Below are 121,896 nucleotides of genomic sequence, written 5' to 3' on the forward strand. Positions count from 1 at the left end.
TGGCAGCGACAAGGTAATGAGGCAAAACATGGTAATTGGCGGGTCAAAGGGACAGCTGGGAAAATGAGTTACAGAATCTCACATGCTTTTCCTGGAACATATTGGGGGCGTGGTGGCTAATTGCATTGCATTTTTTGCCACTCAAGAAAAGCATACAGAAAGTTAGTCATTGGTAAACAAATGTGGGACTCTGAGCCATTTCGTTTGAACAGAAAAGCAAGTACAAGGCATGCATACTGAGTGTCGGGGTGATATCACAGTCATCGCTCAATATACAGGCCTCCCATTGAAAAACCTGCATGACTACAGCACTCACACAGGCTATATAGGTACATGTCACACACAAGTTACATGACTGACTGCCTGACTGCCCCCTCCCATGACTACAGCACTCACTGTAGACCTGGTTCAACACATCCACACACACACACAGCTGGTGGGTGCATGCCAGCGGAAAAGTCCCTCCGATTACCGAGGTTTAAAGTTTGTTAACCGATAAAGTATGGCTAAATATGAGCACATGCCAGACCATGAATTGCTTCCCAACATCACTGTCATTTAGAGATCAATCAGACACCTTCATCCCTCTGTCTGTCTTATCGTCTCTCTTTTTTTTTCCCTTCCCCTCCTTTTTCCATTCCCTCTTTCTCACTCGGTCTCAAAGCTGCTTTTAGGCTGCACGGCAAAAAGCGGGACTTCCCCAGCTCTCCCGAAAATCTATTTATAACTGCCTTCTCTCATCGTTCTGGGGCGAACCAAGACACAATGGGGAAACGGCGAGAGAGGGAGATTTGGAGGAGGGGAGAAAAGGTGAACGTGAACACAGACGCCGAGTCAGAGATGAGACGAGCGAGGGATCCGAATGGAGAGTCAGAAAGAGAGAGAGGGGGGGTGAGGGGAGGGAACGAGCGAGATGGATGGAGGGATTGTGTCGTTGAGCCCCACGCAGGCCTGGCTTGGCCCTGGCCGAGGGTTGGCAACCCAACACAGCAGAAACACCCGAACAAAAGGAGCATTTATTGGAGGAGGAAAAAAGGGGGCGGTGGAATGGAGGGATGACAGGGGGAGGGAACGCCGTACAGAGGCATTTGGGAGCCCTGTGAGGGAAACGCTGGCCCCATCTCAACATTCACAGCCAACGTGCAACATTCTCTCTACCCCCCCCCCCCACCCCAAGTGTGCTTGCTCATTTAAATTAAAAGTTCAACAGGGAAGACTAGCTAGGGCTGCATTCTCCATTGGGGGATGTATTTTCTTGGAAAACCGTATTAGCTAATGCTAAGGCTACACGACTCAGCACTTACCTACCTCTATATAAATCCTGCCTTGCTGTTAAATGGTGGTCTTTATTCACAAGCAGCAGGCGGGCCGTTCTAATGAGCTGATTTAAGACAGACAGTGGCTCTGAAAGGAAACACTTGTCTTCTTCGACAAAACGTTAGCCAGAATGTAGACCTTCTGGCCAAGACAATAAGCTATTGTGAGCTATAGATTAATTTCCTACTTATACTTATCATTTATATAAATTTCATCTCAAAAAGGGTCGACAGCAATACAGGACAGTCAGGATATGATTAGATTACTTTGTGAGTCCACTTTGTTGAAAATGCTATAATAGAATCCCTTGGCATTTAGGTTTCTCTTTTTAATGATCCATGATAAAATAACAATCCATATTCCAATATGTTGTCTCTTCCACACAGCCATACGCCAAACCACTGCTGAATAAATCCAAAAGTCTCCCTGCCCGCCTTGAACTTCAACTGGCTTAAAGAGCAGCCGTGAGCCTGTACATGTCTCAGATTGAGGATTACACAAACGGTAATCAAAATCTGATTGGCGGTGGCGGCTGGATAATCTGGCGCCAGGAGAAACTGAATATAGACCTGACAGATAGACGGACTGAGGGGGCCGGCGATCTCACTGGTGCACCAAGAAAGACACTCGACTTCATCTGAATAAAGCAGACAGGACAGTGGGGGACAGTGGAAGAGCGGAAAAGTGAGAGAGGGAGAGAGAGGGAGAGAAAGAGAGAGAGAGAGAGAGAGAGAGAGAGAGAGAGTGTGAGAGAGAGAGAGTGAGAGAGAGAGAGAGAGAGAGAGAGAGAGAGAGTGTGAGAGAGAGAGTGAGAGAGAGAGACAGAGAGAGAGAGATAGTGTGAGAGAGATAGTGTGAGAGAGATAGTGAGAGAGAGAGATAGTGAGAGAGGGAGAGAGAGAGAGAGAGAGAGAGAGAGAGAGTGTGAGAGAGAGAGAGAGAGAGGGAGAGAGATAGTGTGAGAGAGAGAGTGTGAGAGAGAGAGTGTGAGAGGGAGAGAGAAAGAGAGAGAGGGAAGGTGAGAGAGAGAGAGAGAGAGAGAGTGTGAGAGAGAGAGTGTGAGAGAGAGAAAGAGAGAGAGAGTGTGAGAGAGAGAGTGTGAGAGAGAGAAAGAGAGAAAGAGTGTGAGAGAGAGAGAGTGAGAGAGAGATAGTGAGAGAGGGAGAGAGAAAGAGTGTGAGAGAGAGAGTGTGAGAGAGAGAGAGAGAGAGAGAAAGAGTGTGAGAGAGAGAGAGAGAGAGAGAGGGAAGGTGAGAGAGAGAGTAAGAGCGAGAGAGAGAGTGTGAGAGAGATAGTGTGAGAGAGATAGTGAGAGAGGGAGAGAGAAAGAGTGTGAGAGAGAGAGAGAGAGAGAGAGAGGGAAGGTGAGAGAGAGAGTAAGAGAGAGTGAGAGAGTGAGTGAGAGTGCCGGCCGCTCACCTGTGCCGTCCTTGCTTCCATTCTGGTGCGTGCGCAGCTCCTCTGACTTGTAGAAGTCGATGCTGGCGTAGGTGTTGAGGCTAGAGCCGCCACCACCTCCGCCGCCCCCCACCCCCGCCCCGACGACACCCGCCAGCGGCCCGCTGCTCAGCACGGACGAGTACAGCCGGGAGGGGACGGCCAGGCTGGTGGAGGAGCCATCCAGGCTCGAATGAGGGCTCTCTTTGTTGGCCAAGTCCAAGTCTATGTAATTGAGGCCTTGCTCTATGGACGAAGCCTGGGCAGCGGATTGGGAGGACGGCGAGGGATGGAGAAACGGCGTGGGCGGGTCTCCCACGGGCCCCCAGAGCATGCTGTCGAAGCCCAGTCTGCGAGCCACGGCCTGGGCTTGCTCAGGGAACAGGGAGGCGGTAGAGGAGGAGGAGGCGGAGGTGGTAGGAAGGGAGGGCGAGGCCAGAAAGGTTTCGGAGCAGTGACGCCTGCGGCCCTGGGGGTCGGCCCGTATGACTTTGGCGCCGTGGTCTGGGTTGGGCCCAGGTTTGGCCAGAGGGAAGTCCAGCCCCAGGGTCAGTCCCGTGGTGTCGGGCCTGGATGGGGAGGGGGCTTTGGGAGAGACATTGGACAAGTTGGGGATGGTGTTGTTATTCAGGCTGAAGACCATCTCAGTGTAGTCCCCACAGGACCGTGGCGACTCCGACTCCGACACGGACGGGGCGGTCTGCCTGACCCTCCTCGGCCCTGTCTCCGCCCCTATCGACGCGTCCTCCTGGGGGGTAGCGCTGCGCTCGTCACAGGCCTTGGGCACCGTGGCCATGGCCGGGGGCGTGAGAGGGGTGGGGAACGAAGGAAAGCCCAGGGGGGTCAGAGAGAGGGGCGAGGGGGACGGAGAGGGGCCCAGGTCCATGTTGACATACTCAGAGCCAGAAGGAGGCGTGACGGGGGTGGAGGGGCTGTGGGAGAGAGGGAGGAACCCCCCCAGGCAGGAGGCGGGGCGGTGAAGGGGCCGCTGGTGGGTGGAGCCATGGGGCAAGGACATGCCGTGGCGTAAGCCCCTCCCTCGCCCGCCCCCCCCACTAACCCCACCGCGGGGGCTCTTCTCCCCCTTGAACTCAATGCTGACGTATTCGCCAGGGCTCTTGGGCTCCGGGGCAAGAGGGTTCTCCCGGACCCTGGGTAGGGTGTTGGCTTTGGACACATCCACAAACAGGCTCACAGGCCTGGTCCGGCCGGTCCCTTGCTGGCCCCGCTTGGGCCCTCCGGATCCCCTCCGCTGCTGGAGGTTACCGGCGCTTTTGGAGTGGGCTTCCCCAGCAGAGGGGCCTGCCCCCTGGGCCACACGCTCGTCGCTCTCCCCCAAGCTCTCGCTGCTGGCTGAGCTGGACGAGTAGGAGGAGGAGGAGAGGGAGAAATGGCGGCCAACCGCTGCCCCTCCCCCCAAAGGCGGATCTTCGCGTCCCCCCGCCGCTCTGCCTCCTCCCGTCCCCCTGCTGCCGCTTCCGTTGGGCCTTCTCCCTCGCCCCGGCCCCTCCTCAAAGTGTCCGCTAGAGGGCATGTGTTTGTAGGAGCGGGGCAGGGAGTAGAAGGAGTACACCATCTTGGGTGCCGGCTGTGGGGGCTGATGGTCCATCTGGGAGGGGTGCTCCGGTGGCGGCGGACTGCTATTGGCTGAGCGGGCGCTGATGGGCGACATGTTCATGTAGTCGCTGCCCACCCGGCTGTCGGCGCTGCCGCTGCCCATCCAGGCCCCGCCCCCAAGCCCGCCTCGCTGGTCAGGGGAGCAGCTGCTGTTGGGTGACATCATCATGTAGCCGTCGGAGCCTGGCGGGGGGCGGATCTGCTGTGGCGGCGACACGCTGTTGTTGGGGGTCATGGCCATGTAGTCGTCCGCGGGCTTGGACTCTGAGTCCGACGTGGACAGCGAGTGGGACAGGGAAACGGGGGGGGCGGTAACCCCTGGCAACATGGACATGTAGCCGTTATCCACCCCTATGACCTTTCCACCACCACCTCCTTCGGCTTTGATCTCCCCCGCAACGTCGAGGTAGCCTGCGCCTCCTCCCGCAGCCATCCCTGACTCTTTCCTGGCGGAGGAGGAGGTGGAGGAGGAGGAAGTGGTGGTGAAGGACTCTCGGCTGGTGCTCCGAGACATGATGGCGTAGTCGGCGACGTCCTCGTCGGGCTCCTCCTCCTCCCCCCTGCGAAGTCGCGGGGCCAGCCTCTCCAGGGCCATGGGTGGCAGGGAGGCCCGCTTGCTCAGCAGCCTGCGCTCGGCCTCACATTCCCGGCTAGAGGACCGGCGGAGCACCCTTCTGGTCTGGGGCTGGGAGCTGGAGGAGGGAGCTCCAGCACCAGGCAAGGAGCTGGAGGTAGGGCCTCCAACATTCCCATTCCCATTCCCACCACCACCACGCTGACCCATTAGGATGTAGTTTGTTTCCTCACCCAGGGACGGCCCCCCCAGGCTGCCCACAGACCCTCCGGGCAGGCCGGGGGAGGGGGCCAGAAGGGAGTGCTCGCCGGGGCTGGAGCCGTACTCATCCGAGGAGCCATAGTCGCTGGGGGAGCCTGACACGGAGGTGCACTGCGAGATAATGCGGGTGTAGGCGCCGGCTCCGCCTCCGCCCGTGGCTCCTCCCACCCCTCCAAACTCAGAGCCGTGGCCGGAGCTGGAGGAGAGGCTGGGTGCCGGCGAGGGCGTGGGCGTGGAGATGGAACGCATCAGACCCAGGGGGTTCTTGGCCGGCGTCGAGGCAGAGCGCGCCGACTTGGACCTGAGAATGGGCGTGGTGGAACACGAGCCGTTGGTGGTGGGGCTTCCGGCTGCCGTGCCCCTGCTTGGCCCTTCGTCCCCCTTGCTGTCGCTGGTGGAGTGAGACCTTGGGAAGCTGTGTCGGGGCGTGGGGGAGGCGTTGGCGCTGTTCCCCCCTCCACCCGTCCCGTTCGCCCCGACGGGGGGTTCAGTTCTGGGCCGGCGGGTGAAGCCCACCTGGCTCGGTGGGGGGTTGGGGTGATGTCGGCGAGACGGGACGCTAATGGGGTTGGAGGCTGTGGCGCCCCCTCCGGGACCGGAGTTGGACTGGGATTTGCTGCGCTGGCGGAACTCCTCACTCAGGGCCTTCATGGCTTCTAGAAGAGTCTCGTGCATGTTCTGGGCCACCACGGAGTCATCAACCTGCAGCGAGACACGATCCTCTGTCTCAGTCACTCGAGTAGTAATCACATGTAACACGAGACTAGCGAAGAACAGTCACACGTCCTACAAACGCACTGTTAAATACACTGATCGAGAATGGGCTCATGCATTATGCACGTGTGGAAGACGACGAGGGGATGGGGGTATCGCTTTCAATCGAAGGGCGTATCGATAAAGGGAAACGCGAGACGTAAAATCAGCAAGCGTTCAATCTCACCTGCATCCAGAACTCGCCCGGTCCCGTGACGGCCGAGCGGCCCACCTCCACGAAGAAGAAGTTCTCCGAGTGTCCGCAGCGCCGCACGTTCATCAGCTGCAGCACCACGGCGGCCGCGTCCGAGTTGAGCTTGACAAAGTTCACCGTCTTTTCCGTCAGGCACAGCCGGTAGACGCCCACCAGATTCTTGGCCTGGCCCAGGCCCTTAGGCCACACCTTCACCTGCCACACCTCCTTGAAGGCGGGGCCAGGGTTGGGCACACCATAGTCCCCCGCACCACTGCTGTCAGTTGGGGTCTTACCTAGAGAGGGAGAGGAGAGGGGAAAGAGTAGGTGAAGGAATGGAGATGGAGAAAGAAGAAATGGGCTCCATTTACACTTAACCGTAAATAATACTTAGTATTGGCTTGGTCAATTAAATGACCAAGCCCCCCCCCCCCCCAAAAAAAAAAGATAAATATAATAATAAATATGCTAGAATGTACATACATCTGTAAAATATGGGTGCTAGTGACAAGCTACCCTTCATTGTGTAGGAGGGACATGACCGTCGGGCATCAGTGGCGAGAGGAAATGTGAGGTTAAAGCACCTTTATTTACCCCTGGCACTAGAACAAAGCGCCACTATTGTGTCTATGCTGTGCTTCCTGCAAACTCTGTACCACTTATTTCTTCACCCGAGCATGCAGCTGCTTGTATCTCACGCTAACCCTTACACCTGCTTGTCCCAACTCAGGGTGACACGCACACACACCTGTATGGAAAAACATCTACAGAGGTATTCAAGGTAGGCTTCATAAGGGCAATGACTCAGGGTTAGGGGGGGGGGGGGGAGTAGTCAAAACTATGGTGGAAAAAAGAAAAAATGTTGAGGCTGCAAAAAAGCTCAAGCAACCTCTTGTAGTCTCTGCTCTTATAGACTCTATTCAAAAGGTTTTAAGCAACTGCACGACAATACCCCCGTGTCTGTGTCCTCACCTGCTCTCATGAGAAACAAGGACTTTCAGTCATGGTGAAAGACAGACATTCAGACCAGCTATGGTACAAGCACCTGCTTAGACAAAGTTTTTGAATAAGTTCCCTGATCATTTGGCGAGCTAGTAACCCTCACTTAAGCACTGAGCGGGAACCTACATCTAGGCTAAGTTGTATCATTCGTGTTGCTGACTGGAACGTGTGGTATTGCAGCCAAAACAATGTACAAATAATGTCCTGTTTTCAATATTACCTACTTAAAAGGTCACTTAAGTGCCGGGAACACTGCCTTCCATGTGCCTATATACGTGAGTGTGTGTGTTCCTTTTCCGTGCCTTTGCAATCACAACCATATGCCGACAAAAAAAAAACCGGCACGCTCAAAAGACAACACACACTTTATGACTAACTTTTCCCTGCACCCTCATCCATAACATTTTGTTGTAGTCACAGACTGGGAAGTCTGAATGTGTGTGTTCCTCTCGGTTTATTTCTCTCCACTGGATGATGGAACTGCCACTTCAAGGGACAACCATAATAGCAAGGGCTGTTTTGTTAGCATGACGAGCCGAAAGCTCGGAGAGAGAATACTGTTTAGTGGCTGAGTACAAGGCACGTCCCTCACATTAGATGACTCACTCTGGGCCACGCATGACTATTTCATGCACCGCTGTGTGTGTGTATATGTGTCTGGTGTATTGCCATACCAGCTGGGTTTAGATTTACTACAGGAAAGAGATGGTTAGGACATTTCAGGGGAAGGAACAGAGAGAGATGAAAAGGAAGCCAGGATGAAAAACATCCCTGAAGAAAGGGAGAGAGTGCAGAGAGAGAGAGAACAGCGTGTCAATAGAAACATCCAGAAAAACGTTACTCGATGTACCATCATTCAATGTAACTCCACTGTAAGGGAATAGAAATACCTCTATCGCGAACAAACGACAAATGCAAATGACCTGAAAGCACGACCTGAAACCACCCAACAGGCGAGTCCTTCTGCTTGATCTTTCTTTTTATTATTTTTTATTTTTTTGTCTTCTGAAGAGCTCTTCGGTTTTCTGCGCGGCACAAGTGCTGTTAATTATGGATACTTCCTCACCACTCAGCCCTGTGTGTGTGTGCCACCTCAGCACTACGCATCCCTTTGATCTGGGTGCCACGCAAGACCACGGGTCCTGCTTCTTGGTATTGCTAATGACTCACACAACACACACACACACACACACCTTTGATGAACGCGCAGTCAGACGGAAAGCAACCACTGCCGTCGAAAACCACACAAGTCGACCCGACGAGCTTCGTTCAAGATGGCCACGAAAACCTAACTCTTGAAGCAGCATTGTAAAACGACCTTTTCGGAAGTTCCACTAGCTGGAGGGTTTTGACGCTACACAGAACAGTATAAATTATAGATATGGGCTGGCTTCTCTCTCAGGGACCTCCACGGCAGGGTGGTACTGTGCTTGCAGGGCCGGAAAGTCACTGCGAAGGAGCAGGAGCTCTGTTTTGTACCACGCGCAACTAAAAGGGTAAATCTGCTGTCAAATTGTACCCGCATGTGGTCAGCTATACACCCTCCAAAAAACAAGCCCTACGGCAACACAGAAGGGTCATTTATCACACCCCTTAAGGCTTCGACACACTCCAGTTTTGTCCGTACACGTACGCACAAGGAAAAGCAACGCTTACAACATATCTACATTTAGTCATTTAGCAGACGCTCTTATCCAGAGCGACTTACAGTAAGTACAGGAACATTCCCCCCGAGGCAAGTAGGGTGAAGTGCCTTGCCCAATCAAGAATCAATCCGGCAACCTTCTAATTACTAGCCCGACTAGTAATTAGTCCCTCAACGCTCAGCCATCTGACTCCCTCTGACAATACCTCAAAGCAAGCAGCATTGCTCACACACTCCACTGCATACTGTATGTCTAAATGGATGTTGAAGCCGTGTCTATTATGAGGCAGGCCAGCGACCAACATATGAATTAAGTCATCTGTACACTCTTTGCAATTCAATTAAAGTTCTCCTCTACATATTGAGCTGGCTGCAACTATTATGGAGCCGGCCCATCCTGTACATATCCCAATGACAGTGGTTTAGCAACCAATGTAGACGCCAACCTTTTTCAAGGGACATCAATTACAACCCTGGGACATGGGGATAATAAAACCTCAACCTGAAAACACACAACTCATGCAGCAGTGACATTACTTTATTTACATGTACGGTTGAGGTTTATGTCTCTTTATCACGACCATACATCAACCTTCCGACGACGTTTAAATTTATCTCTGGCTCTACGCTCCACGTCTGACCCACACTACTCCATTCATGCAGAATATTTACCCTGCCTCTCCAGAGATGGGTATTAGCATATAGACTAAGCTAACCCCATGACTCCACAGCAGGTCATCAAATAGAACTGAGAGCGTGATTATGCCTCGTTGGTTCTATGATACACTGGTATTTCCCCTTAGCCCTCCTATTGATGACGCTCTTTATGGCGGGGGGGCCATAAGGTCTGTTTGTCCCTTTAGTACATGAACCCATAGGCGTGGTTGGCCCAGCTGGCTGCTGGGCTATTGACGAGCCGCTTCCATTAGCTCTGGTAGAAGTAGGTCACACTTAGACTGGACTAGGAGGTACGGTATGGACACGGAGTCGGTTACTGTTCAGATGCGAGCTCGCGTGTAGTCTTTTGGGTTAGCGCCAAGTTGTGGGGTAAGTGTCGTGCTTGGAGAAAGGGATACACTTGTGAGGTCCAGTGTAAGCCTAGCACACAGTAAGGAACCATCCAATTATGCTGTAGGGTGTGGAAAAGCATGATCTTGGCTCGCACAGTAAATCGGTAAGATTCAAGAGACTGGGGCAGGCCCACACTGTGTTGGCAGCTCTTATCTCTGCCAGACGGTCAAGTCCAGTGTCAAAGTTAGTGGTGATGGAACCTCCCTGTGGTATATCAAGGTGATGGCTTTTAACATAGTAAGGCATAAACATAACATAGCTCTTAAGAATCTCAAATAATTCAAGTTTATTGTGAATTTCTCAATGTTTCCACACCACTCTTAGTTAGCTAATGCAGTCTGTAAATCTCAAACAGCTACACTGGCAATGAAAAGGCCCCTTCCCACCAGATCCTGTTTCAAGTTTGTGATCTCATTGGCCCAAGACGCCATGCTGCTCTATAATATTTGGGCAAAGGAGTGGACTGATGGACCTCTAAATCCTAGCACCCAATATTCAACCTTTCTTTGCTAAAGCTTCACCCTCCTCCCACTAGATTTACCAGCGTGAAAAGACATGGGACAGCTGTGTGTGTCCGTGTGTGTGTCTGTGTGTGTGTCTGTGTGTGTGTCCGTGTGTGTGTCTGTGTGTGTGTAAGCCATGGTCAAAAGAAGTTAACCCCCCCCCCCCCCACACACACCCCCTTCCTTAAAAATATCTAATTCGCGCCATCGTGTCCCAGTCTGTCTCTTCCAGTCCTGCACTCCCCCATCTTCGCCTGTTACCCCACCCTCTCCTGATCCCGCTTTCCTGACCTCGGGGGACAGAAACACAACACTCACACACCAACCGACTCCCTGAGGTTCATATCACACATCTGGTTTTTGTTATTAAGGCGCACACACACACACACAGGCACACATGAACACATGCACAAACAGACCTATGCACAATTATCAGTGATGTATTTCGCTTTGTTGTCCCTGAAGAGCCACATGAAAGTGAGTCGGAAGATTAGCTAAAGCGCAGACCCCCCCCCCCCCCCCCCCAAAGGCACCTCATCCCAGCCAAGCGCAGTCAGACTGCCAGCCATCTTGGACCTTGACAGTTGGCCAAATCCTGAGGTAAACATTGCCAACGATGCCAGTCTCACAGACCAAGACGGGAGAAAGGACAAACTGTGCATGTGGAAGTTTCAACTGTTCTCAAACAGCCGCCCCTCATCTCGAAATAACAGATAGGGCATATTTGCTTCCTCCAAAGGTCGATCCAGTTTTGATTCCTCTAATCCATTGGACGATATAGATATATATCTATATCGTCCAATAGATATATATATATATTTGCACCTTTATTTAGCCAGGTAGGCTAGTTGAGAACAAGTTCTCATTTACAACTGCGACCTGGTACAACATAACAATAAGACACATACAACAGAGTTTAACATAGAATAAACAAACATAATAAGCACAGTAATTACTAATAAAACTGTTTAACACTGAGGATAAAAGTACAGCTAGAAAGTGCAAAGTATGTTGATACACACCCTAATCTAAATGTATTTTCAAAAAGTCAATACCACAATTTTATCAACATACAGGGATCAAAACCATCACTTACAATCCCTCTTCTGCTCACTCGTGCCCTTGTGGCATATGGACATGCATCGACTGAATAGATAGGTTCCTCTGGCCTTGTCTATCTGTCGATCACAATGGGAAACTTATTGATTTCCTCCATATAGATTTTAGACTACTTATCTGGCAAAGATGCAAACACAGCAACCAGGTCTCTGGTGGACCACTGGCGGCCTACATAGCTTTCAGAGTTTGGTTGATCTCATTCAGTAGCTTCCTATTCTTAGAAGTAGTTAACAGTATTGCGCTGTAACATTTCTTGCCATATATATATATATATATATATATAAAAAAGGAAAAACTGCTAAACCAACATATTAAATGAAATTACAGGGTGTTAATGTGAAGGGGGGGAAAAATATTTCTAGTAAACAAGAGATGATAGTGCAGCCGGGGCTAAAGGTGGAACTTGTTGTCCGATCCAGCTCACCCCGGATTTAGCAGCTAAAATAGCCTAACCAGTTAAGAATTACGAGCTGGGCTATTGACTAGGGGCTAGGCTAGCTTGAGTTAGTGGCTTGGGAAGCTAGCACACCCACACATGCTCCATCAGTTCCTGACCCTGAGACAATAATTACTGGCTAATTAGGGAGATGAGCAGCACTTTGGGGGGGGGGGGGTTTAACATTTAATCACCTCGCTAACTGGCTGGACCCAGCCACCAGTGAAATCTACATGAGATCACACTGACACTGGTTTGGAAGAGTAACTGGGTCGTGGGCTGACTGGAGAGGTATAAATACTACAAGCAGAGCCAAGCTGAGAGGGTCCTCCAAGGTAATGTTTTACTTGGACTAAACTGGGAAGGCTACTTTTAACAGGGTATGAGCCTCGTTTGGTGTTAGATAAAGGCCTTCAGAGTGGAGTACATGGAGATCCTATAATTTGGATATAAGCAGCAGACTTTGACACATTTAAAGACCCACGAACTACGTCTGGGTGTGTTTGCACGTCCCAGTTAGCAGCAGCGCAGTCTCGTTTTCCCTCACTACCAGACCATATACTCACACTGTCCTGTTGTGCACTGCTGGCCAACAGTCCTTGAGGTGGTGTCACAGACAAGAAGACTTTATTTGCTTCTCAAACCCTAATGGGCCTTACTCCTAATACTGCATCTTAGCCCCCACACACTCCAGTGAATACTAATAGTTCAGTAAACTGCTGCCTTAGGGCTTGATACTGTACCCACTGGTCCGACGGCTTAACTCTGAGCAGCTGAATAAATAACAAAGATCCCAATATCTGCGCGCGGCAGCTGGTCTGTATTTGTGTAATTACAGGCGGCCGCAGGAAACGGCCGTGATATTGGACGTTTTCTGGCCGTTTCAGGTGAGGCTTGCAAGCCTGCAGTGCAGCACGGCACACACTGAAACTAGGCTACGGGCATGCTGACATCTACTGCGCTGCTGGCAGTTTGTTCTCTATGTAGGCCTATATATATACACATACAGTACCAGTCAAAAGTTTGGACACATTTGGGAAAATGTGTCCAAACTTTTGACTGGTACTGTATATAAGAACAATCTAGACGTTTGTGTGCAAGACTGTGTGTGTGTGGTGCTTCAGGCACACCGTTAAGTTTGTCTATATTATCCATCTAAACAGACAGCTTAATGACTACCTCCTGCCGTGCAGACTCAGAATCATACACTAGCTCCTGCAGGAAGGCTTGGTTCAAGCTACAGCATGTCATAGGCAGCACAGTACTCTGCCCCCAGCCAGAGGACTGATAACCTTTAGCTGCTTTACACAGCCATACGACTGACACAGATATCAAATTGAAAGGAAAGAGACAGTGTGCGTTGCTATGCCGCATCTCTCCCTCTGCCGCTCCCATTTTGTTAATGCCAGCTTGCAGGGTTGTGAATACTTTACCCCCTCGTCTAACTATAGTTAAGTCGATGGTTCATATTACCCCATAAACTTTTATCTAACTTGGATGCAGCTCTGATGACCCAGGCTCCACCCATAGATATGTTCCTATGCTGTCAGAGTGTGGGAGGGTATTCACATCCGTTGTGATGGATACACTCCCAGTGTTATATGAAAAGGTGTATCTGTGTGTGAGTGTGTGCGCGCGCATGTGTGTTAGGGATGCTAGGAATCACTGATTCGCATCGATGCACCGGCTTAAAAGTTCACGGTGCAATTGCCCCTATTAAAAAAAAGTGTGCACCGGATACAATAAGGAATTAATTTAGGATGCACCATTTCGGTATAATCGAATATATGTATATATAATAATCAGTAGAGGCCCTAAGCCTTTATTATTTCAAAATGTGACCAATAATCTGGTGACCGAAAGTTTATATTTTGATTTATTCCGTCTCTCTAAACCTTCTCAAGGGGGTTCTCAACCTCGCTGTGTGTGTGTGTGCTCAGTGGCAAATTCTCGTGAGCTGGAGCCGTATCCAGGCCAGCCACATATTATCATGGAGGAAGAGCTATATGTTCCACCAAACTGCTGTAAATCAAATGTTTGGCAACACTTCAGATTTTTCAAGAGAGGCGCACAATTTCACAAGACGCCATGCAAATTGTATGTCAGAGGAACAAAACAATATGGAGCTGTGAGAAAATACATGCTACTGGTTGAAAAAGTAACTCCAGACCATCGTTAACCGCAATCGAACCCTGAACCAGCATCAAAGGATGATGGGATCTGGAGAAAGCAGGAGATTATACTGTCATTCAATAGTGCTTCAAACAAACCTATGGACAGTTTAACATGAGACAACATAACAAAGACAGATGTAAAAACTGTTTAACCAGACAAACAGCAGACAGCATTGTTGACTTAAGTCAGCTCTGGAGATTGGTTTACGGCACACAACTGGTTCTCCCTACCCTTCCTGAACTCCCCCAAAATCTGAACTCTGAAAATATTGTTTCATTTTTTCCAAGTTAATCTCTTGATTTAAAATATAAATGGTGTTCTTTGTCATCTTAAATCTGCTTTTCTCCAGGGCCTGGCTTAATGAGCAGGGTGGAAGTTATCCTCAAATCACAGATTTGAGGATAACTCCCAAAATGTTCAGCACTGAATATTCCTAATGTGGGTTTCTAGCACTGTAAATGTAAGTAACAGCAGATGCCATGTCTGTGCAGCTGCAGACTCTTGTCACTGTTGGCAGCAGTGGATGTGGACTGACACACATCAACTCTTCAAGGATGACGGCGGCTTTGTCTTGCTCTCACTACTCCCTGGTTTTAAACGCGGCCCACAATCAGCACTTTTATGTAACAAGTCTGTCAGGTCAGGTGCAAGTACCTTGAACCCATAACTCGGTTTGCCAAGATTGCATCATGTGGTCACATAGGCTGTCCCTTTAGAAGCACTCAGGGAAATCTGGTGATTAGCGGGTATGGCCACAGCTATTGGTTGCTCCTTCGTTTGTGTTTGCACAACGTTTTGCACAACATCTGATATTTTGAAATGTACAATATAGGGTTTCATAGTTTGTGCAACATGCACAATCAGCAGACTATGCTCAAAGAGATGACAATTGTAGAGCAGTATATTATCCAATCCATTAGGCCTATTTCTCCCTGTGCCCAGAAATTGTTCTTGACTTTAGCCAGGTCTTAACTTGTTCTCTGGCACCGTTGATTGTTCTTTCCCTGTATGTGATCAATGCCTAACCTAATAATGATTTGTCAGCAGAACAAAAGGAGAACATACAAAGGCAACAAGGAGAGACAGAACAGAGACATTTGGATGTGTTTGGGCAATGTCCTGATCTGATGGAATGAAGGGGGAGGGGGGGGTACAATTTGTCACCAATGAACAGGGTGGTTCTTTAAAGCCCCAGTGCAAAACCACCAACTATTTGGCATATATTTGCTTCACTCGAGAAGTGAGAGGAGCAAGATAGGGGGTTACGGCGTGTTCCCAGGGTGTTGCCGCTTCTGGACCCTCCAACTCGATAAGATTGTACATGTTTTGTTTGCCATGCATTTAAACGGTGGTTTAACGGAGCTTTGCGTTAAAAACATTCGTTTGCATGCATTTCCCACGCAACTTGCTAATACTGTAGATGGTGCAGGCAAGAAAGTGAGTTCTAGAATGGATTGCTGGTGCCGAAAGCCCCAAATGCCTATTAGTGTCGTTGTGATTCAACATTAACCTGATATTTGCAAAACAGCGTGTCGCTTTGTGAGGCAAACGAGGGTGACATAAAGGTGAAGTCATTGTAAAAATAAAGTGTATTTCATAATCTGGAACTCTAGAATATTACGTTAATGGAAAGTAGAACCAACACCAACGAGTATTTGAATTGATCCACGGCAGTTTGCAGTTAGTGCAGCACTCCTGCCACGTTCACTCACACGACACCGCACCGCGGATCCTAAGCATATGGGGCTCGAATACTCATGCAGGCTGGCTAGTTTTGCTGACTTACTTTTGCACTGCAAATCCACCATGGCCTGGTACCATTCGTCCTGATCAGTGTCGTTCTCTGCAGCAACGGCAAAGCTCTCCGCCCGCGTGTACAGCACTATCATGTGCTTATTTTTCGAATCAGCCCGTTTGTTGATGTTGAAGCACGTTTCAAGTGCCAGGGCTTTTTTCGGAATGGGTGCCTTTCCACGGAATTTCTTCTCGCTCTCATAGTACTCGAGCCGGGCCGGGCCCCGTTCTGAGGCCGTCCGGAGCACAAAGTATCGCCGGTGCATGGATTTCTGTTTTCGTAGGTAGCCGCTCTTCCGAACGTCCTCGTAATTCTGCGGCTCGGTTGCTTGGCTCTCCATGGCACAAGAGTTGTCTTGTTTGCCCGGTAAAATGTAAACTTATCTTATACACTGTAAAATATTTAAACAAGGGAGCAGGGCAATTCAAATCATCCTCAATCACGCTTCCCTCCCTCCCTTCGACACATGCATGCAAGGGAGAGAGGTCCAGCACAATCTTCAGAAAGAAAATAGTAGCTAGCTAGCTGTCGCGCTGACTGTAGAGTGTAGCTCCAATTCAGACGGTCTCTCCACGAGTTTTCAAGCCTGAGCACATGAGGCAACGTCTGCACGAAACAGTCTGCTACTACTATTTCGAGGCTCAGTACTTTAATCTTATTTACTGTATTGCACAGTGCCGACTTCTCCCTCCACTGCCCCCCACCCCTTGCGTGGAGCTACTGTGGTAAACTGTCAGTCAAGCCAGCCCGTAGTGAGAGGAGGAGTGAGCGTGAGGCTCGTTTGAAACTAGTGCGGAATGGGAATCGAATTTCATTTGCCGTTTGGTTCTTATGAACCCAGTCGCATCGCTTGTAGTCAATATTATGCAAGTTATGGCAATTGCTGTCGATTTTCTGTTTTGACAAGTTTATTCGAAGTTTGAAACCTCACATGTCATCCTGTCAGTACTCATAAAGGACTGGCAATTTGGCTGTCCCGATTTAGTTGACAGTTTTAAGATGCCCATGCACGAGGGATGGATTTAATTGGTTTACGAGAGAAACAACAGGCTTTGATACAGAATTTCATATGATCAATATTTAACCGAAGGTCAAAAATGCATTTAACACGTTCCATTGTACAAATACATATAATATCGGACTTATTGTTGTTGTTGTTATTATTGTGAGGCACGCATTAAGAAAATATCTCAAAATGTACTTTTGTCTGTCTTTGTGACTGATTATGCAATATGATATGTAACCTTCTGCACAAGGTCAAAAATTATTGCGCGGCATGCGTCATCTGCCGGTTAATAAACGTCATTACACTAACGCTACTGGACAGCTTCTGCATACACACAGATGCTCATACACAGCTTTCGCCTGGAATGAATTCATAGACTGAAGACTGTAAAGAAGCAACAAATTGATTTTATGAACATGAATTCTTCTCATTACAAAGACTTAAATGGATCTTTTTTTTTTTGCTCATGAAAAAAAAGTATCGCACCTCCATGTCACCCAACACAACAAGAAACATTTGGTCCATTGCATGAAGAGATGAAATATACATTTTTAAAATTGCTTTTACATTCAATAGCATCTTCTGTAGCCCTCTAAGCGCATGCAGCCTGAGACTGTAACACAAATGATTCTCCTAACCAAAACCCGACATTAGAACAAAACACATATGTTCCACATGTTCACACACCCACAGTTCATGTTGGTAGAAGCCTGTCTTGTTATGGTCTCCTATTCACATGCATTAGGAGGTTATTAAGGCTGGCATAACCGTCACTAAGAACCTCTCATGGCTCTAATCGTTAACTGACTACTCAGCTGCAAATCTCCTTTTTCTAACTGGTTGATTGGTAGTGTTTGGCGGGTTTGGGTGCCATATTTTCTGAGACTTCAAAAACCAGCTGACATACAGTACAATGTCACTGATAGGCAGGTTGTTGCACAGAAGCTGGAGATGGGAGCAGGAAGCAGCAATGTGTGTGAACGTCTGTTTCTCTGGTCGAGGTGGTGATCACGCACACCCGGAGGTCATAACATGGACAGAGCCCTAAAGGTGGGTTCTGAGTATTATTAAACAAACACCCTTGGATTTACGCGTCGCGAAAAACACAGATGGACGCACGCGCACTCTCTCACTCTTCTTCTGCCCATCTCATACAGACACTCTCAAGTCAGACACTGTATGCACATTTAACGAGACGCGCATTCTCTCCACACACGCGCGCGCACACAGAAATACGCAGACACGTAAACACAGGACACACAGGGGGTCTGCATGAATACTAGACCTCTCACTGAGAGTGAAAAGAATGGAGAGGCATTGAAATGGCAGCAGCCTCAAGTTCACCCTTCTTCTCCTCCTCGCCGCCGCCCCCCCCGTCCCCCTGTTCCCAGAGGTGGGTGGGTTGAGAGGCCCACGGGCACCCGTATCAGATGAAAGGGTTTCGCGAGGTTCCTCTGCTGGGGTAAACATTCCCCTGAGAGAAGGAGAGAGAGGGGGGGGGCAGAGTTACTACACGCCAGCTCCCATTCTGCCAAAAAGGGAACTCTTGAATAACCGTTACTTCCTCTTGCATTGAGCAGTTTGCTTGATGCCGTTCCAAATCATTTCCTCAAGTGCTGCAGAGGAGCATCTTGTTGCTGTTGGGGTCTGAAGTGACGGGGTACTCACCGTGAAGGGGTTCACTGACATTGGACGAGGAACTTTGGGCTGAGATTCGGGTGCAGGGAATGAGGCAAAACCTGCATGTAGCGAAACACACAAACACGCCCCCCAAAGAGAGATATGTCAGACGCAAGCACCAATTGAACATTGTGAGGACTGCCACTCTGCGTTTGTGACCAAACAGCAACATTGGCAGCCTACTGTAAGAGGAACTGAATGTGAATCGCCTGTGTGAATTGGTACTCTGGAGGTCTGGGGGGTTTCTGTGAAAGTGAATTATTAGAACGAGGAGCTGGGGCTCCAGAGACTGTCAGACTGTGTTCATTTGATACTTCGCCAAAACACATACAGCTGACATGCTATAGAGGCAGCTGCAGGACCCAACGGCAATGCCATGCGCTTCTTGGCAACTCGATATACTCTTCATAAACTGCAGGCAAAATGGCTAGATCTGTGCTCACGTTCTGGCATGGGTTACTCGTGTATTGTAGGAAATTGCCTGCGGTACACAATTTGTATGGATCGGAAGAGAAATGCAGTGGAATACAAATAGTAAATTCGATAGATGTTTCGTACCATTGGCTTCCTGGTTGCTGGTCTGCTCATGGGGAAATGCATTCTGGGATGCGGGAGAAGGAAAAGTAGCCGAGGGGGGGAACACTGAGGTGGGAGAGGTGGTGAACACCCCCGCGTCACCTATAGAATCACAAGATGGATGGTGTTGTGTTACACATGGGATCTCCAAAAAAAGTTCATTTTAGCCACCAATCCAAATTAAAGGGTGCATCTCAATATGTGAGAGAGACAAACTGGGAGAGGGGGGCCTCTCCAGAGTATTGAGACTGAGCCCATCTCACCTCCCGAGGTGTTGTTGAAGGGGTTACTGGGGGAGAGAGCAGGCTGAGAAGTGGAGCCGGAGCTGAAAGGGTTGGGGAAATCTGAGACCCAGAGAGGGACGCAGGGAAACAGAGGGGCGGACAAAAAGACAAGTGAGTCGATTAGGATACATTCATGACCAGGGGCAATGACTCATTGACCATTTTCTCGGTGGTAAAAGTTATTGTGTTCGCCACTGATTCATACTTTATTTAAATGTATTGGATTTTTTGATGATTGCAAGGAAGTGAAAATTGCAGACAGTCAACATTCAAAATATTGATAAAAAGAAAGTACCTACTTGCAAATGTTTGGGAGTTGGAGACAGTCTCTACCCCTGGTGAGCTTTGGTGGATGATTCAAAAAAGAACTTTTGTTTATTGCACAATTAATCAAATTGACATTTTAACTAAATATTATTAAATATTATATTTACATTGGCTGAGCCTAAGAAAAATGTTCACAGCACTTAGATTACCTGGCAGGAGTTGAACTATTAGACAGCCTGTTTCCAAATAGGGTGCTGTACTGTGGCAATCCACCAGGTGGCGCTAGAGAATCACAATGTAAGTTCAGGGATCAAGTGCAACTGTGTTGTTTTGAGAAAAAGGGTTAAAAGTTTTCAATGTTTCTTAAAGGTGTGCACATCATTAAAGTTCACATTAAACACTTTAGGGGAAATACTTCATCTGATAGTTAAGCATACTATTAATCTAAGGTCTCTATGAAATCAATTTAATACTTTGATGATAGTCTGCAGGATAGAACGCAACGAAGCATGAAGAAATCACTGAGGCAGTTTCAATCATGCGCAAGCGATCTTTTCCTACAGGTATTTCACACTTTGCTGTGAACGTCAGCGTTTAATACTTTTGTCTTAATGTAATATATGAAACACAACAATGCATTATATTTTATTTCTAGGTCTTTCTGTGGCAACGCAGTTGTGTGGCACGGCGAGAGCAGACCACACAATGGGGATAATTCACTTGCTAAAAGCCTTGGCATTTAGAGTAAGGACGTTATGCAACATCGATGAGCACATACCCCTTTCACCCTCTTAGCTTCCCCCCCCCCCTCTCTCTCTCTCTTTCTCGCTCTCTCCCCACTACACAAACATGGCACCCTGACACTGGGGCATGCACACACACACATACACTCTTTCATGACCCTTACCTGTGCCGGGCGAAGCATCAGAGTAGACCCCCTCCAGCTGAGTCAGCGCTGCATACCTGTCCTGGGGGTTTGAGTTGGGGGCCTGGGGGGGTACACTGAGGGCACCGTGCTGCTGGCCGAGACCCCCAAAGTCCACACTCAGAGACTTGGGGAAGGCCCTGAAGGGCGCAGAAGCACCCGAGGCAGAGACCGTGCGACTTGCTGTTGACCAAAACAAAGATGGCTGTCTTAAGACCCCTTGAGTGACCTGGACGAGGGAGTTTAGGTTCGGTTTGAACACTGGTGGGGACAAACAGGAACACTTCCCTTGCGTTGCCCCTAATCATTGGTGGGGACGTTTACATGCTCTCCTAACACTGGTAGACATATTCCAACAGTCCGCCCCTGAACCTACGTCTGTGGGTTTGGACCCTTGGGTCCCTGCTTGTCTATTTCAGAATATGTTTCAACAAAGGAGATAGCAGTATGCAGTGCGTTTTTATCATGTTGTGAACACATACTCCTAAAAATAAACGGTCAACTGCACCACCATTAGCCACATTGCATGCCATCAGATTCTAACAGGAATTGACAGTGTAGAAGATCAAGACAGCTTCAAGTGGATCTGTTAAACATATCCTAGATAAAGTTTGTTCCGGACAATCAGAGCAGCATCACTGCATACTTCCTAGAATACTTCTCACTGGAATGTTAAGGCTTGTGATCAAGTGTCCTACATAGTACTACTGTCTAGCTCATAATGTTCAACAACAGAGTGAAATATCACTGGGCTTGTTTTGGCTGGGGTACTGGATATTCCTTTAAAAACAGCATTCAACTTCAAAACTTGTTGTTTATCCTCTGGGGGTGCGGTCGGCCTCTCTCTCTCTCTCTCTCTCTCTGTCCTTGACCTGGACGCTCCTCAGATCTGGGTCTTTGAAGTATAAAGCTAACTGATGAAGAGTAAATATCAACCCTGAGAAGAACTGCGTGCTTAGCACTGTTTAACTAGGCATCAGCATGGGAAGGCCTGAAAATAACGCATGCAACTTTTATAATAGAGTACTATGACATTTATTCCACCACTGTAGTCTACTATATGCCTACTGAAAGATGCTCCTCATTTATCTACGTATTTATAAATCATGTAATACACCCTTAAAATATTGTTTTGTTATGAAACACTTCATAACAGCCATCTAGTTTACATTCAAAAGCAGTATTTCTTACCTAAAGTGAAGCTGTTTTTGAAAGTGCTACTGGCTGAAGGATAAACGAGATAAGGATTGATAGAGAGAGAGAGAGAGAGATAAAGTTTGGGGTTGGGGATGGGGGAGGGGGGAGGGAAGAAGAAAACATGTAGTTGTGGAGACAAGCAAGGACACCAGGATGTTCAATTGATCATGGCACTGACAGGGAGTAAAAAGCTACCTGAGGGTCTGGGGAGGGCGGGAAATGAAGGGGTGTGACTTTGGGCTCCCATGGCGGAGGAGAGAGACCCTGGACGCTGTCTCTCTATTCCACAAAGAAGAGGATCTGAGAGAGAGACATTGGAGATAGAAAGAGATTCAGTAACGGAGAAGAAGAGAAAGAGAGGAAAGGCGAAAGAGAGCGAGATGGACAAAATTTAAGAGCATGGTAAATACAAATATTGCTTCAGGCATGACACCCCCTGTCTCCGTTCAACAGCCCCCTCTCCCCCCCAACCCCTGGGGGGCAGAGTCATCACCTTTCATAGGGGGGTCTCTGAAGCTCTGGGATCGTGAGGGCCGAGCGGTGAAGACGTCGGTTCTCATGTCGGCCGGGGACACGGCGAGGGGCGCCCGGTCCCAGGAGATCTGGGATTGGGACTGGGACTGAGGAGAGGGAGAGGGGGGTGGGGTGAAGGGGTGTGGGAGGGGGTGGTAGGGTGGGCGACAGAGGGAGAACCAGTCATGCTGTGGACCTCCGCTGAGCTCCCATCTATAATTGAGACCACTGTAGCAGCGATGGCAGAACGTCCTGGGGCTCTTTATCTGGTCACCTGCCTCTTGTCTTTAGTATACCACCGCTTGGGTTCACTCTCTGAGTACTCTCTGTCTCTGAGTACTCGCTGTCTCTGGTCTCTCTAACCCTGAGCTCTCTCCCTCTCACTCTCACTCTCCCTCTCTCTCTCTGAGATTACTCACTCTCTCTTTTTGATCTTTCTCTTTAGTCTCTCTCTCTCTATCGCCCTCCTGGCTCGAGGTTGTTATGACTTGCCCGTCTGTCTCTGACTCTCTTTCTTCCCACCTTTCTACCTTTAACTCTCTCTCTCAGTTCAGTCCAATCTGCCTTTTTTGTCAGAAATGATCTTTCTCACTTCTCCGACGCTCCCCCTCTTCCCCCCCCCCATCTTCCTAAGATAGTCTCTTGGCCAAAAGCATCTCTCTCTCCATCCCTAACTCTCTCCCCCAGTTCCAGTCTCTCACCAGTGTCCGTGTGGGTCTGGCGGTGGGGGGCATGGAGTGGGAGGGGGCCTGAGCAGGCAGGGGTCCCTGAGCTGGAGACAATACCTGGACCCCCGAGGCCCAGGGACCCTCCACTTCCCTACGATTCTTACTCTTGGAAAAATGCCTAAAAAAGGAATTTTAAAAAGACACTCAAATTATCTGGAATTATAATGGAATGTGATCCACATTTTCACCATCCAAGTTTTACAGTCATTTTAGCGCACTAAATAAGTATACAATACTTTACATAAGTATCTGTGTGTCGGTCTAGTACAGTGTTTTCTCAGTATTTACCATTTCTTCTTCTCATATTTGTCTTGAAGGAACTCTTTCAGTTTCTGGGTGTCTCTCGTGTCAAAACACCCGTCTGTCTTTGGATCAAACGCACAGAGCCAAGTCCTCCTGCCAACCTACACACACACACACACACACACAAGGGTGTACCAACCCATACACACACGCACACACACACACGAGATAACAATGTCAAACCATCCCTGGAGAAATGCCAAATTTTGTCAGAACAAGTGATAGAAATGAATATCCTTCACTGCCACCATCATGTTCAGCATGCATTCTAAGTCACAATGTTGAATAACAAATATCTCTTCCGCCCCTCACACTAGTTTATACGTTTCACTCACATTTCCTGATCAGATATTCACGTGTGAATCATCACATGCACACATCGCTGAATACCAAATGTATCTGCAGTACTGCAGCTGTTTAACGTGATCTTGCAAGAATCTTTCAGAGCAGCACACACTCTCGCACACATGCCCAAATACTGTGCAGCTTAGTTGCTGGATTGTGCTATAGAGTTTGCTCTGGTTCAGTCTTGCAGAGGAGCTCAACTGGTCTGACTGGTAGAGACAAGGGACCCAGCAGCTACTGTTCTTGAGAAGATAGGACCTTTTCTGCAGAACAGCCCATTTGTATGGGTAGGTACAGTATGTAGGAGTATGATATAATACTCCTACCATAACCTGGAGACACTGATGAATCTACGCCGTAGATACGACCTAAATATCTTCCCTAGCCTCAACCCACTAAGGATCATATATAATTTATGATAAGACTATTAATACCACTGTAATACTATCATTCATCTGTATTCTTCCAATTCATTGTGGGAGGAATATTTTCAAATATACTTGACCATTAGATCAAATTATGTCAAATTATCAAGGTGAGATTATGATCTAGGTGCATGGACAAATTGTATTCTGGGGCAACTTCAAGTCCCGCCCTCGTGCCCACCTGACCCCATCGGTAATAGATGCAGCTCATCTGCCACTCACCTCGTTGCCATGGTTTTGCAGAAACTCCACTTCCTGTTGGGAGAAGGTTGTCATGGAGATAGACTTCACTCTATGGGGAGGGTTGAGTCCTCGCCTGAGACAAGAAATGGGGAGAGAAAAAGATCAAAAGAAATGGTACATGTGCACGCAAATGAGAGCATTCCAGATTCCTTGTGCTTCTAATGCTGATAAATAGTGGTTAAAAACATAAATAAAGCAGATAGGGGGGGGGGGGGGGGGGGTTGGTGTGTGGGATGCACATGGTGATTGTGACAGGTGTTCAGGAAGGTGAAATAGGCGGTTGCAGTGAAAACAAGCAGTGCGGAATAATTACGTATTAGGCTACAGTTCACAACATGGGTGTTCCAGGATGCATGTTTCTTTCTTCGTTGCTTAACTATTCAGTGTGAAAGAATGCGCAAGACTGTGAGGAAATCTTATCTAAAACCAGGCGTCTGAAAGCTATTATGAAATGACCAGTGTAGCATGGCATAGGCCTATAATCTCTTGGACTAGGCAATGCTCTGCATGCGGAGAGGCTACGGTACGGGATAGCCTAGGAAACGCCAAACCTTGGACCATGACGAAATGAAACGTAACTCAAGCGCGATTAACGGGCACGCCTGTAAATGACAAAGTAGTCTAATTATGAACTCTCGGTAGGAAGTACACATGTATTGAAGGAAGAAGGAAGACACCCTGCATAAAATATATTTTTTGCGCATTGTCTGCTGCTTTACCCTTGCCTGAGTATGGCCCATATAAAAACGTTTTGACAATTAGGCTACTGAAACCAGACTGTAGAGATGGTTGCATTTAGAATGGTAAATATCTGCAGTAACTGCGTTTATGATATGATATTGATATAACGCTAGGCTAACATGATAACCTTTTCGACCCAATAGTAGCCTAACCAATAGGGCAGCCATAAACTATCAGGCTATTTTAGCTATTGATTCCCCCGCCCCCCCCTCTGTGTATTCATGTACTTACAACATTCCAGAGCACGACGTGCACACGAAGCAGCCCACGGTGATATCGATGTATGTCACCCCGGGTTGGCTGCACTCGAAGCAGTGTTTGTTTACTCCAGCTTGGGCGAGTTCGCGTACCTTGCGGGCGCATATCTCTTGGTTGTCCCGATGTTTTCGGTTCGACATTCTGACTGGTATTTCGGCCCACTTCCCTCCTCTTCGCCTCTTGGTCGGTCTAGCGGAGACTATAGCCTGCGGCTCGTAAAGGCTGTGAGCCGCTTACCACTAGCCCTCCCCGCTATCCTACCTAGTTCTACGTTTACTCTCCCTCACGACCGCATTATAAAAAAGATTATGCGGCTTGCGCTCACACGAATTGAGATCGATATGATAGCCTACTACAACATGCATCGGCTGTCGTCGTAGAAAATGTGGGAGAGAGGACAACAAATGATCTGCAAAGTTGAACTAGGTCGTTATTTAGCCTGTTTGTTCATTGCTAGTAGTCTTTCTTCTTCGGAATGGCAAAATCTGTCTCTCGGTCTGAGTGAATATCTATCCGTCTGCTCCCTTACGCTCACCATACGCACACCCCCGTTGGCATATTATTGCGCTCGCGCCTGTCCTTCCAAGAAGACGCGGCTCTTTGGAAGGTTGACAGATATTTGGAACCCAGAGGCCAGTCAACTAAAGTACAGACACGTAACACAACAAATATAGCCCCAAATGTTTGCCTAGAAAGAGTGAATAAGTCTAACATAGAAAGTTAGATTGATAAAGAGACTTGATATTCTATTATTGTAATTTACTGTTACATTTGATTGTCATTTATTTTCATTGTCACCCGGCAACACAACACTTTGTAACCACTGTCATGGGAAACTATAGTTTCTATGTATACATTACCCTTGCATGACGTCCTTAAAGAAAAATGTTTGTTTCCTGTGTCTGTCTTTCAACTTTTGATTGCATTAATATAATAATATGATGCTACACTAGCATACCTCGTTGCACGTTGTATAAAACTGTAAAAAAACAAAACGATATAGCATACAATTATGTTGCTTGACGATTCCCTAACAATACGCTCTGGCATTGGTCAAGTCGAACATGACACATCTGTTACGCAAAATAAATCCAACGTAAGAACCAAAACACTTGTTTCTCTGTAGAGATTTACGTTCGCAATCTGTCGAGTGCGTGATTTGTAGTGACGTATTTTGGTCACAAGGGAGTGCTGTGTGCCGTGTCATGTCTGTGCGTTTCGAACCATGTCCTCCAAAAACTTGTGTAACGTCACTTGTCATTTAAAAAAGCAAGAGTTTACTTGGTTATGGATGTGACTTACAAAAATGTTATAACCGGCAGGCTTGTGCTGTCCATTTAGCTTTTCAAAAATGCTCAAACATTAGTTAGCCTTCTCTGTGACAATGTGACAAATTACTTTTTGTTATGATGACAGCTGTGTGAGTGTTTGTGACAAGAACAGAGAGGAATGTATTTGTCTCTGTGTGTGTATGCTCTGATTGCAGCCCGTGTGCATGCCTGTGCATTTGCATAAGACATAAATGACGGAGAGACAGTCCTTTTGCCGCTGTAATTACAGCTGTTTCTAGGACACTCGACCGCAGACGAGCTACTGAAGGCGGGCGGGCAGATCTGGTTACATAGCGCTGCATGCTGCGATAAAGATGGTGTTCAGCTATTTTGAAATTTCAAGGTTTATTTAGCTTTAGTGTGCAATTTAGACTAGACTTGAAGGAGAAGGTTAGCGTGTGTGTGTGTGGAGGGAGTAGGGGCGGGGGGGGGGGGGGGGGGCATTGAAGCGTCAGTTTAAGGGTTTAAGGAGGTTGCTAAACTTGATTACACACCCATAACACCATAATTAGAGCGTTGCAATATCAACAAACCTTTGGTATGTGGACACAGAACAAGCAATATCAAACTTCAACTCATTTATTTGGGAATACATATTGAGTCGAAATCATCCTAAATAAATTGAACTTAGTTATGTAACAAATCTTGAAATATACTATGAGTAGGTTACTTCTCACCCTACCACAGACAGTAATCTACCACACAGTCCACTTCTACAGACCCGCCTCCAAAATAACTGTCAAATTCAAGAAGGTTAGGTAAACTCCCCCGCGAGCTGGCTCGCTTTTGCCATGAGAGCATAGGGACCAAGCATACCCGGAAATAGTGAGAGTAGGGAGGACCCAAGCAACAAGAGAAACAGCGATCGGAAAGAGAAAATCGTTTCAGTGTCAACTTCGGCACCCCGGGGGTCATCAAGGGAGATGTTACAGATCGTTTGATCGTTAACGTTTTTCTGTTTTTGTTGGATTAATTATTTTACAAGGAAATAGCCTGGCGGCAATCTTTTAGTGGACACTTTTGCTACATTTGTTTGTGTAACAGAGTATGTATGCACGTGCGTTAAAAAATAATGTAGCCTAAGTGTAACATGCACTGCCTGTATTTATCTCAATAGACATCCAGACCGTAGTCCTTTATCAGAGCAAGAGATCCAGTCTGAAACGTATTTAGCCTGGGCAACACAAAGTTGTGAAGGCATGTCGGATATGAAGAATTAAGAATATAATTGGTGTAATCTAAAGGTCATAGAACATGTTAACGTAAGACATTCAAAAAGACATCCGAAGATCAAGCCCTGTCTTCCATGTCACGTTCAGTATTGAACGTGAAATAGTTGAGTTATTGGTGAAATCAGTGGGAAACTTGCTGAAGAATGACTGTAAAACTGGACTTTGAAGAATGTCTGAAAGACTCTCCCCGCTTCAGGTAAACTATTAACCAAATAATCATTGTCTTATGCTAATATCAATTTAAGAATGTCTAAATTAGGAGATTCATTTATGACATACTGTTATGGTGTGAACATTCTGGATTATTATCTTTTCAAGTCTGCTCAGAGAGAGTTTCTGTGAAGTACTGTGAAGAGTACAGCCTCAACAGGTAATTTACGTGCCAAAGCCAAGTGTATTGGCTGTATTCCCCTTTACTGCCATGAAACTACTTTTCATGGTAGTGGACTCCTCAGGCCTATAGCAGAAGAATTACATTACTGACACCCACTCATACGTATGAACTGCTTGTATTTTGTATCAAATACAGGTTGTTGTTACTATCTCACAAAAATGTGATCACTTTTGTTTCATGCAGATACAGCTCTTTTGCTAGAAGGTCAATTCCGCCTTGACTGCTATAGTGAAAATATGTTGAACATAAAAAGGAGACCCAGCACATAGTATATCAAAGGAGAATTGCATTTCCAGTTGGTTTTCAGTGTGGCTAATAAAATGGGTTTGATGGCTTGGGTGTGCCTCCATAGTATGTTGGCATGCCGTACACAAGGAGTAACATGCCATGGTAAATGAAGTGAGCTCTCCCTTTACTCTCTTTCTCTCTTTCTCTCTCTTTCAATGTCTTTATTTCTATCTCTTTATTCCCCCCCCCCCCTCTCTCTCTCTCTCTCTCTCTCTCTCTCTCTCTCTCTCTCTCTCTGTCTGTCTCTGTCTCTCTCTCGCCCCCCATTTACAAGGCCCACACGGTGACGGAAAGTTTGACTTGTGGCAGCGGAGCATGCTGCAGTGGTGAGGTGCCTTGACCGACAACGGAGGGTAGAAAGAAGGAGGGGGAGGAGGGTGGAAAAGAAGTAGGCCAAAGTCTGTGTCCAGAACGGAGGCGTTTATGCTTACAAACAGAGGCAGGCAGAGAAGAGAGATTTTCGAGAGGAAGCACATTGAATCAAGAGAGAAGAGTGACAGTTAATATAGACAGTAAGGAGGACCTTAAACAGACTCCCGCACAGCCAGAAACCGTTGCCTCCCGTTGCTAGGTTTGCCGGGGGAGGAGGCGGATTATGTCGTCCGCACAGAGGAACAGGAAGTCAGTCAAGAGATAGTAAGATGATAAACAGGGACAGGAAGTGCCAGGAAGTGAGTTTTTCTAGGGCTGAATGGCCACAGAAACGTAAGGTTTCTCACTCACTGATGCAAACCTACACATGCACACTCAAACCCTACATTAACAAACACACATTCAGCTGTACTGTCTTTCAGAGTCATGAATATGACGTGTCTTCCTAATGACACAGGCCTTTTTCAATACTTCAACAATACTTTCTTTGGCCTTTTCAGGGCTTTCTCTCTCTTTCTTTCCTCCTATTTTAATTTAATTCAGTGGCCTTTACCAAGAACACGTGTCCTTCTCTCTCTCCACTCTCCCCCCCCCCCCTCTCTCTCTCTTGGGCTCTCTCTCTCTCTCTCTCTCTCTTGGTCTCGTTGTGTCTGTTTCTCTCTGTCTCTATCTTTCTTCCCTTCCCTTAGACCCGTTCCTGCAGAGACGACTGGTTCAGTTTTAACACTCCTGTCACGTTGGGTCAGGCCCATTTCAATATGAATGATCCCGAACTGACCCAGGCCCTGGATCTTCTGTTTCTCCTCTACCAGGCCACATAAACAGACACTGTCTGTTCTCTCTCTCTCTCTCTCTCTCTCTCTCTCTCTCTCTCTCTCTCTCTCTCTCTCTCTCTCTCTCTCTCTCTCTCTCTCTCTCTCTCTCTCTCCCTCTCTCTCTGTCTTTCTCTCTCCCTCTCCTATATTTGCGCCTGTCTCTCAGATACACTTTCTCTATATATCTCTCACCCCTCTATCTCTCTCCTTTCTCTCATGTCTTCCTTTTACTGTTTCCGTCTCTATATCGCTGGTGGTGTCTAAGGTAGCGGAAACCACAAGCGAGAGCCGTTGATGCGAGAAGAGAAGAGATACTGAGTCAGAGACTTGCATTCAGAGTTCCTGATGTGTGTGTGTGTGTTTGTGTTTATCTGGTGTGCATTTGTGTTTTTGTTCCAGGGCTGCTATAGAAGTGGTTGAGGGAGATGTGAGTGAACTAGAGACACGGTTAGACAAGGTGAGAAGTCTCTCTCACACACACACACACACACACACATCTGACCTCTAAAGAATGTTCTAATATGAAGTGAGAGCCAGTTGGTGGCATTTCACCTGATCTGAGGGGAAATTGTGTTTATTTTTGCTTCCCTACCCGATTGTAACCAAACTAACGCGACTCGACCACACATTGTTCTTTTGATACTTAATTCCCCTTAAAAGGCACCTGCTATCGTTTCAGTCAATTGTTATCTCACACAATAGAATATGCTTGTTAATGAAGTAGCCTTATATAATGTATAATTATTATAAAAAGTATGTATATTATATTCCCAAAGAGCACATGATATCCATGGTCTTGGTATTCATCACTATAGTTTATTAATCATTGCATTGATGATGATGATAGTATTTCATGTGAAGCTTTGCAGACTGCTAGCAGACACTTAGCTTGAGATGTTTGTATCCTGTGTGTCTGTCTGTCTGTGTGTGTGTGTGTGTGTGTGTGTGCAAACGTGTCTCTGTGTATGCCTATGTGTTTATGCACGTACAATTGGGGCTGTGCATGTGCGTATCTCTGCATTGTGGCATGTGTGTGTGTGTGTGCACGTGTGTGTGTGTGTGTAGCTGGTGAAACAATGCCACTCCATGCTAGAAGCTGGCAAGGCCTACTGCCAGACCAGCAGGAGCTTTGTCACGGGTCTCAAGGAGCTGGGACACCACTGTTCAGACGATGACTCCATGAAGGTGAGTTCACAGGTTCACCGGGCTGTCAACTGATTTGGGATGAGTCAGGGATCAATCATCAAGTTGCTTAGTCATAGCCATCATTTCCCATGCATGCTTCTCATTGACGCCTTTTTTTTCAGTTTTCAATTAAATAAATATAAAAGATTCAGACACGTTCCATGTTCTTGTTGAGCCAGCCATGTTTATTCAGCAGTGATCTAAACAAATGAAGGATGTTTCTTCTCTGATAAAATGCTCATGCTTGATGTTGGAGATGAATAGCAACCAATGAGTGAAATAAAGCGTTTTGATCAATCTATTTGCACACTTTTTCCACAGGAGTGTTTGGAGAAGTTCTCCAAGAAGCTGTCGGTCATCCTGGAAGCCCAAGGGGTATGTGTCTTCATCTTTCCACCAAACCAAAGTTGTCAAAAAAGGACGTTCAAAAAATCTCTCCTATCCACGTGTGTGACTTTTTGTTGTTGTCCAAACACCATTTCATTGAATCTCCTCCCTCCCTATATATCTACCTCCCACAGGAGGTGATCGAGAACACACAGAAGTCGGTCAAGTTGAAACTGCACACGTTTGTGAAGGAGTGAGTCGTTTTGGATCGTTCATCTGGCTCATGCATCATTTGTTGTGTTAAGCCAACATGAGCTAATCCGGTCCCAGCCTCTTTCCTAATTCAGCCACATACATCTGGTCTGGTGGGACCACTCCCTGGCAGTTTAATGCTCTCCTCTCCAACTTCTCCTTTCTCTCTTCTCGTTCCTTTGTCCCCCCCCCCCTGCCCTCCCCTATTTTACCCATTCCCCCTTACCCGCTACCCCCCCCCCCCCTTGTCAAACCCTTCCTCCCAGGGATGTGCGGCGCTTCAAGGATGTGCGGAAGGAGTTTGAGCGTGGCAGCGAGAGCCTGGAGACGGCGCTGAGCCGGAACGCCCAGGTGCCCCGAGGCAAGCAGCATGAGGTGGAGGAGGCCAGCCACACCCTCCTCAACGCACGGCGCACGTTCCGTTCCGGGGCGCTGGACTACGTGCTGCAGGTCAGACTGGGATTAGGCTGGGATTGGACTAGACTGGTTTTAGACTAGACTGGTTTTAGACTGAGACTAGACTGGGTCTAGACTGAGACTAGACTGGTTTTAGACTGAGACTAGACTGGGTCAAGATCGAGACTGGTCTATGACTGTTGACAGGATTTGAGGGACTAAATGAGCATTTTCGCTTTGCAGTATTAAAGAAGTGCTGTGACGCTACTACTATTGTTTAGTACTGTTATGTGCCAAGTAAGACTAATGGGCCCTATGCCATACCACAAAGTACTACACTACTCCACCATGCTGTACAGTCATGCAGTGGGGTGTGTTACCTTGTACTATCCTACTTTGCTAGACAGAATCTTGTAGCGTCACACAGTGCTAGCAAACAGTTTGTTGCTGGATGAGGTGACTGATGGTACCCTGCTGTACCAAGCTGTATGTTGCTGGGTGATTTTTTTTGGGGGGGGGGGAGATGGGTGGGGCTAACTACACACATACAGTGCAAACCTACTCTGTTTAAACAGTCCCATTTAAATCCACACATACCATGAGTTCTCCTGTCAGGAACACGTAAACACAGACACCCACATTCAAGGTATACAGCACATACAGCTATACAGCTTCATCTAAAAACGGTCTGGAATCAGCTCCATGTAAAGATTTTGCTCGAGTCTGTTGCATAACTGCTGTTTTGAGACTTGGGCCTAACAAACAGAGTTGATAAAATATGCAACAGAAACACTGTTTAGGGACATGATTGAGCCGTTATGAATGAGAACATCCTTCCCCCAAGGCTTCCCTACAAACTGTCAGCTATAAATACACAGCATAACCACTTGTCGCTAATAGCTAGCAGGCACAAAAACAAAAGTGTTTCCCTCACTTGATGCTTGTCTCTCCTAGATCAACGTAATCGAGGCCAAGAAAAAGACGGACATTTTGATGGCGGTGAGTTTGCTCAGTTGCTGTGGCAACATTTGACAGAAGTTCCTGTGCGCTTGATGAAGTTGCTAGTTTTGTAAGCTAAGGTTCTGCACTTGGAAGATGGATGTGTTGTTGTTGTTAGGGTGTTTGAGGCCCTAAGGTGTACAATGAGGTGTGATGACTCATTGTGCATCACGGTGAAGTTTGGCTTCTTGCCCGGCTGTTTTGATTGGTTCTGTTGCCCTGTCAGATGCTGTCTCTGATGGAGGCCCAGGCCCACTTCTTCCAGCAGGGACACCAGTCTCTTTCTGAGTTGGACGACTATCGACGCACCTTGAGTGAAGAGGTACGGAAATAAGAGGAAGAGGCGGGGAATGAAAGTGACAGAATAAGAGACAAAGAAAGAGACAGATGGAGAGAGCATGACACAGAGGAACTTCAAAGAGGCAGGAAACATTTCACACAATGCTGTGTGTGTTTGTGTTTGTCACTTTCACTGATCAGATGAAACTACAGCCTCTCTTCCTTCTTTAACAGGAAATTGTAAAATGTTGTCTCTCTTTTATACTCTGTATCCATTTATCTCAATCAGAGAGAGAGGGGGAAAGAGAGAGATGGGGGGGGGGGTGAGAGAGATGAGGGATGGAGAGGGTGGGGAGATGAGGGAGAGAGAGATGAGGGATGGAGAGGGTGGGGAGATGAGGGAGAGAGAGATGAGGGATGGAGAGAGAAAGAGGGGGAGAGAGTGAGAGAGGGGAAATGAGAGAGAAAATATTTTTGTAATTGTCATGCATCCAACAATGTCCTATGTGGTTCCTCAACACAAGACAGGAAGTTTAGCGAGGTTCGGCACTCTGCCCCTTCCCGTTCTCCTTTGAGGCAGAGGAAGTCCGACGCAGTCTTTTGACCTCCACCTGAAAGCTGCCCAAAATCTGATGCATCCGATCTTTTTAATTCCCTCTCTCCTCCCCCCCCTCTCTCTCTCTCTCTCTCTCTCTCTCTCTCTCTCTCTCTCTCTCTCCCTCTACCTCTCTCTCTCTCTCTCTCTCTCTCTCTCTCTCTCTCATCACTTCCCATCGTCCTTCCTTTCCACACTCAAGTAACCTCTCTCGCCCCCTTCCACCTCTCCCTTCACTGACCCTCTTCCCTTTCCCCCGTCTGTGTCCTCACACTCCCGGCACCCTCTGCCGTTCCTTCCGAGGTTTTGTCAACTCTGAATTGACGTCAATAAATGACACGTCCACAATGCAGGCAACCATTCATCGGTTATCTGTAAGCAGCCAGGCAGAATGGAAGAGAGTCCTGGAGAAATGGAGAGAGAACGGAGCCTGAAAGTGGGCATTGTTGATTTGCTTTATTATGTAGCCTTGTTTCACAAGTGCCCCATCAATAAGTCCTCTATCTTTTTATCTCTCTCTCTCTCCCTCTCTCTCTCTCTCTGTCTCTCTCTCTGTCTCTCTCTCTCTCTCTCTCTCCGTGTCTCTCTCTGTGTCTCTCTCACAGCACACTCAGCTGGTGTTAAACTCCGCCAGAGAGAAGAGGGACATGGAACAAAGACATGCCGCCATCAAGAAAAAGGTAAACACTCATAACGTTCACGTGAACATGACTGGAGAACACACTGGCACTGAAAATGTTATTCTAGTCTCAAGATTGTGAAGCCTGACCTCATTTCTGATGAACATACCACTGACTGATCTAAACTGACACACACTATATCCCTATACCAACGTTCCTTCTTTGTGTGTGTGGGTGTGTGTGTGTGGGTGTGTGGGTGTGTGTGTGGGTGTGTGGGTGTGTGTGTGTGTGTGTGGGTGTGTGTGTGTGTGTGTGTGTGTCTGGGCGTTGCTTTCTGTTTCTAGGATGTGTCATACGATGACTCAATCATGGATTTTAGAGCTGATGCTGCTAATGGTATTGCCATGGAGGGCTACTTGTACAAGAGAGCCAGCAACGCTTTTAAGACTTGGAGCAGGTATGCATACACACACATGGGTTGTTTGTCTTACTATTTCTCTGTTTCCACTTTCATTATTCCTTTTTGGCATCATTTTCCTTTTCATCATTTTGTATGACTCCTTGCTCTTTCTACCGATCCCTCTGTCTCCTCTTCCTCCACCCCAATGTTCTTGATGTTTCATCCCTGGTCAAGGTGCTGGCCTTGATCAGCAAGTCTAACCACCTCTAACAAGGGAGGTTCGGGGGGGTTTAGCTTGTGTGGATTGAATCCCAATGACACAGAAGGCTACATTATTAATTCCATGACTTTTCATCTTCTCTCACCACTACAGGCGTTGGTTCTCCATTCAAAAAAATCAGCTGGTGTATCAGAAGAAATTCAAGGTGAATCTTTCCCAAGTGCAGTTTTATTTTGCATGCATTATAATAGCAAACACGTTCAAAAAGAAACTCGATATTCAGCGCACCCACACATACAAACACATGAATCCACACACGTACCCACAAAAAACATATTCATATACAATACCACCAAAAAAATGAACAAATGTACCAACACACCCTGACCTATCTCTCTCCCAGGACCAGCCTACCGTTGTAGTAGAGGATTTGCGTTTGTGTACAGTCAAGCCCTGTGCTGACAACGAGAGGCGATTCTGCTTCGAAGTGGTCTCTCCTTCCAAGTGAGTCTCCAGGCATGTGTGCTGATTATTAAGACCCACTCTATTAAGGCCTGTGGCATACTGTAATCCTTAAATCTTGTGTGTGTTTGTGTGCGCGCGCGCGCGTGTGTGTAGGAGCTGTCTGTTGCAGGCAGATTCGGAGAGACAGCAGCAGGGCTGGATCAGTGCCGTCCAGAACAGCATAGCTTCAGCCTTCCAGGACCACAGAGAGGACACACACAGCCCTGTGAGAAAACACACACACAAGCATGTACTGTACATTTGCTGTGTAGAACTCCCACTGTAACTGTCTGTGTGTGTGTGTGTGTGTGTGTGTGTGTGTGTGTGTGTTTGTGTGTGTGTGTGTGTGCCCCAGAGGGAGCGCTGCAGCTCGGTGTCGGTGGGCAGCGTGGCTGGGGGTGGGGGTGGCGAGCAGGACAAGCCTGCTCGCGATGCTCTGCTGGAGGTCCAGGCTCTCCCAGGAAACATGCAGTGCTGTGACTGTGGGGAGCCCGGACCAGACTGGGCCTCCATCAACCTGGGCATCACCCTCTGCATTGTCTGCTCAGGCATCCACAGGTGCGGAACGCTCGTACGGAACGCTCGTACGGAACGCTCGTACGGAACGCTTGTTCGCCGCCTTCTCTCCATTTTTCTCTTTCTCTACGCCTCTCTTGTGAGCATACACACACACACATACACACACAAACCGTTGCACATCTCACCAGGTACCCCCCCCCCCCCCTCCCCACCCCGCCTTTGATAGGAGTCTGGGAGTTCACTTCTCCAAAGTGCGCTCTCTCACACTGGATTCCTGGGAGCCAGAGCTGGTCAAGGTGAGCCGCCATCACATCGTCCGCATCATGGACTGTGGGCCGCACTTTCCTGCTGTTACACTGCATTCTTCATTCCTTCACCAGTGCTGATAGATTCACGCATAGATTCATGGTCCCTTCACCTCTCGTTCCCATAGTTAATGTGTGAGCTGGGAAACACGGCCATCAACAGGATCTACGAGGCGCGCATTGATGAGATCACCATCAAGAAGCCCCAACCCTCCAGCCCCAGGTAAGAACTACAATTCCCTAAACCTTCATCCTCATTCCTCAGACCCAAAGTGGAGAAAGATATTGACTAAGCTTGGTGAAAAGCGTTGAATATGAAAAGGTGCTCTTCAGTTCCCTCCGGTGGTTACAGGTTGTCATTGCAAGCACACGTTTAGGACTTAGGTACGAAACTGAACTGTCACTGCTACATGTTTACACCGTTCATAATCAAAACCAGTTGGTTGTACAGTAACTCTCTGCTCTTTCTATATCCCTCCATTTTATCTAACAGCATCATCGCTAGTTCTGTTTTCTGACTTCCTCTTTTCTTCTCTCTGCTGCACAGACAGGAAGTTTCACAGGTACATGGTTGGTTGGTGTCGTAACTGAATTGTCCCCCGGAAACGTGCTGTGCAGCTGTGTGTTTCAGCGCATGTGTTTTTAGTTTCCTGATGGTTTGTACTTGAAAGTGGAAGGGCTTCTATGATGTTTTTTTTTGTTAACCCTATTTTCTCTGTCTCTCTCTCTCTCTCTCTCTCTCTCTTCTTCTTCCCTTAGAGGGGATAAGGAGTCATGGATACGCTCCAAATACGTAGAGAAGAAGTTCATCCAGAAACTTCCGGAAACGGGCCGCAATCCCCCTCTGCGTCGCTCCAGCGCCCGGCGGAACCGGACCAACACCCAGGGCCTCGCCCCCAGGCCCGCTCTGAAACCCAAACCCAGCCGCGCCACTCTGCCCCGACTCACAGGTTCTGGGCCCGAATACATAGACAAACACACACGCACAGGAAAACAAAAACAAAAGGGATTCCTGCATGCATGGACTCAAAGGCACATACACACATTTCCAAACACAAACGCACACTCCCAAACACATACACACACACACACACTTGCTGACAGAGCAGAGAATGAAGCAAAACAGACACACCCCTGTGTGTGTATTGTGGTATTCAGCAGGATAAACCGGTAATCTTGTAGCCACCTTTGAAGTCATAGCATGTGACTCTCTTTTTTCTATCAGGAATAAGTCAGAGCGACCTTGTCCAGAAGAACAATACGGCCTTTCACAAAGGTGAAATACACACACCCCGTTAAAACAATGACACTAAAAAAGGCGTACTTACCCGTCAACCTTCACACACACCGAACACTTGCCATGGACTGCGACCAAACCAGTTGATTCTTCCCCTAACCTGCCTGGTTGGCTCACCAGACGAGGAGGAGGAAGAGGAGGACCTGAGTGGTCTTCATCCGGGGGCCTTGCTGTACCGCTCCGCCGCCCTGCAGCACTTCCCCGTCATGGCTGACGCTCTGGCCCACGGCGCCGACGTCAACTGGGTCAACGCCATCGAGCAGGCCAGCACCCCGCTCATACAGGCAGTCACATCGGTGAGCTGGTGTGTGTGGATGTGTGTGGATTTGTTTGGGTGTGTGTAGTGTACTTACACTCCCCCTCCATCCCAGAATGCCTTGGCGGCGTGCGAGTTCCTGCTCCAGAATGGAGCCAATGTGAACCAGGCAGACAACAATGGGAGAGGACCTCTGCATTACGCCACCATACTGGGACACACAGGGTATGAAGGGGTTAACACTCTCTGTTTCAGCCACTCCCCTCCGGCAGAAGGCTGCGGTCCATCAGGACCAAAACCTCTTTCCATCTGCCACTGGCCTCTTCAACAAGGCCAAGAGTTCACACAGACTTTAAACTACAGACTTTAAACCATTGCCATATATTGCACCCCTGCCATTTTACACCCATGTCATATTTGCAACAAGCACCCTATTTGTATATTAGAATTTTTTTTATATTGTACATTATAGCTATTTTATATTTATTTTATTCTACAATTAGCATTAGTTAATTAGACGTTGCACCTTTTGTATAGTATAGTTAGACTTGTTTAAACTTACACCACTTATTTAAGATTTACTCCTATATGTTGAATTCACCATCCTGCCAAAGTAAATTCCTTGTCTGTGCAAACTTTCATGGCGATTCAAACCCATCTCTGATTCTGATTGTGTTGTGGCTGTTCAGGCTGGTATGTTTGTTCCTGAAGAGAGGGGCGGACTACAACGCCAGAGACAAGGACCAGAAGGATCCAATCACCATCGCCGTAGACGAGGCCAATGCTGACATTGTCACACTGTGAGTGAGGGAAGGCAGGAGGAGGAGGAGGAGGAGGAGGAGGAGGAGGAGGAGGAGGAGGAGGAGGGAAAGAAGGAGAGTGTTTGATGGAGGGCGGCATTCTTCTACGTTTAGTGTTTTGTGAAAATCTGTAAGAGGAACATTTGGATGACAAGGTGTAGACCCTCACCCCTCCTCTCTTCCCTAATAGGCTGAGGCTCCACAAGATGAACAAGGAGATGCGCGAGATGGACGGAGCCTTTGGCCAACCAGGTCACTCGGGGGGCCAGGGTGGTGGGGGAGGGGGGACAGGAAGTGGGATGGGCCAAACCAGGAGGAGCCTTCAAACTCTTAAGAACCACTTGAGTGGGTGGGCACTCGGGGGGGCAGAATGAGTCGTTGGGGGCAGTAAGTTTAGAGGAGGTATGGACCCTGGCAACGTACGAACATCGGCTAACATCGGCTAACATCGGCTAACGGGAAACATTGGCTGAACTTCAAGGGAATTTTTTTTTTTGGGGGGGGGGGGGGGGGGGGGGAGGGGGGAGAGGCAACAACCGGAATGATCCTCAGACATTGTACAAATGCTCCCAGTAAAAAATGGACTGTTCTTGCGACATAAAAAAAAAAAAAAAACCTTTGGAAGGGCAGGGTTCACAAGTCTCTCTCCACTGTGTGGCTAGAGAGCAACTTGGAGGCCACAGAAGAATGCCTGTGAGAAGGATAAGGGGAGTAGCTTTCAAATGGGAGAGAAAAGAGGAGGGAGAAAGACCATCTCGGGACAATGAAGAGAGGATGTGCATAGAGAGAGAGAAAGAGAGGGGCGTTTATGTAACTGTACCCACCCACAGGGGAGTGTCCCCACGGCACTCTGACGTTGAGCAAAATAACGCAAAGTCGTCTTGCACTTGTTAAGGCACATCCTGAGCTCAGTATTATGGTTGTCGCGTGTGCTTTGTGAACACTGTATGTTTGTGTCTGTTTGCATTGTTGTCATATATGAACTGCCTGCTGTGTATGTATACATCTTGCCACTTGGCTAAAAGATGGAATCAGCTTGTTATGGGTTCACATGGTGTATTTGTTTCCCCATGCTTTACCAAGCACCGAACAGTTTCTATAAGCTGAATTCAAACCCTTTTTTTGGGTGTCTATTTGAATCTATTTTGCAACTGTACCCTTTTCAAGCTGTTTCCTCTTCTGCAACAATGTTGTGCTTCAAGTATCACCCTGTTCCTTTAGTCTTGGGTGCTCTTGCTTGTGCTCAAGGATGCACCAATGTCAGGGGCAATGACCCCCCCCCCCCCCCCCCCCCCCGTGTGGCCAAACCGGGAGCTTTCCCATTTTCCAAAGAGTTACATCTAAGCTTTCATTCCGTTTGAGACTCTTACGGTTAGGCTCAAATGCTAGCTGCTTGTGTGGATTCCGTTTGACAACTTACATATCCTTGTCTGCTAGGATGGGGGCCAAAAATACCTGCCAAGTCACTTTAAGCCCACCGCGTAAATGAAGATAACCCCTCAATTTTTTTTAAATGATGCTCAAGAACAAAAAGTACAATCCCACTGGAATTGGGGTTAAGAGCGATGTCAATGCTGATTGGTCAGTTGTTTATGACACCATGTGGTCCATGTGCTGTTTGCTGTGTGTGCACACGTGTGCGTGTGTGTGTGCGTGCAGGGGCGCCGCCAGGAATTTTGGGCCCCATGAAAAAAGAAAATATATATTTATATTATTTGATCATTTCTATTCGTTTTTCTATTTTTTGGGAAGAATCGTCCTAACTTTTCCCCCTTATATGGCGCCCCTGTGTGTGTGTCTGCGTGCTAATGTCTCCAGTCCACTGAGATGGCTCAATGGCCTCTGCAGCTTGCAGTGTGTGTCCTGCCCCGGCATGCCTGGCAGAGCAACAGGTACAGTGTGTGTGCCGTGTCAGTGTGTGTGCCGTGTCAGTGTGTGTTTGTGTGCTGTGTCAGTGTGTGTGTGTGTGTGTGCGTGTGTTTCAATATATACGTGTGCTGAATTCTTGCTTTTTACGCCTGTATTGAGAACACGGATGAAACAGCATAGAAGGAGCCATATGCCTGTAGAACTATTCATAGTTCCTGGTAGGACAGATGTGCACTGAGAGAGGGCAAAACAAGCCCTGTAGGACTTCCAGTCTGTAATGATCAGATATAAGCTCATTTTGTGGACTTCTCTTTCTGTCACGTTTAATGTCTCCCCTCCTCTGTCATCGCCCCCCTCCCCCTCCAGGTGACGAGATGTACAATGACATCTTCAGGGACTTCTCCCACATGGCCTCCAACAACCCAGAGAAGCTCAAACGCCGGAGCACCGACTTCAAGACTTGAAAGCTGCTGTCGCCGCTCCACACGCTGTGGGCGCGGGCCTCCTCGTTCGGTCCACCGGTCGTTTTTCGAATTGATTCCAGAGACAGGCACACATGTTGCTGTGACGACACAGACGCATGTCTAGCAAGTTGTATGCATGCACATAAGCAGCCACAGGCATGCCCCCCTGCATGGCCTTGCCTAACCTTCTCTCTCTCTCTCTCTGTCTCTCTTTCTCTCTCTCTCTGTCTCTCTCTCTGTCTCTCTCTCTCTCTACCACTCACACACGTGCTCGCTGGCATCCTGCTGTGTTAGCTCACTGGCCAGCTGGGGGATGACTTCAGCCCAACAGTGAGGACGTTGTGTTCCTGGTCCAGTGCACTGAAGTGGGAACACAAAAGTCAACCAGGAGAAATATCCCACACAAAGCATTCGCAGCAATGGATAGCACGCACAGAATGACACGATATCAACCGCATTTCTTCTTTTTAATTTGGCTTCCCATATAAAATAACATTTCGTTTTTTTGGATAAACTGCAGGATGTATTTTTTTTTTTATGTTAAATGTGTTTATTTGGATAGTTTTTTTCCCCATGCCCATGGTACTGGGAACGTTTGAAATAAATAAAAAATATTATTCAGTCACATGTTCAGTTTATATGGGGGATACAAATGTGCGTTTGATTTCATTATGAGAGCTTTATGAAGGGTGGAGATATTGAAGCCTGGTTAGAGATAGATCTTGACCATCAACATCCACTAGATGGTGATATATGTTAAGGTCTCAAATGGGACCAAAACAAGCAGTTACTGCTTTTTAAATTGTAGATCTTATTTTTTATAAAAATGGTACACAAAATTCCCCAAAATCGTTTTATATATAATTTCCATATATAGGAAAGTATTTTTGTAAAAACAGGTTCTTCAACTCGGCCAATGAGGAAGCCTATTTAGTTTTTATGTCAGAAAGAGAAATCTGCTCATTAAGGTCATCTTTACACAAGTCACCAAGATTGAAGGTCTCGTCATGCTTGAGAGCACGCATGATGACTGGACTGGCCATGAATCTGTCAGACTTTACATTTTTTCTCCATTGCTATGGCTCATTTCACTGCACTTTCTCTGCGAAACATATTGGCATAATTTCCTTGTGTACATCATCACCTGCACAATAGTTCACTCCACTGTCAAAATCTTTCAGGCACATAAAACCATGAAAAACATTATGGTATATACTGTAATATGGATCTCTTGGATCATCTGCTTACAGTCATTGTCAGGTGCAACTACAACTTTACTAAACTAGGGGACACATCCAATCACCAATCACAAAGTAAGTTTAGTTAGCTGACAGGAGCAATGCAGCAGTATAAATGCTTCCATCAAATATATAGAGCTTGTCCCAGGCCAGCTGGGGACAACATCACTATGTGTGCTGCCATGTCAGAGAATGGTGTAGTCACCCACATTCCCAGTCTTGGCCCATACAATACCCAGACACTCCTGGTGTTATTGGACCGCCTGCACTCTGATCTTATCCCTCTACATGAGAAGGGTTTGTTAAGGCCTCACTTTCTTACATTTGTCATTGTGTGGGACAATGTAAGCTTCCATTGTGGCCCACTCATCAGGGTTCACTGCCCATACAAGAATGGTGATGGTGCTCTTATCACCTGACTCCCCATTCCTCAATCGTATCGAGGAGTTTTTTCTGCATGGAGGTGGAGGGTTTATGAGCATTGGGCTTAAAACCAGAGCTCCCTGCTCCAGACAATGGATGCTGCTTGTGATAATGTCACAGCAGATCAGTGTAGGGGATGGTTGCGGCATGCATATCGATTCTTTCCCTGTTGCATCGCAAGGGAGAACATCAGATGTGATGTCGATTAAATCTGTGGCCAGACAGACAGGAGAAAAGAGGCTGAGCAGGAGAGTGAGGACGACAACTAGTGAAACTCCAGCTTTGCTTTACTTTCTTATTGTATTTGTTTCCTTCTTGCCATGAAATGCACCCTCTGCAACTCTGACTAGGAAGGGGTCACATGCCTGAAAATTACTGTTGTCACTCACACTAGTCCCCTCAGTGTACAATACAGTAAGAGTCATTTGATGCTGGGATATATAGAACAGGCAATAGAGGGGGTGCATTTCATGCCAGGCTTACTGTAATGCACCCCCTGCAAACTCTGACTAGGAAAGTGTAATTTGCCTGAAACTTACTGTGGTTACTCACACTACTAGTGTAGGTTTTTCATAAAGTTAGTTTTGATGTGCTTATTGTATGACAGTATATTGTGCTGTACACATTTCTTGTTACAGTAACCATGAAGTATGGCAATTACAGTAACAATTTCCATGGCAGTGTAAGTGCAATATGTGATGTGAAACCTTGTAGGCTACTCTTGAATAACTGTTACTTTTTTTCAGTTTGATACACATTTACATTTTGCTCGTTCATTTAGCAGATGCTTTTATCCAAAGCGACTTCCAAGAGAGAGCTTTACAAAAGTGCATAGGTCAATGATCCTAAACAACGAGAGCCCCAAACACACTGTGATTAGCCAAAACATGAAGTATACATCACAGTATTGTTGCTTGCTTTTCTACAGGTACACTCTTGCACCTTTGAAGTTCATGTTGTTAAGTTGTAACTTGTTTAGCTACATGCTCTTATGGTTCTTTCCTATGGCACTTATTTGGATTTTTCACAATGTATGCTTCATGTTTTGGCTACCTGCAATGTTTGGGGCTATTGCGTTGTGATGATCAGTGACCTATGCACTCTTGTAAAGCTCTCTTGGAAGTCGCTTTGGATAAAAGCATCTGCTAAATGAATACATGTAAATGTAGATTGAGACACATTGTATTCTGGAAAGTAAACATCTACTACAGTACCTGTAGCACAGTGCAAATAAGGGATATTTCTGAGGTCCACCGCCATACTGACAAAACATCTAAACATTTTGACCTGCAGTGTTTACACAATGTCAAAGGGACTTTTCATTTTGGGGGCATTGATTATTTGTATGAGAAAATGATTTAGTTTTGACTTATGAGTTGTCTTTTTTTGGAGAGAGATGACCCTTTGCAGGTGTGCCATGGTGTTTTGCTGAACCATCTAGGTTATTTTGGCAAATGTATTAAAAAAGTTTGAGAATATCCTCTTTTTTCCCGATAGATGAGCCAAAGCAATCGAGAAGGAACTTTTCATTTTGGGGGCACTGACAATTTATATGAGAAAATGATTTGGTTTTGAAGCATGAGTTAACTGTTTTGGGTGAGATATGACCTTATGAAGGTGATCTATGTAGTTTTGCTGAACCATATAGCCTATTTTGCTAAATGCACGTGTTGCATTGAAAATTTAATTTCTGTTTCAATAATTGAGACAAAGCAATGGAGAAAAACTTTCATACAAAAAATCACAATCAAAGTGACTACATGACTACATGTACGATCATCCAACACTATAAGCACTGAGTATACGATGAATCATTCAAAACATACTTGAATCTATGCAAGCTACAGTATGCTATATCTAGTGACAGGCCTGGACTGGTTATCTGGCATACCGGGCAAATGCACGGCGGGCCGACGCACTTGGCGCCGATACGAAATGTTTTTTTAATAAACGTCTAATTGGCCAACGACCAGCCCATAAAGCATGGTCAGCGGCCCATTGGTTCATTTTCCATACTGACACTGTGCTGGCCCAATCACTTCTCTTAACAGGCTCCACTGCTCCCCCTCTGTTTCTTGTGTCAGATGAAGAGGCTCCGAGTCCGACCGATTGTGGTCGGCCGATCTAAGCAAAAATGCATTATTGTTGTCCCAGTCCAGCCCTGTCTAGTAGGTTTTTAACATGAATCGAGTGCACACAATAGGTTGTAAGTTACAAAAGATCATTGTGAAATGTCTACTGATCCTACAATATTCAGTGATTGTTTGTTTTTGGTCAAGAAAGATAGTACTGCATTATCCCTTGGCGTATAAAGAAAGGTTTGGGCTCGTTTGTTGTCCCCAGTTTTTTCATTTATATGGATATGGTTTACTCTCAGAGAGAAATTTTGAACAAAGCCCAAGTCTTTGCTTCACAGGCACTGAGTATTAAAGCTCACATGCTAAGATTTACTGCCCCCAAACCTGGATTCTCAATGCTTATTAGCATCAGAGCTAACACAAAAACAGGTATGGATGAGGACAACACGCTAACCTCGTCTGAAGCCTATAAGCTTACAATCACTACTTCCCTCACTGGGAGGGAGGTTGGATGACGTGTGACTGTTTACCTAACCTGTTTGCATTTGGCTCAGTAGGGTAGGATGGCTACCCTATCCGAGTCCACCACACTGATCCATGGGGCTTACTGATGAACAACCAGTGAACTCTGGCAGGCTGAACAGGATGTTCTATTCTCTGTCTTGGTTGCTCCAGGGTCTCATGGCTGATTTAGGATCTCTCTGCCTCCATGTATTCCCCAACGTGGGGCATAGTGCCAGGGCCTTAAGGCCACAGAGTGATATATGGATATCCATGTGGGTAGAGGTAGTCTACTTTCCTCTATAATCACTATTGCTGCGATGGAAAGAGGTGGGAGGGGTTTGGGCCAATGACTGGACATGATAACCAGACCAGTTTCCTCTCCCCACCAAGGCTGTAGTGTAGCTAGGAATCCATCTGTTGACAATCAATGATTCCCAGGATGAACGATTCACCGGCGAGAGTCAGAGGCCCAACGAATGCACTGACTGTGGGTCACTGTCACTTTGCCCCACATGCAGAGGACAACCACCCCATCCCCACACCTCCATCTCCTCCATCAAAGTAATGTATACACTACGTTATGATGGAAATAGAAAATAAACCAAAACAATCAAATTAAAATAGGAATTAGGAAATGGTTGATAAAGGACACTTGGCATTTCTGTGACGTTCGTTGAGCTTTGGAGCATTAATCTGTTCCTTTCATACCCCATCGCACCTTCCCAAGTCTAAGGATAGACGACAGCAAGGCAAAGAGTTCCTTTGGTGAAGGTTCTTCAGCCTGTCAGGTCCCTTACACATGACAGATTGGCTGCGAACCAGGGAGAGAAAAGTGTATATGTCGTCATAACTCCACCTCTTGTGGAAAAACAATAAAAAAATGATGGTGATGAGGATTCTTAATGTCCTGAGAGTAACCATTGTTGTGAATGGGATTCAAGCACCTTGATTAAAAAAAGAGAAGCGTCAGAGAGTTGAAGCACCCTACTTCTCACACAGCAGCTTGGCATACCTCCGTGATAAAGAGCGGGAAGTAAAGTCAGTTCCCAGTCTCCGTTCAGGGACGGTTGCCTGAGAAGACACAAAAAAGCTAAACCGATATGGGCACAGTCCCATTCCGTAAACCGCTGCAGTACAACTCCCAAGTTAATCGTACCAGTGTTCTGTTTTTTGACTCGTACTGCCCAAGCGTGTGTAAACATTACAGCGACACTGAAATGATGCTATGGTTGTGGTATGTGACCTTGGTCAAAAAGGCCAAAGCTACCGCACATGGCTTCATTCAAAATGTGGAGTAACCCAACCGTAACATGAAGGATAAGTCAGGCAGTGTCAGCAGGGCAATTATCTTAGCCTTACAGCACATTCCCTGCAGTCACTTCAGCCAACCCTTTGTCCACTACTCTTGAGTTACATTTGCGATGTTATTTTCATATAATACCTTCTGTAATTAAAACACTACACTAACTGTTTTTAAACAGTTTGGGGTGTGTGTGTTTGTGCGGGTGTGTTTGTGTGGGTGTGTTTCCTGAGCAGGAAGGTTCAGAAACCAGTACTTCTTGGAACAGAAAGGCAGAAAGAAAAGGCATCAGTTGAGGTTTCCCCAAAGCACCCCGGGTGTACAGGTCACATGCTTTCCTGACTCGCTGAAACACAAGACAGAACCCTCTCCCTTCACGCCATTAATCAGAAACCCCCCAATGGAATGGGGCCCATCAAACAAGGCGACGATACTATTGGCTGATGGAGGTTCTGTCAGACATGGCTGAAATCAGCAGTTGTTAACAACCTCGGTCCTGCCCTGCTTCAGAGGCAGGTCCTCCCAGTCTAGGTTGAGACTGCTGCGGTCCAGTTGTGGTTCAGTGAAGGGGAGCCCCTCTGTGAAGGAGGAGGGAGATTTCATCAGTGCCGACTCGGCGCCTTTCGTGTCCTGGCCGGGGGTCCTCGGGCTCGACAGAGGAGGTGGGGCCGTACGGGAGAAGAAGTGAGGCAGCATGGTCGTCACCAAGGTGCCCAGGATGACGAAAATGCCAGCCACTTCGAATGAGGCTGTGTAGTTCCCAGTAATGTCCCTCAGCAAACCTGAGACAGCAAGAGGGAGAGAGACGGGGGGAAAGAGAGACAGAGAGAGAGACAAAGAGAGAGAGAGAGACAGAGAGAGAGAGAGAGAGAGAGAGAGAAGGAGAGACAGGGAGAGAGACAGAGAGACAAAGAAAGAGAGAGAGAGAGAGATGACGCTATGGTCAATGGGCATGGTTATACCCCTTAGCCTCCCCTCTAATCTAATGTTCTTCAGGATCACCCCACACACACACACACACACGTCCACCCTTACCTTGACGTCTACCAAACAACCCTTCCTCCTTGCCCATAACCCCTCTAAACCCCCCTCCCATAGACACACACGCCCGTGTGTGTGTGTGTGTGTCCCTCACCTGACAGAGGTGCCCCCAGGAGTCCGCCCACGCTCTCGATGAGCTGCAGCAGGCCCAGGGCGCCCAGCGTGCGCTGCATGCCCACGATCTCCGGCACCACCGAGAACACCAGCGGCGTCATGGCGCCCGAGCAGAACCCATAGGCCAGGCTGACCACCACCAGGCCTGGGTAGGAGCCGCCCAGCGACCCCAACGGCACCAGCAGCAGGAACAGCCCGGTCAGCCCCGTCCAGAGGCACAGCATGTGGGGGAGACGCAGGCGGCCCAGGTCCGACACCCAGCCGGACACCAGGCGGCCCACAATGTCGGTGACGCCGGTGGCGGAGATGATGAAGGCGGCCTGATACTGGGAGAAGCCCTCGTGGCGGCTGTGGGCCACCAGGTGCACATAGGGTACAAAGTAGCCGAAGTTGAAGAGGGTGATGGCCAGGCTGTAGGTGAGGAAGGGCCTCTGGAAGAGGAGGGAGAGCTCCAGGTAGGAGTAGGCCTTGGAGAGGACGGAGGAGCAGGCAGATGAGTGGATGTCAGACTGCGTCTGTAATGGAGGGGAGGGGTTACGGTGTGGGAGGGGGGGGGGGGTGAGGAACAGAGGAGGAGGGATAGAAGTGGGGAGAAGAAGATGGCGGGGGGGCATGGTAGAGGGAGAGGGAGAGAGCAGTATCTCAATCTATTCGAGAGCAAGAGAGACACACTCACACACACAAATTACATTCCAGTACTGACATGAATGCCATGAGTAGATTTTGAAACTATACATGTAACAATTATGTACATATTCCAAACAGACCTCAAGACACAAACGTCAACACTACCCAAACATGTTCACACAGGCATTCACAAATGACTCCTCCTGGCTCATCAGGGATTTGCCTGTACATGCTGTGCATTATCCCCCCAAGAGCCCCGCGCGTCATTTACTCAACCCGCTAGTTCCCCCCTGTCTACAATTCCCCTCATCTGGTCCGTACCTCCACCGCCACCTTGGGGCCCCCCGGGGGCCGTATGAGGGCCCCACAGGCCACCATATTAAAGCTGAGCCCCCCCAGGATGAGCAGGGCCCCCCGCCAGGTGTACGTGTCCACCAGCAGCTGGAAGAGCGGCGAGAAGGCGAAGGAGGAGAGGCCGATGCCGGTGAAGCCCAGCGCCATGGCCAGCGAGCGGCGCCTTGTGAAGTACTGCATGACCGACGCCACGGTGGGGGTGAAGACAAGCGCCCAGCCCGAGCCTGGGGGGGGCGGGGAGGGGGGGAGTGGGGGGAGGAAGAGATGGGGAGGTGTGATGGGTGGGTGAAAGAGGTGGAGAAATGTGAGGGGGAGGAAGAGAATAATGGGTAAGTGACATAGAGAGAGAAGGAAGGCATGGAGAGAGTAGAACGTGTCATATATGAGTACAAATGGTGCCTGGTATATGTGTGTAAAAGTGTGTGTTACCTGAGATGACCCCCATGGTGAGGTACAGGTGTGTGACACAGGTGGCCTGAGAAGCCAGGATGAAGCCCATTCCAGACAAGAACCCTCCCATCATCACCACAGGCCTGGCGCCATAGGCATAACACAGAGCTGTTCCTACAGGACCTGGGGTACACACACACACACACACACACAAGTACCTAGTTACCAAACAACGTCCAATTTGAGATAATTATCATTTCAATATATGACAAAATAATATAAAAATATAAATAAATCATACTAAAATGGATGTCATAGGGTCGTGCTCCCATCCACACACACACACACACACACACACACACACACACCTGCCTGCTCCGCTAGTACTTACTGACAAGCTGCTGCATCGCCACCCCAATGGAGGTGATCCAGGAGATGACCTGGGCACTCTCATCAAAATACTGAACAAACTCAACGAAGAACACGCCCAGGCAGCGGATCAGGCCGAACACCAGGGCCGAACTCACAAACAGGGATCCCACCACCACCCAGCCCCACCCCCCATCTGGCACAGCCTCCGGGGGAGGCGCGGGCCTGGGCTGGAACTTGGACATGGCTTGGGAGGAGATAAGCAGGGTGGAGGCGGAGTTAGTATGACTGAGAAGTGTTAGCGGTTGTTTTATTGACACTGGACATAATCGTGTCGGTGTAAAAGCCCTTGAGGATGGTAGGAGAGGGGAAATAAGAGACAGGCGGTTGTGCCAAAAAAAAAAAAAAAAAAAAAAAGGGCTGTTGATTCTGAATAACACCCACTCACTGTCCTGTGTGGTAACCAGCTCTGATCTGAACATTAACTATCGCAACACTCTTAGAGCCTTTTTCTTTGAAGGAGCATTCAGTTGACACACAAATTGGTCTACATTCATAAAGTCACAGCTAACAGATAAAGTAAGTACTGTAAGTCGCTCTGGATAAGAGTGTCTGCTAAATGACTAAATGTAAATGTAATAAAGTCTGCCTCAGCATGCCTCCGTTACACAGATGAACAGGGTTAGCTCTATGCCATAATCAGCTCTGCTGGGGGCTTGTGTTTCTTTCTCAATTCATTTTTTGGGTGTACATGAATCACCAGCTAATTGTTTACTAGCTAACTGCGCTCCAAAACTCAAGCTGAAAAACAAGCATAACCTTTGACTATGGTACAGAACTCCTTTAGGGATGTTTTGTCTCTGTAATGGACATTAAAACCAGAGAGTAGAAGAATGACAGAAAGTTTGAAGGCATAAAGAAAGAATGAGAACTTTGTAGCACAGCTTGTTGATCAAGGCTGAGAGGTACTTGAGGGGGATGAATAGCTGGATTAACAGTCAGAACTTTCTGTAATTCTGCCCCAAGCCAAGGGGCATTCCTAATGGGTAATTGAGGCTTCAAATTATATTTCCTGTTCCCTTACCTCAGTTGTTTTGCTTTCCAAAACGTTTAGATATGATTCAGAGGATAAAGAGAATCAGTCAAATCTTCTATAAATAATTTCTCCAAAATTCTGTCCGTGAATGAGCCAAGATTCTTAGGACCCATTACTAACCATTTACCAGCTCTGATGGAGAATCCCAAAGCATCATATTTGTTGTCACAACACACCAAAAAAAGGCCAGAGACTAAATACAAAAGGATCTAAAACAAAATCCCTTCAAGACTGCCTATAGCTTTTGGCAGATGTTCTTCCTCCTCCTCATTGAATGGAAGAATAAAGAGGAGACAAGGAAATGACTGGGACGATAGTCAGTCACTCAGCAGCAAATAACTGGTTTGTTTACCTGCTTGAACTTTGTTTACCAGCTTGCAGTGCAGGACTGTCCAATGAGCCCAGAAACCTGATGGAATCTTTGTGTGCCCCTGAGGTTGAGTCACTGATGTAAACTCAGGGCTTTCGCTGAAGGACTATTTACCACCTGAATAGTGCCTCTGTGATCAAAACGACCATTTGCACAGTGTGTGTGTGTATGTACAGTCTACAAATGGGTTCCTACCGGTGAATAATGAAAGGCAGGAGGAGGGTCACTAGAAGAATCCAGTGTTGTTGAAGCTACAGGAGAGAAAACGGGGGTAAATCATGACACTCATTATATCCAACAACCCCTCCAAGACCAAGCCCACTACACACACATATCACTGCCAAACAGACATCACCAATGGCTGATCACGTTATTTAATTAGACCAACGCTAATTATTTCATCACCATTACGAATCATTAGTAGGTCAGGAAATTAGTTATGGAGGAAGCCTTTGTCCTCATCTGATTCTCTGAAGCTCTACAGAAGACTATTGACTCGTTTACGTAGAGCACAGGTAGAAAAGTAAATAGCTTGTCACAAGGCTCACAAATGCCAGCAAGGTCCTAGAATTGACTCTAGCCTAGACCCTGTAAAATTGTGTCCAAGGATATGAAGAACAATCTAGTCTTATTAGATAATGACACAAGCGTACAACAACCATACGTTGGGCACAAACTCTAAAAGCTGTATCTCTATCAGAGGAAGTCTAGTTAAATAGTTAAGTGGAGAGCAACATGACCTGGCTGAGATCCCAGTGTGGCACATTTTCTCAGCGTCGTAAGTCATCCATACAAACACAAATGTAATAGCTAACTTTGTATGATTTGTAACTTTTATAAATCACAAAGATGAATTAAAATAATAAAATGTTACAATAACAGTAATAACACAGTTGAGTACAATGGGCTACTTGACCACCACATACCAGTAATCTGCGTTCCGAGTTCAATTATGCGCTTGATGAAGTTGAAGGAAAAGAGGATAGAGCTAATTAGCTCCGTGGTCAAGTCCCACCACGGTGTAGGCTGAACGTTAAGGATGAACTCATGAACAGTACAGGTATATGGCAGTGAATGCATAGTTGTACAGCTATCTTTCACCCAATGTCAGTAACTCCCACTTGACAGCTTCCAATGAGCTGTTGTAAACTCAATGGGACAGATTACGATGTACAAAACACGCATGCGCAAAAAGCATCAAAACGTATTTGTCCAGAGGCGGTTTGAGTCTATTGTGTGCACCCGCGGTTACAGACGAATATTTATGCAAACTGTCTCGGTGTATTTCGACTATAGCCTCGTCCTATAATCGAACAAACAGTTTACATTGTAGCCTAAGTTACTCACAATTGAATTTGGTGATCATGTGACAGTTAGCGTGCATCATAATAAATCTCTTGTGTAACTCATTACCCATTATAATGCGATAAGAATGGACAATATGCTACCCAGTAAGAGTGCTAGACAAACTACAGACTACATGATTTTAATTATACTTACCATTGCAATCTATCATGCACGAATGTCATATGTATCATATGGCAAACAGTTACTGTAACAAAAAAATTATTGAAGCCCCGAAACTGGTGCTCGGCACTTTGTTAAACCAGCTATTCTTGAGCAATGAGGCTATAATACAACACGATTAATCTGAGCCTGCATGGTCAACGATGGTCATGAACTACGGCACTGACTATCTGACCCGTGAATGCCAAAAACCTTATGAAACCTGTCTTATGAAACGTTGTGCATAGTAGCCTACACTCACCCATGTGCTGTGGTTCAACCCATTCAACAGGATAGCCATGAGGATGCCATGGATACCGATAATACATACATCCGATTCCTAAATTAATAGCTTGGTGAAATGTGCCATTTTCACAAAAGCTGACGCGCGCGTTACAGCTTGCGTGGCTTTGGGTGCATGTCGCCGGCGAAATATAGACCGCTCAAGCCATGCATGTGGTAATGCTTACATCATATTCATTGTAGGAGGCTGTTGCAAGGAAAGCCTACTGCAATTCTAGTTATTGGTTAACCAACCGGCCGCAATTTGACCCTTGCCCTACATATCGTTCCGCAGTGCCTCATTATAATGTGTTCTAAGTGTATTGTGTACCTACATCATAACAGTGTACACTGAACCTGCGCTCAAGGTGGAAACAAAGCCTCCACAAAGTTCTTAATTTATTGATTTAAATATTTTATTAGGAACGTTAAATCAATAGCATACACTTGTGTTCAAACAAGGTGTGTAGTTATTGTTAAACAGTTTTATCCTGATATTCCAGGATACAGATACTAGTTTATTATTCTCTCTACATAGCATAATACAAGTTGTACGTGTGTGTGTACAAGAGTTGTGAGTATTTGTTCCTATATTAGTGGGAGTCAGTCATTATAGGGAGTCAGGTGGCTGAGCGGTTAGGGAATCGGCAGTGGCGGTTCTAGACTCATTTTACTGGGGGGGCCAAGGGGGGGGGGGCAGTGTTTAATCAGAGGGGCACATAAAAAAACGGAAACAAATGATATTTAAACATTAAATATTTACATTAAATTCATACTAAATGCTCTGACTCTCCCTCTTCCAGCTCCTCAGCTCTCTCAATACCTAGATAAGTTTCTCAACTTATTTATTTACCTGGGCAAAAAAAGGCTGCAATGTCCCCTCCTCGGTTTATGATGACTACTAGAAGAAGAAAAACGTGTTTAAAAAACAACAACAAAAAACTTTTTTTTTTCTTTTCAGTCAGCTAAGGGGGGCCACAGGGGGGGCCACAGGGGAGGCCAGGGACATGTTTACAGGGGCACTGGCCTCTGTAGGCCCCCATGTAGAAACGCCCCTGGGAATCGGGCTAGTAATCAGAAGGTTGTCGGATCGATTCCCGGCCATGATGTTGTGTCCTTGGGCAAGGCACTTCACCCTAATTTGCCTCGGGGGAAGGTCCCTGTACTTACTGTAAGTCGCCCTGGATAAGAGCGTCTGCTAAATGACTAAATGTAATGTAAATGTAATATTAGTGTCTATGTGTGTAAATGTTTGTGTGTGGATTGGAAAGTCCCCACACAACATAATTTCCCTGGTGCTTGTTCCCCTCACAATGTTTTCTGCCCACTGTCATCATAACCCAGGAAGCAGGGGATGACGGAGGGTGAGAGAGTTCAGCAGGGCCAGCGCCCCCTCTCTTTGTCCTCTTCAATACAGGAAGGGGCTTGCTGACACACATGTTACTGGGAGTCTGTATTAGAACCTCCTTGGGTTTAAAGCAGGGAGCGCGCTTCAAATCAGAGCCCTACCGGAAACAGGTGCCAGGCAGTACCATTGTTCCTACCCACAACGACATCCAGAGGCGGGCCAAGTCAAGGAGCTCTGGCCCTCGCTGCACAAGACGTGAGTCATGGAAGTCTGAAGGGTTAGCTGCCGGAAGGAAGTCCAGGGAGGGAAGGAGAGAGGGACGGTTAGGTGCGGTGAGAGAGCTTTGCTTGGAAGTTGAAACGAAATAATGGGGGTGATTTTAGATTTTGTCATGTGTCAGGTAAGAAAGTGAAAGACGAGTGACCTTGTGCACCAACACAGAATGTTTTCGGGCAGTGGACGTTGTTTATCATTTGCAGAGAAGAATGTTAACTACTCACATGCACATCACATTCCATGCAGTACTTTCACAACTCACTTTCACGCCAAAGAAAAAAAAAGTTCACAGCAGAGAATTGCTGTTTTAACACGACACATCTGATGTTGATGGGTAATTGGTTTAATTTAATTTGTATAAAACACCTCCTGTCTTTGTCCAGCAAAAGAACACAATAACAGTTTCACTATCAGTATTATTCCTCACAATTTTATACAGTTGCTTGTTTTCCACTCCAAAATCGAAACAATCCCTCATATACAAGAGAATAAAGTCCTTTGCCTGCTTGGACTGTGAAATACATTATTATAAAGCACCAATGTTGACAAAAAAAAGTACTCTTGCACTTAAATATAATCAATTCGAAAAAACAATCTGCTCCATATGACATATTTGTCAAAGGATTCTTTTTATACAGCATGCAGGCACCAGGCCACGTATTTTACTAAAATAAAACTAACAGTCAAAGTAAAAGGCCATTTAATGGTGTCCATGTACTTGTTAAATATAAGTGGGACAATTTCATTTAACCTGATTGTAATGTTGAGTGATCCAATTCATTCTATGTTGGAGGCTAGTATAAAAAAAGAAAAACAATGGCACCAAAACCTCCAGTTAGAATATCTCCCTCCTTGTGACATACTTGATCCTTCTCTTTAACATCCCAACGCCCTAACACTCTTCCTCTCTTCCTCCCATTCCCTTTATCCTCTTCTTTTCTACTTCTCCTACTTCCTACTTGCCCTTTCTGCACTTACCCTCAACAATCTTCTCAACATTTCAAAACAACTGTTGAATCATCATCCAGACCCCAGAGAAAAACTGGACCTGTTAAAAATCCCACTTTGACACCTATGGCTGCAAACTGCCCCGCTATACAGGCCCCACAACTCACAGAGTAAACTCTAACCCTAGGAATTTATATCTTACTCGGACTTTACGTGAACATCATGTTTCATCCTCGTTTCAACACGAACCTTGTAGGGGGGAATGCCTCCCACATGTTCGAACATTGAAAATGACAAATAGCTTCTCATTCACGGATGAAACGATCTAATGTACTTCTGGCAGACGCCCAGTAACATAGACAGGTGTCCATAACTCAAACCCAGGCTGTTCAGTACCGGCACAGGTCACAAGGCAAATAGAACAAGCATAGAACAGCAGACATAGAACACATGCGACTTTAAACCCCTCAAAACGAACATTCGTGTGCTGTCAAATGCCCTGCGATCCATATTGGGTAGCCCTGGAAATGAGTGCGGTGGCAGGATTACAAAATGCTTTACTGGGATCCAAATCCAAAATGCTCCCGTAGTTAAAGATCCGTCTTTAACAGGCTTGTGGGATTGGCTGGTAAGGGTCGGCCAGGACCTTGTAGCGGATCTTGGTGTTAGTGACAGCGCCATGCTTCTGTCTCAGGTGTAGGCGGAGCTGGCTCTTGTGGCGGAAGTGAAGGTCACATTTCTCACACTGTTAGAGGGGGAGATGGACATCTTCAGCTCTCGGTGTATGTGTGTTTGTGTCAATGACGTGTGTGTGTGTGTGTGTGTGTCTGGACTCACAGTGTAAGGTTTCTCTCCAGTGTGGATGCGGAGGTGACTCTTCAGGGTCTGCAGGTGACGGAAGCGAGTGCCACATGTGTGGCAAGGGTACGGCTTCTCCCCAGTGTGGATCAGAACGTGGGCTCGTAGGTGGGCAACCTGACAGAACACACGCACAAATGAACATCCGTCAACTACATTTAGCAATCTGTGTCGATAAGTATGTCACTATTCATCGAAAGTATGTCGCTATTCATTTTTTGACTTCCCCTAAGTGGTTCATACACACAAATGTGCTCACCTGAACGAATCGTGCCCCGCATGTGTCGCAGCGGTACGGCTTCTCTCCAGAGTGGATCCGAGAGTGAGTCTTCAGGTTGGCTGGACGGTTAAACTGGGCGCCACATACGTCGCAGCGATATGGTTTATCTCCTATAGAAGATCCAGTGACACAGCCAAGGGAGGAGTGAGTGTACGTATTTCAATCAAATGTCCGAAATAACTTTATTTTAATGATTATGATAACTGACACTCCCCTTGAAATGTCATTACCACATCAATATTTACTTGAAAACTTGGCAACGCTTTTACCTGTGCAGACCGGTTTGGTCCCTCCCACGTTGCCAGAGTAACACAGAGGCAAACAGTGGCTCTCGCTCTTGATTGGGTGTTGACAGCGACGGGCTGCTGGTGGCTCCTTGGGTGTGGTTCTGTGCTCCAATGGGACAAGGTGGGCGGCCACCAGGGGAAGAACTCGGCCAGCGACATCACAACAGGAGGCCCGCCCCTGCCTGAGAGAAAACACAGTTTTACTTCCAGTATACCATGGTGATATCAGACGGCAAAAATCAACAGCGGTTCTGAAAGTACCGTATACTGAACTTCTTAAGGGTAAGCTGGCGTTACATGCATTTTTCATTGGTTCTATTTGGTTCTTTCTACCTGTCTTGTAGGCCGAGCTCGTCCCCAGGCCACACCTCCCCAGGTGGTTTTTGCCCTGCGTCCATCCTATCGGAAGTCGGAGTGTGGACAGCTTGCTGTTGCCCCTCCTCTGGCCCCTCCTCCTTTACCGTGGTTATGGCACAAAGAGGGTTGAGGACAATGTATTTGTACTTTTTCCAGTTGCAGGCTTTCGGGTCTGAGGTGGGCTTGGTCTCGCTCTGTGGAGGAGATACAAAAAACACGATATAATATGCAAAACTAAAATATGGCTGACATGTTAGTAAAAAAAAACAGTTTGTAGTCGGTTAGATGCCTGACTAAACAAATGTCATTGTTGGTATTGTTTAATGAGAGACATACCAATATGTGGTTGGACAGGTTGCAGGTGTTTGACTCAGCAGGGGAGTTGGGCTGGCAGCTGGAGCGGGAGGGGCTGTCAGGGGAGGGGGTGGGGGACCCCAGACGGGGTGACTCAGGCTCCAGTTTCAGCTCCTGTGACCTGGACTGGCAGGTCAGGAAAGTCCCTGGCTTCATGGAGGCCAGGCCGTCTCTTGGGATCCTGCAGAAGAAAGAAAGGAACTCCTGTAGTGATCTAACTCATCTGCTGACAAAGGACAGAAACACATTCCCCCTGGCAGATGTGTGTGGAGATTCACATTCACACACACACACACATACACACACATGCACACACACAAAACTGAGAACATCAACCACAGACATTCTTCTACCCTTTCTGCTTGATTGTGACATAAACAAACACATTCTCACCTGGCCAAGTCAGCCGGATGCACACGGCCCTCTGCCTCAGTCAAAAGCCGGGAGGTCGCCAACAGCTGGGGCCGGGGTACTCTCCCGTTAACCCGGGGCGTGAACAGGGTTCCTCCCTGAGGGGTGACGTAGGCTGGAGACACCCTGGAGTCCAGCTCCGACTGGGGAGGCGTCACACACATCCTCTCACTGGAGAACACACACAAGTTAGACACAGCCGCACCATCCAACACTTCACACATATTTATGAACTATTTCTACAGGTATATATATATATATACTTTGTACTGAACCCCATAAAAGTTTTGGTTTGTACCTCATAAAGGTTGAGTGTGACCTGTGCGTTCCCCGAGAGGAATAAATAGTCTAAGAAAGCCTCCTATTGATTAAAAAGTGCAGCTGTCAAGTCGAAGATTTAAAGAGACTTCAGCGCCAGTGCTTAAGGCACACAATTACCCAACCAACCAGAGTATGTCTAGCTGTCAGACAAATATATTTGCTTGAAATACAATATTCCTGACTGACTTGACTGTCAGCATCCCCTCCCTCCTCACTCTCCCTCGGGATCACCTGTCCAGCATGAAGGCCCTGCAGGCATCCGCCACGTGGTCCATCTGCAGGTAGGTGGCGACGGCGAGCACGCCGGGGACAGTGCGCCGGCTGAGCGGCAGGCGGGAGGTGTACATGAAGTCCAGGAGGAGAGACACGCAGGTGGGCTCCAGGAAGTCAGGGAGAGACAGGGTCATGGCTGGATCGCCTCCTCCGGGCGCGTGGCCGTCCCACCCAGGGACAGACTCGCGCCGTGAGTAGAGGGAGTAGAAGAACCCACTGAGGTAGAGAGAGAGAGTGAGATAGACAGACAGACAGACAGACAGACAGACAGATTACACAGACAGACAGACAGACAGACAGACCGACATAAATGCAGACAGACAGACAGACACAGACAGACAGACAGACAGACAGACAGACAGACAAATAGACAGATAGATAGTGTCACTTAAAGGGGTGATGAAGGGAACATTTGGAGGAAGACCAGCAGTACAAGACCCTGACGGGAAGGACGGAGTGTGTGTCCTGTGTGCAAAACAGGAAAGAGAACAGGAAAGGGCAGGAAAAGAAGGGAAATAGAACGTGAAGAGGGCAGGCGGATAAAGAGAGTGAAAGCTGAAAAGGAGGGATAAGATGGAAGACAATGAGTAAGTGTGCAAAGAAGAAAGCAATGACATGAAAAACATATGTAATCTGTAAAAGTAGAAGAGAAAGAGGTGTGGATTTAGAGAGTTGAGGGAATGTCCGAAGCCCTGATTTTTGTCATGCCAACCTGCAGGCGATGAGAACTGCACAGTGTGCCCGCAAATGGGTGGTGCCAACCAAGAGGGTGGCGTCCGTCAGAATGTTCCGGTGCCTGAGCTCATTTAAGTTCAGCAGCACGTCACTGGAGTGCCGCGTAAACTCCTTCACGTATCCCTCCGCCGCTGCCTCGGCCACCACCTCACGCCTGCCGCTGACCCTGTATCCTTCCACCACCTGCATCTTGCTCATCTGTTTTTTTTAAGAAAATAGGATATATCTGAATTTGGGGTATAGTTCAAAACTGTTTATGACATCAACATATCACAATTGTAAACAGTATACTACAGGACAACTAGGACAAGGTAAAATACAATAAATTATACTGAATGAAAGAAATGTAGGCCACACTGTACCTTGTTGCCGAAGACTGTATGGAGTAAAGTCTCTTGGGCATCTGTTAGGTGAGACCAGCTCCCTGCTCGTACCTGCAACACAGAACAATAGTCCATCACTGTCCAAACATTACACAAATTCTAACATAGTATGCATACCATTGTAATGGTGCAGTTAAATAATATTGCGAATAATTGAGACAGTCAGCAAAACATGTCAGGACACAACTAATTACGATTTGACATATTTATCTTCTAGGTCTGTGGAATTGTAGAAAAGATCTTGTTTTAGCCCGAGGGTCACATTCGTCAAATGTTCCCTGTCTACCCTCAGATTGAGGAAAAAGTACACAAGACTGCAAAAAAATATCCATGTGTCTGAAGGAAAGGATCTAGATCCAAGCAGGTTATCATCAAACCAGGAAATAACATTCATTTAAACTAGATAAATGCATCTGGTTTTTAGTTATGTCCAGTATTCTTCTTTTCCACTCACCCCGACCAGCAGGGACGAGAACCTTCACGCACGGCGTCGACCTCACAACCCTCAGCTCAGCAATCGCTGCCTGTACAATGAACCTCTTCTGAGCAAGGCTAACCTACTGGCCGATGGGTCTGAGCCACTCTGTCAAGGGTTGCCAAAGGGAGGGGACTCTTTATAAGGTTGCACAGGAAGCCCTATAAAACCAGGGGCGCTCATTTCCTCTTTCCTCAACGGCCCACGCTTACCCTGGAAGCTCTGCAGGAAAGGAAAGGATCTTGGAGCCAGAAACAAAGTCCTGGCCCCACAAGTATTTATAGTGGGCTATTAGTTTTTGTAACCCCATTGCCCCTCAGCAAGTACTTGCAGGAAAGTGGCGCGTGTGTTTTTGGTGTCATGTTGAGAAAAACACACTTTGTTGAAACCCTATGGGATCAGAAAGGTACATGCAGAGCTATCCAGGAGTAAACCTGACCAGACGCCGACCATTCACCACCAACGCCTTCCTCCCCTTCACCCCATCCCTAGGACAGAGGAAACCATCTGAAAGGAAGCCAGAAGAATACCCTCCATGTTGTACTAACAAACAGTGCCGTAACTGGACAGCCACATGCCAAACTGTCTTGAGGTCTTATTGTCCTTGATGTCCATCTCATATAATTCCAAATTAGGTTTTCTCTCTTCATCAATTCCTCCACTCATCCTGCCTGAGGTGTTAGTGAGCAAGCAGGTGTACTCTCAAGCCCCATACTCAACTCCACCACTCATGCCAAATCTGTCAATAAAACTAAAACGCACAGCCTGTAGTCTTGTTAATCAATTAGATTGGTACAGAGTCCAAATTTGGATGTTCTGTGAGCAGGACTAGTGACAGATCTAAGTAAATATGGAATTATGAGATGCTCCATAGGTTCTTCCGGAACGTTCTGGCCTACAGGCAAAAGGGTGTGGGTGGGGGGTTCTAACATGTTGTGGAGAGTTGAAGGAAGGAAGCCAGTGTGTGTCTGTGGACGTGTGTGTGTGTGTGTGTGTGGAGATGGAAGAAACCCTCTCCTGGCGTGAAAAACAACCCCCTCCACCCTCTATCGTCCTGTAGCCTGAAAGAAATGCGGTAGACAGATGTGCAGGAACTGAGGAACACATGCATACACACACATTCTCTCTCTCTCTCCCTCTCTCTCCCCCTCCCCCTCTCTCTCTCTCCCTCTTTCACACACACACACTGAATGTATCCTGCAAAGTGGCCTGAGACAGAGATGAAAACACCCGCGCAGGACATCCGTCAATAATAAGCAAGGCAGGAGACAGGGGGTAGGAGGGCTGAACAAGGGGTCAAAGGTTGTCAATAACTAAAAAACAAGCGGAAAGTTACCTCATCTACTGTACAGACTTGGTTCACAAAGAGACACGCAAGATAGACACACATACACAACGCCTACTAGCAGACTGCTTAAGTGCACCATGAACTGTATTTCCTTCAGATCAAAGACTGAATAGGGGTGTAGAAGACCTTGAAGGAGGCTACAGGTCAAGGCTGAGCGAGATAAGAGGTGTCAGAAGAAACAGCTGTGGTTGCACAGAGGGAAGACCCGATGAACCCTCTTAATCATCATGCTTTTATGAATTGTGACTGAAGGAGAAAGGGCTCACCTCAATCTTGGAAAAAACAGACACATCTCTACTGAGGGACAAGGGGATACAACATTCGTGGATACTAGAGATGATTTCATGGAGAAACTTGTAATTCCGTCCTTCATTGAGGTTAAGTGAATCACGTTGAATATTATACGTGATATCAAAAGGGAAAACATTTGAAAAAAAAACGAAATTACTTAAATAGGGGGCAATCATACATCTATGCGTGCAAACTAGATGAAAGATATTGTCCCAGATGGCTTTTTATGGCTGAAAACCTTATCACAAATGCGAGACGGAAAGGAAGCATTGTGTTTAATGGGTGTTGACTGCGTGCGTGTGTACGTGTGCTTTTATTTGTTTTGATGCACACCAGATCAATTGTGAATAAAACACCCCAAAAAATAAAAAATAAAAAAAGAGGAAAAACAACATTTAAGAAAACATTGAGGGAGGTGTGAGTCTAGGCGACTTCCAGGCATTGTGAGAGGAACGGATGAGGGGGGAGGTGGAGGAAAAGTGAGAACATTACTAAACAGGTTTGCCAATGGGCGGAAGCCATTCAGTCTGCCCCTTTGGCAAGGCTGAACCAGCCTAATAGTGACTTCCCCTGTGTTGCCCTATCTGTCAATGTCTGCAGCCATGACATTGGTGCTAGTGGTCAACGGATACGACGTTAAGGTACAGAGTTCTGTGGTTCGGGGTCATGTACTGTACATGTATATATATTGTAATATGCACACTGTACTATAAATATGAAACGTTCTGACAATGTGGCATGGTGGATATATTGTAAAGGGAAAAGGTCAGTCATTCAATCAATTGTTAAAAAAGGGATCGATGTAACATGAAGTACTGTCATTCTTTATCCTTAGCTTAATGCTATGAATCATATACACATAAGAGCCGTTACGACAACCACCTGATTGTGGTTATCCTACTTTTTTACATTATATTATTTATTCCTGCTTTGGCATGAAATTCAGGTGTTTCCATTTCCATTCCAGATTTATTTGATAATTTACCTTAAAAGATGAGCGTGAATTCTATGCTTTGTTATTCAATGCAATGGCTGTTGCAAACGCGTTGACAGCAGCTCCCTGCAACAATAACACAGATTCACAATAACTGTATCTTCCTGTGCTTGCGGAGCAGTGAGATCTGGACATATAAGGGCAAGCTGTGAGGTCTATCCGGGGGAGGATGGAAGTAAAGGAGGATGAGGAGGGAGGGAGCAAGGGAGGGAGGAAAGGAGTAGGGGAGGGAGGGGAGTGGAAGGGCCTCCTGTTTGTCCTCTTAGGGAGGCGGCTGGGGTGCAGGAATTAGTCTGAGGGAAAGGGGGGGGGACGACAATGAAAAACAATAAAGCAAAATAGTCAAAAAGAGCTTCCTTTGAAGAAGTGTCTGGGGAAACATGCAGGGCCTCTGGCAGGCTTATAGGCGGGGCAAAGCGAAAACTGTGTGCATGTGTGTGCATGCGTGTGCGTGTGTGTCTGGAAGGTGTTGGGTCTAAAATTAAGTGCAAGGAGGGGAAACTGACCCCTAGTCAGAGAGCAGTGTCTCAGTAAGAAAAACATACACAACATAAATTTAGCTGGATTGAGGCAGGTTTCTCCTGTAGCCCTGCTCTACAGAAGCAAATTCAGGTCTCGGCTTGCACTTACACAAACAATTCCAATCAGTAGTTTAGGTTGATCAACAGTTAACTGTTAACTTGAATACTGAAGACAGGGTGCAGCAAATGATTGGTAGCTAACAGTTGAAAGCTCTCGAAAGTCAGACGAAGGCTTGCAAAGAACGTGGTGGGTTAACAGGACATGTTAATGGTTCCACGTTGATTTGGTATTCAGAGATCTCTTAAAGTAGGCTACCCATGTATGAGGTAATCAGGGTAAGAGGTGTTGCTAAATCATCTCTAGCTATAAAAAAAGAAGTCATGGTGGGTGTAGAGAGTCCTGTTTCATTTTGGCACCACATGTTAATATCTCACTGACAGTGACAAAGAGCTATATGCAAGAAAATACACTGCAGAGAAGTAGATTCACTCAAGTGAGACATTCATAAACTCTTCCTGAAAATGTAGATCAAGTTTAAAACCATGTCAGACATGAATGTTTATACAATGCCTTAATTTTCTCATTTAGACCTGTCAATCAAACAAACTGGATTTACATTTGTATGCATGTGTCCTTTCAGCCCTACTAAAACTCCTAAGAACAAATGTATTGAAACTATCAGTTGGTAACAAAGTATATACATTTCCCCTTTCCCTTGCATTTTAACAAGTTTAATTTAATTCTACACAAATACATTTAAACATTATACATTTAAAATGTTCTACATTTAAATTTGTACACCCTCCCACAATGTAACAAACCTTCAGGCTGCTGTCTGTGTTAACTTGAACAGCTGACCAGAAGCTTTCGGTGGTGGCACTGGCAGTGAAGTATCATCCACTCGGCTGAAGTCTATTATAGCTTCCTTGTCTTCTAAGAACTAACCTACAATCTCTCTGGATGGCATTTCACATCCAGACACATTTCTAGTGGTAGGAAAAGTCGATTGGGAAATCATTTTTGTTTAAAACGAAGAAAAAAAAACAAGAAAAAACATCACGCTGACCTCCCTTGTACAGTAACCTATTGAAAGTCGATTTCTGGCACTTTAGAGTTTTTATGGTGGCATGAGATCTCATCTAATATTCTGACTCAAACACATCTCAATTTCATCTCAGCACCCTTAAAAATGATAACAATAAAAATTAAATGAAAATTAAATGCGTTTTAGTGCTCTAATGTGTTAAAACAATGTTTATTTTTTGTTGACACATCCTAATTTTTTCATTTGATGCTGGTAGTTCATGAAGAAAGGGACTTTCTTTGTTTTTGTATTCATTCTATATGAATAATAATAAATACATGTCTTAATTTTTATCCTGTGAAATTATTGATTTATTAGCATTGAGGTTTAACACTTTTGCAAGGCACTGAATCCATGTCACATTCTCATTGGGGGCTGAGTCCCCCTAAAAGTCTGATACCAGAATCGCCCCTGCTCTAGATAATGTGTTCTTTACCCATGTAGGCCTAGGCCTAATACGCTTTTACATTTTAGTTAGCTGCACATCACTGGTTTCAGATAACGATCATGCATAAATTATACGGGTCATTAATATATTTTACGTATAATAAAATATTGAATACCCTCCATGTAGTCTACAATTATAGATGTCATAGAAGTTTTTAAGGGTCAACTTTCACTGCCAAATGCTTGTCAAGCATCAGCCCAGTTCAAGACCACACTAGAGCTACGTCACGCATTTGGAATGCAGTGACGAGTGCCGCTAAAGGCCTGTGACAAACGCAGGATCCACGAGAAAGTAGGTTAACGAAATTAGACAAAAAGAAACTAGTTTGCGAATAACTTTTATTATATATCATCCTGTATGTGAAATGAGTGAAGTGTTGTTATTTTCGCAATGTGGTTTGCAAAGTTCGCTTTATCTTCGCGGTAGCCTTGTTTGTAGTCTGCGAGTCGAGTCGCTGTTCTAGTAACACCCAAACAAGTAAACAAACAGATCATTAACTTAATTGCTGTGATTTTACGTCCATTACCTTGCTTGGAGATCATAATTGTTTATTTTATACAGTGACGCAGACATTTTATTTTAGAGCAGGCAACACCAAAAGATTGAGGTTTGCGTTTTCATGTGAATGAATTGCACATGTCGTCCTCTCCAGAATGGAAACTTAAATACATCCGCATTTAAAGAGCTTTTATTTCCATAAAGACCACTGCTGGGCAATGTAAAAAGAGTTCACGGCGATGCAGGAAAGACTACGCTAATCTAATCATGTTTTACAGATGAGCGAGAAGGCAAGAAGACACAAAGCTTCAGGAAATTAAAAGGTAGGAAATGTTTCTCATTTGACGTTAACTCGATGATGCATTTAACATTCCCATGTATCTCTTAAGTTGTATTGCTTTACATCGCGACAATTTAACACCATTGTTAGACACTTAAGCTATCTGTCGGCAACAGTAGTGTAGCGCACTCCTACAGTCAGTAGCGTACTGTAGCCTACCCCATTCATTTGAAGTTTGACAGTTTGCCCGTATCACAGTCTTGCCTCTCCTCATGGAAATAGATAGCTAGTTAGAAAAAAAATAAATGCTGGTTCTCTTGCAAATCCACCCAAGGACTTTAGCAAAAGGCTTTAAACACAGAATAAAAAAAGCCGATGTGATTAATGTTACGGCCCACCAATCCTCGGATTTGAGTGTGTGCTCAGCCGGATTTAGTAGGTTTAAATCAGTTCGGTGGTGGGGCAGTCGTTCCATCTTGTGACAGTCGAAATCGAATTTTAGAGACGGAGACATGACTCTAATGACATTGCATTTCCCCAAACTCCTATTAATGACAGTAGGCCGTAACTAGAAAAGTGAAGGACCTGCCCCCCCAACAGACTTTGGTGTCATTGAAACAAAGTGAAATGTGTTTGTTATTGTCAGGGATATAAGCCTCTTATCGAGTACATTATTGAGGCCATATTTCTGCCAGTGTTCTTATTGTCCCAAAGGGAATATATATATATTATGTGCAATATTGTTTGTGAACCAGGTGTTTTTTTTTTTTTTTTAGCAAAGTGACAATATTGCACAACATTTCCGGTCCCAATGTTGTAACTTGATTTGGAATCTGTTAAGTGTAAACAGCAGAGACAATCCCTATTGTGGTGAATACAGAATGGGTACAGAACCACCATGAGGGCTCTGCACCTGTGGTATATCATGTGTGTGTTTGTGTGGTAGAAGTAGGGTTGTGTGTGTGTGTGTGTGTGTGTGCTTGTACTTGTGCATGTGTGTTTTGGAGCTAGGGCCCTGTCTGCTGGAAATCCCCGCACTATGGGGAATAGCACTGTCTTCCTGCTTCTCAACTGTAAGTCTATTGTTCAACCAGCTTGGCTTGGTTGCCATAGGAAACTGGAACCTGGCCAAGGCAGTATCTCTTGGTTTCCAGTGTTTTCATGATGACTAAAATACATTGATGCAGATATGACCAATTATGCCATCCCATCGTGCAGAACCATAAAAGCTGTAACTGAGCATTCTGTTATCCTGGAGGGCAAAGTTAAAGTGCAGAGCAATTATAGAGCGCTTGTTTCAAATGACTCTCAGTATGCTCACATTAGCAAAAAGAAAAACTATCATTTTGTGTTCAAAGTTTCCCCAAAACAAAGTTTCCCCAGTCTTCCTAAACGAAATCGAGTCATTCTCTTCCTTTCCGTCTTTCAAATAGCCCAACATCATCTTGAGCTTAACAGATCTATCCCCATCATTCTTGTTTTCAGACACCCACAGGACATGTCTGGTCCTACCTGGCTACCGCCGAGAACTCTGGGTAGCCCAGAGAGACCCGCCCCTCAGATGGCCCACTCTGGACCAGCCATCTACGCCCTGCCTAACAAAAAGATCTCATCCGACCCTCGGCCCAAATATGGCGGCTATGACCAAAACGGAGGTGGAAGAGGGGGGCGTGTAGCCACTAGATACATGGATACAGGACCGGCAGGTAACAACATGGCGGCCTGCCATGTGGATTGTTGAATTCCAGTGACCTCCCCTGTTCTGTGTTGATGGACATAATCTTATGGTGGAGGTCATGCACTGGTAAGATTTGATCTATGAGCGCATGACGTGAATATCGTGTCGTTGTGGTTTCTGTGTTTGTTCCAATCGGCAGGTGGGCCCAGGCCACATCCATCCAATGAGCGCTACTACCATCCTGGCCCCGGGCCCAACGACGAGCACAGCTGGGGCCCACACATGGACAGCTACGAGTTAATGGTAGGTGCACCAGCGCCATACTTTTACTCGCACTGTAATTTGTATTTTTAGAACTAAAAATGACTTTCAAGTTAAAGCCCCTGGATTATTTTGTGTCGAGGGCAGTGCGTTCAGTTTTTTTTTGTTCATTGTGTTTTTGTCATTCTGTCACGTTTTATGGCGTGTCTGTGACGTTAGCAACGTGGCCCGGAGAAGTCAGGGGGACACCACTCCAACATCGACGCAGAGATTGACTCCCTCACCTGCATGCTGGCAGACCTGGACAGCAATCCTCAGAACTCCAGCACACATGTATGAGTATAATCACGTTTTTTTTGTTGTTTTCTTTTTACTACTAGGGTCTCCTCAAGTATCCTGGCATTTCCCCCCCTGAAATATGCCCCTCTGTTAAGTCAATGTGACAATTGCATGAAGGAAAAAGCTATCCGTATATATAAAATAACTGTTTCACTCCACAGCTGTATGACAACGTGCCTTACAACCAACACCTCTCAGGGGAACGTTACAAATCTTCTGCCCAGACCGGAACCCCTTCCCAGGGTAGACCATCCATGGGCTACCCCCCTCACCCCCAGAACCACTACCACCCAGCGCCCCCTTACCCCAATGACCACCAGGGTCAGGGTCAGTACACCAGCCCCCATCAGCAGGACTACACCTACTCGTCTGCCCCCAAGTCCTACCCCCAGCCCGTCCCAGCCTCCTACACCACAGCCTCCACTCCTACCGGCCCCAGATTCAGTGTCCAGGTGAAGACAGCCCAGCCCGTCACTTACTCCCAGACAGGGAGGCAGGCAGAGCAGGCCTACACCCCTCCCCCACCCCACCAGCACAGCTCACGCCCACCACCCCAGACCCAGACCAGGCCCCAGGGCTGGTATCCACCCCATCCCACCTCCCAGGCTCAGGACGGGCACTCTGAGGCAGGGTACAAAGGGGGCGGCGCAGCAGGATCTGGAGGAAGAGCGAACCAGGGTCCTGCGCTCAAGAGGGGACCCGAGATTCACCAGTCAGGGTCGGGCTCAAGCACAAGTCCTGCCTACCACCCTGGGATGGTAGGTCCAAAACATATAGAGGTCAAATGTTTTGTCACGGAAATGACTAGCCACATCATTATTCCTCACTCATTTCTAACAAATGCCTCTTTGACCATGCATCCTAGTGCATGTTTCCAAAGCATGTTCCTTCATCTTCCTTTCTTTCCAGCAGGGGTCAGCACTGAAGCCAGAGGAAGAACTGGACCGCCTCACCAAGAAGTTAGTGTACGACATGAACCACCCCCCTACAGAGGAGTACTTTGGTACGTGCCGTGTTGATGGACATGAGGTCTTGACTCAGCCCATGTTTTGGAGAGGTCCTGACAGGACAAACGAGCTTTACAAATGTCCCCCCCCCCCCTTCCGTTTCTTTTCCCGTCCTTTCCCGTCTCCTCAGGTCGCTGTGCCCGCTGCGGGGACAACGTCCTGGGCGACGGCAGCGGCTGCATCGCCATGGAGCAGGTGTTCCACGTGGAGTGTTTCACCTGCATCACCTGCCATGCCCGTCTCCGCGGGCAACCGTTCTACGCCCTGGACAAGAAGAGCTACTGCGAGAACTGTTACATTGTGAGAGGAGTTCCCATTTCAAACCCCTCCGTACATCTCTATTTTCCCGTTATCCCCCGTTACGTCCAAATATGAGCATAGTTGCAATTCACATCGCGTCTCACACCTCCTTCTCGCACTCTCTCCGATCTTCTCTCGCTCCCTCCATCCTTTCCTCCATCCTTTCCTCCCTCTGTTCCTCCCTGTCAGAGTACCCTGGAGCGTTGCTCCAAGTGCTCCAAACCCATCCTGGACCGGATCCTGCGGGCCATGGGCAAGGCTTACCACCCTCGCTGCTTCAACTGTGTGGTGTGCGGCTGCTGTCTGGACGGGGTGCCCTTCACTGTCGACGCCACCTCCCAGATCCACTGCATAGAGGACTTCCACAGGTCAGCACGGAACACACGCACGCACACACACACACACAGTAAAGCTGCTGCCTGATGTATTTACCTGCATTATTTATGGCTGGGTATTGAAGCTATTTCAGTGTGTCGTGTGTACCGTATGACGTTGTCGAAAGGCGAGATGCCAATCTGACTGTAACTTTGTGTGCATATCCAAACACACACACACACACATACAGGAAGTTTGCCCCGCGCTGCTCCGTGTGCTGCCAGGCCATCATGCCAGAACCGGGCCAGGAGGAGACGGTGCGCATCGTGGCCCTGGACCGCAGCTTCCACGTCAACTGCTACGTCTGCGAGGTGACACTGGCGGGCGGGGTGTGGGGTTCAAGGGGTGGTCTGTGTGGTTGTGGGTGGGTGGGGCTTGATCCTATTGAAGTCGTACTAGAAGAGTAGCTGGCGTAGCTGGAGAGTTGTGTTAAAAACCCCCTCAATGCGTCTGTTCTCCCCAGGAGTGTGGCCTGCTGCTGTCCTCGGAGGGCGAGGGGCGCGGCTGCTACCCCCTGGACGGCCACATCCTGTGCAAGAGCTGCAGCGCACGCCGCATTCAGGACCTCTCCGCCAAAATCTCCACCGACTGCTAACCGCCGCGCCCCGGTGCTATGTCTCCCCCCCCCCTTCACCACCACCACCACTCGTGTAGAGAGAGAGAGAGGGGGGGGGGTCCCCTATACACAGATGTAGGCTCTGCTGGCCTTTCTAGTATGTAAACCATGTGTGGTTGTGGGCTTCTCCGACTGGATGTTACTGTTTGGGCCCCTGATCTGCAGGCAGCAGGGGCGGCACTGACCCCCCCCCCCCTCCCAATACTTATTTCTACACAATTAGAGCCCCTTATTAATACTGTTCAATTACACACACAGACAGACAGACAGACAGACACATACCTGCTCCCCGTTGTAATGTTCTCTGTCATTGTGGATGTAGAGGGGCAAGGGTGTCAAATCATGAGGGTTGATACAATTAGCTGGTCGTTACACAGATGATTGAGAAGGTGCTGTGGAGTTGTTGAAGATGAGGATGGTGGCGAGGAAGGCTCTGCCCTCCATTGATCTCTGCTGTGCTGTAGGACCCGCCCAGCTCCAGTGGGGGCGGTTCCATGGGTCTTGTTGACCACTACCAGTAATCTGTTACTGAATTGCCTCCTTCTGAAAAGCACATAATGCAATTCAAGCGTGGTCTGTGACTATACACAGATACGATACTTCAGGTAGCTCTGGATAAAGAGTGAATCCGTTTCGGTGAAGTTGCGCGTGGATGGAATGAGTTGTGTTGCGAGCGTTAGAAATGGCAGGAGAAAGTAGACTTGAAGATTGTATATTGAAAGAAACGGCTTAGTAGAGTATGTTAAGACTAGCCATCCAGTCCTAGTATAGCTTTGATCTAGTTTTCTGTAGGATAGCATCCAGAATAACAAACAGGAATTGGTACTGCATTTCAGGGTATTTTGAATGTTTATTTTTATACCAGCCAAATCCTTATTTTCAATAGGCCAAGTTTTAATTTTGCAAGGCACGCAACTCAATGCGCTTAGTACGATAGCTTTCTGTCTTGCGTTTAATTTCGAAAATGTGTCGATTTGATACTTGACTGTTACATTTACGATGAAGGTGCAATGAAGTGAAATGCGTGCCACTGTCTTTCTAAGAAACAGGGTGCTTACCGGACATGGAGCTGTCTGATAAAAAAATACGTCCTGGTGTTTTTTTTTTCTTTTTTGTAAAAAGTTGTGTTTTGTTTACCCTTACTCTGACACGTCATGAACTAATTTGACAATTAGCCAATTTAACTTTACGTTTTTCACAATGTTTTATAATGTTTATTTTCTGTCTCCCCGTCTTACTCCAAATGATCAAATCTTTTTCAAGGGCTAAGGAAAACCTTTCAGTCATCAAGTTTGATGCCAATCCCTCAGTCTCCAAGACATTTCTTTGTATTGTATTTTTTCTTGTATCATGTTTGGTTACATTAATTGATTGTACTCTTGAGGGATGATCAATCAGCACAATTGTGGAACCCTGTGACTTACATTTTGCCATGCATCTATTTATTTCCTCTTGTGTTGTACATGTTCAGTTCATCTGTGGTATTCAGTTATTAGTAGTTAGCTCTTAACTAGGAAAGTTAAATTCAGAACGGTCATAATACAATGTATTTGCCAACCCAATGTTTCTCATTATAAGTAAAGTAATTGCTTTCTGTTTACCATTTCTCCTTTTGACATTTCTTTGGCACCTTTAGTACAAGTTGTGGTGCCAATGGCATAATAATTCACCCCATTATTTCTTTTCATAATTTTTTTTAAATGTTACTTAGTTAACCTGTGTGTTGATGGGAATTGTGTGTGCGCTCGGGCATGCGTGCGTGTTTGATGTGTCTGCAGCCCCCCCCCCCCCCATTCTGATTGTAGTACATAATTAAAACAATAAACCATCATTCTTATTAAACAAACAGTAACTATGTATTTTTTTGAGTGTATATCACACCTCAAAACATATGCAGTGCACTCATTTAGATTTGGGGAAAGAAAACCAACAGCATCTAGCCTGAGATTAAACAAGAACACCTTTTTAATCAGCAGTTTTTATGGGGAGGGGAGCCACTTTTACAGGGAGTCTTATCCTGTATAGTTTCCCAATGCTGTCAGCATTTGCACAAGAGCAACTGTGACACCTTGTCTTTAAGACCCCAATTCGCCATCCATACTTCCTAATCCAATTTATCAACGCCCATACCATGTATGTTACACTGATAAACCACAGGCAACAGAGGAATAGGGACAAACTCTTAATTTCTCACTGATCCAGAATTGAAGAGGGGGTGCCCCAAAGACAAAGGAACCGACATTCTACACATTTTGAATGAATAAAGTGCAAAATATATTTATATTGTGTGACATAGCTATAAGTACTGTGCTGTCTTTAAGATATCTGTGACCAGACGTTAACATGAGGTGAAAGTCTTCCAAAAGAAGTTCCGGCAGCCTGCCTTGCGTTCTCGCTGGGATAAAGGCAGCTGGCGCCTCGTCACCTCCTCCCTGAGTCCTAACTCCTCCTCGATGCTGGTTAGTACCTCATTCTCCCCCACCGTTACAGGGTCAGCCATGAGCTTCAGCAGGAGCAGGCGGGTGAGATCCTAACGAATGAAGGGGAAGGAATAAGTCAGACCCTGGTTGTTTTTCATAGTTAGTCAAGAAGATGTTTGTTTGTACTCCCTTACTGTACCCCTTCTCAACGCATTGTCCATGGGGACAAAATCGTATAAGAAACACACACACTCAATCTGCCTAACCACCTTAGTGTTCCCCGACTGCCACTCACCTGGTTCTCCTGGGTTGTGTCTGGCCTTAGCAGTTCAGTCCGAATGTCTCTGTGTGGAGTGCTGCTGACCCTCGCCAGCAACACAGACGAGGACAGAGCCACAAGAAGCACCTGCAGCTGGGAGCGCAGCATCTTCACCTGATCTCACCACGTCAGTTATCCTGTCGGTTCTGATGAAACGATTATCTTCGACGCTTAAGTCAACAACAAAGTATTTGACTACGTTTGTCCAAAGATTACTGTTGCGTAGAAAAATTTTGGAACGTAAAGAGACGAAAAGATAACATTGAAGATAAGACACTACTTTCCGCCTGAGCTATTCAAATGGTTATGGACCGGCAATGATCTGAATATATAGGGTTTCTTCATCCTTTATCGGCCTCATCCTCAGAATCAAGAAAGCTACGGGATTGGTTGACAAGAGTTTACGTGTGCAAGGGAGGAAGTGAGTGGGTGTAAGTGGGTGCTGTGAGGTGTCTGTGGAGAAGAACAGGAAAAGGTCACTTAGCCCTGACACCGTCTCACAACATCCTGTCTGTCTGTTATTGGCCCTCTAGAAGTTATAGCTGTGTGACATGTTGGCACAAAAAGTGTGAGGTGTGCCTGAGCCTGATAGACGTGAAACACGTAAGCCTTAAATGTGTCATTTGGCATCTCCCAACAAACGTGTGTGTAATAATATTTATTTTATTTGCTATGCACTATGTATTTAGGTAAAATCTCAAAGTGCCACAGGTTAAAAACAAGAAAGGGCGCAATTTTTTTTTGTGTAAAACAAAAATGGAAAATAGGATAGATAAGTCAGGTTAAGAATCAGCCAAAGGCTCTGTTAAAAGGTGGGTTTTTAGGCCACGTTTATAATGGGTGAGTATGCGTGTTTGGTCGTAGGTGTTAATAGAGAATGTAGATGTCTTACTCTAGCACTGATGTCAGTTCATATTAGCTGAATCAACTTTGTATGTGACTCAAGGACCATGGGTGGTCCGGACCTCAGAGAGCTGCTAATGACAAGAGTTGACTCAAATGTTAATTAAACTGTGCACGCATACGCACACACACACACACACACACACACACGCGTGATCTACCTAAAGGGCAAGTTTGTAGATGAGACAACTTAAGGTGAGCGGGCACTTGGTCACAGTTACAGTGTAACGTTGTGTGAGCTGTGCTGCAGATGGCTGCTGCCTAGTTAAGGAAGTGCTTGAGGGAGGAAAGCAAAGTAAACTTAAGGATGTGAGTCAGGTGTTTCTTGACTAATGATTGGATCACGTGAGGCTAGTACCCCCACTCCCACTTTCCCTTCCCCCCACCCTGCACACACACAGATAACTTAATATATAATCAGAGTGCGAATGCTACAATGGCAATGGGGGGGTCAATTTCTTCTCCAGGGCTTAAAGTAATATTTACGATTACAGGTAAGAACGATATATAAATGTATCAATCCCCCAGACTCTTTTGGGGGGTCCAATTAGGGGGGTCAGACCCCCCTAAACCCCCCCCCCCCCCCCTAATTTGCACACTGTATATAATACTATAACTCATTAGGTATTGTATTACTCTCTTCCGAGGCTTTCCCTATTCCTAACCCATCACATTCCGATTTCCAGCTGTTGTTACCTCTGGTCACCTCACCATGGGAGATTATTTGATTTAATTTCTTACTTCTTCATGCCACCACTGGAACTCATTAACATTATCAAAGGAGACATTGCAGCAACGGGGATGACATGGCGTCAGGCATCCTGCAGGGCAGCCCTGCTACAGCTGTGTGGGGTCCTCCACCAAGTCCTTCTTCCACTTTTCTGTGACAGTAATGGTTATTGTCTTGGTCATTCGGCATCCTTTACAAGGCTTTTACAGATTAGAAATAGCAATGCTGAATGCATTAACTGGGCCAGATTATGATCAAGAACCAGAAGAAAAGACCCTGATCATATTCCTATCTGGAACCAGACAAATCTGGTCTGTCAATGCCATGGTACAATTTCATGTCTTATGAAAGGGAAAGATGTATTGAGAAGGTGATGGTCAACTGTTACATGTCCAGTGCCTTACTGACTTTATTTCAACCACAGGGTCAAACTCTCATTTGATCGCTGGATTATGTTATTTAATGAAAGTAACAATTGCAACATGCAGCTTTGACTTTTGCCTGTGATTTGACTAGTTTCTGTGTAGGACTAGTTGGCTAATAATCTAACACAAATTACAACTATGCTGTTTGCCAGTCGCAAAAGAACGTGATGAGTCACATTGATGAGATCAACTTTTTGAGACTACATTCAAAATGGTATGCTGTTTTGGGTAACATCAAAGGGAACGGTACAATTCTTGAATTATATCTTGCTACTGTAACATTTTCAGTGACGCCATAGTCCCACCCCGTAGTAAACAAGGAAACGGAAACTGAGCAGTGGCATTACTGGGAATTGGCCACTGAATGCTAACGTTGTCCAAAACATAGTACAGATAGCCTTTTGTTAATAAGCTTTTTTATTTTCTAGCATTAAGTTTGGGTATATGTATATTGCATGCTATCAGAAGCGGGTAAACAAGCAATACTGTTAATCGATGGCGCAGGCAAGTGGCTATAGTACAGTGGCTGCATTTTTGCATGGCAAAAGGATTTAACATGACAAGATATTCCTCGACCCTGTGAGTGCTATAAGTACAAAGACAAACGTTTGAAAATATTGTATTCCTAGAGAAAAGAGACACAGGCGGTAGCATGAAGCCTCAACTAAAAACTGAAAGCCGTAAGGAGAAATTCAAATCGTCTGAAAAGAGTGAAGTGTCGTTATCTTTCCAGGATGAGCTTGCTGCGACAATACACGGTGCATTTGAGGTGGCTTTGGAAATTGCCATTTTGGAAGTTACTAAACTAGTTGGCCAAGCACTTGGCGATGTCCGTGACCAAATGCACGAAACATTGCGAGAGAATAAGTCACTCAAACTTAGGCTACAAACTGCCGAGGAACAGCTTGATACTGTGCGAGGTTCTGTGGACGACGGAGATGGTAAGCAGATGCAGCAGTTCATGTTGACAGTTAGCAAGTCTGCTAAAAGATCACAGAGCCCAGCTAATAATATCAACAGTGGAATACAGTCTCTCAATGATAATGACCTAAAGATACAAGCCTCTCTTGAAGTTACGGTGGACGAAACCTTCGAGAATTTAGTTGCGGAAAAGGAGATTAGTAGTGAAGATCACAATGGGTATTTCAGTGAAATTTGTGTGGATGGCCGAGTGTGCTCTCAGGACCTTCATCCGACTTCGAACAGAGAGTCAGGCTCACAAAAGGACGCATTTCAAGGTATATTCATTTAAAGTTACTGATTGTGTGTCTATATTATGTCATATCTACCACATGCTCCTATCCCAAACATTTTATATATTTGTTTTTAATCTCACACAGGTGCCAAGGAAGAGACCTCCAGTTTGTGTATACAGGACCAGCCCAGGACAGGAAGCACCAAAGATAGGGGACAAGACACGGCTTTTGTAGACCTTTATGACCCCTCTGTAACTGATAATGTGATTCAGAACCATAAGGTGGAGCTGGTCCGGGTCAAGGTAGAAAACAAGGAAGCTGACAACAGTTCCAGTTTATTAGGTTCTTCTAGCTGCCATTTTGACTCAGTAAGGGAAGCACACTTTTGCCCAGATAGCTTGTCTCTGGTTCAGTCCAAAATGCTGGAGGAGTGGAGACCTGATGCATTGGACATGCAGAACTCTGACCCACAGAGTCCTGGAACCAGTCATACTCTGTGTAAGTCACTTGGAGTTCTAGGGGGAACAAACCTACATTTAAAAAATCACCCACAAGATGTCAGTAGTTGTCAACAGATTGAGTATAGTTTATTGATGGTCTATAGTGCTGTACTGTAATAGGAAGCACGGTAAATATTAGGAGCTTGGTTCTGTATTTATGCAAGCATCTTTTTACCATACCATTTCTCTTACCCTCCACAGCTCACCCTCCTATCGCCCAACAAGATGCCGCAGAACTGAGAGACCCCACAGCCGGCACCCTTCCAGCCTTCTCCACCCAGTTTCCCAGCCTCTTCCAGCCCGAGGAGCCCACCGGCATCCAAGCCCCACCACAGCTCTACGGGGTCCAGCCCAGGACCACCCCCACGTCCACCTCCACCCAGCTCCCCCCCAACGTCCACGTGTGCAAGACCTGCGGCCAGGTCTTCCAGCAGCCCAGTGAGCTTCGCCGCCACTACAGCCAGTGTCAACAGCGGCCGCACCAGCAGCGCTCCAAGCCGCCCCAGCCCAGCTCCTCCATGCGATCCCGCCGCAAGCTCCAGCTCTACCCCCCCGGGCGCAGCCCCTTCCACTGCACCGTGTGCGCCCGGGACTTCAACCGCATGGAGAACCTGAAGACCCACCTGCGCATCCACACGGGAGAGAGGCCCTACACCTGCTCGGTGTGCGCCATGCCTTTTCGCCACTCGGGGGCGCTCACCAGGCATTTTCGCATCCACACCGGGGAGAAGCCGTACGTGTGCGGCCAGTGTGGGAAGAGGTTCCGGAACTGTGGGGGGCTGAGGTTCCACCAGCGATCTCACGGTGGCGGCGGCGGCGGAGAATGATAGATGAAGCAGGGTTTGGAACATTAAACCCCTGGCGGTTAACACACTGTTGGTAGTGTGTTTACTGAAATGTTTGAAAGAAGTGCAGAGGACTGTATACAATTAAATACCTTACGTTTTTTCCAGCGTGCTTTTTAAATGGTCATCATGGAAAATATTCATTTTTTAAAATTTGTATTTATAACTACAACACATACTTTACATAGGCTACCTGTTGGAAAACAGTTGGTTTCATACTAAGGATTAGATCAGTGATCACATGATTGGTTTGTCTTGAACCACGTTTTAAGTGTTGTTTTAAAAATACAAAATCTTGTACATTCTCTGATGTGGGTGGAAATTGAGTTCCATTTATCTGCTGCTCTGACTGAAAATGCTGATTGTTCCCAAGCAGTTTTCCTCAGTTTAGCTGAGCAGTCACCTCTGACTGCTACCCTGGTCTCCTTAGCATTATCCCTGCAGCGTGATGCAAATAGTTTAAGTGATGGAGGTGCGAGATTATGAAATAAAATAATTCCAGAATGAATAGATGAAATTGTTTTGTATTGTACATATAAAAGACACTCCTTGGTAATGATGTTGGCATTGCATCTTTTTGAGACGCTCACCATCAAATGATTTGGAAAAGCTCACGTCTTGATATTGTTTTTCGGTCAAGTGTCACAGATGGCACACAGTTATAAGTGCCACCGGGATCATTGACCATCTCCTCTCTCCAGGAGTGGAAGTGTGTGGAAGTGGGGCGGCTGTAATGTAGCATGGCCTGTTTCTCTACTGAGATGAAGGGGTGGGGGGGGTGGGGGGGGCACAACCCCCGCCGCCCCAAACACTCAAACACAGGCTCACAATTATACAAATGAGTGGATTTTGAGAACGTATGAAATTAGACTCTCACGCCACACTAGTTGATATTATCCATGTCATTATGTTCTATGAATGAGGGGGGATGAACCCACTGGTCAGATTACATTTTACCAGACCCAGAAAGAAGATTAATATCAACAGTATCACCCCCATAGCTGTCGCAAAGCCTTGTATTTTCAACACCATAGTAAAAAAAAAAAAACATCCTAGGTATTTTAACTAAAACTTTATTCATTCCGGTTATTCATCGTACACTTAAATGTGATGAGGAATACACCAGTGTTGCTGTTATAAATATCCTCATTTGAGTTGAGATAATCACTAGTTTCATCAGCACCTTCACTGGTTTATTACTAAAACACAGTCCTTGTCCCCACACATCCTTTTATTGTGAGGAAAAAATAGTTAGTTGTATGTGTACTTCATGCTTTGGCTGCCCGCAATGCTTTGGGGCTATCTTATTGTTATTATCAGTGACCTGTGCACTTTGTAAAGCTCTCTCTTGGAAGTCGCTTTGGATAAAAGCGTCTGCTAAATGAATAAATGTAGATGTAGTTGTTTAATACCCTGCTCCCTGTCCAACCCCCCCGGCTAGTGATTGACATCTATCCGTCATCCCCTGTCCCCTCCCTCCATCCACATGTCATATAACAGCTCCTCTCCTCCCCCAGAGGGGTCACTCTCCTCCACCTGATCCCTCATTCCCAAGACCTTAGGATGGACTGGAGTTCTTACGGTAAGAACACTAACTCTCCATATAATGTTTCTTTCTTTTTTCGACTCAGTTTCTACTGTACTTTGTCATCCTTATCGGAATCCATCTCAGTCCGGCGGTTTGTCCGTCTATCTTTTCGTCTGCCTGCTCATTCGTCAACTCACCGGTCTTTTTTTAAATTGTATCCATACCTCTATATTTCACTGCGGGTCTTGGAGGAGCACTGTTTTGGATGCTGTGATTCCATCGTTCTTTCTTTGTTCTGACTTCTTTGTCTCCCTGCCGGTCCAGAGATGGACCCCCTGGAGGTCCCTCCCCTCACCCCCACCAGTAAGGAGGTCCTGAACCAGGCCGTGAGGGCCACCTTTGCCGGCTTCTCCCTGGAAAGGAGCAGCATGCACTTCCCTCAAGGTACGGCTTTCCTGGCATGACTTCACTTTTTATTATTCACTGTTCTTTTTTTTTTTTTACCGGTGATATAAGGGAAGTGATATAAGGGAATAAGGAAGTGAAGAACAGCATGGGTGGTGGTTCAATATTTTCAACAATGCTTGAAATGCATATAAAAGTATATTCCCGTTTTCATTCCTTAATTTCAGTGCTAAATATAACATAATGCTGGTGGAGACGGGGTTGAATAATTCAATTGAGATTGATGATCACCTCTGTGGTTCAGATCCTAACTTGTGGTCAGAATGGGAGGTGAGCCACTGGCTGGACTGGTGCCAGGCTGAGTTTGGCCTGCAATGCCTGGGCCCAGATTTGAGAGGCATGCCCGGGAGCGAGCTCTGTGCGCTGGATAGAGATGCCTTCCTGGACCTGATCTCCGACTGCACAGCCGGGGAGATCCTATGGGAGCACCTGGACACCATGAGAAGAGGTGAGATAAAGCCTCAGTCACCAGTATGGCTCAGTCAGATAGATATGAACCAGCCTTGTAGGTGCCTTCCCTATACATTCTGTACTCTCTTTTTTTCCAGAGTGTGAATATGAATATGGTTCTCCTCTGACTCTCTACACTCTGCCGTCTCACTGTCAGTCTCCGATAAACAGAGGTAACTTTATCTTATCTCTGCTTTGTCTGGTAAAATAAAACTTAAATTTATGCCATAACTGAGTGACATGAATGAACAGAATGTCTAACTTTCAGTATCTATCTTGCAATGGAGCTCCGATTTTCAATTGTTTATCTGTAGTAATGAATATGGACAGTACATCTGATGCCCTTGTCGTTTCTTGGTACAGACAGCTACTCAGAGCCCACTGGCAAACAGGACCACCACCCTCACTTTTCCTACGATCCCTCGGACCCCTGTCCCCTCGCCCACATGGAGCCAGTGAGCATGCAGAACCAGGGTGGCTTCCTCCTCAAACATGGTGGGCCCCACCGCCACCTGTCTCCTGTCACACTTCTCAGAGAGATAGGTGGGAATTTGGGGTGAAAATGGTGTTAGTATTGGGCTAAACGTGTTTGTTCACCCAACTGGCTCATGTGTCTCAATCGTTTTTATTTCAGATTGTGATTCAAGGGTTGAGGCCTTTAATTACGAGGAGGTTGACATCACTGGCTCCCTGGCCTGGACCAGTCCAATCCAGGATTTAGACCAGGGGGTGGGAGACTGCATGTCTGAGGACCCCTTTTCCTTGCCACACCAACACAGGAGCTTCAAAGAGTTTGTGGGGGACAGGACCGATCTGGGTCAAGCTGTTGTACCGGCCGCCATTTTGGCTGGCTACACAGGTAAGCAATCTCTTAGAACTGGAGTCCTCATTGGACTACGTTGAAGATTGACCTAAGTTGCATTTGACGCGTGCTGTCAAAGTCAAATTGAAAGTTTACTCATACCCCCCTTATATGTCTCAACAGGAAGTGGCCCCATTCAGCTGTGGCAGTTCCTATTGGAGCTCTTGACCGACCGCAGCTGTCAATCATTCATCAGCTGGACAGGAGATGGATGGGAGTTTAAACTGACAGACCCTGATGAGGTAAGAGAGAGGTGCCTTTCTGTTTCCAGTCTTTACCAACCAAAATAAAATAACAATGAATAGCAACAATAAGTCATAACTCCTCTATGATTTTGGGGGGGGAATATTTTAGGTTGCCCAGCAGTGGGGAAGAAGGAAGAACAAGCCTAAAATGAACTACGAGAAGCTAAGCCGTGGCCTGCGCTACTACTATGACAAAAACATCATCCATAAGACCTCAGGTAAACGCTACGTTTACCGTTTTGTCTGCAATCTGGAAGGCCTGCTGGGATATGAGCCCAGGGAGCTACATGCCATGTTGGATATCACTGCAAAGAATGACCAGGACTGAGTGATTTCCCTTACAGTATATAGAGCAATACACTATTTGTTTACAAAATCACTTATGGAAAGCTATAAGCCAGTAAAATGTTAGAACACCATATTTTAATCAGTATGATTACAGGCCACATGTATCAGTTAATGAATAAGCTATGGGACTATCTGTTTATAATGTAATTAAGTGTACATATTTGAAACCAAAAGACAGTTGTGTATATGTTCTATTTCTTTTGTATTTCTCAGTATTTTTTATTAACAACTTCATCCAAAATGTTCCTTAGTGATGATTAGTCTAGCACTTACAATTTTCTTAACAAAATAAAGATTTTACTAAATATGTCTACAAAGGAAACTTGAATGACTAACAATGCGGCTTGGAAAGATACCAGCTGGTGTTTGTATTAATGGAACCTAATTGATGCCTTTTCTTTTGCTCACCCAATTGCTTCTGCCTCTCAGCTTGATAAGTCAAGGGTGTATCTCTCTGTGTGTGTGCGTGTGTGTGTGTGTGTGTGTGTGTGTGTGTGTGTGTGTGTGTGTGTGTGTGTGTGTGTGTGTGTGCGAGTGCATGTGTGTTCAGCCAGGCCGGGACAGATCAGCAGTCATAACACCAGCTATGTCCCTCATCTTTAAAGCCACTTCTAGCTTGTTTATTGATTGGATTCCGCTCTAACATCATGGACACCAAATAGACGTAGGGGGTCAAAGACATCTAAACCCCCCCCCCCATACCCCTCCCCCCAGGCATATGAAAGTGGTGCCCAGTATGACAAGCGATGTGAGCAGAATCTCTCCCCTCTGCCTAGCCTCTCACACTCACCCACGCCGCTGCATCCATTAGCCGCATGGCAGGACACCTAGCAGAGAGGAAGTGGTGGAACTAATCCCTCTCCCGGAGAGACAGCCTGGCCTCTTCTTTTACGTGGTGTCTCAGCCCTTTCTCCCCCCTCTCTCTTTTGGATATTGTGTTTTCATTTTGTTGGGGAGTCATTTCTCAGCGTACAACCTCCCCCTCACACACTTATTTAACAAAACAACCCTGTTGTAGTACAGTAGTGTTGGCAGGACCAGCTGAGGGCAATGTGGGCTGGTCAGGTCTGGGTTCCCAGTAAACGTGGGTGGATGTGGGCCCAGACTGGGCTCTGGAAGACAGAATGTAGATATGAGTTGGTTTGGAATGGGTAGTCTAAATGCATACTGTGGTATGTCTTATACTTACACCCCCCCCCCCCCCCCAAAAAAAAAAAAAAACTTAACAAGAAGGCCCCTAAAAAATAGGATGCATCATAAAATAATATTTTATTTTAAGTCGGTTTTTGCTTTACCCCACACACACTCTACAATAAATCCTGTTCTGTTTGGTCAGTACACTTTCTATCAGTTGAGCGCATCACCTCAGGTGACTAATTTGCTTTGTAAAAATCACTAAGGTTCATCTTGTATAAGGTCTAGGCATGTTCATTGACAGCAAATGTAGACCTGGTAATATTTCTGACAGTGGGACATTTGACAAGCTCCCTGCTAAGAAAGCTTCTAGGCAGGTGGTCTGTCTGGGACAAATCCAGTGTTTACAGTTGAAAGGTTTGATGTAAGGCTTCAGTAGACCTAAGCAGCAGACACTTAGTGCACATGTCTCTTTGTCTAAAATGTATTTTTGTAATGACTCAGATATGGATTACTCATCCAATCATATTCAAAGCAAAGCGCACAAGGATGGTTCATTCAATTATACACTTCAACACATTTCTACTCATAATGTGTCATTTTGTGTCATCCAAAACGTTCTTTTAGGAGCACATAATAGAATTGTTGGCACAAAACCTACCTTCCTGTATTTGTCTGGGAGGTCTTGAATTTATCCCCTCTGGTGTCCAATGCAGCCAGCTGTTTTCAAGCTTGGATCAGCCCTTTCACCTAGTCCCATCCCCAACTGTCACCACATTTGGGACATGTTTGTTGAGACATACACTCACCATGGTGATGACATGCAAGGTGTCAACATCATATCCACACAGAGGCTACGGGTTTCCCCACTTTGAGGCACAGGCCCAATAAGGCTACTTGATTATTTGCTTGTAGTTGTATGAGCAAATCAGTGTCTCCCTCTGGTGGATAATGTTATAATTACAATTTAATCATCTACTTCCACTGTCTCACACTAGCAGACCGTAAGTGCGGGACTTCTCCAGTCTCTGTCCTGGTAATAAATAAAACATTGAACCCACTGTTCCGATTAAAAAAGATGATTTACCTGTCAGGGTGTTGGTTTCTGATGTCTGTTTGGTGGTATTCTCTTCATAGGCATGGCTGCTGCCTTCCTGGTTTCCCATTCTTACTGGTTACAAGTGAGCACATCACTGACTTTAATACATTTTCAGCTTCTTTTGAATTAAGATATGTAACACATTTGTGAGACAACTCTGTACGGTACTGACAGATAAATCCAGGAAGTACACTCACTGACACTGTCCCTTCTCACTGACACTGAAAGTAAATCATTTGATGTCACAGTTCAATCAACCGACCACCCAATCAAAAGTTTGCCATGTAATGTTTATTGTCAGCAATTGTTTTCATTATCGTCAATTATGTGTCATTGATGTTAACACATGTTTAAGTGAGTCAGATGCTTTTACATAGACATAGTAAGGAATATGAATGTCAAAGTCATAAAAAGGAAGAGCTACTGGTTCCATGCCAATTTTACTCATTCGGCTCTTATAGTCTTTACCAAAAACAGTATTTATTGTAGACAGTATACTGTATTCTCTATTCCCTGCCTGCATGTGTCTTCATCACTGTGCTTTCTGTTTCTCCCATTGTTCTGGTGTCAGTGTCTTCTGCTCGAAGGCGTGGATCTCTTTGAGCTCTTCAGCTAGACATGTATTCACCAACCTGGAGCACAAAGTAGGGTTTATCACACTGTTTGATTTCCCTTCACAGCCCCTTTTTCAAAAGTCCACCGATTAACCACACGGGGTGTTTACTTACCTGTGTCTCTGCAACAGAGGTTTACCTTCAAATTGAGGAGAAACTATCAGGACTTTAAAGCTGGCCGCACATCTATTGGGGGAAGTGTCCTCAACGTCCTAAGGGAAGCAAATAGATAGAGCAATGTGGTGCTAACCAAGTCAACTACGCAACCAATACACTATCAGGAACATTTCAGAGTGGTGTCATTTCTGCATTTTCATGGTTCCAGAGAAGCAAATGAAAATAATGCATGCTTGCTGGTGCATGCTTGCCAATATTTTAGTAGATGATAGCTGTGTGTTGATTTTTGTGTAGGAATACTGAGAGCAACGTGCTCAGCAAATATCCGTGTAGGGCTACTGTACATACCACATGCACAGCCCCGATCTCCTTGATTAGCTTATCACGAATGTGATCTGAAGTTATAGCCATTATTTCTCTAACTAAAAGTAACACAGTGAATGTGACGTTAATATAGGATAACTAAAAAGATCCACTGAGTACTGCACTACCGCTGTTTAATAAATAGGCGGGATTACGTATTCAGGAACTTGTATCACACCCAATTGGAACTACAGATTCGTGAATAATAACGATGGTGGTGTTTGGAAACCAATGGGATTTTGTCTTAAGTGGCGAATCACATGCGAGCTTTTGGGGTCCTTGTTGTGTAAAATGATCAAATATAATGCCTGACCAATACGGAGCGAAATAAATATATAGTTTCTCACAATGTAACCTATCACATTAAGATTTTAGATGTTCAGTTTAAAATATAATAAAATAATATTTAACATTGCTATAATTTTATGAATCATGTATTTTTAAGTGCGTACTTCACAAGGCAAACAGTTGAACTGCTCAAATACAAATGAATGTTTTCTTCACCCGAGAAGCAATAATTTTGCTGAACGTAGTCCATCCTGAATTGTAGTGTTATGTGTTTCTTTGTTTGTTTCGTTCTGTCTTTACACAGTGCATGATGATGGTTGAGTATTGATGTCCATGTAAAATGGTAGTGGAGGTGGAAAGCTTTTTTGGGGTGTACATGCTGTATTGCACAAACCCCAAATTTAAGGGTCGCATCTACATTGGGTTTACTGTAAACCCAGAGCGACGGATAGGACAACATAATGCTGGGAGGCAGCGTGGAGGAGCAAAGAAGACCAGCGGAAGGGGACCATGGTAACGTCTTGAAAAGCGTCAATGAAAAGAAGTTTCGTTTCCCGCACGCACGGGATAAAATAATGGTGTGCTAACTTATCCAGCCATTTTAGTGAGTACTTTTCCTTATTCTGTACTTAGGGAGATGGTTCTCATCATACATGGCTTCCCATCGGACATAGCAGCTTTAAGGGTATGTCTATGTTGTCCTGGTGTCCCATATGGAATAGTCCTCATGATCATAGTTCAGTACAGTATACAATTCCAATATAAACTACCCACTGGTTGTATTCGCATGGACCAACATGTCTGTGTTTCACTGATTATCCTCCCTCTCCTTGCCTCCCCCATCAGTTTGAGTGGGCATGGCAACACCCCCACATCTCTCGCCGCCTCTCCCATGTTTCTCGGCGGTCCAGGAAGGAGTCCAGCCTGCAGTTCCACTGGCGTGTTGTCTCCAACATGCTTCGGGTGGCACCGTGGTGCCGCCTTCCCCTGACCGCCCGCTGGCTCAAACAGGAGTACAGGATGGACTTTGAACCGGGCCTCCAGCCACCCCTACATATCCCAGTGGCCTTCGGTAGTGTGCGGGCTAAGAAAAGCCAACAGCAGCAAGCCCATCAACCTGCGGAGGAGGAGGCAGGAAGATGCCTGCTGTGTCGAAGCTGTGTCAAGGTGAGTTCTCTGTCTCAGTTGACAAGCCGCTTAGCCTATGCCACCTGTAGAACTTATATTTATCTTGTAGGAACTTTCCTTGCGTACTATACAGTGGGAAATAACTGTATGATTGACTAAAAGTGTGAGCTATCCCTGCCTTTTCAGTCTGCCGATAAGCTAAGCTGCTTCAACCCGGCGTGTCGGACAACTTATCACCTGATTTGTCTCGCCAAGCATTTCCTGAAGTCGGAGCCCACTCAGATGCTTCCTGTTGAAGGGGAATGTCCTGGTTGCCATCATTCCATACTATGGGGAAACTTGATTCGGCACAAGATGGGTTGCTATGGAGACCTAGAGGAGATCCCTTTATCCTCATCCCAAGTAAGGTTGTGTTTGGGAGGATTATTCTGTGCAAACATTTTAGCACCAGAATTAGAGGGTTGAGTTACATTTAGTCATTTAGCACACAGCCTTATCCAGAGCGACTTACAGTAAGTACAGGGACATTCTCCCAGAGCCAAGTAGAGTGGAGTGCCTTGCCCAAGGACACAACATCATTTGGCACGGCTGGGAATCGAACTGGCAACCTTCTGATTACTAGCCCGATTCCCTCACCGGTCAGCCACCTGACTCCCCTATGTTATCTACCTTTTGTCCACAGAGCCACTGGGCAGATGGACTGCAGGTCTGCAATGAGCTGAGCCCAGTTCCTTTGCACTGATAGAGGCACTCAGAGGTTAAGTATTATAGGGCTGCCTTTTTAATGTATTTAATGATGTGTAATGTCAATTTCCAAAATACTGTTTAAGCATTGTTTTTTTAACATCAACTCTCATTCTCATATTTCTCATTCAGTAAACTGAATGTTTCAGGTCTGCTTCTAATAAATGTGTGAATTATATGTACTGTGTTAAATTATGTATTTCTTCTATTTATGTATAAAACAAATCAATATTTCCCTTTAAACTTTGAATTATATTGCATTGAAAGACTTAAAACTGGTAAAATGAAAATGACTGCAAACATTTGTATGTATTATATGTATTTTTATGTAATAAACAAACATTCAGTTAAAATAAGAGCCAGCTTGTTTGAGTGACATGTCATATCCATGCTTTATAATGGATATAATAACTATTATTGGTATAGGTCATCAGTCATTGGCCGGGTTTCCCAGATTTGTTAAACCTGGCCAATGTGAGTACATGGTGGTTAGCTGGCTCCAGGTGTAAGTTGATTAATTTCTCATTGCCGTGTGGGAGGGGCTTGGACCGTGATCACAGGCTGAAACAGAAAAACCATACTCAGAATCAAGGTAGACTTTAATTCTTGCATCTAATTGTTCACATCTAATTGTTGTTATTGTGGTATTTATTATTTTACAGCTCATTTGTTCTGTTTTGTTCCATGCAGTCTATTTCTAAAGTATTCCAGACACAGTCCAGTCCACTCACCATCCTGGATGTGGGTGAGCAGCAGTTGATAACCTTGCAGCAGTAGGCAGCCAGGGTGACAGAGATGGCCACATAGGCAGCCTGGATCAGGAGATTCTCAGCAGAATAATGTGCGTGTGTCATCTGTCAATTGGAATAAAAAGTTGGGGAACTATTTAAATCCCCCTCAACGACTCAAACACACAAATTCAGATTGTGATGCTTTTTGTTTAACCTACTTGATTCTATGCCTTAGTTGTTGATACTTCCACAGAATTGTAGTTTATTACATCTTTAAAATACTGTATTCCTACCATTGTACACTGATTGTACCATTGGTACATCAGAATACATTCTTTATGTAGAGTTAATGCACTTTCCGAAACAAGTGTGAACTTGACTCACTGACAGCATCATGCAGGTATCATGTTCGACTCCTGTACTGTTGTCATTCCATGACATCCAGCAAGTTTCTCTGAAGTTGCCTGCCAGCCCAAAGTCAACCAACCCTAAGTCAATTCCTTCCAGGAGCAAATGGAATATAGAGACCACACTGGCCACCACCTGCATCCCCAGACAGGCCTTCAGCTGAGAGGATCAGAGCAAAGAAGTCATGAAGCAGGAGGCACCAGAAATCAAAGTAGTTCACTGTATTTAATATTTTTTATTTATGTTTCTTGTAAAGCAGGGGACAGGGGATCATGGCGTTTCACAATAAAATTGCTATTTTTAAGACTGAAAGTTTTTTCCTACCAACTCTGAAAATGTATGCCATATGTAGCTTATTAACTGGAGCGGTTGGAAAACACAGGACACATTCAAAGTCATAAGATCAGAGACTTGTTGTTATCATGTAGCTCTCAGACTTACAGTGGGAAGATGGAGATTCTGAGCCGCCAAGGCCAGAGAACCAGCGACTATCCCCTAAAGAGTTTAAATTACATTCTGAAAGTTAATCAACGCTTTCAAGAGAAAGTCGCAATATGCAAATCTACACATAAGGTACCCAAGACACAAACATTTAGCCTAAATACAGGGGTGTTATTGCACTCACCGACACAGATCCAATCAGATAAATGACGATCAGCTCAAGCGAGAGATACGACCCAAGGACATAGAATACTGCGCAAGTGAAGATCTTAAACACACTGATGGTAATTTGGGTCACCTGAAAAGGATGTCAAATGTCAAAGGATTGATGCACTATACGTCATTCATGCCGCGCTATTCTGTATTACACCTACCCCTAATGCTTTAGGTTCTGACTCCAAGTATTTCAGTTTTCGGTGTGGGTCCGTCTGAAACGTGACTGAAACCAGGGGACCCTGCTCTGCTTCAGGAGTGATGTTCTGGGGTTGACTGGTCTCGGACTCCTGGCAAACACCTTTGTCTGGAATATAGATCTAGAGGTTATTTCTTAATTTTTGACTCACTTGATTTCATCGACCCGACGGCTGGTTCACATGGTATCTGAGCTGCAAAGTCACACCCATTCGCGTTGAGCCTTATTTTGGACTGCGTTAACAAGTGTAAAAATCGGCATGCTACCAACACTGTAAAACTTTTGTTTCCGAAGCCTTTACGTTCTTGTTTTATTAGCACTCAAACATTGCGTTAGAATACTTTATCCTACCTTCCATGTCTGTATTTACCCGGGTGATGGGTGTGGGTCCCAATATTTGGGAGACTATTTCAACAACCTAATAGGCTAAACTATTTTTGGGGTTCCTATTACATCCGGCCCAGTGTTTCAATGCCACGTTAACTCTTGAGGTTACAGCCCAGTCCAACAGGCATTAACTACGCTAAGACTAAGAACAATGTACATTTCTGAGATTTGTGGTAATAGTCTCATGCACAAACATCAGGTTTATTATTTGATTGTCATTGGCTACGTGTAACTTGTAAGATTACTGTAAATCGAAGTAGGCCTACATGGGGAATGCCTATCTTTGCACGATATAAAGATGGTGGTCAGCACATTTTTGGTATATAGATCCGTGAAACTACACAAGAACCATCTTATTTATTTTGTCTTGAGGGTTTATCCCATTTAACAAGCAGAAAATAAAATGACCATACCATTTTTATTCTAATATACAGTAATACACACATCCAAATATAGAAAATGCAAGCTGATTTAAGTTTACATGTGTCAAATCTTTTGCAGACATGAATTATTTTCCTAATTAGTATTGGTAGTGCAGAGGGTGACAGATGATGTTTTCTTTTGCTGGTTGGTTGGCTTTATTGGTTTGATTCATTCCTATTGCTGTGTGGGAGGGGCTTGGACAGTGATCACCGGCTGAAATAAAGAAATCATAGACTCAGAAACAAAGTAATAAAGCATCAAGTTATTTTCTAGGTTCCAGTGGAAGTGAAGAGGAACAAGTTTGAAAATCCATATTTAAATGAATAGGCTTTCATGTTACTTCATTAAGGGTTCTGGGCCCAGTCCCTTAACACTATGGACATCGTACAACTATCATGTGGGCCGTAGTGTAGTTTAGTAATTCTACCATTTCACATGAGAGACTAAATAAAAAAGACGAGATGTGCGGGCAATGTCTAGGCCTTTAAACCGCACAGTCCAGTCCACTCACCATCCTGGATGTGGGTGAGCAGCAGTTGATAACCTTGCAGCAGTAGGCAGCCAGGGTGACAGAGATGGCCACCAAGACAGCCTGGATCAGGAGATTCTCCGCAGAATAATGTGTGTGTGTCATCTGTCAATTGAAATAAAAAGTTGGGGAACTATTTTAATCCCCCTCAATGACTCAAATTCTGATTGTGATGATTTTTGTTTAACCTACTTGATTCTATGCCTTAGTTGTTGATACTTTCACAGAATTGTAGGCTATTACATCTTTAAAATACTGTATTCCTACCATTGGTACATCTGAATGCGTTCTCTATGTAGAGTTAATGCACTTTCCGAAACAAGTATGAACTGGACTCACTGACAGCATCATGCAGTCATCATGTTGGACTCCAGTATAATTCCACCAGCAATGCGGTTCACTGAAGCTGGCCTCCACCCCTAAATCAGCTCCTTCCAGGAGCAAATTGAATATAGAGACCACACTGGCCACCACCTGCATCCCCAGACAGGCCTTCAGCTGAGAGGATCAGAGCAAAGAAGTCATGAAGCAGGAGGCACCAGAAATCAAATGAGTTCACTGTATTTAATATTTCTTATTTAAATGTTTCTTATAGAGCAGAGGACAGGGAAACATGGAGGTACACATTAAAATGACTAATTTTAAGACTGAACGTTTTTTCCTACCAACTCTGAAAATAAATGATATAAGTAGCTTATTAACTCAAAAAGATAGGCTATGTGTTTGAGCTGCAACACACAGGAAACATTCTAGAGTCATAAGGCCAGAGATTTGTTGTCATCACGTAACAATCAGACTTACAGTGGGAAGATGGAGATTCTGAGCCGCCAAGGCCAGAGACCCAGCGACCATCCCCTAAAGAGTTTAAATTACATTCTGAACATTAATCAACGCTTTAAGAGAAACTCAACGTGTATATCTACACATAAGGTAGCCTAGACCCAAAGATGTAGCCTAAATACAGTGGTGTTATTGCACTCACCAACACATATCCAATTATATAAATGACCGTCTGGTCGATCGGGATATCGAATCCAAGCATATAGTATGGTGTGTATCCGAAGATCTTAAACACACTGAAGGTAATTTGGGTCACCTGAAAAGGGATTCAGATGTCAAAGGATTAATGAATGACGTCATTCATGCCCGCGCTATTCAGTGACACCTACCCCTAATGCTTTAGGTTCTGATTCCAAGTATTTCAGTTTTCGGTGTGGGTCCGTCTGAAACGTGACTGAAACCAGGGGACCCTGCTCGGCTGCAGGAGTGATAGTAGTAGTAGTAGTACCGGACTCCTCGCAAACATCTTTGTCTGTAATGTAGATCTAGAGGTTATTTATCAATTTTTGACATTGATTTCAACTACCCTACGGCTGGTTCACATCAAGCCCCTATGACTTGGTCAACAAACGACATCTGTGAATTGCGGAAGTGCATGTAAAAATCGGTATGCCGACACTATAAAAAGTTTTGTTTCTGAAGCCTGTACATTCATGTTTAATTAACAGGCAATACACAAATACCAGGGTATAAGATAGCATGGGCTATGTTAAAATGCATACCTTCCATGTCTGTTTCCACGCTGGTAGGGCCTATTGGTATTTATAAAATATATATAAAAAACTAGATTCGGGCAGATTATTTCAACTATCAGACAAAACTTGTTTTGGATTCCCGTTAGGTCCTCCCCGATTTTCTGTGCAATTTGACTCTTATGAGGTTGCAGCCCAGTACTACAACTCACCACTGTCCCATGAGGAATGTTGTTATTGACGAAATTTCGTATTAATTGTTGGCCAGCATTTGTTTAGGCCTATAGCCGTGAAACCAAAAAATAATCACATTGTTTCATTTGTCTGGTCAAACAAATGTTAACAATGTTATTTGTTTAGCACTTTTTACATGTAGTGTCACAGAGGGTTTGACATCCTTATATCCATACGTCCATATAACAGCACCTAAACCAACCTAAACCCAGGGGCGAATCTAGGATCCCACCTGTGGGGGAGCTAAGCCCCTCAATAAAACCTTTTTTTTCCCTGTGACCCAGCAAAAGCAGGGGGGTCTGGGGGCATGCTCCCAGAAATTTTAGAAAATATCCTTTTAAATTGTGTATTCTAGTGGGTTTTAGGAAGAGAAATTAACACATTTAGATTTAAAATATATATATATGAAAAGTTAAGTATTTTTTTTTTAAATTTGTTATAAAATGGGGGGGGGGGGCTAATGAAACTTTGCCCCCCCTCCCCCATAATAAGGCTCGATATGCCCATGCCTAAACCTCAAGGAAGACAAGAACAAACTCCCAGGAAAACTCAAATGCAGACCAGTCATACATCAAAAGCAGAGATAACAAATACGATTATATTCTAATTATAATCTTGATGGGTGGTCGATTAGATCAATTGTGTTCCACTCATTTATGTAGTGCTGCTTTTTTACTTTTTTCCCCCCCCCAACTATGAAAAAAAAAGGACATATATAGGCCAAATTCAGAAATAATCAGACTTCATGTATGTTTATTTAGATTTTATGTCAACCTCAACAATCCACATGCTACATAAAACTGTCTGTAAACATACTGTAGCATATCTTCACCTTCGAAGTGACAGAAATACGAGAATCATAACACCACCATAATCACACAAATATATTCTGCAGGTTTGACCAGTCAGATTACAAGATAGGCCTATTCCCTTATTAATGCAACTTATTTTCATGACTAGATACAATGCTGTCAAAACCAGTCACCAGTATTTTAAAAATCCCTTTGATTTCCTGGGTTGATATAATTAAACAAGAATCTATAAATCACAATTACCAATTCATAAAATGTCCCCAATCTCATATCAACGACTTCTCAGTTCTCAAGAGATCACAGCACTTTTAAGCTCCAACCCTGTATGAATTGTTTAAAGAGAGACCAGTGATCAGTCTTCAAGGGGGAAAGTGCAACAGTATGGATGCTAGAAACACAAGTAAGCAGACATGACTGATAGGAAAGGTTAGTAACACAAATCACTTAGCGGAGAGACTGTGACTGGGAGGTGGCATGGCCATTGTCGATGCTTCCCTTAATGTTAATGATCTTTCAGAACGTTGTGCATCTGCTGTAGAAGTAATACAAAAATGTAGTTGACACATCTGTGCTGTCAGTTTCATTTCAACCCAATCAAATGATCATGAGCAAGCCAAGCCTTGGTGCTGAATTAACAAATAAACTCATCACCAACACGAGAAGTTCCCTAGAACTACTTATTGGTAGTCGATATGTAAGGCACAGGATGGGGTTAGTACAGTGCAAATAGCAACAACTTGAGTCAGATTGTGGCAAACAAGTTGGAAATTGATGGGGAACAGAAACGCCCTTTAACCCCCACGGATAAACCTCTGTGACCTCTTCAGAGAGACTGGTAGCCACTTGTCCTCTTCCTACGGCCCAGCAGGTAGGCGATCAACACGATGACAATGAGCACCAGCAGGACCACGCCAACAGCGATGGCTACGCGATAGTCGGGTTTATCGGCAGGGCAGGGCTGAGCTGTGGAGAGGCAGAGGGGAATGACAAATTAGATTTACATTTAGCCATTTAGCAGACGCTCTTATCCAGAGCGACTTACAGTGAAGTACAAGGACATTCCCCTGAGGCAAGTAGGGTGAAGTGCCTTGCTCAAGGACACAACATCAGAATTGAACTGGCAACCTTCTGATTACTAGCCCGATTCCCTAACCGCTCAGCCATCTGACTCCCCTTTAACGTTAGATTTGGGAGGAAGATGGCATCAGTGTGACCCAAAGTAAGCTGGAGCAATCCAACTGCATGAAAACCAAGTCACCAGCTGCAAATGGTTTACATAATTCTGAAGTTGGAGAAAGTATTGGTAAAAACAAACAAATTTACGAGATATATTACAGCTCGGTTTTAAAACAAACTTGTCTTCTAAGATAAGCAAATAATAGCTTATACAAAAAGGGTTTCCTTCCAGAAGCATAACTTTTTCACAATTATCTAGACAAATGAAATGAACATCAATGGAGAACATTTACCTAAAATACATCAAAGACAGGACAGTAAAACCAAAAAATGTCACCCAGCTCACCCAATCCTGTGGTATGGTCCCTAATCCTAATTATCCAGACCGAAACTATGCACAATGTCTTTTGTTTGAATTATACTTCACATATGGTTTTACACTGTAGCTATCCTTTATGAGGCCTTTTTGGTTTAAAAAAATCGAATTTCCATCTCAATCAATGTCACCGATGCTACTTTTCAGATTGGCTGTATGTAGACAAAATAAACTTGAATTTCCAAACAGATTCATCTTTTGGTTGGGATAATCCGGTGATGACAAAAAAAAAACTAAATCCATATGACTCTACCTGGTCAGGGTTCTTCTCTTGTTCAGTAAAAAAAAAAAAACACGTCCTCCGAGCCAGCAGCATATACCCCAGTTACCAGCCCAAGTGATCCTACCCATAGTGCCCAAAAACAATCCAACTAAACAAATACAACAAACGATATGTCTACTGATAAGAATAAAATGATCAGTAGACATTATTAGAGTTGTGTGTAAGTAAAGAGTCCGAGATTACCACATTGTTTAACTTAGATCAGTACAGGCCCCAATGCTCCGTTCACTGTGAGCTCGAACAATGATGGCTTCTTTCAATTTCATGTGCTTGTCCAGTGTCAAGCCAATATATTCATACTGATCAGAATATGACAGCACTATTGAACCAAAACACTTCTATGGGACGCGCGTGTGTGTGTGTGATATATAGATATAGATATAGATATAGATATATATATATATATATGGTCTGGATGCTTACGCTTGCCAAAGTCCTGGTTGTTGACAAGGTTGAACGCCTGCATTTGGTCCTGAGTAACGTCCAGGTAGAATCCATTCCCCATGTACAGGGAATCACTCTTGCAGGAGTAAGAATAGCCTGTTGCCGCGGCAAAGAGGTGTAGGGATTTGTTCTGTTGGTGGAAATGTTGGTTACCTGTAACATTAGAACAAATACTGAGCGACAAGTCACACAACAAAACTGGGCCAAACACATAATCAGTCACAAAGTTTGTTCTACTACATGTAAACACTGATGCCGATCACATGCACCCTGACTCAAAACCAGTTAGGTGGCATGGAGTCTGACTTGCTATTCAACATAACTTTGAGATCATGAGTATATCTTGGCAGATTTAATTTCCTTGTAAACCGGGCTTGGTCAACATACTCAAACAACAAAGACAGGCTAGTTGTTATCTGGGAGGAGTTAACATGTAGCCACTTGACACAACCGCAATAGAACAGTCCAAAGTTTCAATTCCAAGGGGCATTTGGTAGAAAATCGCCTAGGACCAACTATGCGAATGCTACCTTACATAGACTGTGCTCCATGTCTACAGGTCAATGAGACACTAAATGAAAAAAATGAACCGTTTTTACCTCCAGATGTGAAGGGGTAGGTAAGTTCAAAAGAAATTGCATCAACATAGACCATTTTTTCAGCCGCGCTCTGAAATAAAGAGGACACGCAAAGGTTATGTTGGACACTTTGGAAAAACAGATTCAAACTGGGTCACACAGTCACAAACCTTATGAGACAACACTGATTGCTCACAACAGCCTTGTGGTATCAGACAGTGTGACTGGGTTTCCCCACACTGTGCATTCATGTCCGTTGTGGAACGTGGAAGGCTACAACTTAGAGCACTGATTCATCACTTTGTTCCCTAGCAGTCAAGTGTCGCTGCTGAAATAAGACTTTTGCCAAACTAGTTCCTCTTTTCAGATTTAAGTTCCTCTGTAACAGTCATCACTTTGCGTCCAATTCTAAAGAGAATGTGGTTAATGTCATCCACTACATTTTAGGAAAATATAAAGGTTGCTAGAAATATGTGGTTAGAAAAATAAATCTTTATAGGGGAGCCACATTTGTTATCCTGGTTAACATGTAAAGACCCCCGTGGCTGCATTTATCTTCGGACATGTTGCAAACCTGCCAAATCTGTTACCTATCTATTTCGGGCTCTCTTACCTTGTTGAACAATAACGTGATGAATCCTTCAGTGAAAGTGAGGGTCAGTTCGGCTGTAGAAGCTAGACATTTCCCGGAAGCTTTTGTCATGCTCGGTTGAACAATGAATGTCCCATTTGCCTGACAAACAGAATCAGATAAAGATTACTAAATTGTACATCCAAAGTGGCTATGGCTTTGAGATTTAGTTTTGTGGAATCACTACAGCCTGGTCCACATATCACCACCGTAATACCACCTAAACCATTCGGTCACACACCAAAATGAATGCTACATTGAAGGCAGCTGAGAGCCACCTATTGTGACCTCACTATAATGGATAATTCCATAACCCACTTGGAATTCAACTGATCTTCCATCAGCAATGCCCCTAAGGCTCACACAGTACCTTGTCAGTTACCAGTCGTAATTCCAGTGCCATCTGTGCCCGCAGACACAAACCTTTCCCCTCTGGCACGGTGTAGCTGCCCACGGTCAGGTTGGCATGCTCGGTGGGCTTAGGTTGTGTTGTGGGAGGGAGGGTTGTTGTTTTGACGGTGGTAGTGGAGGGGGTTGTTGTGTTGGAGGTGGTAGGAGGGAGGGTTGTTGTGTTGGAGGTGGTAGGAGGGAGGGTTGTTGTGTTGGAGGTGGTAGGAGGGGGGGTTGTTGTGTTGGAGGTGGTAGGAGGGGGGGTTGTTGTGTTGGAGGTGGTAGGAGGGGGGGTTGTTGTGTTGGAGGTGGTAGGAGGGGGGGTTGTTGTGTTGGAGGTGGTAGGAGGGGGGGTTGTTGTTTTGGAGGTGGTAGGAGGGGGGGTTGTTGTTTTGGACGTGGTAGGAGTAGATATGGACGTAGAATTAGTGATATCAAATTCAGAGGGGGGGAAAAGGCTTCCAGACGGTTTGGACGCTGTGCTGCCCTCAGGCAACAACCCTGAGATCAGAGAGTAAGAGAAATTGTTAGGCATCACTCAAACAGGCAAACGCTACTTGTTATTAGGAACAAAGGAAGTGGTAGGCTACTGAAAGACTACTACATAATGCTAACCTAAACTCTTTATTTTCTCATGTCATGATTTTATTACATATTTTGGACGCAAGACAAATTGTGATTTCACCTACAAATGCCCAAGCAAGTTGTGAGTGTCCTTTTGTTTTCTACATGAGAACTGGTTTTGTGTTTGCTGATGTTTGCCAATTGCCAGGGATATTAGCTTGTCTACCGCCACGTGACAGTACTTGACAAGCTATTTTATTGCCATTAGATTGCGGAAACGCTGCCCTTAACATTTTACAGGAAGTTGCAGTTTTGTGCGAATGCAATTATTAGCCTACAAATAACTTCAGCTCTCTTCAGATACACATTAAGACAATATTGTTAATTGCATCGCTTTACTTCAACAAAAGTATTTTACGTAGCCAAGCTACAATAGTTTGGCTGCTCCGTCAGTCAAAATTCGCACGATACATTTGCCTGTGAGACTCATCCAAAATAGCATTAGGCCTGAATATGAACTGTCCCCTGTCTGAAGCATAAAACAGGTGAAGAGAAAACAAATACTAACTCATTTTCAGGTAACTAAAAATGACGTAATTACTTAAATAAGGATATATCAAATTTGTATAGGCCATCAAAGTAGCTATAGCTATTATCAATTGGTCTGTTTAAAAACTTGATATGTTCATATAGCTATCCGTTGTTCAATAACATCGTGAACTAAAGAACGGAGCAGCCAAACGGTAAAACAAACATGAGCCTACAGTAAACTACTTTAGCATGAAGCTTACCTGAGACAAAGGCGAGTGTGCAAAGTAACAAAAATCCCTTCATCGTTGAAGTTAAGTTTCTTCAATGCCTGTTCTTTAATATGGTAGACCTACGGTAAACTCTCCTGTCATTAAACTCCAACAGTGAGGTTGTGACCGAAAGGAGAGCGCGTTTCAATATGAACTGCAGCTGCGTTGCGCACTATAAAACCCCCAAAACGAAACTAAGGAGCTTGAACTGTCACGAACGAAATTTCTCAATTACGACCAAGCAGGATTGAAAAGCAAGTAAACGAAACCTATCCCTAAACTTATAAAGTAGGCTACATCACGTTTTAAACATTAGCTAACTTATATTTAACCTCCCTGATTTCGTTTACCTGCTTGTATAGGCTACGACTTGTGAAGATTGTGTAGCCTATAGATAGATGTTTTTGGATGCGGTTATGCACGGTGTTAGGCTACTCTCACACAAGCTACTTATTCATGTGACAATATATATTTTTTCTTGCTGTATGTCAATTAGTAACATTTAGTTTTAACAATTAGTATATCTTACTTTGATAAGAGTTGATAGTGGAACAACAATTTTGATAAGTGAGAAACTCCAAAATATGATGAAATGCCCCACCTGACTATACAAACAGACACAATATCTACACTCACAAACACGTACAACTACACAAATACACATACTAAAACTTCCTATTTATTTGATTTTGTTCCCGGGATATTTTCATTGCAATTTAGCCGGCCTTTGCTGTTCTCTAAGCCAATCGAAACGCTTTACAAGCGAATAACCCAACCCACTGTCAAGTAAAACATGAAAACGCGGTGCATTGCCATAAAAGGATTGTATTCGCGCATGCGCTGTTTGTATAGTTTTGTTTGAAGTGATCTTCTGCAGCTTGCAAGGCGGATGGCAGCAGTTCATGAAAACGAACAGGAATCACCATAGATAAATGTACATCATATAAATTGTCGTTGCTTCTTCTAGATTTTCTTTCATGACTTTATGCATCAGTGGAACAATGCTAGGCCATCACTATCCCAACGTGGAAAAGTCACAACAACTGGTCAGCTATGTGGAGGATTATTTGGAATGTGTGGAGTCCCTGCCTCTGGATATACAAAGAAATGTTTCTCTTTTACGAGAAATTGATTCCAGGTATCAAGGTAAGACAGTTATACGTCAACTTGGCGATCTGTCTATTTATAGTGTACCTAGGCTTGAAAATGGCTTTATACTTTCTGTAATAGAAAACTGGGTGTGCTGAATTGATCATTGCACGCGCCCTCTCGTATACACTTGAAACAAGCAAAGCTAACTAACAACGATTGACAAATGCTAGCTAGCCATTTTAAATGCGTGCCCAAACAAAAACCAGTAAGAGTTTTCGCCTTGCATTACGTTTCCTTTCTCCCGACACCGTACCATTAAGTCCAAACTAGACGCAAGCACCCCGGTTGTCCGGTCGCTAAGCGAGGATCAGCCATTTTTTGGCAGTACTAAGATGGTTGTTGATCTTATTATTGCAGGCACTTAACGAGTGCTAACATTAGCGTTTTGTATTGTATGTATAGGCGTCTTTTTAATTTTGATTCACAGTTGCTAGCTAGTTTGCAACCTAGTTTTACTTCGTTAGCACGACGTAAGCTAGCTAGCTAACTAACGTGAATTGCACTCGGTATTTTACTCGTCATTTTTAACCATCGGTCGAGGTGGTCAGATTTGAAATCCCGGCCACTTACACATTCAAAACTAGTGTAAGTCTATTACTGCTTTTGCAAACCGTGGTCATTGACATGAAAAACAACAGGAAGACTACTAAAATGTTGGTACAGCTAGTCCTTGACGAGGTGTGTGTCCAGGCGTAGAGCTGTACTACTACAATGTATCACTTGTCATGTTGATTTCATTGTGAGACAACCCCCTGTTCGTCAGACCTCGGATGATGTCACTTCCTGCATTCACAATAGTACGGAAGTTGAAAACTACAATGGCATATTTTCTTATTGCCATAACCAAGGTAGTTGGTTAGGTTTATTAACTCAATTGGGCAAGTCAATGAACTTATTCCTTTATAAACCCCTTATATTTTCACATCAACTTTTCAACTGTAAAAAGTACAAAACATAAATTGTCATTGCTTCCTTTAACCTACTAGCTATATACTGTTTATATATGATATATATATATATATATATATATATATATATATATATATATATATATATATATATATATATATATATATATATATATATATATATATATATATATATATATATATATATATATATATATATAAAATACTTTCCCCATCCTGCTTGTGTGTCCATTTTTTCAGAGGTGCTGAAGGAGGTGGATGATGTGTTTGAGAGGTACCAGGGCGAGCAGGACGCTGCCCAGCGCAAGCGGCTCCAGACCCAGCTGCAGCGGGCCCTCATCACCAGCCAGGAGCTGGGCGACGAGAAGATCCACGTGGTCACGCAGATGACGGAGCTGGTGGAGAACCGCTCCCGTCAGATGGACTCCCACTCCCTGTGCCTGCAGGAGCCCTGTGAAAGCGAGCGGGTGGCGGCCGAGAGGCGCTCCGGATCGGTGCCGGAGGCCCCGCCCCCGGAGCGTTCGTCCACCCGCCGTCCGCGGCGCCAGCGCAACAGCGAGAGCCGCGACTCGTGCCAAGCCTCGGCCAACGGCTCGCTGGCGGACGACCCCGGAGAGGAGCCGCCGCTGTCTCAGCCGCGGGAGAAGAGGTCCAAGTCGGCCAAGAAGAAGAAACGCAAGGCGGCCAAGCAGGAGCGGGACACCTCGCCGGTGGAGTTCGCCATCGACCCCAACGAGCCCACCTACTGCCTTTGCGAGCAGGTGTCGTACGGCGAGATGATCGGCTGCGACAACGATCAGTGCCCGATCGAGTGGTTCCACTTTACCTGTGTGGGGCTGACCTACAAGCCCAAGGGCAAGTGGTACTGTCCCAAATGCAGGGGGGACAACGAAAAGACGATGGACAAAAGCCTGGACAGGAACAAAAAGGACAGGAGGTCAAGGTAGGGACAGGTGGTCACTCTCTTCCCTAGAATATCTTGACAAGTGGGACTCGTGGACTGTTGAGACAGTTGGCTGCAAGTTGTGAGAGCACAATCCAACAATATCTGTAGCAGTAAGTAATACATGGACCTGCCATTAAAATGGTGCTTTTACCCTTCTGACAAGACACTGATGCCCATAAAGCAAATTATGGGAGACAGATGTTGCTGTACAAATCATCCGCCTTTTGTTTAAAGTTTTTCTAAAAATGTTCTTTAAGACATTTCACTTTCTTCTACCCACATGACAGAACGGAATGAAAGTATCTCAAGCTTTTGAATCACCATCCTCTTTGACTACTTATTTGATACAAGGTCTATTGGAATAATGTTGTGTCTCTTTGTTGAAATAAAAAATTATGTTTGGAGTCTTATTTCCCATGATTGAGTTTCATTTTATTGATTAGTCTTCATTATCTGCATTTCTCATGCAGTAGTAAGCTACACTTTATTTGGTTAAAGTTGCTCAATACCTCTTTTTATGTGAGCTTGATAACAGAGTTAATGTTTTCCACGTTTGTCATTTCAATCAATGATTCTCAGGCATACAGCCCTTCAGTAAGTTGTGGCAATGATGGTCTGTTGGACACTGGAGTGTACTTGTTTGTGGAGACATATATATATATATATATATATATTCTTTGTCAAACTAGTTTAATATCACGTATTTGTGTAAAATGTTTTTTTTATATCCATTAAAACAAAGTTCTATGGCAAGCTGGTATTCAATCTTTTAATTTCTTTTTTTTACCTATTATTCATTGTATTTTTAACTAATGCAGCTGAATTGGCCATTGAAGGCAGCATTGTGCCCCCCCCTCCCCCCCCCCCCCAAAAAAAAAAAGTTCAAGAATAACAAAATCCTCATAAAATCGTCAAGTCTTCATCCTCGCTGCTACTGGACTCTCCAAAGAGGTCTTCTTCCCTGGTGTTCTTGGTAGCTGTGGCACCAGTCTGTGATGTGAGCTTGACTGTGATTAGGGCAGGGCTGTGGCTAAGGCCCAGCAGTAGCCTACTGCTGGTTCCACCCAGCACGGTGAGGCATTGGATGTGGGCGTCAGGGGTCAGCACTGACAGAACGTTGCAAGCCTCCAGATCCCAAAGGCTGACTTCGCCTGTGGGAGGAAGTTGCAGTCACACTTTGGGGTTATATCATTCAGTCTGTATCAGAAAGTACTTGATGTACATGCAACATATGCTCTATGGTGTAAGTCTTGGTTTAAAGTTGATCCAGCCATTGATTTACCTGAGAGCAGAATAGCTTTGGCACCTCCTTCGGTGATGTACAATTGGCTGGACACTTCTATCCTCAGGTTTCTGTAGCCAGAAATGGTCTTGTGATTTCTCCTGAAGGGGTCCCACACTTTCAACCTAACCCATAGGAAATAGCACTGCTTTACAGTACGGTACAAAATAGCCACTGACAAATGATTTTAGTTTTAGAGTTCACAAGAGAAACGTGTCCATCCACACAAAGTATTTTACTTGTTACTTCCGGTGACGCCGAAGGCAACTCTGATGGCGTCTTCTGTTATCGCAACACAACAGACCCCCGGCTCCTTCTTCAGCCTCTTCCTCACCTTGGACAACACAACGACATATTCAAAGCCAACTACAATCCCCTCAGCTATTCATCTCTAATGTGAATCACACCAAGACCATTTTTTTAAATAAAATCGCCTAGATTTTGCATGTACTCGTCTGGGCCTGAAAATGTTTAGGATATTTAGAGGCCTCTCTCTGGCTTACTGTGCCCTTGTGGAGGTCCCAGAGGGTGAGGTAGGAGGTGTGTTCTGCCTGGCTGTAGTTGGCCAGCACCAGGTGTGTCCCAGGCCGGGTCATGGCAGCGGTGTGAAGGGTCAGCAGGGAGGCCCTGTCTTCCAGGGTGTGAAGGTGGTCCTGAGACGCCATGCTAAACACGCTGAGGTGGTGAGCAAAGTAGGAGCACACCACCACCTAAAAGAGAAAAGGAGAAATGGGAAAGAGGTGTGATATGAAGTGCGAGAGCGGGGCAAGAGAGGCAGAGGAAGCTCAGGGTAGGGGCAGGACGAGAGAGAAGAAGAAGAAAGAGAGCGGGGCGAGAGAGGTAAAGAGGAAGCTCAGGGTAGGGGCAGGACGAGAGAGAAGAAGAAGAAAGAGAGCGGGGCGAGAGAGGTAAAGAGGAAGCTCAGGGTAGGGGCAGGACGAGAGAGAAGAAGAATAAAGAGAGCGGGGCAAGAGAGGTAAAGAGGAAGCTCAGGGTAGGGGCAGGACGAGAGAGAAGAAGAAGAAAGAGAGCGGGGCGAGAGAGGTAAAGAGGAAGCTCAGGGTAGGGGCAGGACGAGAGAGAAGAAGAAGAAAGAGAGCGGGGCGAGGGGCGCAGAGGACCGTGAACATTTTCCTGAATTGACATCTACTTCGCCTTGTTTGACACACGCCCCCCCCCCCCCACCACCACCTTCCCCACCTGTTGGTTGTCACTGAGAAGGTACTGGTCGATGGCGTTATATTTCTCCCGGTCCAGCCTGTGCTGCTCCTCCTTCTCCCTCTGAGCCTCCCTCTCCAGTCTCCTCTTCCTGGCAGAGTGGCTCTCTGTGCGTCTGTCCCATGGCATTACCAGAGCTAGCGCAGGATAACATTTTTGTTAGATGTTTTTAGAAGAGTTTGTAGATGTCTCATTAAGTGACTAACTTACAAGTAGAAGAAAATGTCGTTTTTCAAACAGAAGCGTATTAATAACTGTAGTTTTACACAATAAGTTGATCATAACTTTAAATACACGTGAATTCATGGTCAGATGACATACATATTAGAAATGACTCAAATAGGAGGGGCAGCTAACTTGTGGGCTCTTTGGGCGGTAATATCTGCGACTGCCGTTCTCTGATTGTGCTGTTGCTTGACAGGAGGGACTCTTTGTGGAAAGGCTTGATCCTTCCTTTAATATAGCCAGACTCCAGGTCCCACAGAATCAGATGGTCCCTGAAAAGACACACTCGGGGCGCTCAGATCATTCGCCCCTTCAAAATAAGAGTCTGTGCCGTAATAGGTGAAGCACAGAAGTCTAGAATAAAGAACCCAACAAAGATTCTCTAAAGATGTGTTTTTAAATGCTCTGGAACACAACACCCTACAAGTTTGGAGGTATATGATAACCAGGTGCCAGAATGTTCCCTCACCTAGTCTCAGAGAGGCCCAGCAATATCTGTCCATCCAGAAGCCTGTACTCATGCTGGGGACAGGGAACGATGTAGAGGCCGGTTTGCCTCCTTGAGTAGCTCCTCTTGATCAGGTCGTACACCAGCAGAGTCTGGGACCGTGTCACAAACAACCTCTCAGTACCACGAACGGAAACCTTCCTCTTGACAGCAATCTCGACAAACACGTTCCCGTGGATTTGGTCACAGCTGTATATTTATGAGGTTATCTTAAAACATGCACGTACTGCTGTTGACGAATAGTCACGCACGCACACATTTCAAAGCAATGAATTCACATGTCATAATGGAGATAGAAAATATGTTTTGGTGGTGTTGGTGGTGGTGGTGGGGAGGGGGGCAAGGGTAATGACCTGAAATATGGGTGAGGGGGTGTCTGTGAAGGTGGCTGTCCCCCTGTCCGTCAGAATATACAGTTTGAGGTCGTTGACCATGGCTACGTCAGTGCTGCTGTACAGGCCGTGCTCCACTCGCACTGGCCTTCCGACAAACCTTTTTTTGGCCAGGTTCCACACGCGCACGGTGCCCGGACGCAGCGACCTGCACACAGCGTACCTACCACCAGGGGGAGACAGAGACCGAGAGAATGCATCTCAATGAGCGTACGCTGGTTTCTCTCTTTTTACAGAGGAAGAAGACACGCACACATTTCAATCGCACGATCATTTCATGAACGCAGGAGTCCAACTGTCCGGTGGACTCGCTTTCTCGACGCCGGGTCCTCTACCGTGGGGTCGTTGTCACGACGACGACCTCCTGTGTGCCGTCGCTCTTCTGCTTGTGAACGTTGTAGGTGAGGGTCTGGTCATGGATGCGGGACACCAGGTCCCAGAGTCTCAGGTACCTCTCTCCGCTGCACACCCCCAGACAGAAGCGCAGGTCCAGACACACGCCTCCGGGAAGAGGGCCGGAGACAGGGTTCAGTATCGCTGATACACATCCTAAAATATATCCTTCAAGCTTACCATCTACGCCCTACCTCATCCACTTCCCATCTCTAAGACTTACGACCATAGATGGTATCGTGTTCATTCACATACAACTCCCATTCCACTGTGCGGTGCACTACCGCCATTTTGCTAAGCGTTGCTTGTGATTGGTTAAACCGCCTGCTACTGACCTGCGGTCAGAACCCCGGGGAATCGTGCGATGTGTTTGTGGTCCTCCGTCTCCAGGTTCCAGGTCACCACGTCCGTGACCCCGGTGCGGGGCGAGGGGCAGAAGGCTACGGCGTACGTCCCTGAGCAGTTGACAGTGACCTGGGAGATGTAGTCCTGGCTGCAGCCCAGGATAGAACGCAAGTACTGGAAGGAAGCCACTCCGAAGAGCTCGATGTGGATGATCTCGCCGTCCAGCTTGTAAGGGTACCTGCCACGGACAGAGGCGAGCAAAGAACACAACAAGACCGACACGCTTACAAGCAGAGCGGTTGAGCGCGAGCGCCGCTGTTCTCTCGCAAATCACAAATCGTCCTCTTTCAAAAAAGGATTCGTCCTTAAGAAAGGTAGATGACCAGAAACGATATGATCGACGTCACCAGAGAGCTACGTGGGTTGGCAGCTCAGTGGTGGAGGTGGAGGTAAGAACCTGCAGAAGAGCAGCAGGTACTCGGAGGTCATCTCCACCCCCTGGATGGAGGCGGCACCGTGCCGGGCCGTCAGCACGCACCTCACCGCCCCGCCCCTGGCACTGAGCACAGCTGCCTGGCACGCCGACCTGAGGTGAGTCGGGGGGGGGGGGGAGGGAGGCGTGAATGTGTGTATGAGAGAGAAATAGTGAATCGAGGGGGGTCGGGGTGGGGGGGGGGGTTGGAGGTATGTACATGAGAGGACGGAACAGGATAGTGGGGGAGAACGACGGGGGAAGGGAGGAGCGAGAAGTCAAGAAAAAGAAGAGAGAGAGGAAAACAAGACCATAAAAAACCCATCCATAAACGTCTGTGACTAGGGCCCCCCACCTTATTAAACCTCCATCCATACAAAGACTCAGCTGCCCTGCCAGAGCTGCTACAGCGGTCAGCCAATAGACCCTGTAAACCAACACTTCAGAGAGGCCGATCAAGTTAGCGTGCCGGTTAGAGAGGTTTTATACACTGCCGCGGCCTGTTACTCTTCTTCACGATCCAGCTACAAGCTGGGTGACCGTGTGACATATATTTACCCTCTTGGTTAACATCTAACAACATTGCTTTATGTTTAAGTTGTTTTACAGACTATCTTCACAGAAAAAGTCCATCATGTCAAATGTGATTTTTTTGTTTTCAAAATATCATTTTCATGTCATTCACATTGACCCAAAAACATACACCAGCCTGACTGAGATGAGTATGGCTGCCCACCAGAGCATAACTTTAACCCAGACAGACCAGCTGTTCTGACACCAATGACAAATTGAGGTCAGTTAGCACTAGAGCGTGTCCTAAACCGTCCACGATCCACACCCGGTTTGGATTACTAACAAGCGCCTCATTAGGGGCCCATAACGTTCTAATAGACATCACCCGTTGAAAAACAATGCAACCTAATTCCTCGAAACTCTCAACGTTGTCGCAGGCTTATCATATCCCGGTCTCAATTACGCTAACAGATGATCACCTTGTCTTTCCACCTGTGAATTACATCAGATTAAGAAGAAGAAATACCCTCTGGACTACCACTGGTATTAAATGTCACGTAGGAATAGTCTGAGCTATGCTGTCAACATCATTTGTCTGTGAGACACCGACTCAGACGCGGAACGGACCTCCGCCGTGCTGAATTACAGCAGCGGGCCACCTGTGAAGAAGCCAGCCCTGAATAATTGAACAGTGTTTTCAGAAGCAGGTGGTGAAATCAGTCCTGGTACTATGCCCTGACCTGATTTGAAAGGTGCGTGGACAATGGAATACGTGATGTCGTTTCAGAACAAGGCCGCCTGAAGTGACACTTGTAACTAATGGATTGTAATTTAGAGCGAGGCATGACAGCCCTCGCCTTTTAGCCATCATCTAAAATGAAAAGGTTTCTAAAATATCTCGACATGGATCCATTGACCTACAACGGGAATTGTGAGGGATGCTGGCATTCAGTTTTTATTCGATTTTGATTCAATTTCATTTTAAATGAAGATGGGATTAAACCTCGGAGCGCTGACCTGTAGGCGAAGAGGACAAAGTCTTTGATGGAGTTGTGTGACACCAGGATGGACCTGTCTTTGTGGATGGGGTCACACTCCAGACTGATGCTGACACAGCACACCAGAGAGCAAGAGGAGGCCAGGTCAAACACCTGAAACACACACACACATACAGCCAAACACACAGTTATTCTAATGAGTAATCATGCAAGTGATTTAGATTTTTACAATACAACGCCACTCAATTACCTTCACCAGGTGACTGCCGTCATAGAAGGCCACCAGCAGCTGTCCGTCACAGGCCGTGGTTAACACGGGAACATCCATCGAGTCCCTATCGGTGTACACCACTTTTCCAGAATCCACTTCTCTCACCTGAACCAGACACAAACAAACGAGTCATTTTGACTCATTGAAATAGTCTCCAAATGTTCAAACAAATATGCGCCACCGACTGCAGATTCAAAGCAAAAATGTGGAACCCAGATAATCAGACAGGAAACTGAAGCGCGAAACCCTCTGACCTGTAGAGTCTGTCCCATGCGCACGGCCACCATCTTATCCCCCAGTCCCAGGGTGAGGGCGTCCCCCACCACGCCCCCCTCCCCCTCCAGGGTCCTCACAGCCCGCCCCAGCTCCAGGTCCCACAGCGTCAGGGTCCCGTCTCCCCCGCCCGACACCGCCACTGTCCCCCGCTGACCCCCTCCCACGGCGGTCACGGTGGAGCTGTGGCCTGGGGTCAGGGCAGAGGACGGGGAAGGGAGATCAGAGGAGAGAAGGGGGGGTAGAGATGACAGGACCAGCCTGTGTGAGACAGGGGGCTACATCCTGACCTGCCAGCAGGGAGTGCTGCAGCCCCCCCGGGGGCAGCAGGCAGGTGTAGGAGGGCACCAGGGCTGGCACAGAGGACTGGGCACACTGGGCCAGCAGGGCATGGAGGTAGGTGAACATACGAGGGTCACCTGGACATCACACATCACGCTGTTTAACACACAACCAGTAGACACAGTCTTGTTGCAACACCAATGCAGTCACACAATACAGCCTGTCTATTCTCTCACCCGTACCCTTACACAGCCCCAAATAGCTTTTGACTTTATTTCCTCCGTGTGCTGCTTTGTGGATGTACCTGGAGCCACGGGGCGGTCCTCGATGACCATCTGACCCAGGCGGCCCAGGATCTGGGAGGCCAGCTGACAGGGGTCGCTTTCTAACACGGGCCTGGCGAGCTGCAGAGCCCCCCCCCACACCTTCACATCCAGCAGCTCTCTGAGGGAGGGGGGGGGCAGGGGGGAGAGATGGAAGGATGGATTTGGAGGCGAAGGGGGAGGGTAAAGACGTGAGAGAGGGAAGGAGGGACAGCGAGGGAGAGGGAGATGAGAGACGGAAGGAGGGGGGGAGAGGTCGTGAAGAGGAGCAAGAAGGAGGGAGAGGGGGCAAGAGGCAAGAGGAACGAAAGACGGGGGGGGGGGGAAGGAGGGCACCAGAGAAAAGAGAAAGAACCAAACAACACAGAACTCTGTTCTGATCGGCTCGGCCTGTGATCTCTCTTACATGACGCTGTCAACAACAAAACAAGTCCAGTATACTCACTTGTCAGGCAACGTGGCTTTCTTCAGATCTTCCTCGACGTGAAGAACAGACAGGCCCCAGGCCTTGTGCAACAGGAACTCGTAGTTGAACACGCACTCCGACAGGAAGGGCAGGATCTGACCAGAGAGCACCAGGTGATGCGGCAACCCGTTGAGTTTCCTCAGGTTGAACACGTAACCCTGCATCCCTCCCTCCTCCACCTCGCCCTCCACCTCCTCCTCCTCCTCCCCCCCCAGCGTCCACGCCAGCGGCTGAAAGACGTGGGCGTGCTCGCCGCCGGCCCTGTAGTAGTCGGCGTAGTCGGCGTGCACGAGCATGCGAGCCTCGTCTGTCTTGAGGTAGCGCTCCTCGCACGCCCTCGCCAGGTGGGAGTGCGTCCAGCGGAACACCCACGTCCCGTCGGTCTCCACCTCGCTCAGATGAGCGCCAAGGTCCCGCCTCAGGCGCGCCCACAGAACAAACGGCACCCTGGGATGGATGGAGGAAGTGGGGTGGGATAACGCCACTTCCTGTAGCACCTTGCCGTCTCTCGCCAACATATACAGCAACTCCTATTAATCACACACACACACGTTCCACGTATTAAGTTCAAGACTTTATGGGTCCTTTTGCAATGAAATTGGAACTCTTTCGGTTCGTTAAAACCTTCAAATAATACAAACAGCACAGCACAGTGAAATCTGATCTGACCAAAAAAACGCAAATTAACAATTGGCCATGTATTTGTTTTTCAACACAATCATTATGTTTTCAATTGATTCTCCACTCTTTTCAGGCCCCACCTCTTCAGTGACACCACCACGGGACAGTGATATGACCGCCGCTGCCCGCCTCACCAGCTGCTGCCCGTGTGCCCTCTCCAGGCGAGCCAGCAGGCCCAGGTAGAGGCCCGCGAGGTCGGCCGCCAGGCCCAGGCTGCCCTGGGCGCTGAAGGAGTTCCAGAAGAGCGTCTCCAGGTAGGCAGACTCCAGGTAGAGAGGGGAGGGGCATGAGACGCAGGCCTGGAGGAGGAGCTGCTGCTGCCAGGCCCGGAGACGCCGCTGGTCAGAGTGGAGTCTGATCTCTAACCCCACGGCGACGTCATCGGGGCTGAGCGGTGGGAGAGAGAGGACTGAGAGCTGGAGTGAAGCCTAGGAAGAGAGAGAGAGGTGGCTAGTGAGTGAGAGGGAAATGGCTTAGATGAGATGTGAACGTTGGGTTCGCGTTTTCGAGCCACAACGAATCGGGGAAAGAAGTCATGTGCTCATGATGTGAGGATTCAGTTTGACATTTGCTGATTCCAGAACAATCGATGTCTGCGCCAGCAAAATGTAATATTTGGGGGATCCTTACCTGCAGAGTGTGGGCGCAGGCGGAGCCTGTGGTGGCCGACAGGACAAGGTGGACGTGAGGAGGGACAGGAACAGAGAGCCAGGTCAAATCTGAGCCGTGTTCCTCCGACAGCTCATCTAACCCGTCCAGCACTAGGACCAAGGGGCGCTCGGCCCCCACCCGCCCCAGCAGGAAGTGGAACTCATTCACCAGCTGGGGGAGACCCTAGAGAGGAGGAAACGAGAGGGGGTTTCTTTGTTGACAATTTCTACAACTGTTCAACAGGGTTGAACGTAGCTCCCATTCTATCTGGACCTAGGGGGATAAATGGGGTTTTGGATTCAAAAGTACTCCTGTACCTCTGAGAGCTCGGTTCCGGGGCTGTAGGCTTGGACCAGCTGCACACATATGTTCTGGAGGACCAGGCGGACGTTCCTGCTCTCCCCGGTCAGAGCTATGAAACTCAGCAGCACCACAGCACTGAGACACAGATCCACAGATGAGGGCCACGCCACACACAGAGCAGCAGACGACTACACCTCAGTATACGCACTCACACGCTGACCCTCCTTAAAGCTTAAGTCGTCTGTGACATTTTCACATCCATTCGATTTTTTGGGGGGGTGAACCCCTTCAACATCCTAAGCCTAAGCCTTTAACTTTACCCCCCAAAAAACTTGAAAACAGTTCCATTTATTATTTCCTAAAACAATCCTGCCCTGTCTGTCCAGCTTCCAGCTAGGGGAGCAGGGGGTAGATTACCCAGGTATCCAGGAGGGGGCCAGGTGAGCCAGCCTGGCCAGGGTGGTAGTCTTTCCCCAGCCTGGGGGCCCCACTAGGAGGAGAGGTGTGGGCCCCATTACAGCCCTCTGCAGCTCAGGCAGGAAGGACTCTCTCAACACACAGTTTTTCTGCCTGGAGAAATGGCTATTTTGTCAAAACTGAATTTAGAAGTCAAAGTCAAGTTAAAGGGGTGTATTATCATGTGCACAAAGTATAAAAGAAGGTTATTTTGAATAATAACATTTTTGTGACATGCTATGCAAAGGAGGGCAAGAGTCACTTACTAGCAGTAAGACAATAGCAGAATAATTTTGCGAAAATGATTTATTTTTGTACGTGGGAGAATATTGTGTTAAATGTTTGTTGAAGACTGGGACTAACATAGCTTGCCCATGGATGGCATGCCTGCTGATTTCTTCCTGTATCCTGACTCTGGAAGCTTCTCTCCGTCTTATGTCAAAAGAACCTCTGGTTTTGCTCACCTCTATAACTCTGCAAAAGAGGTCAAAATATTGATTAAACTTTGCTGCCTTCTATGAATAACAAGCAGTGACTAATAGCTAAATCATTTGAATTTATAAAGAACACATTTATGCACATTATCAATACATTTGAACAGATGAAGGAGGTTATTTAGTATAAGTGTATTGTATTGGTTTCTCCTACTTTTTGAGGGAGTTGAACACAGTCCTGTAAAAGTGTGAGGAGATGCGCTCTGTGTAGAACTGGTGGGACCTGTTGCGTTTGGGATCGAGGCCCTTCCTGCCCCAGCCCACATTACGCTCGTATATGTTGGTGTGGCGCAGCTTGACAACGCGACAAAACACAACGAACGTTATCAATCGACAAACCTGGGAAAATTACCTTCATTAAGTCTGTCTCTACCTAAATCGGTGCTCACCCACCACCCCCCCCCCCCCCCCCACCCCCACCCCCCACCCCTCCGACCCATTCTCCCGTCACCTTTTTGTGAACGCGGTCCATGAAGGCCTGGTGTGCTGTGGTCAGTGTGTGGTTGACTTTGGGTCGCCCCTTCAGCAGGTCGATGTAGTGGGCCACGTGCTCATCCTTCAGGTGGTGCTGCAGGTCTGGGATGAGCCTCTTGTAGCAGTGGCAGTGGGCCTCTGGGGGGGCGTCCTCTCCTAGCGCCTGCAGGCCTTGCTCTATCTCCCAGTCCAGAACTGGTGGTGGTGGGGGGAGTATTACATGTATTCTCTGGTCTAACCTTAGCTTAAATGACCATGACTACATGATCTCCCTCCCTCCCTCTCTTCACCCACCTGTCCTGAGGAGCAGAGCAGCCTCTTCCTCTCCCAGGGCCACCGCAGCGCTGCGCTGCAGCACCCCCCACAGGCGCAGGCAGGTGGCGTGCCACGCCTTCCTCGCCAGCCGCCGCCGCTGCCCGTCTCGACTCAGGAAGTCTGGGTGGTGGGAGCTGCAGGGGGAGGAGCACAGACAGGAAGTCAAATGTACTGTTGTTCGTTTCACATTTCAGTGGATGCTCAATGTGAGTAAATGTTAGCAGACCCATTACCTTAAATATGACCTTGGGATGAGTAATTGTCTTAGTATTTCTGTTTTAGTGTTATTTATTTCAATATTCTGGGCCTATTTTACAGTATTTAACCTTCTGATTGCATACAGTGCCAGTATAGATTCAGTTACTCATAAAATTAATATAAATGTAATGTTCTCGACTGATTAGATTGCACTTCATTGTTGTAATATATATATTTTTTATCTGCCATTAAAAACATTCAGGACAATGTAAAGTCCTTTAAAATCTCCTACTTTTATTCAGGAGTGCGTCGAGAGTTTAACTGTACTTATAGTGTGGTTCACGCAAAGGGTGACGTTGTCTTGGTCCAATACGTGTGTACGTACAGGGAAAGACAGGATTGATTTAAAGCTCTGGACAATTGGATGACAGGGTTTCAAAAGAAGCTTTGTGCTGTTAGATGACCATTCCTTTTCAGTTGGTCCGCTTCACTCTCTCTTTCTGTCCGTCCGGGTTATTTGGCTACTCTTAACTACTCTCAAACATTATCAACAATACACGGCCTATCAGAAAGAGCCATGGAAACCAAACAAAGCCGGTCATATGTCAGCTGTGTCACTGCTGTGCCATATGATATGTTGTTAACAGGTTTTACTAGCTATAGCCAGCTTCGAAAGAGGAAATAACATTTTGTTATTTAAAAAAGATTACTTAAAATATATTGAATTCTTCCTCATCTTACAGGTACCTTAAGACACACACTAAGAAACTGTTCCACATTGAGTCATTTAATCATTTTCAATCAAGACAAAAATAACTGAATTATTTATTGTTAATGAATAGATAATTAATCAAATCAGTTGTTACCTTATTGGAAGCAGATGATACACAGGAGGATAATAGTTCTCATCCAGCTTGTACCACATGTGCAGTAAGGTCAGATCCATGTCGTAGTCTGCCCAGCTCCTGGCCCCCACGGGACTAATCCTGTCCTCGTCGACATCTGACAGGGCATCCTGGGATACGGAATTCTCGCTTTCCACCCCTGAACTCTTGAGTGGGTCGACGTACCTCAGGTCAAAGGGTTCGAAGACGGAACTGCCTGCGTCACTGCTTGTGGCGAAGCTGGACTGGGATTGGACAGTGCTGTCGTCCATGCTTGCAGGCTTCCTCTTGGACATCCTCTGGCGGTCTCTCTCCACGACCCTGACGATGGACTCAAAGGCCTCTTTGGCGATGGTTCTGGGAAGGGTCTGGACCTCATGCTTCTGGCCTAGAAAGAGCTTCAAAATGAAAGAGTATTTGATGACTTCATCAATCCCACAAATCACAGTACTAGCATTCACAGGGGTATGATTGTGAGAAGGCCAGTATACAGTATATATCTTTCCAAATTCGGGAAATTAAAACACTTTTATGAGAGACAATTTTCAACAAGTGACATTCTCCAAACTGGTCTTACCACACAGTTTGGTCCCTCGGTCTGCTGGCACTGTCGGAGGGCGTCCACATGTAGCTCTGCTGTGTCGTGTGTATCCCATACAGGGTCTCCCACCCCCAAGCGCAGGTCCACCATTTTGAAGCCATAGCCTCTCTTTATACAGTAGAGGTACAGTCGGGGGAACACATTCTCCATCAGGGTACTCCTCTCTGCCACGGTGTCTGTCACACACACACACACACAAACGTATGCATCCCCTTCTACTTTACACACTCCTTGCACGTTCAAACCTAAATGAGTAAGTTAGTTCCAACATCCTTTAGCATTCGTCTATAGATCCTTACCCTTGTATCCTCCACATATGTAAATCATGAACCTTTTCTTCTTGGCACAGAAGGGAGGGACAACCTCTCCTTTACGGTCATCTGACACCGTGTGACTTGCATGACGAGGACCCCTTTCTGTTGGGTATTCCTCTGTGTTGATCACATGACCTGGAGACGACCCATCTGGTGGAGGTTTCCCACTTCCTGTAAAGCTTTGGTTCCAGGAGTCTAAATTCTTCCAGACGCCGACTTCTTCCTTCACCTTTTCCTCTTCCCTGTCTTCCTCCACCTGCCCCAGTTCCACCAGACTCTGCAGCATCTTAGGACAGTTATCCTGGAGGCCGTCATGCCCGTTCACATCTAATAAAGTCTTCAATGTCTTGTCCTACACCAAGACCAATTGGATGGTGACAACGGGATCCATTATTATCCACTATTACATGATAAGATAATAACCATTCCAGTTTTCTATCAACAGCATTCAACTCACAAATGGGAATGAAGAGATTATGTTGTTCACCTTAAATAAATGACCCTGTCTATTCAGCAGGTGTAGCATTCCGGCCTCTTTCGCCTCTTCCTGTGTGCTTCGAGTGTAAGCCTTGACATGGCGTTGATGTAAATGATACTGTAATAGGAACCTGTCTTAATAATAGATTTTGTAAAAGTGTGAGGCAGAAGAGGATGCTGTCTATCTGCATGTAGGGCAGTGCTACTGACACATACAGTTCTTACCCTGAGATGTGCCTTTATTTGCGACTCTGCCTCCACACTCACTTTGGTGAAAGGGGTACTCCACTGGTTGTCCGCCTTCTAGAATGCAAAACAGACGCACAAGTTTACCGCAATCAGCATCCCGTGCTCTGAGAGATTTTTGTTTTGATCCGTTCTCCTCTCTGTTCTTAAGAACGGACTGTCATAAGCGAAACTAATGTTACAATTATGAGTGTTTTAGCACGCTTTACCTTAGTGGTTCTGACCTTCCTGTTCACGATGCCATGATCAGAAAGACAGTGGGAAAAGAAAAGATCCTGAACCCGATGAGAGTGAGACTTGTTCTTGTTATCCTAATAAATGGATGGATTTTCAATCAGAAATACATTGCAGACTGGTACCTTTCGTTAACAAACCTTTCCAGGCACCAGCCACTGATGAATAAGTGTGCTCAATTACATAAATTGGACAAATTAAATCAAAATGCCTGGGAAATATGCAGTTTTAACCTTGGAGAAAGAAGTAGACCCATTGGATATGGCTGGAAATTGTATGATATCTTTGTTCTCCTGTTAAAGAAAAATGAATATATTTGTATATAATAAAACCACATTTTTTGAAGTCGAGGGCAATTTTAAATGTTCACTACATGACTTACCCTGTCTTTCTTCTTCTTGAGTACAGTTCCATTTCTATAGTAGGTCCACATTATGTCAGAATTCTTGCAAATGCACAGAGTTCCTTCGGCCTTGCAGCAACAAGCTGCGAATGATGTCAGTGTTTCCTAAGGTAACAACTCTGTCTGGCTACTAAATACTAGTTCGAGGAGGAGTTCACGGTTCACGTTCCATTGTTGAACTTTTGCCATTGGCGTGCACCCTTTGCATGTATTAAACCTATGGTGTTTGGATTATATTGACGTTCGAATTATCCACATCGTTTAAGGATTTATTTATGATTCAGAAGATTAGCCTCCAACAGTTCCCATTGCAATGTTTTGTTATTCCCAAGTACTTTTTCAGATACATCCCCATGGAAACGACTTACTGAAAGCTGGTATTGAATTTGGCGTACTGCTCAGGATACGACCCGACCATTCACATTAAGTGATTAGAAAAACGAAGCAGTAGTCATTTTAAATATATTTTATTAAAAACTTAAGTTTCTCAGTTGACCGGGAAGAACTCACCTTTATGGAAAGTTATCATGGTATTAACATCAAATCCAGTTGTTACTTTCCCACACTGTAGCCAGGCTCTATGGCCCAGATTGACACCCATGATTAATGTGCTAAAATATATGTCTCTAACGCCTAGCAACGGGGCAACAGTCTCAAGGTGGAGATATGTTTGCAACCTGGCAGTGACAGTAACGCATGTCTGTTTCCTGGTGACAATGAGGCGCAGTCGGGTCAATATATTTCTTTCACACTCCTCCAATGCAGACGAATGTAAACAAGTGAGACCCGTTGTAACCGGCATTTCAGTGTGTTTACTTTGGCCTATACTGTGAAGCAGCGGCACTCATACATGACACGCCGTGACACAGCACAAGGGTGCCACACGCACTGCAATTCACTGTCATCGCAACAGTTAAAATCCTAAAAGTAAAAATAAACAGACTCTGGGCTCTTATTCCAAGGGGAGGAATTACAAGACCAAAATAATTAAACATCCTGCGTACAATGTGAAATGGGGGATGTAGAAGCAGCCATCTTGGGCACGTGGACTCTGGTGCTCCACTGGAAGGTACTGGATGAACACAGCTGTGTCTGGGTAGGTGTGGTTGGAGTAAGTTCATCGTTACACTTCCTGGGTAGAGCCGCACCAGAATTCCCCCCATCCTCCTCGTTCCCCCAGCTCTCTAATCCTCCTCTTTTCCACCTGTTTTGCTCAGCTGAAAAATACAAAAACAGACAAAGGGAAAAACCTTATGGAAAATCACAAACGTTTTGCCTTCTCTAGTAGCTTAGTGATTACTCTTACGGATGGAAAAGATATGTTGCAAAAGTGGAAAAAAAAGAAAATGTTTGAACTTACATGCTGGAGTACCATGGAGTGGTGTTGGTAAGGGGAGAACGGAAAAGAGAAGCAGTTATTAACTCAAATCAAATCAAATGTATTTGTATAGCCCTTTTTACACGCAAGCATGTCACAGAGGGCTTCACATACGCCCATAGAACTGCCCCTCAACCAACCTAAACCCTCAAGGAAGACAAGGAAAAACTCCCAACGGGAGAACAAATTGAAGAAACCTTGGGAGGAGCAATTCAGAGAGGGATCTCCTCCTCCAGAGACGGTTGGTAAGAGAGAGGAGCAGAACACAAGCTAAACATAGTCATACAGCATCAATGGGTTTTGAAACACCAAAATCCATTGTTCGGCTTTAACCCTTAACCATGTTGCTCAGGCTTTTAAACCTCTGGTGGAATGCTGGGTAAAATACACCAGCAGTGTGGAGGCACATCTGCTGAGGTAGAAGCTGGTCTGCATACAAACTAAAACTCCTGTCATACCACATCTTATCCAGTGAATTTTGCCTCGACCCAGAGTGACTGACTCTGAAAAGCTATTATGTGTGGTAAAAGTATAGCTGATAAACCATATACTAGACAGCAGATTGACAATAAAGTGTGCCATCTTCTGGATAGACCAAAGAACTGCAGGGATACATCAAGTACAAACATCTTACCTTGACAACGTCCACCCAGTCCCAGCCCCTTGGCAGCTCCCCCTTATTATCTGTCGGCAAGCAGATATGCCAGTAAGATACATCATACAGAGAAATACATTATTTCCTTGTAGCAAACCTTCCTATAGTATTAGTAAATAAGTGTCATTCCGCCAAAGCCACAAGTCTGAAATGTTGTCACCCGTTCTGCTGGTCATTTTCCTCTTCTGTGCTTTGGTCAGTTGTTCCTTCCTCTCCTTCTTCTTGGCCGTGCCAACGTTACCCGTGTTGTCGTTGTTGGACGTTAACGTCTGTGAAGACAACGAACCAGAAATCAGAAATTCTGGCACACAAGACAAACAACGGTGCAAGAGCCGGTGTGGTTTACCCATGCAAGGAAACACGTCTAGGATTTCCCCACAGGGGTTCACTGAAGCCATTAGCGTTTTCTTGAACAAACTACAGCGAGAGTAGAGGACGTGACAGTGCTTGCTCGTTAGTTGAAAGATTTCCCAGCCCACTGACCACAGCAGTGACCACAGGCTGGTGATTCTCCATAAGGCTCTCCTGATTCTCCTTGGCCCAGTCAAACAGGGTGTACATCATGGCTGTGCCCAGGTTGGCCTCCACCTGCTCCTCCAGCTTTGAGATGATCATCTGCTTGGTGATTGGAGAACTGGAGACAGAGACAGAGACAGAGAGAGAGAGAGAGAGAGAGAGAGAGAGAGGAGGGGGGGTTGAATAATTGATCTGAAACTGTGGTTGGCTTCATATGTTTGTGGACTTCATCACACACAAGGTGCTTACCTTAAATAAATATACAACCATAAAAAACGTTGCCCCCCATCTCAAAGTGTTTTGGGGGGGGGGGGGGGCAATACAACATGTGAAATTAAACAGCCTTATGGGCAAGCCTTCATCAATACAGAGTGTACTACGGTTTGCACACTGTCCATAGTAGCCTGCAATACTTTACTTACATTCTGTTGTTGAAAAAGGCATCTAATGATATTTGGGGAGAAGTTTCAGGATAGGTCTCCGGCCATGAAATATCTATCAGAAATGCTTTGGAGTCTTCATGGTCTCCTATCTGTAACATACAAGTTTAAATGAGACAAGTTTGACCAATTCACATCCATTGTGAAGCAATTGGCCTAACGCTATCATATCAACAAGTGTACAAGTCCGATTTGGTTACTCTACTCACCCTAAACTGAAAAGACACTGGGCTGATCTCTCTGAAGCATTCGTCCCCTTCGTATATGGAGCGAAGAGCTTCTAACTCCATCTGTTTGACGGTGAGATATGAGATCATAGAAAATGAGGTATGCCTTCAGAGCACTGTGAAGAGTATCAGAAGCATGCCGTTGCCTGTACGCATGAGTCTGGCGTGAGATTTGTAACCGGTACTAGATGGTTAAACTACAAGCTTGTTAGGCTAGCCAGATGAAAAACACATAGCTAGCTGCGTTTGTTTTACGTGATTAGTGAGCTTCGTTTGTTCATCTCCAGGAAATTAACAGGTCATTTTAGTTAACGGGTTAATTTGCATAATTCCTATAGTGACAAGGCTGTAACCAGTATGTGCTTGGTAAAAGCTTGAAGCTAACCTCGCTAGCTAACATGTTATCATGCATATAGTAGCTAGGAAACTTAGCTACCTCTTGATCCTCGTTGGCAGTCATGATTTCTTCTTTCAGGTACTCAACACAATGCTAATTATGCCTTGCTGGCAATACACAATGTGTGGAGTTCACAATTAATACCACATGTCCGCTGTTGTAAATAGTCAACTTCCTAGCACTAAATATGAGCTGATCCAACGTAAAGTCTCCAGCAGGCTGTTGGTGTTGTACGCCTGTTGTACGCCTGCGCCTGCGCACATGACCTCTGAACCCTATTTCCATGGATTAGCTGTAGTAATCAATTTTGGCCATACGATGGCGTGTAGAAACCAAAAATCGGTATTTTTACATTTGGATTAGGAAACTAAAACTAAAACGCAATAACCGGAGCATAGTGCAAGTAATAGAATATGCTAACACCATATAGCTACCTATAGTGTATGGTGTGAAGAGTTGTCCAAGATGGCTTTAACAGAGATTGTTACACACGCCAGAGATTGTTACACACGCACACACACACACACACACACACACACACACACAGCCAGAAGAGGTGATTAATTAAGAGGTATTAAAGGACTTTCAGAGGATTGATATTTACGTTGGCCTTATATGACTGACGTCAAACTCAGGATGTAAAGACGTCAAAGATTTGGTTGAACTCAAAAATGGATCCCAGGGTTAAGAGGTTTGCCAGCCAACAGTTTCCTCCAATACAAGACTTGATCAATGACGTTTTCGTTGATGTATTGGGGACAACGTCAGTGTTTTTCCTTAACTAAAAGGTATTATTCCGATGGGATTAACTTTTTCTCTCTCTTACCCGAAGGTAAATAAAATTTAGATTATGCAGCACATGCTGTAATGTTTTAATAGCATATCTCCATCCTGATTTTTAACGCCGCAATATCATTCGCCATGGATCTTATTGGACCGAACGACATTACCCCGCAGAGTCCAATCAGTTTCTTAATCACCCCTGCGGAGATCGATTGGAATGGTCTGAGGGATTCAGCCGCTAGACAGTGATGCCGCCACAAGGGCTTTTCTTTAATACTTCCTATATTAACATTTACACGGAGAGAGATGTGCAGCGCGCCTCTTTTGTCAATTTCAGTTGGATTGGATTCACTCGGCTAGGTAATTGAAGAAAGAGAAAGCTACTTTGCCCATGATATGACCACAGAAATTGAAAAGTTCTTTCCTTCCCTGCCGTCCATACCAATGCATTTTTATTGGCAATAATGAGATGCTACGCTATACAGTATCCTACATGACTAGAAAGTAAAACATTTTTCAATTATGTTTATATCCATTGAGCATTCATTTCCATCAAGATTTGCAGACATCAATATATTGTACAGGATATAGTACAAAAACAGGATGACCCATGGATACACACACACACACACACACACACATGCATGTACTGTACAGCATACTGATTGTTCATTTGAAGGCCCAACAACTTAGTTGAAGTCAGCAGACCAAATCTTTCCACAGTGAAAAAATAAATTGAAGACTGGCTAGACTGATTACACACTTTAATTGCTAAGCCTGCCCCTTAGAGTATACTGGACTTATAAAATAATCAATAAGTGGGACACATTCTGTAGACACACACACACACACTCACCATGTCCCCACACAGAAAAAAGTAACCAGCGATTTGTCAGACACCATTTTGGCCTGGTAGTGTAATTAGGTACCTTATCTTCCTAGTGTGTGGTCCTCAGATACACAATGACCCCTGCCTCAAATGCTGGCTCTGAGACGTAATTACTGTACTACAGGAGCTGAATACACGGTTCTTATCATCCTCGTACTGTACCTAATTAACTTATTCTTTCAGCAAATGATTTCTGGCCTACGGTGCATGCTCTAAATTGGCTCAGGGAGACATATGCACTCAGGAGTCACGTTAATTGAACAAACATCTTTCTCTCTCAAAACAAGCTTCTTTAAAAAAAAATGATTGTTCTGTGGTCTGTTATGGGAGGGAGGTTTCTCTGCAAAAAATGCTTTATATAGTGGTGTGTAGCAGGGGAGTGAACTGTGATTGAGAAAGCTGGGATGATGTTCTGTAAATATGTGTCAGATGCTCACACATGGTTCCGCTATCGACATGAACATGAGAGGAAGGAAATGCTTGACTTTGTTTTTCCTCAGATGGGATGTCACCAACGTTTTCGTTTCTTCTTCAGAAGTAAACAGACACGCGCTCACATGCCTCTTACCGGGGACCATATGGAAAATAGAGAAGATCTGCAGGCATTTTCGACTGCTCAAACTCCAAACAGCTGTATGGTTGGTGGATATAAACGGGCAAACCCTGTAATCACAATTAGAGCTATATTGCCCCCCCCCCCCCCCCACTGCACCACTCAATATCTGCCATCGGATTGTTATGACATTTTCCTCCCACCAGCAATGCCAGGCGCGAAAACAGCTTGCTCTGAAAAATCACATTGTCACATCCCAGCAGTTGAACTGCCATCTTGTCCTTTGGGGTGACAGAGGCATAGCCTATACCATACAGA

General features: G+C 45.9%; 17 protein-coding genes across 24 annotated transcripts in view; 6 read left to right on the forward strand and 11 right to left on the reverse strand.

Moving 5' to 3' along the window:
• Positions 1-16,655, reverse strand: part of LOC146222074 (insulin receptor substrate 1-B) — a 33,560-nt gene extending 16,905 nt beyond the window's left edge. The window contains exons 1-3 of the mRNA XM_084691238.1: positions 15,890-16,655; positions 6,147-6,448; positions 2,737-5,908 (exon numbers count right to left, since the gene is read on the reverse strand). Coding sequence (XP_084547364.1) covers positions 2,737-5,908; positions 6,147-6,448; positions 15,890-16,238 — 3,823 coding nt within the window. The 5' untranslated portion in view covers positions 16,239-16,655. The remainder of the gene's footprint in view (positions 1-2,736; positions 5,909-6,146; positions 6,449-15,889) is intronic.
• Positions 16,656-17,293: 638 nt separating this feature from the next.
• agfg2 (ArfGAP with FG repeats 2) lies at positions 17,294-26,069 on the reverse strand. Of its 2 annotated transcripts, XM_084691239.1 has the most exons (14): positions 25,363-26,069; positions 24,370-24,463; positions 23,363-23,478; positions 23,048-23,192; positions 22,327-22,453; positions 22,029-22,133; positions 21,828-21,860; positions 20,619-20,819; positions 19,921-19,993; positions 19,744-19,787; positions 19,424-19,504; positions 19,143-19,262; positions 18,573-18,643; positions 17,294-18,378 (listed from the first exon to the last, which is right to left on the reverse strand). In XM_084691239.1, exons 1-14 carry the CDS (start codon positions 25,527-25,529, stop codon positions 18,331-18,333), a joined length of 1,425 nt encoding a protein of 474 aa, XP_084547365.1. In that variant the 5' UTR covers positions 25,530-26,069; the 3' UTR covers positions 17,294-18,330. The 2 variants fall into 2 exon arrangements, with proteins under 2 accessions (XP_084547365.1, XP_084547366.1); XM_084691240.1 differs by lacking the exon at positions 21,828-21,860 and having other exon boundaries at positions 25,363-26,067.
• A 1,429-nt stretch (positions 26,070-27,498) lies between these two features.
• On the forward strand, positions 27,499-41,733 carry acap1 (ArfGAP with coiled-coil, ankyrin repeat and PH domains 1). The gene is made up of 23 exons (XM_084691664.1): positions 27,499-28,148; positions 30,221-30,278; positions 30,887-31,006; positions 31,328-31,381; positions 31,528-31,586; positions 31,852-32,035; positions 32,936-32,980; positions 33,207-33,302; positions 34,460-34,534; positions 34,819-34,931; positions 35,248-35,299; positions 35,498-35,598; positions 35,713-35,824; positions 35,954-36,156; positions 36,344-36,413; positions 36,551-36,645; positions 37,182-37,372; positions 37,648-37,698; positions 37,840-38,015; positions 38,091-38,200; positions 38,665-38,775; positions 38,966-39,027; positions 41,011-41,733. Exons 1-23 carry the CDS (start codon positions 28,096-28,098, stop codon positions 41,106-41,108), a joined length of 2,289 nt encoding a protein of 762 aa, XP_084547790.1. The 5' UTR covers positions 27,499-28,095; the 3' UTR covers positions 41,109-41,733.
• A 2,688-nt stretch (positions 41,734-44,421) lies between these two features.
• Positions 44,422-52,073, reverse strand: slc16a13 (solute carrier family 16 member 13). The gene is made up of 7 exons (XM_084692178.1): positions 51,939-52,073; positions 51,208-51,263; positions 49,569-49,793; positions 49,217-49,360; positions 48,755-49,011; positions 47,787-48,321; positions 44,422-47,433 (listed from the first exon to the last, which is right to left on the reverse strand). The coding sequence occupies exons 3-7, from the start codon at positions 49,789-49,791 to the stop codon at positions 47,123-47,125; spliced, it is 1,470 nt and encodes a 489-aa protein (XP_084548304.1). The 5' UTR covers positions 49,792-49,793; positions 51,208-51,263; positions 51,939-52,073; the 3' UTR covers positions 44,422-47,122.
• Positions 52,074-54,746: 2,673 nt separating this feature from the next.
• bcl6b (BCL6B transcription repressor) lies at positions 54,747-64,223 on the reverse strand. Of its 3 annotated transcripts, XM_084691899.1 has the most exons (12): positions 64,083-64,196; positions 62,731-62,805; positions 59,611-59,682; positions 59,226-59,446; positions 58,472-58,729; positions 57,902-58,090; positions 57,491-57,689; positions 57,131-57,348; positions 56,780-56,979; positions 56,490-56,620; positions 56,210-56,347; positions 54,747-56,117 (listed from the first exon to the last, which is right to left on the reverse strand). In XM_084691899.1, exons 4-12 carry the CDS (start codon positions 59,444-59,446, stop codon positions 55,977-55,979), a joined length of 1,695 nt encoding a protein of 564 aa, XP_084548025.1. In that variant the 5' UTR covers positions 59,611-59,682; positions 62,731-62,805; positions 64,083-64,196; the 3' UTR covers positions 54,747-55,976. The 3 variants fall into 3 exon arrangements, with proteins under 3 accessions (XP_084548025.1, XP_084548024.1, XP_084548023.1); XM_084691898.1 differs by lacking the exon at positions 62,731-62,805 and having other exon boundaries at positions 64,083-64,223; XM_084691897.1 differs by lacking the exons at positions 62,731-62,805; positions 64,083-64,196 and adding an exon at positions 60,086-60,214.
• Positions 64,224-64,945: 722 nt separating this feature from the next.
• On the forward strand, positions 64,946-71,995 carry trip6 (thyroid hormone receptor interactor 6). Of its 5 annotated transcripts, XM_084691916.1 has the most exons (12): positions 64,946-65,084; positions 65,570-65,614; positions 66,518-66,644; positions 67,057-67,277; positions 67,449-67,552; positions 67,730-67,843; positions 68,011-68,607; positions 68,759-68,852; positions 68,987-69,156; positions 69,346-69,524; positions 69,722-69,842; positions 69,995-71,995. In XM_084691916.1, exons 4-12 carry the CDS (start codon positions 67,070-67,072, stop codon positions 70,124-70,126), a joined length of 1,719 nt encoding a protein of 572 aa, XP_084548042.1. In that variant the 5' UTR covers positions 64,946-65,084; positions 65,570-65,614; positions 66,518-66,644; positions 67,057-67,069; the 3' UTR covers positions 70,127-71,995. The 5 variants fall into 5 exon arrangements, with proteins under 5 accessions (XP_084548042.1, XP_084548040.1, XP_084548041.1 ...); XM_084691914.1 differs by lacking the exon at positions 66,518-66,644; XM_084691915.1 differs by lacking the exons at positions 64,946-65,084; positions 65,570-65,614 and having other exon boundaries at positions 65,659-66,644.
• A 490-nt stretch (positions 71,996-72,485) lies between these two features.
• sst5 (somatostatin 5) lies at positions 72,486-72,999 on the reverse strand. The gene is made up of 2 exons (XM_084691815.1): positions 72,863-72,999; positions 72,486-72,677 (listed from the first exon to the last, which is right to left on the reverse strand). Exons 1-2 carry the CDS (start codon positions 72,992-72,994, stop codon positions 72,486-72,488), a joined length of 324 nt encoding a protein of 107 aa, XP_084547941.1. The 5' UTR covers positions 72,995-72,999.
• Positions 73,000-75,274: 2,275 nt separating this feature from the next.
• Positions 75,275-78,041, forward strand: LOC146222081 (uncharacterized). Its single transcript, XM_084690949.1, has 3 exons — positions 75,275-76,182; positions 76,285-76,638; positions 76,842-78,041. Exons 1-3 carry the CDS (start codon positions 75,597-75,599, stop codon positions 77,465-77,467), a joined length of 1,566 nt encoding a protein of 521 aa, XP_084547075.1. The 5' UTR covers positions 75,275-75,596; the 3' UTR covers positions 77,468-78,041.
• Positions 78,042-78,826: 785 nt separating this feature from the next.
• On the forward strand, positions 78,827-81,923 carry LOC146222082 (protein c-ets-2-A-like). Its single transcript, XM_084692117.1, has 8 exons — positions 78,827-79,067; positions 79,338-79,457; positions 79,741-79,926; positions 80,027-80,101; positions 80,292-80,471; positions 80,563-80,787; positions 80,914-81,032; positions 81,145-81,923. Exons 1-8 carry the CDS (start codon positions 79,049-79,051, stop codon positions 81,361-81,363), a joined length of 1,143 nt encoding a protein of 380 aa, XP_084548243.1. The 5' UTR covers positions 78,827-79,048; the 3' UTR covers positions 81,364-81,923.
• Positions 81,924-83,892: 1,969 nt separating this feature from the next.
• LOC146222083 (bolA-like protein 2) lies at positions 83,893-84,847 on the reverse strand. Its single transcript, XM_084691685.1, has 3 exons — positions 84,696-84,847; positions 84,345-84,442; positions 83,893-84,248 (listed from the first exon to the last, which is right to left on the reverse strand). The coding sequence occupies exons 1-3, from the start codon at positions 84,756-84,758 to the stop codon at positions 84,149-84,151; spliced, it is 261 nt and encodes an 86-aa protein (XP_084547811.1). The 5' UTR covers positions 84,759-84,847; the 3' UTR covers positions 83,893-84,148.
• A 362-nt stretch (positions 84,848-85,209) lies between these two features.
• Positions 85,210-87,226, forward strand: slx1b (SLX1 homolog B, structure-specific endonuclease subunit). The gene is made up of 5 exons (XM_084690941.1): positions 85,210-85,511; positions 85,632-85,683; positions 85,845-86,165; positions 86,313-86,528; positions 86,809-87,226. Exons 1-5 carry the CDS (start codon positions 85,339-85,341, stop codon positions 86,866-86,868), a joined length of 822 nt encoding a protein of 273 aa, XP_084547067.1. The 5' UTR covers positions 85,210-85,338; the 3' UTR covers positions 86,869-87,226.
• A 67-nt stretch (positions 87,227-87,293) lies between these two features.
• LOC146222085 (uncharacterized) lies at positions 87,294-89,326 on the reverse strand. Its single transcript, XM_084690942.1, has 7 exons — positions 89,214-89,326; positions 88,825-88,970; positions 88,635-88,748; positions 88,451-88,504; positions 87,986-88,168; positions 87,602-87,724; positions 87,294-87,431 (listed from the first exon to the last, which is right to left on the reverse strand). Exons 1-7 carry the CDS (start codon positions 89,218-89,220, stop codon positions 87,393-87,395), a joined length of 666 nt encoding a protein of 221 aa, XP_084547068.1. The 5' UTR covers positions 89,221-89,326; the 3' UTR covers positions 87,294-87,392.
• Positions 89,327-89,653: 327 nt separating this feature from the next.
• On the reverse strand, positions 89,654-91,916 carry LOC146222086 (membrane-spanning 4-domains subfamily A member 4A-like). Its single transcript, XM_084691716.1, has 7 exons — positions 91,764-91,916; positions 91,371-91,513; positions 91,184-91,297; positions 91,003-91,056; positions 90,541-90,699; positions 90,184-90,306; positions 89,654-89,885 (listed from the first exon to the last, which is right to left on the reverse strand). Exons 1-7 carry the CDS (start codon positions 91,768-91,770, stop codon positions 89,847-89,849), a joined length of 639 nt encoding a protein of 212 aa, XP_084547842.1. The 5' UTR covers positions 91,771-91,916; the 3' UTR covers positions 89,654-89,846.
• Positions 91,917-92,692: 776 nt separating this feature from the next.
• Positions 92,693-98,444, reverse strand: cd68 (CD68 molecule). The gene is made up of 6 exons (XM_084691679.1): positions 98,013-98,444; positions 96,638-97,158; positions 96,250-96,369; positions 95,658-95,727; positions 95,038-95,211; positions 92,693-93,742 (listed from the first exon to the last, which is right to left on the reverse strand). The coding sequence occupies exons 1-6, from the start codon at positions 98,053-98,055 to the stop codon at positions 93,603-93,605; spliced, it is 1,068 nt and encodes a 355-aa protein (XP_084547805.1). The 5' UTR covers positions 98,056-98,444; the 3' UTR covers positions 92,693-93,602.
• A 276-nt stretch (positions 98,445-98,720) lies between these two features.
• Positions 98,721-101,458, forward strand: ing2 (inhibitor of growth family, member 2). The gene is made up of 2 exons (XM_084691680.1): positions 98,721-99,167; positions 100,343-101,458. The coding sequence occupies exons 1-2, from the start codon at positions 98,999-99,001 to the stop codon at positions 101,047-101,049; spliced, it is 876 nt and encodes a 291-aa protein (XP_084547806.1). The 5' UTR covers positions 98,721-98,998; the 3' UTR covers positions 101,050-101,458.
• Positions 101,459-101,919: 461 nt separating this feature from the next.
• LOC146222089 (uncharacterized) lies at positions 101,920-116,033 on the reverse strand. Its single transcript, XM_084692118.1, has 32 exons — positions 115,720-116,033; positions 115,571-115,630; positions 115,313-115,414; positions 115,083-115,160; positions 114,366-114,732; positions 114,043-114,242; positions 113,448-113,863; positions 112,363-112,517; positions 112,046-112,263; positions 111,749-111,888; positions 111,464-111,574; positions 111,062-111,214; positions 110,659-110,779; positions 110,321-110,524; positions 109,771-110,118; positions 108,989-109,539; positions 108,525-108,664; positions 108,229-108,357; positions 107,920-108,128; positions 107,645-107,770; positions 107,414-107,547; positions 105,869-105,997; positions 105,402-105,649; positions 105,009-105,174; positions 104,635-104,836; positions 104,243-104,373; positions 103,906-104,045; positions 103,531-103,685; positions 102,834-103,040; positions 102,570-102,664; positions 102,331-102,455; positions 101,920-102,199 (listed from the first exon to the last, which is right to left on the reverse strand). The coding sequence occupies exons 1-32, from the start codon at positions 115,768-115,770 to the stop codon at positions 101,949-101,951; spliced, it is 5,862 nt and encodes a 1,953-aa protein (XP_084548244.1). The 5' UTR covers positions 115,771-116,033; the 3' UTR covers positions 101,920-101,948.
• A 158-nt stretch (positions 116,034-116,191) lies between these two features.
• rwdd4 (RWD domain containing 4) lies at positions 116,192-119,594 on the reverse strand. The gene is made up of 7 exons (XM_084691932.1): positions 119,393-119,594; positions 118,939-119,019; positions 118,712-118,821; positions 118,257-118,407; positions 117,934-118,042; positions 117,101-117,802; positions 116,192-116,957 (listed from the first exon to the last, which is right to left on the reverse strand). The coding sequence occupies exons 1-6, from the start codon at positions 119,414-119,416 to the stop codon at positions 117,669-117,671; spliced, it is 609 nt and encodes a 202-aa protein (XP_084548058.1). The 5' UTR covers positions 119,417-119,594; the 3' UTR covers positions 116,192-116,957; positions 117,101-117,668.
• Between the last annotated feature and the right edge of the window lie 2,302 nt (positions 119,595-121,896).

The sequence above is a fragment of the Hypomesus nipponensis genome, chromosome 25 (assembly GCF_054491055.1).
Source record: "Hypomesus nipponensis isolate SF chromosome 25, ASM5449105v1, whole genome shotgun sequence".
NCBI classification, from domain to species: domain Eukaryota; kingdom Metazoa; phylum Chordata; class Actinopteri; order Osmeriformes; family Osmeridae; genus Hypomesus; species Hypomesus nipponensis.

Excerpts from the sequence above, each read along its gene's own strand:
- slx1b (XM_084690941.1), top strand. The coding sequence starts at position 85,339 with ATGGTAGTGGAGGTGGAAAGCTTTTTTGGGGTGTACATGCTGTATTGC. Across the intron at positions 86,166-86,312 it reads TGTGTCGAAGCTGTGTCAAG|TCTGCCGATAAGCTAAGCTG; the intron begins GTGAGTTCTCTG and ends CTGCCTTTTCAG. Across the intron at positions 86,529-86,808 it reads TCCCTTTATCCTCATCCCAA|AGCCACTGGGCAGATGGACT; the intron begins GTAAGGTTGTGT and ends TTTTGTCCACAG.
- sst5 (XM_084691815.1), bottom strand. The coding sequence starts at position 72,994 with ATGCTGCGCTCCCAGCTGCAGGTGCTTCTTGTGGCTCTGTCCTCGTCT. Across the intron at positions 72,678-72,862 it reads ACACAACCCAGGAGAACCAG|GATCTCACCCGCCTGCTCCT; the intron begins GTGAGTGGCAGT and ends TTCATTCGTTAG.
- agfg2 (XM_084691239.1), bottom strand. The coding sequence starts at position 25,529 with ATGTCGAACCGAAAACATCGGGACAACCAAGAGATATGCGCCCGCAAG. Across the intron at positions 24,464-25,362 it reads ACGTCGTGCTCTGGAATGTT|GCGAGGACTCAACCCTCCCC; the intron begins GTAAGTACATGA and ends TTCTTGTCTCAG. Across the intron at positions 23,479-24,369 it reads TGCAAAACCATGGCAACGAG|GTTGGCAGGAGGACTTGGCT; the intron begins GTGAGTGGCAGA and ends GTGTGTGTGTAG.
- slc16a13 (XM_084692178.1), bottom strand. The coding sequence starts at position 49,791 with ATGTCCAAGTTCCAGCCCAGGCCCGCGCCTCCCCCGGAGGCTGTGCCA. Across the intron at positions 49,012-49,216 it reads CACCATGGGGGTCATCTCAG|GCTCGGGCTGGGCGCTTGTC; the intron begins GTAACACACACT and ends CGCCCCCCCCAG. Across the intron at positions 47,434-47,786 it reads CCTGGGGGCACCTCTGTCAG|GTTTGCTGAGGGACATTACT; the intron begins GTGAGGGACACA and ends TTGCTGTCTCAG.
- LOC146222082 (XM_084692117.1), top strand. Across the intron at positions 79,458-79,740 it reads CAGCATGCACTTCCCTCAAG|AATGGGAGGTGAGCCACTGG; the intron begins GTACGGCTTTCC and ends ACTTGTGGTCAG. Across the intron at positions 79,927-80,026 it reads CCTGGACACCATGAGAAGAG|AGTGTGAATATGAATATGGT; the intron begins GTGAGATAAAGC and ends CTTTTTTTCCAG.
- LOC146222089 (XM_084692118.1), bottom strand. The coding sequence starts at position 115,770 with ATGTGGACCTACTATAGAAATGGAACTGTACTCAAGAAGAAGAAAGAC. Across the intron at positions 107,771-107,919 it reads GCATGGGACAGACTCTACAG|GTGAGAGAAGTGGATTCTGG; the intron begins GTCAGAGGGTTT and ends TGTCTGGTTCAG. Across the intron at positions 102,200-102,330 it reads CAAAGCTATTCTGCTCTCAG|GCGAAGTCAGCCTTTGGGAT; the intron begins GTAAATCAATGG and ends TTCCTCCCACAG.
- LOC146222085 (XM_084690942.1), bottom strand. Across the intron at positions 88,505-88,634 it reads ATCTGATTGGATCTGTGTCG|GGGATAGTCGCTGGTTCTCT; the intron begins GTGAGTGCAATA and ends TAAACTCTTTAG. Across the intron at positions 87,725-87,985 it reads ATACCTGCATGATGCTGTCA|ATGACACACGCACATTATTC; the intron begins GTGAGTCAAGTT and ends TCCAATTGACAG.
- LOC146222086 (XM_084691716.1), bottom strand. Across the intron at positions 91,057-91,183 it reads ATATAATTGGATATGTGTTG|GGGATGGTCGCTGGGTCTCT; the intron begins GTGAGTGCAATA and ends TAAACTCTTTAG. Across the intron at positions 90,700-91,002 it reads AGAATCTCCATCTTCCCACT|CTGAAGGCCTGTCTGGGGAT; the intron begins GTAAGTCTGATT and ends TGATCCTCTCAG.
- ing2 (XM_084691680.1), top strand. The coding sequence starts at position 98,999 with ATGACTTTATGCATCAGTGGAACAATGCTAGGCCATCACTATCCCAAC. Across the intron at positions 99,168-100,342 it reads AATTGATTCCAGGTATCAAG|AGGTGCTGAAGGAGGTGGAT; the intron begins GTAAGACAGTTA and ends CCATTTTTTCAG.
- acap1 (XM_084691664.1), top strand. The coding sequence starts at position 28,096 with ATGACTGTAAAACTGGACTTTGAAGAATGTCTGAAAGACTCTCCCCGC. Across the intron at positions 32,981-33,206 it reads AGACGGACATTTTGATGGCG|ATGCTGTCTCTGATGGAGGC; the intron begins GTGAGTTTGCTC and ends TTGCCCTGTCAG. Across the intron at positions 36,646-37,181 it reads CCCCAACCCTCCAGCCCCAG|AGGGGATAAGGAGTCATGGA; the intron begins GTAAGAACTACA and ends TTCTTCCCTTAG.
- LOC146222083 (XM_084691685.1), bottom strand. The coding sequence starts at position 84,758 with ATGGCTATAACTTCAGATCACATTCGTGATAAGCTAATCAAGGAGATC. Across the intron at positions 84,443-84,695 it reads AGATCGGGGCTGTGCATGTG|GACGTTGAGGACACTTCCCC; the intron begins GTATGTACAGTA and ends TGCTTCCCTTAG. Across the intron at positions 84,249-84,344 it reads CCTCTGTTGCAGAGACACAG|GTTGGTGAATACATGTCTAG; the intron begins GTAAGTAAACAC and ends TTTGTGCTCCAG.
- trip6 (XM_084691912.1), top strand. The coding sequence starts at position 66,761 with ATGACCAATTATGCCATCCCATCGTGCAGAACCATAAAAGCTGTAACT. Across the intron at positions 69,157-69,345 it reads ACTGCGAGAACTGTTACATT|AGTACCCTGGAGCGTTGCTC; the intron begins GTGAGAGGAGTT and ends CCTCCCTGTCAG. Across the intron at positions 69,525-69,721 it reads TGCATAGAGGACTTCCACAG|GAAGTTTGCCCCGCGCTGCT; the intron begins GTCAGCACGGAA and ends ACACACATACAG.
- rwdd4 (XM_084691932.1), bottom strand. The coding sequence starts at position 119,416 with ATGACTGCCAACGAGGATCAAGAG. Across the intron at positions 118,822-118,938 it reads CAGTGTCTTTTCAGTTTAGG|ATAGGAGACCATGAAGACTC; the intron begins GTGAGTAGAGTA and ends TGTATGTTACAG. Across the intron at positions 117,803-117,933 it reads GAAAATGACCAGCAGAACGG|ATAATAAGGGGGAGCTGCCA; the intron begins GTGACAACATTT and ends GCTTGCCGACAG.
- bcl6b (XM_084691898.1), bottom strand. The coding sequence starts at position 59,446 with ATGAGCAAGATGCAGGTGGTGGAAGGATACAGGGTCAGCGGCAGGCGT. Across the intron at positions 58,730-59,225 it reads GCAGTTCTCATCGCCTGCAG|TGGGTTCTTCTACTCCCTCT; the intron begins GTTGGCATGACA and ends TCTCTACCTCAG. Across the intron at positions 57,690-57,901 it reads CATCCGGCTGACTTGGCCAG|GATCCCAAGAGACGGCCTGG; the intron begins GTGAGAATGTGT and ends TTTCTTCTGCAG.
- cd68 (XM_084691679.1), bottom strand. The coding sequence starts at position 98,055 with ATGAAGGGATTTTTGTTACTTTGCACACTCGCCTTTGTCTCAG. Across the intron at positions 95,728-96,249 it reads TCACGTTATTGTTCAACAAG|AGCGCGGCTGAAAAAATGGT; the intron begins GTAAGAGAGCCC and ends TCTTTATTTCAG. Across the intron at positions 93,743-95,037 it reads CAACCAGGACTTTGGCAAGC|CTCAGCCCTGCCCTGCCGAT; the intron begins GTAAGCATCCAG and ends GCCTCTCCACAG.
- LOC146222081 (XM_084690949.1), top strand. The coding sequence starts at position 75,597 with ATGAAGCCTCAACTAAAAACTGAAAGCCGTAAGGAGAAATTCAAATCG. Across the intron at positions 76,183-76,284 it reads ACAAAAGGACGCATTTCAAG|GTGCCAAGGAAGAGACCTCC; the intron begins GTATATTCATTT and ends AATCTCACACAG. Across the intron at positions 76,639-76,841 it reads TGGAACCAGTCATACTCTGT|CTCACCCTCCTATCGCCCAA; the intron begins GTAAGTCACTTG and ends TACCCTCCACAG.